The following is a 144,179-nucleotide window of genomic DNA, read 5'->3' as shown; positions in this document are numbered from 1 at the left end:
AATTTTAATTTCAAATCTTTTTCAATCAACTAACTAACTTTTTGTTTGTTTCTTATCTTTTTCAAAACCACCTAACTACTTTTCTCTTTCCTATTTTCGAAAATATCTCCCTCTTTTTCAAAAATTCTTTTTAATTAATTAATTGTTCCGTGTTTTAATTTTAATTACATTTTATCTCTAATTTTCGAAAATCACTAACTCCTTTTCAAAAATTAATTTCGAAATTCCTCTTCTCTTTTCTTATTCTATTTAATTATTTGATTACTAACACTTCTCTTCACCTCTTTTCATCCATAAAACCGAATCCATTCTTCATTCTTCTACCCCCCTTCTTTTTCTACTAACATAAAGGAATCTCTATACTGTGACATAGAGGATTCCTTTTTCTTTTCTTGTTTACTTCTCCTTCATATGAGCAGGAACAGGGATAAAGGCACTCTTATTGAAATTGATCCAGAACCTGAAAGGACTCTGAAGAGAAGATTAAGAGAAGCTAAATTACAACAATCCAAAAACATCTTTAAGAGAAACAACCTTTCAGAAATTTTCGAACAGGAGAAGGACATGGCAGCCGAAAATAATAATAATAATTCAAGGAGAATGCTTGGTGACTTCACTAAGCCAATGTCCAAGTTTGATGGAAGAAGCATCTCCATTCCTGCCATTGGAGCCAATAACTTTGAGCTTAAGCCTCAACTAGTTGCTTTAATGCAACAAAACTGCAAGTTTTATGGACTTCCATCTGAAGATCCTTACCAGTTTTTAACTGAGTTCTTGCAGATCTGTGAGACTGTAAAGACGAATGGAGTTGATCCTGAAGTCTACAGACTCATGCTTTTCCCTTTTGCTGTAAGAGACAGAGCTAGAATATGGTTGGATTCACAACCCAAGGATAGCCTGGACTCATGGGATAAGCTTGTCACTGCATTCTTAGATAAGTTCTTTCCTCCTCAAAAGCTGAGCAAGCTGAGAGTGGATGTTCAAACCTTCAAACAAAAAGATGGTGAATCCCTCTATGAAGCTTGGGAAAGATACAAGCAGCTGACTAAAAGATGTCCATCTGACATGTTTTCAGAATGAACCATATTAGATATATTCTATTATGGTCTCTCTGAATTTTCGAAAATGTCATTGGATCATTCTGCAGGTGGATCTATTCACCTGAAGAAAACGCCTGAAGAGGCTCAAGAACTCATTGACATGGTTGCAAACAACCAGTTTATGTACACCTCTGAGAGGAATTCCGTGAACAATGGGGTACCTCAGAAGAAAGGAGTTCTTGAAATTGATGCTCTGAATGCCATACTGGCTCAGAACAAAGTGTTGACTCAACAGGTCAACATGATCTCTCAAAATCTGAATGGATTGCAACATGCATCCAACAGTAATAGAGAGGCAGCTTCTGAAGAAGCTTATGATCCTGAAAACCCTGCCATGGCAGAGGTTAATTACTTAGGTGAACCTTATGGAAACACCTATAACTCATCATGGAGAAATCATCCAAATTTCTCCTGGAAGGATCAACAAAAACCTCAACAAGGTTTTAACAATGGTGGACGTGCAAGGCTGAATAATAGTAAGCCATATCCATCATCTTCTCAGCAACAGACAGAGAACTCTGAACAAAATAATTCTAATTTAGCAAATATAGTCTCTGATCTGTCAAAGGCCACTTTCAGTTTCATGAATGAAACCAGATCTTCCATTAGAAATCTGGAGGCACAAGTGGGCCAGCTGAGTAAGAAAGTAATTGAAACTCCTCCCAGTACTCTCCCAAGCAATACAGAAGAAAATCCAAAAGGAGAGTGCAAGGCCATTGATTTAATCAAAGTGGCCGAATGCATAAAGGAGGAGGAGAACGAAAATCCTAGTGAGGAAGACCTCCTGGGACGTTCCTCAAGCAAGAAGGAGTTTCCTACTAAGGATCCTGAGGAATCTGAGGCTCATCTAGAAACCATAGAGATTCCATTAAATCTCCTTCTGCCATTCATGAGCTCTGAAGAATATTCATCCTCTGAAGAGGATGAAGATGTGATTGGAGAGCAAGCTGCTCTATATTTAGGAGCTATCATGAAGCTGAATGCCAAACTGTTTGGTAATGAGACTTGGGAAAGTAAACCTCCCTCGCTCATTAGTGAACTAGATACCTGGATTCAGAAAACTCTACCTCAAAAGAAACAAGATCCTGGCAAGTTCTTAATACCCTGCACCATTGGCACCATGAGCTTTGAAAAAGCTCTATGTGACCTGGGGTCAGGGATAAATCTTATGCCACTATCTGTAATGGAGAAGATCGGGATCATTGAGGTACAACCTGCCTTGTTCTCATTACAATTGGCAGACAAGTCTATAAGACAAGCTTATGGATTAGTAGAGGACGTGCTAGTAAAGGTTGAAGGCCTTTACATCCCTACTGATTTCATAATCCTAGACACTAGGAAGGAAGATGATGAATGCATCATCCTAGGAAGACCTTTCCTAGCCACAGCAGGAGCTGTGATAGATGTCAACAGAGGGGAATTAGTCCTTCAATTGAATGGGGACTACCTTGTGTTTAAGGCACATGGCCATCCCTCTGTGGCAGAAGAGAGTAAGCATGAAGAGCTTCTCTCAGTTCAGAGTCAAGAAGAGCCTTCACAGTCAAACTCTAAGTTTGGTGTTGTGAGGCCACAACCAAACTCTAAGTTTGGTGTTCAAACCCCATATCCAAACTCTAAGTTTGGTGTTGGGAATACTACACACTAAATTGACCTGATCACCATGTGGCTCCATGAGAGTCACTGTCAAGCTATTGACATTAAAGAAGCGCTTGTTGGGAGGCAACCCAATTTTATTTATCTAATTTTCTTTTATTTTGTTTTGGTGTTATTTTTGTGTTGAATTAGGTACATGATCATGAGGAGTCACGAAAAAATCAAAAAAATTAAAAACAGAGTCAAAAAACAGAAGAAAAAATTTTTCACCCTGGAGGATGCACGGGCTGGCGTTCAACGCCCAGAAGGTGCATCTGGCTGGCGTTCAACGCCAGAACAGAGCATCCTTCTGGCGCTGAACGCCCAAAACAAGCTACATCCTGGCGTTTAACGCCAGGATGCGCACACAGAGGACAATCTGGCGCTGAACGCCAGAAACAAGCATGAAACTGGCGTTCAACGCCAGAAACATGCATAACATGGGCGTTTAACGCCCAGAACGTGCATCAATGGGCGTTTAAACGCCAGAATGATGCATGAAGGCATGTTACATGCCTATATGGTGAAGGAATGGTATTTGTTTTCACCTCAGGATCTGTGGACCCCACAGGATCCCCACTTCAGGATCTGTGGACCCCACAGGATCCCCACTACAGGATCTGTGGACCCCACAGGATCCCCACCTACCACATTTCTTTTAATCCTAATCACACTCTTCTAATCCAAATCTCATTCTCAATATCACACTTCCCAACACCCTTCATCAATCACCTCAATTCCTCTTCCCAATTACCCCATTCACCATTCACATCATCCCCTCTTCCCCATACACCCCACCTACCCCCACTACTTTCAAATTCAATTCCCCACCCATTCCCACCCAAATTGGCCGAACCTATACCCTCCCCCCTCCCTATAAATACCCTTCCATTCTTCATCATTTTCACACAACACAAACACCTTCTTCTCTCATATAGCCGAACCCTCTCTTCTCCCTCTCTTCCAATATTCTCTTCTTCTTCTACTCTTCTTTTCTTTTTTTGCTCGAGGGCGAGCAAACTTTAAGTTTGGTTTGGTAAAAAGCCTAAGCTTTTTATTTTTTCATTCACCATCAATGGCACCCAAGGCCGGAGTTTCCTCAAGAAAAGGAAAAGGGAAGACAAAAGCTTCCACTTCCGAGTCATGGGAGAAGGAGAGATTCATCTCCAAGAGCCACCAAGACCACTTCTATGATGTTGTGGCAAAGAAGAAAGTGATCCATGAGGTCCCTTTCAAACTCAAGAAGAATGAGTATCCGGAAATCCGACTTGAAATTCAAAGAAGAGGTTGGGAAGTCATAGCCAACCCCATACAACAAGTTGGAATTTTAATGGTTCAAGAGTTCTATGCTAATGCATGGATCACTAGAAACCATGATCAAAGTATGAACCCAAATCCAAAGAATTATCTCACAATGGTTAGGGGGAAATACTTGGATTTTAGTCCGGAAAATGTGAGGTTGGCGTTTCATTTGCCTATGATGCAAGGTGATGAACACCCCTACACTAGAAGGGTCAACTTTGATCAAAGGTTGGACCAAGTCCTAATGGACATTTGTGTGGAAGGCGCCCAATGGAGAGTAGACTCCAAAGGCAAACCGGTCCAACTAAGAAGACTGGACCTCAAGCCTGTAGCTAGAGGATGGTTGGAATTCATCCAAAGATCCATCATTCCTACAAGCAACTGATCTGAAGTTACTGTGGATCGGGCCATCATGATTCATAGCATCATGATTGGAGAAGAGGTAGAGGTTCATGAAGTCATATCCAATGAACTCTACAAAATAGCTGACAAGCCTTCATACATGGCACGGCTAGCCTTCCCTCACCTCATATGCCATCTATGTTATTCAGCCGGAGTTATCATAGATGGAGATGTCTCCATTGAAGAAGACAAGCCCATCACCAAGAAAAGGATGGAGCAAACAAGGGAAGTTCCTCACGGCCCTCAAGGAGAACAAGAGGAGGTTCACCATCAACAAATGCCTCAAATGCACTTTCCTCCCAACAACTATTGGGAGCAACTTAATACCTCCTTGGAAGATTTGAGCCATAATGTGGAACAACTAAGGGTGGAACACCATGAACACGCCCTCACTCTCCAAGAAATAAGAGAAGATCAAAGAGCAATGAGGGAGGAGCAACAAAGGCAAGGAAGGGACATAGAAGAGTTGAAGAACATCATTGGTCCTTCAAGAAGAAGACGCCACTAGAGGTGGATTCATTCCTTGTTCTTTATTTCTTTCTGTTTTCGGTTTTTAATTATGGTGTTTATCTATGTTTTGTGTCTTCATGATCATTAGTATGTAACCATGCCTTAAAGCTATGAATAAATTCCATTAATCCTTCACCTCTCTTAAAAGAAAAATGTTTTAATTCAAAAGAACAAGAAGTACATAATTTTCGAAATTATTATTGAATTTAGTTTAATTATATTGATGTGGTGACAATGCCTTTGTTTTCTGAATGAATGAATGAACAGTGCATATGTCTTTGGATCTTGTTGTTTATGAGTGTTAAAATTGTTGGCTCTTGAAAGAATGATGAACAAAGAGAAATGTTATTGATGATCTGAAAAACATCATGAAATTGATTCTTGAAGCAAGAAAAAGCAGTGAAAAAAAAAAGTTATCTAAAAAGAGTATATAGAAAAAGAAAAAGCAGTAGAAAAAGCCAATAGCCCTTAAAACCAAAAGGCAAGGGTAAAAAGGATCCAAGGCTTTGAGCATCAATGGATAGGAGGGCCCAAGGAAATAAAATCCAGGCCTAAGCGGCTAACCCAAGCTGTCCCTAACCATGTGCTTGTGTCATAAAGGTCCAAGTGAAAAGCTTGAGACTGAGTGGTTAAAGTCGTGATCCAAGGCAAAAGAGTGTGCTTAAGAGCTCTGGACACCACTAACTGGGGACTCTAGCAAAGCTGAGTCACAATCTGAAAAGGTTCACCCAGTTATGTGTCTGTGGCATTTGTGTATCCGGTGGTAATACTGGAAGACAAAGTGCTTAGGGCCACAGCCAAGACTCATAAGTAGCTGTGTTCAAGAATCAACATGCTTAACTAGGAAAGTCAATAACACTATCTGAAATTCTAAGTTCCTAAAGATGCCAATCACTCTGAACTTCAAAGGAAAAAGTGAGGTGCCAAAACTGTTCAGAAGCAAAAAGCTACAAGTCCCACTCATGTAATTAAATTAATATTCATTGATATTTTGGACCTTATAGTATATTCTCTTCTTTTTATCCTATTTGATTTTCAGTTGCTTGGGGACAAGCAACAATTTAAGTTTGGTGTTGTGATGAGCGGATAATTTATACGCTTTTTGGCATTGTTTTTATATAGTTTTTAGGATGATTAAGCTACTTTTGGGGATGTTTTCCTTAGTTTTTATGTTAAATTCATATTTCTGGACTTTACTATGAGTTTGTGTGTTTTTCTGTGATTTCAGGTAAATTCTGACTGAAATTGAGGCATTTGAGCAAAACTCTGAATAAAAGCTGACAAAAGGACTGCTGATGCTGTTGGATTCTGACCTCCCTTCACTCGAAATGGATTTTCTGGAGCTACAGAACTCTAAATGGCGCGCTCTCAACGGCGTTGGAAAGTAGACATCCAGGGCTTTCCAGCAATATATAATAGTCCATACTTTATTCGAAGAATGACGACGCAACTTGGCGTTGAACGCCAAGTACACGCTCCTTTCTGGAGTTAAACGCCAGAAAAACGTCATGATCTGGAGTTGAACGCCCAAAGCACATCATAACTCGAAATTCAACTCCAAGAGAAGCCTCAGCTCGTGGATAGATCAAGCTTAGCCCAAGCACACACCAAGTAATTGATGCATAAATCCACTTCTGGGGCCCACTTGGTGTGTGCTTGGGCTGAGCTTGATCTGTCCACGAGCTGAGGCTTCTCTTGGAGTTGAACGCCAAGTTGTAACGTGTTTTGGGCGTTTAACTCTGGTTCGTGACGTGTTTCTGGCGTTTGACTCCAGAATGCAGCATGGAACTGGCGTTGAGCGCCAGTTTACGTCATCTAATTACGAATAAAATATGAACTGTTATATATTGCTGGAAAGATCTGGATGTCCACTTTTCAACGCCATTGAGAGCGCGCCATTTGGAGTTCTGTAGCTCCAGAAAATCTATTTTGAGTGCAGGGAGGTCAGATTCCAACAGCATCAGCAGTCCTTTGTCAGCCTCCTATCAGAGTTTTGCTCAGGTCCCTCAATTTCAGCCAGAAAATACCTGAAATCACAGAAAAACACACAAACTCAGAGTAAATTCCAAAAATATGAATTTAGCATAAAAACTAATGAAAACATCCCTAAAAGTAGCTGGATCCTACTAAAAACTATCTAAAAACAATGCCAAAAAGCGTAGAAATTATCCGCTTATCACAACACCAAACTTAAATTGTTGCTTGTCCCCAAGCAACTAAAAATTAATTAGGATAAAAAGAAGAGAATATACTATAAATCCCAAAATATCCGCTTATCCTTTGAAGTTTAGAATGATTGGCATCTATAGGAACTCAAAGTTTAGATAGTGTTATTGATTCTCCTTGTTTAGTATGTTGATTCTTGAACACAACTACTTTTATGAGTCTTGGCCGTGGCCCTAAGCACTTTATTTTCCGGTATTACCACCGGATACATAAATGCCACAGACACATGACTGGGTGAACCTTTTCAGATTGTGACTTAGCTTTGCTAGAGTCCCAGTTAGAGGTGTCCAAAGCTCTTAAGCACACTCTTTTTGCTTTGGATCACGACTTTAACCACTCAGTCTCAAGCTTTTCACTTGGACCTGCATGCCACAAGCACATGGTTAGGGACAGCTTGATTTAGCCGCTTAGGCCTGGATTTTATTTCCGTGGGCCCTCCTATCCATTGATGCTCAAAGCCTTGAATCCTTTTTACCCTTGCCTTTCGGTTTTAAGGGCTATTGGCTTTTTCAACTTGCTTTTTCTTTTTCTTTCTATTTTTTTCGCCACTTTTTTTTTTCACAAGCTTTTGCTTTTTCACTGTTTTTTCTTGCTTCAAGAATCAATTTTCATGATTTTTCAGATTGTCAATAACATTCTCTTTGTTCATCATTCTTTCAAGAGCCAAGAATATAAACAACAAGATCAAAATTATGCACTGTTCAAGCATTCATTCAGAAAACAAAAAGTATTGTCACCATATCAATATAATTAAACTAAATTCAAGGATAAATTCGAAAATCATGTACTTCTTGATCTTTTGAATTAGAAACATTTTTCTTTTAAGAGAGGTGAAGGATTCTTGGTATTTATTTATAACTTTAAGACATAGTTACTAAACACTAATGATCATGAAGTAGAGACACAAATATAGATGACATAATAAGTATAAAAACCAAAAAACAGAAAAAATAAGAACAAGGAATGAATCCACCTTAGTGGCGTCTTCTTTTTGAAGGACCAATGATGTCCTTAAGCTCTTCTATGTCCCTTCCTTGCCTTTGTTGCTCCTCCCTCATTGCCCTTTGATCTTCTCTAATTTCATGAAGAATGATGGAGTGCTTTTGATGTTCCACCCTTAATTGATCCACATTGTAACTCAAATCTTCTAAGGAAGTGCTGAGTTGTTCCCAATAGTTGTTGGGAGGAAAGTGCATCCCTTGAGGCATCTCCGGGATTTCTTGGTGATGAGCTTCCTCATGCGTCTCTTGGGTTCCATGAGTGGGCTCTCTTGTTTGCTCCATCCTTTTCTTAGTGATGGGCTTGTCCTCCTCAATGAGGATGTCTCCTTCTATGATAACTCCAGCTGATTAATATAGATGGCAAATAAGATGAGGAAAAGCTAGCCTTGCCAAAGTAAAGGACTTATCGGCTATTTTGTAGAATTCATGGGAGATGACTTCATGAACTTCTACTTCCTCTCCAATCATGATGCTATGAATCATGATGGCCCGATCCACAGTAACTTCAGATCGGTTGCTAGTGGGGATGATAGAGCGTTGAATGAACTCTAACCATCCTCTAGCCACAGGCTTGAGGTCCAGTCTTCTTAGTTGGACCGGCTTGCCTTTGGAGTCTCTTTTCCATTGAGCTCCTTCCACACATATGTCCATAAGGACTTGGTCTAATCTTTGATTAAAGTTGACCCTTCTAGTGTAGGGGCGTGCATCTCCTTGCATCATGGGTAAGTTGAACGCCAACCTCACAATTTCTGGACTAAAATCTAAGTATTTCCCCCGAACCATTGTAAGATAATTCTTTTGATTTGGGTTCACACTTAGATCATGGTTCCTAGTGATCCATGCATTGGCATAGAACTCTTGGACCATTAAGATTCCGACTTGTTGCATGGGATTGGTTAGAACTTCCCAACCTCTTCTTTGGATTTCTTGTCGGATCTTCGGATACTCATTTTTCTTGAGCTTGAAAGGGACCTCGGGATCACCTTCTTCTTTGCCACAACATCATAGAACTGGTCTTGATGGGCTTTGGAGATGAATCTTTCCATCTCCCGTGACTCGGAGGTGGAAGCTTTTGTCTTCCCTTTCCCTTTTCTAGAGGATTCTCTGGCCTTAGGTGCCATTAGTGGTAATGGAAAAACAAAAAGCTTATGCTTTTACCACACCAAACGTAAAATATTGCTCGCCCTCGAGCAAGAGAAGAAAGAAGAGAAGAAGAAGAAGAAGAAAATATGGAGGACAAGGGGAGGTGTATTCGGCCAAGGTATAGAAGAAGGGGTTGTGTTGTGTGAAAAGGAAGTAGAACGGAGGGGTATATATAGGGAGGTGAGAGAGGGTAGGTTCGACCATTTAGGGTGGGTTTGGGTGGGAAAGATTTTTGAATTTTGAAGGTAGGTGGGGTTTATGGGAAAGAGTAGATGGATGTGAGTGGTGGAGGGGTAATTGGGAAGAGAGATTGAGGTGATTAGTGAAGGGTTTTTGGGAAAGTGTGTTATAGGATTAATTAGGAGGTAAGGTGGGAATATGTTAGGTGGGGATCCTGTGGGGTCCACAGATCCTGAGGTGTCAAGGATTTACATCCCTGCACCAATTAGGCATGTAAAATGCCTTAGCATACCATTCTGGCGTTTAAACGCCAAAGTGATGCACGTTCTGGGCCTTCAACGCCCATGTACAGCATGTTTCTGGCGTTGAATGCCAGTTCCATGCTTGTTACTGGCGTTCAACGGCAGCTTTTCTTAGGGCATATTCCTGGCGTCCAGACGCCAGGATGTTGCTTGTTTCTGGCGTTCAGCGCCAGATCCATGCTCTGTTCTGGCATTGAACGCCAGCCAGATGCACCTTACTGGCGTTTAAACGCCAGTAAGTCCTTCCTCCAGGGTGTGATTTATCTTTTGCTGTTTTTGATTCTGTTTTTAATTTTAATAATTTTTTCGTGACTCCACATGATCATGAACCTACTAAAACACAAAATAACAATTAAATAAAAATAAAATTAGATAAAAATTGGGTTGCCTCCCAACAAGCGCTTCTTTAATGTTAATAGCTTGACAGTGGGTTCTCTTTGAGCCACAAAGGTGATCAGGTCAATGTTGTGAACTCCCAACACCAAATTTAGAGTTTGGTTGTGGAGATTCAACACCATACTTAGAGTTTGGTTGTGGCCTCCCAATACCAAATTTAGAGTTTGATTGTGGGGGCTCTGTTTGACTCTGTATTGAGAGAAGCTCTGCATGCTTACTCTCCCTTGTTACAGAAGGATCGCCGTGTGCCTTAAACACAAGGTAGTCCCCATTCAATTGAAGGACTAATTCTCCTCTGTTAACATCTATCACAGCTTCTGCTGTGGCTAGGAAAGGTCTTCCAAGGATGATGCATTCATCCTCTTCCTTCCTAGTGTCTAAGATTATAAAATCAGCAGGAATGTAAAGGTCTTTAACCTTTACCAACACGTCCTCTACTGATCCATAAGCTTGTGTTACTGACTTGTCTGCCAATTTTAATGAGAATAAGGCAGGCTGTACCTCACTGATCCCCAGCTTCTCCATTACAGAGGGTGGCATAAGATTTATGCCTGACTCTAGGTCACACAGAGATTTTTCAAAGGTCATGGTGCCTATGGTACAGGGTATTAAGAATTTCCCGGGATCTTGTTTCTTTTGAGGTAGAGTTTGCTGAACCCATGTATCAAGTTCACTAATGAGCAAGGGAGGTTCACCTTCCCAAATTTCATTACCAAATAACTTGGCATTCAGTTTCATGATGGATCCTAGATTTTGAGCAACTTATTCTCCAGTTACATCTTCATCCTCTTCAGAGGAATAATAGTCTTCAGAGCTCATGAATGGCAGAAGGAGATTTAATGGAATCTCTATGGTCTCTATATGAGCCCCAGATTCCTTAGGTCCTTAATAGGGAACTTCTTCTTGCTTGAGAGACGTCCCAGGAGGTCTTCCTCACTATGATTTTTGTCCTTCTCCTCCCTTGTGCATTCGGCCATATTGATTACATCAATGGCCTTGCACTTTCCTTTTGGATTTTCTTCTGTATTGCTTGGGAGAATACTGGGAGGAGTTTCAATGACTTTTTTACTCAGCTGGCCCACTTGTGCCTCCAAATTTCTGATAGAGGACCTTGTTTCACTCATGAAACTTAAGGTGGCCTTTGACAGATCAGAGACTAAATTTGCTAAATTAGAGGGGCTCTGCTCAGAATTTTCTGTCTGTTGCTGAGAAGATGATGGAAAAGGCTTGTTATTGCTGAGCATGTTTCTTCCACCATTATTAAAGTCTTGTTGAGGCTTTTGTTGATCCTTCCATGAGAAAATTGGATGATTTCTCCATGATGAATTATAGGTGTTTCCATAAGGTTCACCCATGTAATTAACCTCTGCCATTGCAGGGTTTTCAGGATCATAAGCTTCTTCAGAAGCTGCCTCTTTAGTACTGTTGGATGCATTTTGCCATCCATTCAGACTTTGAGAGATCATGTTGACTTGCTGAGTTAACACTTTGTTCTGAGCCAATATAGCATTCAGAGCATCAATCTCAAGAACTCCCATCCTCTGAGGTGTCCCACTATTCACGGAATTCCTCTTAGAAGTGTAAATGAATTGGTTATTTGCAACCATGTCAATAAGTTCTTGAGCTTCTGTAGGCATTTTCTTTAGGTGAATGGATCCACCTACAGAATGGTCCAATAACATCTTGGAAAACTCAGATAGACCATAATAGAATATATCTAATATGGTCCATTCTGAAAACATGTCAGAAGGACACTTTTTGGTTATCTGCTTGTATCTTTCCCAAGCTTCATAGAGGGATTCACCATCTTTTTGCTTGAAGGTTTGAACATCCACTCTAAGCTTGCTCAGCTTTTGAGGAGGAAAGAATTTGTCCAAGAAGGTCGTGACCAGCTTATCCCAGGAGTCCAGGCTATCTTTTGGTTGTGAGTCGAACCATGTCCTAGCTCTGTCTCTTACAGCAAAAGGGAAAAGCATGAGCCTGTAGACTTCAGGATCTACTCCATTCGTCTTAACAGTCTCACAAATTTGCAAGAACTCAGTTAAAAACTGATAAAGATCCTCAGATGGAAGTCCATGAAACTTGCAGTTCTGTTGCATTAAAGCAACTAATTGAGGTTTCAGCTCAAAATTGTTTGCTCCAATGGCAGAAATGGAGATACTTCTTCCATCAAACTTGGACGTTGGTTTAGTAAAATCACCAAGCATTCTCCTTGCATTATTGTTGTTGGGTTCGGCTGCCATCTCCTTGTCTTGTTCGAAAATTTTAGAAAGGTTATCTCTGGATTGTTGTAATTTAGCTTTTCTTAGTTTTCTCTTCAGAGTCCTTTCATGTTCAGGATCAGCTTCAACAAGAGTGTCTTTTTCCTTGTTCCTGCTCATATGAAAGAGAAGAAAAAAAGAAAAGGAAGAAGAATCATCTATATCTGGACAAAGAGGATCCTTATTATTAGTAGAAGAAGAAAGGAATAAAAGTGGAGAATCCAATCACAAGGGTGAGGATAGAGACAGTGATTGGAGATGAAGAGAGGTGAAGAGAAGTGTTAGTAAACAAATAAATAAATAGAAGAAGAGAAGAGAGGGAGAATTTAAAAATAATTTTGAAAAAGTAGTTAATGATTTTCGAAAATTAAAGATAAGATATAATTAAAATTAAAATTTAAAATAATTAGTTAATTTAAAAAGAATTTTGAAAAAGGGATGAGATATTTTCAAAAATTAGAGAGGGAAAAGTAGTTAGGTGGTTTTGAAAAAGATGAGAAACAAACAAAAAGTCAAATTGTTAGTTGAAAAATATATTAAAGTCAAATTTGAAAGGATAAGAAGATAAGAAGTTAGATAAGATATTTTGAAATCAAATTTTTGAAAAAGATAAAATTTTGAAAAATATATGATAAAAAGATAAGATGAAAAGATTTAATTTAATTTTTTTTAAATTAAAATTAATTACTTAACTAACAAGAAACTAAAAGATAAGATTCTAGAATTTAAAGATTGAACCTTTCTTAACAAGAAAGTAACAAACTTCAAATTTTTGAATCAATCATATTAATTGTTAGCATAATTTTCGAAATTAAAGATAAAATTAAGAAAAAGATTTTTGAAAAATAATTTAAAGAATTTTCGAAAATTAATAAGAAGAATGAAAAAGTTTTAATTTTTGAACAAGTTTTAAAAAGATAAGATTTTGAAAATTGAAAATTTGGCTTGACTTGTAAGAAACAACTAATTTTAAAATTTTTGACGAAGTCAACTCAAATTTTCGAAAATTATGAGAAAATTAAGGAAAAGATATTTTTTTTATTTTTTGAATTTTTAATAATAAGAGAGAGAAAACATAAAAATGACCCAAAACATGAAAATTTTGGATCAAAACACATGATGCATGCAAGAACACTATGAATGTCAAGATGAACACCAAGAACACTTTGAAGATCATGATGAACATCAAGAACATAATTTTGAAAAATTTTTTATGTAAAGAGAACATGCAAGACACCAAACTTAGAAATCTTTAATGCATGGTCTCTAACAAACGAAAAATGCATATGAAAAACAACAAAAGATACAAAACTAGAAGACATCAAGATTAAACAAGAAGACTTACCAAGAACAACTTGAAGATCATGAAGAACACTATGAATGCATGAATTTTCGAAAAATGCATAATAATTTTTAAAACATGCAATTGACACCAAACTTAAAAGTTGACTCAAGACTCAAACAAGAAACACAAAATATTTTTTATTTTTATAATTTTCTAATTTTTTTGTATTTTTATTATTTTTTTTCAAAAAACATATGGAAAAAGAAAATAAGAAATTCAAAATCTTTAAGAAGAATTCCAGGAATCTTTCAATATTAGCCCAAAGCTCCAATCAAAAGGGTTTGACATGGCTTAATAGCCAGTCAGCTTTAGGATGGAATTACATGTATTGTGGTGATTAGTTGAAGACCAATTCCAAAGGAGTTTGAATATGGCTTTGCAGCCAGCCAGGATTCAACATGCTTCATGAAAGTCTGGAATCCATTCTTAAATGTTTTGAAGCCATAGAATGATTTATTTTAAAAAAAATTTCGAAAATAGGAATAAAATTTTTTTTGAAAGATTTTTGAAAAGTTTTTGAAAAGAAAATTACATAATCTGAGCAACAAGATGAACTGTCAGTTGTCCATACTCGAACAATCCCTGGCAACGGCGCCAAAAACTTGGTGCACGGATTTGTGATCATCAACAATGGCTCCAATAGTTTGGTAGCTCTCACACGTGAATTACACTTATTCACAACTCCGCACAACTAACCAGCAAGTGCATTGGGTCGTCCAAGTAATACTTTACGTGAGTAAGGGTCGATCCCACGGAGATTGTTGGTATGAAGCAATCTATGGTTATCTTGTAGATCTCAGTCAGGCTGATTCAAATGTGATTGGATTAGCTAATTAAAAGATAAATAAAATAGGATAGAAATACTTATGTAAATTAATGGTGGGAATTTCAGATAAGCGCATGGAGATGCTTGTCCCTGTTGAATCTCTGCTTTCCTACTGCTTTCATCCAATCCTTCTTACTCCTTTCCATGGCAAGCTGTATGTAGGGCATCACCGTTGTCAATGGCTACATCCCATCCTCTCAGTGAAAATGGTCCAAATGCTCTGTCATAGCACGGCTAATCATCTGTCGGTTCTCAATCAGGTTGGAATAGAATCCTGTGATTCTTTTGCATCTGTCACTAATGCCCAGCCTTCAGGAGTTTGAAGCTCGTCACAGTCATTCAATCCCGGAATCCTACTCGGAATACCACAGACAAGGTTAGACTTTTCAGATTCCCATGAATGCCGCCTTCAATTCTAGCTTATACCACGAAGATTCTGATTAAGGAATCCAAGAGATATGCGCCCGGTTTAAGGTAGAATGGAAGTGATTGTCAGTCATGCGTGTTCATAGGTGAGAATGATGATGAGTGTCACAGATCATCACATTCATCAAGTTGAAGTGCAACAAATATCTTAGAACAGGAATAAATCGAATTGAATAGAAAATAGTAGTAATTGCATTGAAACTTGAGGTACAGCAGAGCTCCACACCCTTAATCTCTGGTGTGTAGAAACTCCACCGTTGAAAATACATAAGTGAAAGGTTCAGGCATAGCCTAATGGCCAGCCCCCAAACATGGTCACAAGACCAAATGATCCAAAAGACTTCTAATGCACTAGTAAAAAGTTCTATTTATACTAAACTAGCTACTAGGGTTTACAGAAGTAAGTAATTGATGCATAAATTCACTTCCAGGGCCCACTTGGTGTGTGCTTGGGCTGAGCTTGACCTGTCCACGAGCTGAGGCTTCTCTTGGAGTTGAACGCCAAGTTGTAACGTGTTTTGGGCGTTCAACTCTGGTTCGTGACGTGTTTCTGGCGTTTGACTCCAGAATGCAGCATGGAACTGGCGTTGAGCGCCAGTTTACGTCGTTTAATCACGAACAAAGTATGGACTATTATATATTTCTGGAAAGCTCTGGATGTCTAATTTCCAACGCCATTGACAACGCGCCATTTGGAGTTCTATAGCTCTAGAAAATCCATTTTGAGTGTAGGGAGGTCAGATTCCAACAGCATCAGCAGTCCTTTGTCAGCCTCCTATTAGAGTTTTGCTCAGGTCCCTCAATTTTAGCCAGAAAATACCTAAAATCACAGAAAAATACACAAACTCATAGTAAAGTCCAGAAATGTGAATTTAGCATAAAAACTAATGAAAACATCCCTAAAAGTAGCTGGATCCTACTAAAAACTATCTAAAAACAATGCCAAAAAGTGTATAAATTATCCGCTTATCACTCATAAATGGTAAAAGGAAGTTCAATGGAATCTCTATGGTCTCTGTATGAGCCTCAGATCCTTTGGTTCCTCATTGGGGTACTCCTTAATGGCCAGTGGACGTTCCCTGAGGCCTTCCTCACCGGGAATCACTGCCTTTTCACTCTCTCCAGGTTCGGTCATGTTGGTCACGGTTATGGCCTTGCACTCTCTTTTGGGATTCTCTTCTGTATTGCTTGGGAGAGTGCTAGGAGGAGTTTTAGTAACCCTTTTACTCACCTGACTCACTTGTGCCTCCAAGTTTCTGATGGAGGACCTTGTTTCATTCATGAAACTGAGAGTGGCCTTAGATAGATCAAAGACTATATTTGCTAAGCTAGATGGGTTCTGCTCAGAATTCTCTGTTTGTTGCTGAAAGGATGATGGAAAAGGCTTGCCATTGCTAAACCTGTTTCTTCCACTATTACTATTGTTAAAGCCTTGTTGAGGCTTTTGTTGATCCTTCCATGAGAAATTTGGATGATTTCTCCATGAGGGATTATAGGTGTTTCCATAGGCTTCACCATGTAATTCACCTCTGCCATTGTAGGGTTCTCAGGATCATAAGCTTCTTCTTCAGAAGATGCTTCTTTAGTACTGTTGGATGCATCTTGTAATCCATTCAGACTCTGAGAAATCATGTTAACTTACTGAGTCAATATTTTGTTCTGAGCCAATATGGCATTCAGAGTATCAATTTCAAGAACTCCCTTCCTCTGAAGCGTCCCATTATTCACAGGATTCCTTTTAGAGGTGTACATGAACTGGTTATTTGCAACCATTTTAATGAATTCCTGAGCTTCTGCAGGCGTTTTCTTCAGGTGAATAGATCCATCTGTAAAATGGTCTAATGACATCTTAGACAATTCAGAAAGACCATCAAAGAATATATCCGGATGGTCCATTCTGAAAGCATGTCAGAAGGACACTTTTTGGTCAGTTGTTTGTATCTTTCCCAAGCTTCATAGAGGTATTCACCTTCTTTCTGCCTGAAGGTTTGAACATCCACTCTAAGCTTGCTCAGCTTTTGAAGAGGAAAGAATTTGGCTAAGAAAGTCGTGACCAGCTTATCCCAAGAGTTCAGGCTATCTCTTGGTTGAGAGTCTAACCATATTCCAGCTCTGTCTCTTACAACAAAATGGAAAAGCATAAGCTTGTAGACCTCAAATCAACTCTATTGGTCTTAACAGTATCACAGATCTGCAAGAATTCAGTTAAGAACTGAAAAGGATCTTCTGATGGAAGTCCATAAAACATGGAATTCCGTTGCATCAAAGAAACTAATTGAGGCTTAAGCTCAAAATTGTTTGTTCCAATGGCAGGGATTAAGATGCTTCTTCCATGGAAGTTGGAAGTTGGTGTAGTAAAATCACCAAGCACCTTCCTTGTATTGTTATTGTTGTTGGGTTCGGCTGCCATGTCTGTTTTGTCTGTTTCTTTTTCGAAAATTTCTGTCAGATCCTCTTCAGAGTTTTATGCTTTAGCTACTCTTAGCTTCCTCTTCAAAGTCCTTTCAGGTTTAGGATCAACTTAAACAAGAATGGCTTTTATCTTTATTCCTGCTCATATGAAAAAAGAAGAGAACAGAAAATAATAGGGATCCTTTTTGCCCAGATCTAGAGGTTCCTTTATGTGAGTAGAATAGAAGAAGAATAAGAATGAAGAAGGAAGAAGAAGAATTCAAACACATAGAGAGAAGAGAGGGTTTGAATTATGAGTAGAAGAGAAGTGTTAGTAGATAAATAAAATAAATAGAAAGAGATGAGAGAGAGAGGGAATTCGAATATTAACTTAAAGAGAAGAAAAATATTTTTGTTTTTGTTTTAAAAATTAGTTAGTATTCGAAAATTAAGAAAAGGAATAAAATTAGAAGTTAAAACAATTAGTTAAATAAAAAGATTTTTGAAAAAGAGGAAGGTGATTTTCGAAAATTAAAGAGAGAAAAGTAGTTAGGTGGTTTTGAAAAAGATAAGAAATAGTAAAACAAACAAAAAGTCAATTAGTGAATTGAAAAAGATTTGAAAATCAATTTTGAAAAGATAAGAAGTTAGAAAAAGATTTTGAAATTAAATTAAAAGAGATATGATTGAAAAAATTTGATTTTAAAAAAATATGATTGAAGAAAATTTGATTTTTTTTAAAAGATATGATTGAAAAGATATGGTTAAAAAAGATTTGATTTTTTTTTCGAAAATTATTTTGAAAAAGAAAATAAGAAACTCAAAATTTTTAATAAGAATTCCAGGAATCATGCAATGTTAGTCTAAAGCTTCAGTCTAAAAAGATTAGACATGGCTTGCCAAGCTGTAGCAGGACATTACGTACAGCAGCCAAATTGATGGGAATCAACTAGCTCCTGTGATGATAAAAGCATCATCTGAAACACTAGAATTCATTTTTAAAAATTCTGAAGGAACAAAATAAAAAGAAAAATACCTAATCTAAGCAACAAGATGAACCGTCAGTTGTCCAAACTCGAACAATCCCCGGCAACGGTGCCAAGAACTTGGTGTACGAAATTGTGATCTCTGACAACGGCACCAAAAGCTTGGTACACACGATCGTAATCTCAACACTTTCCTCACAATTCAGCACAACTAACCAGCAATTGCACTGGGTTGTCCAAGTAATACCTTACATGAGTAAGGGTCGATCCCACAAAGATTGGCGGCTTAAAGCAAGCTATGGTCATCTTGTAAATCTCAGTCAAGCGGATTCAAATGGTTATGTAGCTTTGATAATTAAAAGATAAATAAACATAAAATAAAGATAGAGATACTTATGTAATTCATTGGTGGGAATTTCAGATAAGCATATGGAGATGCGTTATTCCTTCTGAATCTCTGCTTTCCTACTGCCTTCATTCAATCATTCATACTCCTTTCCATGGCAAGCTGTATGTTGGGGGATCACCGTTGTCAATGGCTGCCGTCCATCCTCTCAGTAAAAATGGTCCAACTACGGGTTACGTAGGGCTAATCATCTGTCGGTTCTCACTTGTGTTAGAATAGGATCCTATGATCGTTTTGCGTTTGTCACTATGCCCATCAATCATGAGTTTGAAGCTCGTCACAGTCATCCCATCCCAGATCTTACTCGGAATACCACAAATAAGGTTTAGACTTTCCAGATCTCAAGAATGCTGCTAATTGATTCTAGCTTATTCCATGAAGATTCTGATCTCACGAAATAGAAGGCTCTGTTGTCAGGAGAGGCAACCATGTGTCGTGAACCATGAATCCAAGAGATATACATTCAAGCTTGTTTTCAAGTAGAACGGATGTGGTTGTCAGGCACGCATTCATAAATTGAGAACGGTGATGAGTATCACATAATCATCACATTCATCATGTTATTGTGTGCGAATGAATATCTTAGAACAAGAATAAGCTTGAATTGAATAGAGAACAATAGTACTTTGCTTTAATACTCGAGGAACAAAAGAGCTCCACACCATAATCTATGGTGTGTAGAAACTCCACCATTGAAAATACATAAGAACAAGGTCTAGGCATGGCCGAATGGCCAGCCCCCATAAAAGTCTAAGATAGCATAAAATTGATCAAAGATGATCTAAGGATAATCCAAAGATGAAAATACAATAGTAAAAGGTCCTATTTATACTAGACTAGTTACTAAGGTTTACAGAAATAAGTAAATGATGCAGAAATCCACTTCCGGGCCAACTTGGTGTGTGCTTGGGCTGAGTATTGAAGTTTTCACGTGTAGAGAATTTTCTTGGAGTTAAACACCAGCTTTTATGCCAGATTGAGCGTTTAACTCCAGCTTTTATCCTATTTCTGGCGTTTAACGCTAGAATAGGGCAGGAAGTAAGCATTTGAACGCCAGTTTGTGTCGTCAAAACTCAGACAAAGTATGGACTATTATATATTACTGGAAAGCTCAGGATGTCTACTTTCCAACGCAATTGAGATCGCACCGATTAGGCTACTAAAGCTCCAAACAATCCATTTCGAGTGCAGGAAGGTCAAAATCCAACAGCATCAGCATTCCTTTTTCAGCCTCTAAATCAGATTTTTGCTCAGGTCCCTCAATTTCAGCAAGAAAATACCTGAAATCACAGAAAAACACACAAACTCATAGTAAAGTCCAGAAATATGATTTTTGCATAAAAACTAATAATTATTTACTAAAAACTAGCTAAATCATACTAAAAACAACCGAAAAATAATGCCAAAAAGCGTATAAATTATCCACTCATCACTTACCAAAGAACTCCATGCTGTGGTTCAGCAAGAGTTACCTCAGAAGCTTCCCGATCCTGGACGCTTTCTGATCCCTTGCATTATAGGCACTATGACCTTTGAGAAGGCTATATGTTAGCTAAGGTCATGTATCAACCTCATGCCACTCTCTGTAATGGAGAAGCTGAGTATTCTTGAGGTATAAGCTGCACACATCTCATTAGAGATGGCAGACAAGACCATGAAGAAGTCATATGGCTTAGTGGAGGATGTCTTGGTTAAAGTTGAAAACCACTACATCCCTGCAAATTTCATTGTTTTGGACATAGCAGAGGATGAAGATGACTGTGTCATCCTTGGAAGACCTTTCCTAGCCACAGCCAATGCCATCATTGATGTGGCTAAGGGAGAACTAACCCTAAATTTAAGGGAGGATCACATCTTATTCAAGATTCCTCATCCAAACTATCCCTCTAAAAGAGAGATAACTGTGCAACACCTGGTGTGCCAACCCTCTCTTTTTGTGCAGAGCTTTACAAAGCCTCCAGACATCAATTCTACGTTTGCTGTTGGGTAGCCCTCAACAAGCTCTAAGCACAAAGGTACTAAAAAGAAAGTACCTAAAGGCTAGAGGGACATGAAAATCCCTACTGAAGGCCTCTCACCTGGCATAGGAGTTGTCTTCCCTAAGAAGCCAGCCTTACCACACATAGTGAGTCGTGTCCTATCTCTAGAGCATGTAGAGCTCATTCATGAGAGGACAGGAAGAAAATTCACTGTCAGGGGCAAAAATCTGAGCCCATACTCACCTTCGTAAGGAGCTAAATGTCAAGCTAGTGACATTAAATGAGCGGTTGTTGGGAGGCAACCCAACTTTACTCAACCATATTTATTTTCATTTTTGTTTTTCTTTTAGTTGTTAGAGTCATTATCATGTGCATTAGTCAAGAGAAAGAATTCACAACAGTGAAAATAGAACACTTTGGAAAGAGTGTAAAGTTGAACGCCAGTGCAGAGAAACAGAGAATTTGGAATTCCCTAGCCTCTCAAAAATTGTGGGTCCCACATAATTTTCACCTACCCTACCTATCCCACTTACTTTCCAACTTCTCCATACACACTTTCCTAAAAATCCTAGCCCAATTACATCCATCCCACTTCCCCAAACCATCATAACTCCCATCTACCCTCACCCACTTCAAAATTTAATTTCTAACCCAAAACCCACTCTATGGCCGAATCCTACCCATCCCCACTCCTATAATTACCCATCTCCGTAACCCTTCATACACACACCTCTCATACCCTAATACACCCACAAGGCCGAGCCCTCTCTCTCCCTCTCCCCCATTCTATTTTTTTCTTCTTCTACTCCATTCTTCTCTTCTCTTTATTTTGCTCGAGGACGAGCAAAGTTTTAAGTTTGGTATTGAAAAAGCATAGCTTTTTTTCTCTTTCCATTACCATTCATGCCAATCCCTTTGAATCTTGGAAGATGGAGAGATTCATCACCAAAGCCCACCAAGACCACTTCTATAAAACAGTGGCTGAGAAGAAAGTGATCCCTGAGGTCCCTTTCATGCTCAAGAAGAATGAGTATCCAAAAATCAGAAGAGAGATCCGGCGAAGAGGTATGGAAGTCCTAACGAATCCCATTCAAGATGTTGGGATTCTCATGGTGCAAGAGTTTTATGCTAATGCATAGATTACTAAAAACCATGACACTAGTGTGAACCCAAATCCAAGGAATTGGATCACCATGGTCCGAGGAAGAATCTTATATTTCAGCCCAGAAAGTGTAAGGTTGGCATTCAACTTGCCTCTATTGCAAGGAGATCCTTATCCTTACACTAGGAGAGTAAACCATGATTAGAGATTGGATAAAGTGCTCTCAGATATTTGTGTAGAAGGCGCATAGTGGAAAAGGGATTCCCAAGGCAAGCCCATTCAGTTAAGAAGGATTGACCTTAAGCCCAAAGCTAGAGGATGGTTGGAGTTCATTCAAAGATCCATCATCCCTACTAGCAACCGGTCAGAAGTGACTGTTGACTGAGCCATCAAGATTCATTGCATCATGATTGGAACTGAGGTGGAAGTACATGAGGTGATTCCTCAAGAATTGTGCAAGGTAGCTGAGAAGCCTCCTACCAATGCCAGATTGGCATTCCCACACCTCATCTGTCACCTATGCAATTCAGCTGGAATTGTCATAAATGGAGATATCTCTATTGGAAAGGATAAGCCCATCACTAAGAAGCAAATGGAACAAACTAGAGAACATACACAAGAGCCTGTGCAACTGCCTCAGTATGAAATAAGAGATGTATTTTCCTCTCAAAAGCTATTGGTATTAATGGCTGATGCCAGGGAATCTTGGCCAGTTTCACTGACTTTTTCTTTACAGTTTTAGGGTAGTTTCATGCATTTTCTTAGTAAATAAGCAAGTTTTAGATGAAAATACACTTACACCTTGATTCAAGCAATTATTGTGAACTTTACATGATTTCATGAGGATTAGGCAGGAATTGTACGATATAATTGATGATGCATAATCTCATGACTTGGAACAGAGCTTTGATGCACCTCAATTGCTTGATTTCAGGACAAAGGAAGCAAGAAGGAACCACATTAGCAGCTACGTTAATCTAATTAACGTGACCACTAACGTGGAATGGGGACAAGCTTGTAGCATTAATGGAAAAAGTGATCACCAATAACGCCTTCGAAGCCATCATAGCCCACGTTAGTTGCCATGTTAACTATATTAACGTGCTAGCTAATGTAGAGGAGGAAGAAGAGCTCCAACGTTAGTGGTAAAAGTGATTGCCACTAACGTTCCACAAAGGCACAATAAAGCCACGTTAAGAGTCACGTTAATCCAATTAACGTGAACTCTAACGTGGGATGAAGAACCAATCACCAACGTTAGTGACACTCACCTTTGTCACTAACGTTGGACCAACCCAAGAGTGCCCACATTAGTGGTCATGTTAAGACCACTAACGTGAGAGATAACATGGAGCTAAGCATGATAAGCCAACGTTAGTGACACTCACCTTTGTAACTAACGTTGGAGATGGCAATCACTACCACGTTAGTGGCCACGTTAATCTAATTAATGTGAACTCTAACGTGGGAAGGAAGGGCATTTGGAGCTTTAGTGACAAAGGTAAGTGTCACTAACACTCTCGAAGTTTAGGCATGCCCACGTTAGGAGTCACGTTAGTTATACTAACGTGAACTCTAACGTAGGGAAAGGGGGCAAAAGGCAACGTTATTGGAAAAGGTGAGTCCCAATAACGCTTGCAAAGGACCAAGAGGCAACGTTAGTGGTCACGTTAGTGCCACTAACGTTGAAGTTAACGTTGATCATTTAGGGTTGGAACGTTAGTAGAAAAGGTGATTGTTACTAACGTTCTCGAACCCACATCCTCACTTAACGTTAATGCCACTAACGTCCTAACTAACGCCCATGCCTAACTCACACTTTTCTGCAAACAAAGCTGAGCCCACTAAAGATTGTAACTACTTCAACTCAAAGATCAAAGGCCCATATCCAAGACTTGAAGAACTCACTAGAAGATCAAGAAGAGTAGTATATATAGGAGTAGTTTTGAACTATAGAGAAGCTTGGCACTTTTGGAGAACTACACTCTATATATTTACTTTCTGCATTTTCTAGTTTTGTTAAGCATGTACTCTTTTCTAACATTTTTCATTTCCATTTCCAGAGCTATTAACAACTAAATCCTTTTCATTGGGTTAGGGAACTCTGTTGTAATTTGATGGATCAATTATAGTTTTCATTCTTCTTCCTCTTTCTTTACTCTTGATTTACTAGAAAGCTTTCGATCTTAATCTAATTGGTTAGTTGTCTTGGAAAAGAAACTCTCCATAATTGGATCTCCTCTGAGCATTAGAAAAGGGATGAGGAGATCATGCTAGAAATGCTTTCTCATGTTGGAGCAAATTGGGGTTTGGGCGGATATAGTGACACGAAATCCTCCCAGCACTTTGATTTGGAAATACATGTGGTATAATCAGTGACCATACTTCATCTCTTCCCATGAGCAATTAAATCAAGGAATTGGGCAATTGTTCAAGTTTAGAGAGATTGGATTGCCAAGGAATTGGGATCCAATGACTTAAGATTGCCAAGGAGATCAATGAATGCATTGATTGAGGAAGAGATGAGAATGAACTTGATCCGAGAATGCAACATCTCCTAAGCCCAATGAATTCTCCATCTCTGATCCTACCCTTTCTCTTCACTTTATGCCATTTACTTCCATGTTCATTTCCCCATATCCCCATTTAAGATTCTGCACTTTATTTTCTGCAGTTTACTTTCCTGCCATTTAATTTCCTACAAATCTCAACTACATTTCTGTTTAGCTCAACTAGCACACTCTTCCAACTAAAGTTGCTTGACCAATCAATCCCTGTGGGATTCGACCTCACTCTATTGTGAGTTTTTACTTGACGACAATTTGGTATACTTGCCGAAAGGAAATTTATTGAGAGACAACTTTTCGTGCATCAAGTTTATGGCGCCGTTGCCGGGGATTGATTTTGTATCGACAATGATTAAGTTGGAAGTTCACTAGATTGAGCATTTTCTTTTCATTGTTTAATTTGCTAGTCAATTACTTTTAGTTTCAATTAATTCTCTTCCGCACCCCCTATCCCCTCGTTATTTTCTTTTTCTTTGAATTTACTTACAATTCCGCTCACTAACCCACTAACTGTTTGATAATTTGCACCACTCACACTAACAGTCACTCTAACAAGAATAATCACTTTATTTTATTTCTTGCTATGTGCTCTGTTAGTTGTATGACAGGGAGAAGAAGCGGAGCTTCAACTTCCTTTGATTCTGAACCTGAGAGGACCCTCCGTAGATTAAGGAGGGAAGCAAGAGGAAAAAGAGTTGTTGGTGCTGAGGAAGAAGAAGAGTACTTTGAAACAAACATGGAGGAGAACTTGGAAAACAACCATGAAGAAGAAGCTCATAACCATGCCAGAGAAGGCCCTGTGAATCATGCTGGGTAAGAGAGGAGAGTTCTAGGCTCTTACATCAATCCAAATCCAGGAAATTGTGGAAGTAGCATCCAAAAGCCCACCATACATGCCAACAACTTTGAATCAAAACCCCAACTCATCACCCTTGTTCAGAATAACTGCTCATTTGGAGGAAGTGCCCAAGAAGACCCCAATCAACATCTAACCACCTTTCTAAGAATATGTGACACTGTGAAGTCTAATGGTGTTCATCTGGATGTCTATAGACTGCTTTTGTTCTCTTTCTCACTCAGGGACAAAGCATCTAAATGGCTGGAATCCTTCCCGAAGGAGAGCTTAACAAATTGGGAAGATGTGGTGAACAAATTTTTGGCTAGATTCTATCCTCCACAAAGAATTAATAGGCTGAGAGCTGAGGTACAAACCTTCAGGCAACAAGATGGTGAAACTCTCTATGAGGTATGGGAGAGGTTTAAGGACTTAATAAGAAGATGCCCACCAGACATGTTTAATGAATGGGTTCAACTGCACATTTTCTATGAAGGTCTTTCTTATGAGTCAAAGAAGGCCGTAAACCATTCATCGGGGGCTCTCTAAACAAGAAGAAAATCATTGAAGAAGCCATAGATGTCATTGAGACTGTGATTGAGAATGACTACTTCTATGCTTCTGAAAGAAGCAACACTCGAGGAGTAATGGAGCTGAACCACATGGATGCATTGCTGGCTCAAAATAAGATGATCACCAAGTAGCTAGTAGATCTTACCAAGAAGGTGGAAGAAAACCAAGTTACAGTAGTCATCACCTCATCACCAGCTCAAGAAGGAGTAAATACAGGAGAAGAAGGTGATTGGGAACAAGCTAAATATGTTGGAAACTCACCCAGACAGACCCATGATCCATACTCCAAAACTTATAATTTTGGTTGGAGAAACCACCCTAACTTTGGGTGGGGAAATCAACAAGACCAAGGCCAAGACCAGAGACGCCACAACCACAATTTCAACAACAATGCAACTCACCAACATACTTCACAGAGATCCTATAAAAATTGATTCTTGAATCCAGAAAAAGCAGCAAAAGAAAAAGCTTGCATGCGAAAAAAAGTGGCAAAAAAAAAACAAAAAATAAGAAAGAAAAAACTAAAAAGCAAGCAGAAAAAGCCAAAAGCTCTTTAAACCAAAAGGCAATAGCAAAAAGCCAATAACCCTTTAAACCAAAAAGGGCCCAAGGCTTTGAGCATCAGTGGTTAGGAGGGCCCAAAGGAATAAAATCCTGGCCTAAGTGGCTCAAACCAAGCTATCCCTAACCATGTGGTTGTGGCATGAAGGTGTCAAGTGAAAAGCTTGAGTCTGAGCAGTTAAAGACGTGTTCCAAAGCAAAAAGAGTGTGCTTAAGAATTTTGGACACCTCTATCTGTAGACTCTTGATGCACCCCTATTTTGTGGTACATTTTATGCTTAATTTTAGGTGGATTTTATCCATTTTTTTCACATTTATTTAAGGAAATAGCATGGTTTCATAATTTTCTCCTAAATTGTGCTTAAGTGTAAAAAATGCTTTTTAGGCCCTTAAATTGTTAATTTTGATTCACATTTGATTCCACTAGATGCCTTGATGTGTTTGTTAATGATTTTAGGATGAAAAGGCTAGGAATAGATCAAAGGAGTGAAGAGAAGAGCATACAAAGTGGAGAAATCATGGAAAACTAAGGATTTGGAATGCACTCATCGACGCACACGCGCAACAGACGTGCACGCGTGAATCTGAAGTTCGAGGCAACACGTACGCGTACATGGCGCGTACGCGTAGATAGCAAAAATGCCAAGCGACAGTACGCATGACCCATGCATACGCGTCGGTTCTCGCATGTGACCCACTTAAAGTGAATCTACTAGGGGCAATTTCTGGGCTTCCCAGGTCCAAATCCTACTCACTTCTTATGCTATTAAACCCAAGGATTGAAGGAGGATTAAGGGAGTTAGTTACCAAGTAGTCATAGTTTAGTTTGGATCATGTTTTAGTTAGTTTCTAGAGAGAGAAGCTCTCCCTTCTCTCTAGAATGAGGATTAGGATTAGGTCTAATTCTTCTCTAGATCTAAGTTTAATTCATGTTTTCGTCTATTTTTCCCTCTCAATTTCTTGTTGCTACATCTTGTTCTTCTATTCTTTTGTTGTAATCTCCTTTATTTTGTATACCTTGTTGTGTATACACTCTTGTTCCTTTTATTTTCTTTTAATGCAATTTGAGATAATTCATGTTAATTGTGCCTTCTTTGATTGTTGTCGTGCATACTTTGCAATCAGTAGTTATTAGATTTCATTCTTGTTGTCATTTTACTATGCCTCTCTTTTATGCCTTCCAAGTGTTTGATAAAATGGTTAGAAGGAAGCTAGAGTAGAATTTTCTCCTCTTGGCGTAGATTGAATAATTAGTGACACTTGAGTTATCAACCTCCTTTGTTAATTGATAATTGAAAGTTGCTAGTTGATTTGAATTCCACTTAAGCTAGTCTTTCCTTAGGAGTTGACTAGGACTTGAGGAATCAAATTGATAAACTCCACTTGATTTTCCTTCATAGGTAGAGGTTGACTAAGTGGGAGCAATGGAAAATTCTTATCACAATTAAGGATGATAATGAGGATAGGACTTCTAGTTCTCATTCCTTGCCAAGAGCTCTCTTAGCTATTAGTTTTATTCTTGCAATTTACTTTTCTTGTCCTTTATCCAAAACCCCCAAAATATACATCTCATAACCAATAACAAGAACACTTCCTTGCAATTCCTTTGAGAGACGACCTGAGGTTTGAATACTTCGGTTATTTTTATTGGGGTTTGTACTTGTCATAAACAATTTTTTTGCATAAAAGGATTATTTGTTGGTTTAGAAACTATACTTGCAACGAGATTTTATTTGTGAAATTCTATACCATCAAAAATCTCTTCATCAAAATGGCGCCGTTGCCGGGGACTTGCAAATGTGCTCTTGTTATTGGTTATTGTATATATGTGAATATTGTGAATATGTTTGCCTTTTGTTTATTTGTGAGCTCTTGATAGTTTTAGGATTTGATTTTCTTGTTTCTTATTAGTTCTTGCTTTTATTTTCTATTTTCATTATGAGTTCTCACCCTTTTGGTTATGAGTTTGGTTACAATTATATTGTAGGAAATGTGAATATCAATGACGACATGCATCAAGGATGGAACAATCAAAGATGGGAGGAGCCTCAAGAACTTGATCACTCTTCGTGGTAACAACCTTCGGTTTCCTATATGTATAATTCCCATCTTAATGCATGTCAATTCAATGGCTTTGGTAAATTTCCTTGTGACTATCAACAAACACCATCATATGCCTATAGACCTCACCCTCAACATAGCCCCCAACCATACTCACAAGCCCCTTCTCACCAAATACCTTCCTATGATCCATATCCATCATATGACCAATCACCCCTACCTCATCCTTATGACCATTATGAGCGAAAACCTTTAGAACCACCAGAATACCATCATGATTACTACCAAGAACCACCTCAATACACACAATCTCCATACCATTACCAAGAAGAACCACCTTCCTGTTATGAACCCTTTCTCCAAAATAATGAACCTTCCTATTCACCCCAAACCCCAATGGATGACCCTCTCACCCTATTCCTTCAAAGGCAAAAAGATATCAAAAAGGAGGTACTAGAATTTGTGGCTACCTTGACCAAGGTAGTGGACGCTTCAATCTCCCGATACTCATGCACACAAGGCAACCCTGTTACCACATGTGAAGGATCAAAAGAAGAGCATAGCATGAAGGAGAGATTGGAAAATCTGGTGGAGAAGGAGGAGTTGGATTTTGTATTGGAGCAATTGGAGGAGCCTATGATTGTTAAAGAAAAGGAAGAAGTTGTCGAAGACTTAGAAGATGCGGAACCACCATGTGAGACTCAAGAACCTCTCTCCAAAAAGCTTGAATTTGATGTTGAGGAGGGTGTACGACCTCCAAGACATATTAGAGTTGAAGGACTGGTGGATGAAATTGTGATCACATTAATGTAGTATTCTTTGTTGTTGTATGGAATCATTATTATGGCACTTATGTGGGGACACAACTCCGTTCAACTAACCAGCAAGTGTACTGGGTCATCCAAGTAATACCTTACATGAGTAAGGGTCGATCCCACAGAGATTGTTGGTATGAAGCAAGCTATGGTCACCTTGTAAATCTCAGTTAGGCAGATTAAATGGTTATGGGTTTCGAAAATTAATAATAAATAGAAAATAAAAAGGGATAGAAATACTTATGTAAATCAATAGTGGGAATTTCAGATAGGCGTGTGGAGATGCTAGAATCCTTTCGAATCTCTACTTTTCTTATTGCTTTCATCCAATCCTTCTTACTCCTTTCCATGGCAAGCTGTATGTAGGGCATCACCGTTGTCAATGGCTACATCCCATCCTCTCAGTGAAAATGGTCCTATGCTCTATCACAGCACGGCTAATCATCTGTCGGTTCTCAATCAGGTTGGAATAGAATCCCTTGATTCTTTTGCGTCTGTCACTAACGCCCAGCCTTCAGGAGTTTGAAGCTCGGCACAGTCATTCAATCCCGGAATCCTACTCGGAATACCACAGACAAGGTTTAGACCTTCCGGATTCTCATGAATGCCGCCATCAATTCTAGCTTATACCACGAAGATTCTGTTGGAGAATCTAAGAGATATGCGCCCGGCCTAACATAGAACGGAAGTGGTTGTCAATCACGCGCGTTCATAGGTGAGAATGATGATGAGTGTCACGGATCATCACATTCATCAAAGTGTTGTGCAACGTATATCTTGGAATAAGAATAAAAGAGAATTGAATAGAAAGTAATAATAATTGTATTGAAACTTGAGGTACAGCAGAGCTCTACACCCTTAATCTATGGTGTGCAGAAACTCCACCGTTGAAAATACATAAGTGAATGGTTCAGGCATGGCCGAATGGCCAGCCCCCTAAAACGTGATCAATAGCCTCCTAAGATGAAGAATAAAACAAAACTGAGACCAAAGATGAAACGTGGTCAAAAGACGTGTAATACAATAGTTAAATGTCCTATATATACTAGACTAACTACTAGGGTTTACATGAGTAAGTAATTGATGCATAAATCCACTTCCGGGGCCCACTTGGTGTATGCTTAGGCTGAGCTTGATCTATCCAAGAGCTGAGGCTTTTCTTGGAGTTGAACGCCGAGTTATAACGTGTTTTGGGCGTTCAACTCCGGATCAAGACGTGTTTCTGGCGTTTAACTCCAGACAGCAGCATGTACTTGGCGTTCAACGCCAAGTTACGTCGTCAATTTCCGAATAAAGTATGGACTATTATATATTGCTGGAACGCTCTAGATGTCTAATTTCCAACGCCGTAGAGAGCGCGCCATTTGAAGTTTTGTAGCTCTATAAAATCCATTTTGAGTGCAGGGAGGTCAGATTCCAACAGCATCAGCAGTCCTTTTGTCAGCCTTTTTCAGAGTTTTGCTCAAGTCCCTCAATTTCAGCCAGAAATTACCTGAAATCATAGAAAAACACACAAACTCATAGTAAAGTCCATAAATGTGAATTTAACATAAAAACTAATGAAAACATCCCTAAAAGTAGCTTGAACTTACTAAAAACTACCTAAAAACAATGCCAAAAAGCGTATAAATTATCCGCTCATCAAGGACTTAAGGAGGTCGATCAAGAGGAACATTCCATCATTGATGAATTCTTGTCCAAAATGGATTCGTCCTCCATGGAATATAAAGTTAAAGTTATTGAAGATAACCCCCAATCAATTGATATTGGTGACCTTGTTGAAGACCCTTCCATTGGATGTGAAGTTGATATTGAAGTGGATTTCACACAACCTCCAAAGTTTTACTTGATTGATGATGAAGAGGAATTGGAAGAAGTTGGCAAGCAAGGAGAAGTGGAAGAAAGTTGTCAAGAGGTGAAAATAACTAAGGAATAGCATAAGGGAATAGTACTTAAAGAACCATTGAAGATGTCCCTTCCTAAGTCACCATCTAACACGACACTCAAGTGGATAAAATTCTTACCCTTAAACTTCACTTTCTCACTTGAATATGGTTTGATTGAAATGGACGGACGACTTAGAGCTCTTTGTGGAGTTAAGAGTAAGAGGGAATTGTGTAGTGGTTGGAAATTTGATATTGAGCTCATTAAGGTTGAACTTTCAAGGCATAGGCACCATGGTTGGATGAATGTAGGTTTGTGTGGGTCTAGAAGGAAAATTTGGTGTGCTAAGGAGAATTCTGTGTCAACCACTCGGATGGAAGAATCATGATGACCAACTAGAGGACGGGTGTGAAAACAAGATATGGGATCCCGGATCGCAATATGAAGACCAATTTTGGGAGCTCATATCTTGGGTAGAATTTCACCTAAGCTTGGTGAAGACGGTTGGAAATCCTGGCAACCATTTGAGGAGCAAGCATCCTTGGAGATTCAAAGATGAATACAAGCATAAGTCACCATGATGAAGAATCTCCTAAATGTCCAACTTAAGGACGTAAACTAAAAGTGCTAGGTGGGAGATACCCCACAACTAAGGAGTAGGAAATCCTTAAACACCCAACTTCAATGCAACAAGAGATCAAAGGAAGAAAAGCTAACAGAGGAATACCAGACTATTGTCCAAGACATCTCTAAGGGTGTTGAATGCTCAGAAAGGAACGTCATTGGCGTTCAATGGCAAGAATGGGTATTCATCCCTGGCGTTGAATGCCCAAATGGGGGCAGCAACCTTGGCGTTGAATGCCCAAGCAAGGGTGGTCAGTCACCTACTGATAACAACCCCCCTAAGTAAGCTAGTAACCCTCTTCCAATACACAAGGCACTCAGCCTTCATCAACGAAGATTGATGAGTATAAGGCTAAGATGTCATTTCCTCAGAAACTCTGTCAACAGAAAAAAGATAAATAGTTTGCCTGCTTTGCGGATTATCTCAGAACATTAGAGATCAATATCCCTTTTGCAAAGGCTCTTAAACAGATACCTTCTTATGCTAAGTTCATTAAGGACATCTTAAGTCATAAGAAGGATTGGAGAGAGACAGAAACAGTCCTCTTCACTGAAGAGTGTAGTGCAATAATTCAAAATAACTTACCAGAGAAACTTAAGGATCCTGGAAGTTTTATGATACCATGCACTCTAGGGAATGCTTGCACAAGGACAGCTCTATGTGACCTTGGAGCAAGCATCAACTTAATACCTACTTCATTAATAAAGAAGTTTTACTTGACTGAGGAAGTCAAACCAACCCGCATATGCCTTCAACTTGCTGATGGTTTTATTAAGATACCATCAGGCGTAGTTAAAGAAATGATTGTCAGGGTTGGACCCTTTGCTTTTTAAACTAACTTCGTGGTGTTGGATATGGAAGGGCACAAGAGTGTATCCCTTATCCTAGGGAAACCCTTCCTAGTTACAGGACGGACCCTTATTGATGTTAAAAAAGGAGAAGTAACCCTGAGAGTCAATGACGAAAAGTTTGTACTGAATGCTGTCAAGGCTATGCAACATCCAGACACCCCGGAGGAATGCATGAGCATTAACCTCATTGATTCCTTGGTGGAAGAAGTAAACATGGCTGTAGGACTCAAAGAAGGGCTGAATAACATCCTTATTGATGCCCAGCCTGATTTAAGGGAACCTTTGGAAACTCCTAATGAAAAGGAAAAACCTCCAAAGCTTGAGCTCATGCCAATGCCATCTTCCCTGAAATATGCATTTCTAGTATCCTGTAATCATAAGCTCTGCCTTAGAGCCACAAGAAGAAGACGCATTAATTAAAGTGCTCAAAACTCACAAGACCGCCCTTGGGTGGACTATAAGTAACCTTAAGGGAATCGGCCCAACACGATGCATGCACAAAATCCTATTGGAGGATGATGCCAAACCAGTGGTGCAACAACAAAGGCGACTGAATCCAGCTATGAAGAAAGTGGTGCAGAAGGAAGTCACTAAGCTCTAGGAGGCTAGGATTATTTATCCCATTTCTGATAGCCCGTGGGTGAGCCCTATACAAGTTGTTCCTAAGAAGGGATGAATGATAGTGGTTCATAATGAAAAGAATGAACTGATCCCTGCAAGGATAGTTACAGGGTGGCGTATGTGTATTGACTATAGAAGGCTCAATAACACCACCAAGAAGGATCATTTTCCTTTACCATTTATTGATCAAATTCTAGAGAGACTAGCAGGGCATGCTTTTTTATTGCTTCCTGGATGGATATTCCGGGTACAATCAAATAGCAGTGGATCCTTAGGATCAAGAGAAGACAGCATTCACATGCCCATATAGCGTATTTTCCTATAGGCGAATGCCATATGACCTGTGCAATACACTACCACCTTTTAGAGATGTATGCTATCCATCTTATCTGATATGGCAGAAAAGTTCGTTGAAGTGTTCATGGATGACTTCTCTATCTTTGGAGACTCATTTGACTCCTACCCTGATCATTTGGCCCTAGTTCTAAAAACATGCCAAGGGACAAACCTGGTTCAAAACTAAGAAAAATGCAACTTCATGGTGACTGGTGGACGAAATTGTGATCATCAACAATGGCTCCAAAGATTTGGTTCTCTCAAACGTGAATCTCACTTTGTCACAACTCCGCACAACTAACCAGCAAGTGTACTGGGTCGTCCAAGTAATACCTTACGTGAGTAAGGGTCAATCCCACAGAGATTGTTGGTATGAAGCAAGCTATGGTCATCTTGTAAATCCCAGTCAGGCGGATTTAACTGGATTAAGATATTATTGGTTTAAATAAAGATAATAAAATAAACAGAAAATAAAGATAAAGTTACTCATGTAATTTAATGGTGGGAATTTCAGATAGTTGTATGGAGGTGCTGTGTTCCTTCTGAATCTCTGCTTTCCTACTTCTCCCTTCTAGTTTTTCATCACTCCTTTCTATGGCAAGCTGTATGTAGGGCATCACCATTGTCAATGGCTACATCCCATCCTCTCAGTGAAAATGGTCCAAATGCTCTGTCACAGCACGGCTAATCATCTGTCGGTTCTCAATCAGGTCGGAATAGAATCCAGTGATTCTTTTGCGTCTGTCACTAACGCCCAGCCTTCAGGAGTTTGAAGCTCGTCACAGTCATTCAATCCCGGAATCCTACTTGGAATACCATAGACAAGGTTAGACTTTCCGGATTCCCATGAATGCCACCATCAATTCTAGCTAATAACACGAAGATTTTGATCAAGGAATCCAAGAGATATGCGCCCGGTCTAAGGTAGAACGGAAGTAGTTGTCAGTCACGCGCGTTCATAGGTGAGAATGATGATGAGTGTCACGGATCATCACATTCATCAAGTTGAAGTGCAACGAATATCTTAGAACAGGAATAAATCGAATTGGATAGAAAATAGTAGTAATTGCATTAAAACTTGAGGTACAGCAGAGCTCCACACACTTAATCTATGGTGTGTAGAAACTCCACCGTTGAAAATACATAAGTGAGAGGTCCAGGCATGGCCGAGTGGCCAGCCCCCAGATCTAAGAACTAAACATCCAAAGATTGAATACTACAATCAAAGATTGAATAATAAACTAGTAAAAAGTTCTATTTATACTAAACTAGCTACTAGGGTTTACAAAGGTAAGTAATTGATGTATAAATCCACTTCTGGAGACCTCTTGGTGTATGTTTGGGCTGAGCTTGATCTATTCACGAGCTGAGGCTTCTCTTGGGGTTGAACACCAAATTGTAACGTGTTTTGGGCGTTCAACTCTGGTTCGTGACGTGTTTCTGGCGTTTGACTCCAGAATGCAGCATGGAACTGGCGTTGAGCGCCAGTTTACGTCATCAAATCTCAAATAAAGTATGGACAATTATATATTTCTGGAAAGCTCTAGATGTCTACTTTTCAAAGCTGCTGAGAGGGCGCCATTTGGAGTTCTATAGCTCCAAAAAATCCATTTCAAGTGCAGGGAGGTCAGATTCCAACAGCATCAGCAGTCCTTTGTCAGCCTCTTATCAGAGTTTTGCTCAGGTTCCTCAATTTCAGCCAGAAAATACCTGAAATCATAGAAAAACACACAAACTCATAGTAAAGTCCAGAAATGTGAATTTAGCATAAAAACTAATGAAAACATCCCAAAAAGTAACTAGATCATACTAAAAACTACCTAAAAACAATGCCAAAAAGCGTATAAATTATCCGCTCATCACAACACCAAACTTAAATTGTTGCTTGTCCCCAAGCAACTGAAAATCAATTAGGATAAAAAGAAGAGAATATACTATAAATCCCATAATATCAATGAATATTAGTTCTAATTAGATGAGCGGGACTTGTAGCTTTTTACTTCTGAACAGTTTTGGCATCTCACTTCATCCTTTGAAGTTTAGAATGATTGGCATCTACGGGAACTTAGAATTTCGGATAGTGTTATTGATTCTCCTAGTTAAGTATGTTGATTCTTGAACATAGCTACTTTTATGAGTCTTGGCCGTGGCCCTAAGCAATTTGTTTTCCAGTATTACCACCGGATACATAAATGCCACAGACACATGACTGGGTGAACCTTTTCAGATTGTGACTCAGCTTTGCTAGAGTCCCCAGTTAGAGGTGTCCAGAGCTTTTAAGCACACTCATTTTGCTTTGGATCACGACTTTAACCACTCAGTCTCAAGCTTTTCACTTGGACCTGCATGCCACAAGCACATGGTCAGGGACAGCTTGATTTAGCCGCTTAGGCCTGGATTTTATTTCCTTGGGCCCTCCTATCCATTGATGCTCAAAGCCTTGGATCCTTTTTTCCCTTGCCTTTTGGTTTTAAGGGCTATTGGCTTTTTCTGCTTGCTTTTTCTTTTTTTTTTATTTTTTTTGCAAGCTTTTGCTTTTTCACTGCTTTTTCTTGCTTCAAGAATCAATTTCATGATTTTTCAGATTGTCAATAACATTTTTCTTTGTTCATCATTCTTTCAAGAGCCAACAATTTTAACATTCATAAACAACAAGATCAAAAATATGCACTGTTCAATCATTCATTCAAAAAACAAAAGGTATTGTCACCACATCAATATAATTAAACTAAATTCAAGGATAAATTCGAAAATCATGTACTTCTTGTTCTTTTAAATTAGAAATATTTTTCTTTTAAGAGAGGTGAAGGATTCATGGAATTTATTTATAACTTTAAGACATAGTTACTAAACACTAATGATCATGAAGTAGAGACCTAAATATAGATGACATAATAAGCATAAAAACCGAAAAACAGAAAAAAATAAGAACAAGGAATGAATCCACCTTAGTGATGGTGGCGCTTTCTTCTTGAAGAACCAATGATGTCTTTGAGTTCTTCTATGTCTCTTCCTTGCCCTTGTTGCTCCTCCCTCATTGCTCTTTGATCTTCTCTAATTTCATGGAGAATGATGGAGTGCTCTTAATGTTCCACCCTTAATTGATCCACATTGTAACTCAAATCTTCTAAGGAAGTGTTGAGTTGTTCCCAATAGTTGTTGGGAGGAAAGTGCATCCCTTGAGGCATCTCCGGGATTTCTTGGTTATGAGCTTCCTCATGCATCTCTTGGATTCCATGAGTGGGCTTTCTTGTTTGCTCCATCCTTTTCTTAGTGATGGGCTTGTCCTCCTCAATGAGGATGTCTCCTTCTAAGATAACTCCAGCTGAGTAATATAGATGGCAAATAAGATGAGGAAAAGCTAGCCTTGCCAAAGTAGAGGACTTATCAGCTATTTTGTAGAATTCATTGGAGATGACTTCATGAACTTCTACTTCCTCTCCAATCATGATGCTATGAATCATGATGGCCCGATCCACAGTAACTTCAGATCGGTTGCTAGTGGGGATGATGGAGCGTTGAATGAACTCCAACCATCCTCTAGCCACAAGCTTGAGGTCCAGTCTTCTTAGTTGAACCGGCTTGCCTTTGGAGTCTCTTTTCCATTGAGCTCCTTCCACACATATGTCCATAAGGACTTGGTCCAACCTTTGATTAAAGTTGACCCTTCTAGTGTAGGGGCGTGCATCTCCTTGCATCATGGGTAAGTTGAACGCCAACCTCACATTTTCCGGACTAAAATCTAAGTATTTCCCCCGAATCATTGTAAGATAATTCTTTGGGTTCGGGTTCTTACTTTGATCATGGTTCCTAGTGATCCATGCATTGGCATAGAACTCTTGAACCATTAAGATTCCGATTTGTTGGATGGGGTTGGTTAGAACTTTCCAACCTCTTCTTTGGATCTCATGTCGGATCTCCGAGTACTCTTTTATCTTGAGCTTGAAAGGGACCTCGGGGATCACCTTCTTCTTGGCCACAACATCATAGAAGTGGTTTTGATGGGCATTGGAGATGAATCTTTCCATCTCCTATGACTCGGAGGTGGAAGCTTTTGTCTTCCCTTTCCCTTTTCTAGAGGATTCTCCGGCCTTATGTGCCATCAATGGTAATGGAAAAACAAAAAGTTTATGCTTTTACCACACCAAACTTAAAATATTGCTCGCCCTCGAGCAAGAGAAGAAAGAAAAGAAGAAGAAGAAGAAAATATGGAGGAGAGGGGGTAGGTTCGGCCATTTAGGGTGGGTTTGGGTGGGAAAGAAATTTGATTTTGAAGGTAGGTGGGTTTATGGGAAAAAGTGGAAGGATGTGAGTGGTGAAGGGGGTAATTGAGAAGAGAGATTAAGGTGATTGATGAAGGGTTTTCGGAAAAGTGTGTTATAGGATTATTAGGAGGTAAGGTGAGAATATGGTAGGTGGAGATCCTGTGAGATCCACAAATCCTGAGATGATCCTGTGGGGTCCACAGATCCTGAGGTGTCAAGGATTTACATCCCTGCACCAATTAGGCATGTAAAACGCCTTTGCATGCAATTTTGGCATTTAGACGCCGAAGTGATGCTCATTCTGGGCGTTCAACACCCATGTGTAGCATGTTTCTGGCGTTGAACGCCAGTTCCATGCTTGTTACTGGCGTTTAGCGCCGGATCCATGCTCTGTTCTAGCGTTGTGACGCCAGCCAGATGCTCCTTACTGGCATTTAAATGCCAGTAAGTCCTTCCTCCAGGTTGTGGTTTTTCTTCTGTTGTTCTTTATTCTATTTTTAATTTTAATATTTTTTTCGTGACTCCACATGATCATGAACCTAATAAAACATAAAAGAACAATGAAAATAAAATAAAATTAGATAAATAAAAATTGGGTTGCCTCCCAACAAGCGCTCTTTTAGTGTCACTAGCTTGACAGTGGGCTCTCTTGGAGCCACAAAGGTGATCAGGTCAATGTTGTGGACTCCCAACACCAAACTTAGAGTTTGGATATGGGGGTTCAACACCAAACTTAGAGTTTGGTTGTGGCCTTCCAACACCAAACTTAGAGTTTGATTGTGGGGGCTCTGTTTGTCTCTGTACTAAGAGAAGCTCTGTATGCTTACTCTCCCTTGTTACAGAAGGATAGCCGTGTGCCTTAAACACAAGGTAGTCCCCATTCAATTGAAGGACTAATTCTCCTCTGTTAACATCTATCACAGCTTCTGCTGTGGCTAGGAAAGGTCTTCCAAGGATGATGCATTCATCCTCCTCCTTCCTAGTGTCTAAGATTATGAAATCAGCAGGAATGTAAAGGCCTTTAACCTTTACCAACACGTTCTCTACTAATTCATAAGCTTGTCTTACTGACTTGTCTGCCAATTGTAATGAGAATAAGGCAGGCTGTACCTTAATGATCCCCAGTTTCTCCATTACAGAGAGTGGCATAAGGTTTATGCCTGACCCTAGATCACACAGAGCCTTGTTAAAGGTCATGGTGCCTATGGTACAGGGTATTAAGAATTTACCAGGATCTTGTCTCTTTTGAGGTAAAGTTTTCTGAACCCATGTATCTAGTTCACTAATGAGCAAGGGAGGTTCGCCTTCCCAAGTCTCATTACCAAACAACTTGGCGTTCAGCTTCATGATGGCTCCTAGATATTGAGCAACTTGCTCTCCAGTCACATCTTCATCCTCTTCTGAGGAAGAATAGTCTTCAGAGCTCATGAATGGCAGAAGGAGATTTAGTGGAATCTCTATGGTCTCTATATGAGCCTCAGATTCCCTTAGGTCCTCAATAGGGAACTCCTTCTTGTTTGAGAGACGTCCCAGGAGGTCTTCCTCACTAGGATTTTCGTCCTTCTCCTCCCTTGTGCATTTGGCCATATTGATTACATCAATGGCCTTGCACTCTCCTTTTGGATTCTCTTCTATATTGCTTGGGAGAATACTGGGAGGAGTTTCAATGACTTTCTTACTCAGCTGGACCACTTGTGCCTCCAAATTTCTGATGGAGGACCTTGTTTCACTCATGAAACTTAAAGTGGCCTTAGACAGATCAGAGACTAAATTTGCTAAATTAGAGGGGCTCTGCTCAGAATTCTCTGTCTGTTACTGAGAAGATGATGGAAAAGGCTTGTTATTGCTTAGCCTATTTCTTCCACCATTATTAAAACCTTGTTGAGGCTTTTGTTGATCCTTCCATGAGAAATTTGGATGATTTCTCCATGATGAATTATAGGTGTTTCCATAAGGTTCACCCATGTAATTTACCTCTGCTATTGCAGGGTTCTCAGGATCATAAGCTTCTTCAGAAGTTGCCTCTTTAGTACAGTTGGATGCATTTTGCCATCCATTCAGACTTTGAGAAATCATGTTGACTTGCTGAGTCAACACTTTGTTCTGAGCCAATATGGCATTCAGAGCATCAATTTCAAGAACTCCCTTCCTCTGAGGCGTCCCATTATTCACGGAATTCCTCTCAGAAGTGTACATGAATTGGTTATTTGCAATCATGTCAATAAGGTTCTTGAGCTTCTGCAGGCGTTTTCTTTAAGTGAATGGATCCACCTGCAGAATGGTCCAATGACATTTTGGAAAACTCAGATAGACCATAATAGAATATATCTAATATGGTCTATTCTGAAAACATGTCAGAAGGACACTTTTTGGTCATCTGCTTGTATCTTTCCCAAGCTTCATAGAGGGATTCACCATCTTTTTGCTTGAAGGTCTGTACATCCACTCTAAGCTTGCTCAACTTTTGAGGAGGAAAGAATTTATCCAAGAAAGTCGTGACCAGCTTATCCCAGGAGTCTAGGCAATCTTTAGGTTGTGAGTCCAACCATGTTCTAGCTCTGTCTCTTACAGCAAAAGGGAAAAGCATGAGCCTGTAGAGTTCAGGATTTACTCCTTTTGTCTTAACAGTCTCACAAATCTGCAAGAACTCAGTTAAAAATTGATAAGGATCTTCAGATGGAAGTCCATAAAACTTGCAGTTCTGTTGCATCAAAGCAACTAATTGAGGTTTCAGCTCAAAATTGTTTGCTCCAATGGCAGGAATTGAGATGCTTCTTCCATCAAACTTGGATGTTGGTTTAGTGAAATCACCAAGCATCCTCCTTGCATTATTGTTGTTGGGTTCGGCTGCCATCTCCTTCTCTTGTTCGAAAATTTTAGAAAGGTTGCCTCTGGATTGTTGTAATTTAGCTTCTCTTAGTTTCCTTTTTAGAGTCCTTTCAAGTTCTGGATTAGCTTCAAAAAAGATTTCTTTTTCCTTATTCCTGCTCGTATGAAAGAGAAGAGAAAAAGAAAAAGGAAGAGGAATCCTCTATATCTGGACAAAGAGGATCCTTATTATTAGTAGAAGAAGAAAGGAATAAGAGTGGAGAATCCAATCACAAGGGTGAGGATAGAGGCAGTGATTAGAGATGAAGAGAGGTGAAGAGAAGTGTTAGTAAATAAATAAATAAATAGAAGAAGAGAAGAGAGGGAGAATTCGAAAATAATTTTGAAAAAGTAATTAATGATTTTCAAAAATTAAAGATAAGATATAATTAAAATTAAAATTAAAATTTAAAACAATTAAAATGAATTTTTGAAAAAGAGATGAGATATTTTCGAAAATTAAAGAGGGAAAAGTAGTTAGGTGGTTTCGAAAAAGATAAGAAACAAACAAAAAGTCAAATAGTTAGTTGAAAAAGATATTAAAATCAAATTTGAAAAGATAAGAAGATAAGAAGTTAGATAAGATATTTTGAAATCAAATTTTTGAAAAAGATAAAATTTTGAATAAGATATGATAAAAAGATAGGATTGAAAAAGATTTAATTTTTAAAATTAAAATTAATTACTTAACTAACAAGAAACTAAAAGATATGGTTCTAGAATTTAAAGATTGAACCTTTCTTAACAAGAAAGTAACAAACTTCAAATTTCTGAATCAATCATATTAATTGTTAGCATAATTTCGAAAATTAAGATAAAATTAAGAAAAAGATTTAATTTTTAAAAAAAGTTTTAAAAAGATAAGATTTTTTAAAATTGAAAATTTGACTTGACTTGTAAGAAACAACTAATTTTAAAAATTTTTGACCAAGTCAACTCAAATTTTCGAAAATTTGGAGAGAAATAAGGAAAATATATTTTTTTGATTTTTAAATTTTTAATGATGAGAGAGAAAAACACAATTATGACCCAAAACATGAAAATTTTGGATCAAAACCAATTATGCATCCAAGAACACTATGAATGTTAAGATGAATAGAAAGAACACTTTGAAGATCATGATGAACATCAAGAACATATTTTTGAAAAATTTTTGATGCAAAGAAAATATGCAAGACACCAAACTTAGAATTCTTTAATGCATAGACACTATGAATGCAAAAAATGCATATGAAAAACAACATACAACACAAAACAAGAAAACATCAAGATCAAACAAGAAGACTTGTCAAGAACAACTTGAAGATCATGAAGAACACCATGAATGCATGAATTTTCGAAAAATGCAAGAAAAAATTTTAAAGCATGCAATTGACACCAAATATTTTTGGTTTTTATGTTTTTATGATTTTTTTGTATTTTTATTATTTTTTTCGAAAATTATATTTTTGAAAAACGAAAATAAAGAAAAAATTTTTGAAAGATTTTTGAAAACTTTTTTGAAAGGAAAATAAAAAGAAAATAACCTAATCTGAGCAACAATATGAACCGTCAGTTGTCCATACTCGAACAATCCCCGGCAACGGCGCCAAAAACTTGGTGAAAGAAATTGTGATCATCAACAATGGCTCCAAAGATTTGGTGCTCTCAAACGTGAATCTCACTTTGTCACAACTCCGCACAACTAACCAGCAAGTGTACTGGGTCGTCCAAGTAATACCTTACGTGAGTAAGGGTCGATCCCATAGAGATTGTTGGTATGAAGCAAGCTATGGTCATCTTGTAAATCCCAGTCAGGCGGATTTAACTGGATTAAGAGATTATTGGTTTAAATAAAGATAATAAAATAAACAGAAAATAAAGATAAAGTTACTCATGTAATTCAATGGTGGGAATTTCAGATAGGTGTATGGAGGTGCTGTGTTCCTTCTGAATCTCTGCTTTCCTACTTCTTCCTTCTAGTTTTTCATCACTCCTTTCTATGGCAAGCTATATGTAGGGTACTGTTGTCAATGGATACATCCCATCCTCTCAGTGAAAATGGTCCAAATGCTCTGTTACAGCACGGCTAATCATCTGCTCAATCAGGTTGGAATAGAATCCAGTGATTCTTTTGCATCTGTCACTAACGCCCAGCGTTCAGGAGTTTGAAGCTTGTCACAGTCATTCAATCCCGGAATCCTACTCGGAATACCACAGACAAGGTTAGACTTTCTGGATTCCCATGAATGCCGCCATCAATTCTAGCTTATACCACGAAGATTCTGATCAAGGAATCCAAGAGATATGCGCCTGGTCTAAGGTAGAACGGAAGTGGTTGTCAGTCACGCGCGTTCATAGTTGAGAATGATGATGAGTGTCACGGATCATCACATTCATCAAGTTGAAGTGCAACGAATATCTTAGAACAGGAATAAATCGGATTGGATAGAAAATAGTAGTAATTGCATTAAAACTTGAGGTACAGCAGAGCTCCACACCCTTAATCTATGGTGTGTTGAAACTCCACCGTTGAAAATACATAAGTGAGAGGTCCAGGAATGGCCGAGTGGCTAGCGCCCAAATCTAAGAACTAAATGTCCAAAGATTGAATACTACAATCAAAGATTGAATAATAAACTAGTAAAAAGTTCTATTTATACTAAACTAGCTACTATGGTTTACAGAGGTAAGTAATTGATGTATAAATCCATTTCCGGGGCCCACTTGGTATATGTTTGGGCTGAACTTGATCTATTCACAAGCTGAGGCTTCTCTTGGGGTTGAACGCCAAGTTGTAACGTGTTTTGGGCGTTCAACTCTGGTTCGTGTCGTGTTTCTGGTGTTTGACTCTAGAATGCAGCATGGAACTGGCATTGAGCGCCAGTTTACGTCGTCAAATCTCAAATAAAGTACGGATTATTATATATTGCTGGAAAGCTCTGGATGTCTACTTTCTAACGCCATTAAAAGCGCGCCATTTGGAGTTCTGTAGGTTCAGAAAATCCATTTCGAGTGTAGGGAGGTCAGATTCCAACAGCATCAGCAGTCCTTTGTCAGCCTCTTATCAGAGTTTTGCTCAGGTCCCTCAATTTCAGCCAGAAAATACCTGAAATCACAGAAAAACACACAAACTCATAGTAAAGTCCAGAAATATGAATTTAGCATAAAAACTAATGAAAACATCCCTAAAAGTAACTAGATCATACTAAAAACTACCTAAAAATAATGCCAAAAAGCGTATAAATTATCCGCTCATCAGTGACTAAAGGCATTGTTCATGGGCACCGGATTTCAAACAAGGGGATAGAAGTGGATCAAGTTAAGGTGGAGGTGATTGAAAGATTTCCACCACCTACTAATACCAAGGCAATCAGAAGTTTCCTAGGACATGCAGGATTTTACAGGAGGTTGATGGGATGATTAGTGTCAGTCTAGAATTTTAATCAATAAGAAGATCAAGTCATTGTCATCGTATAGTCCTAGACCGACAAATAATCCTCTTGGTCAAATTTTGATTTTGTTGTCACAAAGTCAACCCTAATATAAAGTAACCAATAGTATTGGTCTCGGATCGTCTTCAAGAGAATGGACGAACATGTGCGTCAATATTGGTTAGAATTCCGAGATTGAGAGTCATAAACAAGAATTTAAACTACTAAACTTAACATGCAAGAAATCTTAAGGTGCAAGAAACTAAATCAAAGCAATCAAAGCAAGGTATAAGCAATTTCAATATAACAAGAGAACATATAAAGCTACTTCTTTTCTAAGACTAAGTAAACAACTAAACTAATTATAACAAGAATCAAGCAATTGGGATTTTTGGGTTTTAAATATGAATAATAAAAGCAATACTTGGCTAGGCATAGGAATTAGTAACCATATCTTGACAATTATGAGGAACCAAGCTCATTAAGTCTACCTCTATGCTTGAAGTACGTATAATGTCTACTTCAACACTTAAGGTACGTCAAATGGCTTGATCAATCTCAACTCATAAGTCCTAATCCAACTACTAATTTGCTTCGTAGTAGATTAGTGTCAATGGGTATCAACTTGACCACTAGGGTTCTCAAATCACCAAATCAATTAGACCTAATGACTCAAGATCACCCAATTCCCTTAGTCTAGGCCAAGAGTAAAGAAAACTACTCCATAATCAAAGGAAACATTTCATCAAACACATGGTATGCATTAACAAAAGACATATTCAAATTGAAAATTAATTAGAAATTACAAGTACCCACTAACAATTATCAATAGAAAACAACTCAATTAACACTATCGATCATAGAAAACATCAATGCACTAATAAAAATTTAAGATCCACAAAGTTGATAAAATGAGAAGAAAAGATGCAAATGACAAGAAAACATAAATTCAACACAAGATCTAAACAAAGTTATAACTAGAGAATTCAAATTAAGTAATTGAAGCTAAAATTAACATGACCCAATTCAGAAATTCAACAAAGGGAAATCAAAATAAACTAGATCTAGAGAGAAGTAAGAGTTTCTCTCTCTAGAAAACAAAAACCAAAACTAGCTAAAATTATGTGTGTTGTGCGTATGATTGCTCCCCCCTTCCTCCATTAGTTCTTGGTAGGGGTGTGCATGGTTTGGATTTTTAAAAATCCAAACTTGATCCACTTCAGAACCAGATTTATGGTTCAGAAAACCAAACCAGAACTGGATTAAAGAGCGAAACCGGTTTGGAAAAACAAAAACCGGTTCTAAACTGGTTTTAAATTTTAAAACCGGTTTTATTTACAAACCGGTTTTAAATTTGATTTTATTTGTAAGCCGGTTTTAAATCCGGTTTTTTTAAAATCCAAATCTAAAATCCGGTTTTTTTTTTATAAAATCCAGTTTTAAAACCAGATTTTTTAACCTAAAATCCAGTTTTAAAACCAGTTTTTGAAAATCCAGTTTTAAAACCAGTTTCTTCAACCAAAAATCCAATTTTAAAACTAGTTTTTAAAAATTCAATTTTTAAACCAGATATTTTAACAAAAAATTCACTTTTAAAATCAGTTTTTAGAAATTCAATTTTTAAACCATAATGTTTTTAAAAAGTAAAATTAATACTAAAGTCATTTTAAAGTGTATAGGTTCTTACAACTAGAATTTGGTTCTTTATAAATCTAATGACAATAGCTAATCTATATAACATTTAATCATTCTCAAGACATCAAAAGAATACCACCAAAATATCTCTCTAACAAAATATCAAAAGATGCCAAGTTGCCAACAAAATCATCAAACAACCACAACCTTTGAGAAAAATATATCTGCAAATAACAAAATATACCTTTGTCATTTTTTAAAATAAATCTTTGAATGAAATTATTAAACCAAATGAGAATATTAAGCATACCTAGTCATCATCAAGATTATCAATTGATGCCGCCATAGAACAAGCACCATCATTAGAGGAAAATATATCTGCAAAGGAAATCAAATTAATTATCAAGTCTATATTCAACAACTTTTAATTGGTAACTAATACCTAAATTCTAAAATAGAAAGATAACAAAAACAAAAATAAAATAAAATGAGAAAAAATAAGAAACAAATTTTATACCTTGATCAACTTGTTGAAGAACTTCACCATCATCATCTAAAGCAGAGAAAAGATCTTCCTTAAGCCAATCTCCTGTGCAGACTAAGGCTTCTACCATTCTAGGTGTTAAAGAACTGCGGTATGGATCAAGGACTCTTCCTCCAGTACTAAATGCTGACTCCGAAGCTACCGTAGAAACAGGTATAGCCAATACCTCACGAGCCATATTTCCAAGAATTGGAAATTGGGTTGAGTTGACCTTCCACCAGTTTAGTATATCGAACTTATGGGAGTATGGCTCACATTCTTCTTGTAAATATCTATCAAGTTTAGATCTTGTATTTGTTCTGCGACCGGTTGCTTGCAGAAAAAAGCCCATGCCATGAAGATCGGTATTAATGTTGTTGGCTTGAACATCTTGCGTATCAGCTTCACTTGCTTCCTCAGAACTTTGGTATTGCTGATAAATTAACTTTATGCACTTGGACAACTTTGACTTCAATTCGCCTCCTTTTTCTTCTCCAAAGAAGTAATCCAAGAAATAATTGACATACTCAATCTTTTGCATTGGATTAAGTACGATAGCAATCAATAACAACATATTCACTGAATCAGGATTGCCCCAATACTTCTCATACTTAACCCTCATCCTTTCTGCCATTGACATAGTACTAAAATCAACAGAATCACAAGAATGACGAATAAATCGTCCAATTGCAAATACTTCCTTCATATACATATGACTGGTATCATATAAGGTACCAGAAACACGTATAGTGGCATCACTGAACACTCGCAAAAATCGTACAATGGACTCAGCATACTCCCAGTCTAAATCAGAAGGAACACCTTTCCCTTTTCCTCCATTCATCTCTCCTATATAGGCATTATCTTTCAAAGCAAGCAACTCAAATGCTTTGCGATGCTTCAAAGCTACCTCTAACATTTGATAAGTAGAGTTCCACCTAGTCTCAACATCCATGCAAGGCAAGCCTTTATATTGGATTTTTTCTAGTTCAACACACTTTTGAAACCTACTAGCTCTAGATGGAGAAGATCTAACATACTTTACTGCACTACGAATCCTCAAGACTGATTCATCAATCTCTTTCAACCCCTCTTTTACAATTAAGTTTATAATATGTGCACAACACCTCATATGAATAAATTCACCATTCAAAATAATGCTATTCCAAGAATTCAATCGCTGCTTCAGATATTTAATTGCAACATCGTTAGACGAGGCATTATCAACTGTCACACTAAAGACCCGATTCAAATTCCAATTATTTAAACAAGATTCAATTGTTGCTCCTATAACCTCTCCTGAATGACTTGTCACTTGACAAAAATTAAGTATTTTTTTATGTAATTTCCAATCCAAATCAACAAAGTGTGCTGTCAAACTCATATAAGTAAAATTTTGAATTGAAGTCCAAGTGTCAGTGGTTAGACATACTCTACCACAATTTGTCGAAAGAAAATCTTGCAACTTCATCTTCTCTTCAGCATAAAGAGCTCCAATGTCACGTGCTAATGTAGTCCGTGAAGGAACTTTGAATCTTGCTTGTAGAGCATGCACAAATTTTCGGAATTTCGGGCTTTCAACGAAGTGAAATGGTAGCTCTTCCCCAATAAACATTTCCACAAGTGCCCTTTGAGCCTCCTCTTGGTCAAATTTGGAAGCACTGGGTGAATTTAAAACACCACGCTCATCTATAGTCGGTGTGGTCGTCGTTTTTCTTCTTTTGTTCGAATCATTATTAGGATTTTGCTTGCATCTTCTCAAATGACCACCCATTGAGCTAGTTACATTCTCATATTGTATTAAGCTACCACAATATTTGCATTTAGCCTTCTTCTCGATAGCATTCTCTACATCAAAATGATCCCAGACAGCTGACCGATTCTTACGAACACTTGACGGTGGAGAAGATGGTTGAGTGCTAGCGGACATCCCTGCTGCTTCAATATTACTGTTTTCAGTCATCTTGCTCTGCATATAAAGCAAGGTGTACATAACTCAAAATTTGATGCCAAACATGCTAAAATTAACACAAAATAATCCAAAGAAATAGCAGCCAATAAAACTTCAACATTAACTTTACCTTATCCCTATAAAAAGAAGTCACTCAAGCATCAGAATATGTTTAGTAAACTAAATTAGACAATTAGTCCCTGATTTCCTGCATTTTATTTTATATCTAGTTCTGCTCATGAATCTCAGCCATCCCCTTTTTTTAACCTATTAATTTTAGAGTGCAATAGCTTCCATCTTCTGTTACACATTCAGAAAGGGGTTTAAAGAAAATAGAAGCTAGCAAGTTAAGTCTTCATTTGCTATCCTATATTTAAGTCTTCATTTGCTATCATATTCCACACCTCAGCTTAAAAGTTCAGAATTGCATTTAATAAAAATATATCTAAAAGCTAATCCTAAAACTATAAAGTACCTAATAAAATAATGTTGAAAGTCATACATATACACCACTATAACAATTATATCAACATGCTACAAGGTTTCATTATTGATGAACAATGATTAATTCAAGTGGCAAAAACAAATATCTCAAATGTCAACAAGCAAAAATACATACTACTAAAGAGCAAACTGAATTGATAAGTTAACAATTTGTTTACATGTTAAATCTCATATTGATGTTTGATATTCTGTGTAGACATGATAATGCAACCAAGGAAATATTGAATAAAGATAAAGCATTTAATATAACAGATTGGATTCAACTAGAGGAAGCTATATTTGGACTTTCAAATGTTCCAGTTTTTCATAACTCTCCCCAATCCCCATCCCCAAATTAAAACAAATACTACTACTATGCATGCCACCTCCATCTATCTCTATAAAACACTTTAATTTGAGCCTTCTTAATACTTCTTAATACACATGCACCCACCCAGGCTCTAGCTAGGCTTATTATATATATCTGGGTTGTTGCTGTATCGTGTATATATAATCTGGGATGTTGTTGTATCGTGTATATATAATTTCACTCAAGTAGTGCTACTGCTACGCACTCTACTATTTTATATCTATGAATTACAATACTAGCTATTACTGCATGAACTAAATAATTTAGTTAAGTGTTGCGAGTAAAAATATTGGTCAAGCCCAATTGCAATTAGGATAGTTTCAATGACTATAAATATAAATAGTAAATTTTATCTTTGGCAAAATTTTATGAAAAACAATTTGCAAATCAAGGTTCAGGTTCATCAGGGACTTCAACAACAAACTGCTCAACAACAACCACTTTTGATTTTCATGTTCAGCCACAGCAACAACAAGAAAACTCAACAGAATCTACAGAGCAAACAGAATTTCAAATCTCAGATCTAGAAATCCAATCAAAAGAAAGAAAATTATAGAATAAAATGGAAAAAGAAACATTAGCATTTTGAGTTGTTTCATATCAACAAAATTCACTAAATCACTGTCCTGTACCTCAAAACAACAGAACAAGACAGCAGTAGTGTTTCATATCAACAAAATTAAGGTGGGGACTAGTGAAAGCAAGCACTCCTAAGTCTTAAGATCTTGAGTTGTTTTCATTGCCTATATTATAGTTGCTACTTGCTAGAGCGAGAGATTCAAGGCAGTAAATAATGATAAGAAAAAGAAGGCCAAGGTAGAACACAGTTAATGATTTTTCAGAACAAAATTCTATTTACAACAAAAATCAGAACAACAAAGCAGGAAACATGTATAAGATAAATTAGTTTTCTTCAACTAAATAATGATTTTTTATATGATTGCTAATTGAACCACAGTTAATACACTTCTTACTAAAGTTCTTGAATCAATGTCACCATTTCAAGTGTTCTTACTATCCCTCTTATGCAGCATTGTTCAAATTCATCATTCATCCCTGCAACTTCAACTACTAGTCTATTTCTTATGCAGCATTGTTCAAATTCATCATTCATCCCTGTAACTTCAACTACTAGTCTATCTAATTCTAATTCTTATAAGAGATTAGGAGATTGGTTGTTGGTTTGATATATATATGTGTATATATATATATATATATATATATATATATATATATATATATATATAACCAAGTAGCACAATACATATAGAACACTTACGTATTGGCTTAAATCAGCAAGTAGATTTTTTATGAAATCAAGTTTTAGGGGGGTTCAATTTGAAAATTCATACACCGTATATAAACAACTAGTGCTACATATATACTGTATATATTATGGTACATGCATGAACCAAAAAAATAATAAATGAGCATGGCAATCAGTTCATCAAGGATTCAACAAAACAGAACAAATCAGTATACTCATGAAGGAACAAAACAGAACAAATCAACAAAATAGAAAAAACCCAAATAAAACTCAGAACTCAGAACCAAGGGCAAGGAGGAAGCTTACCTCAATTGATGAGCATGAGCTCCGGCGAGCCACCAACAAAAGAAGATAACCGAAAAAGAGGGAAGACAGAGTCGCGAATGGAAGGTTGAGGCAGAGAGACAAAGTCTCGAATCAAAGTGAAGACTATAGACTCGAAGAGGTAGAGGCCGACGAACCACCAGCAAGCTCCGACGAGAGGCAGAGGGGAAGAAATATTGATGGTTGCGAAGAGTGGATTTGGTTTTGTTGAATGGATTTGTCGAAGAGGAGGACTCAATTAGGGTTATTTTAGATCCGGATCTTAATTTGGATTTGGATCTGGATCCAGATTTAAAACCATTTAAATGGATTGGATCAAAAACCAAATTATAAAATAAATGTAATTTGGTTTGGATTTTTTTTGGTTTAAAACTGGTTTTTTTTTTTAAATGGTTTGGTTTGGATTTGGTTTAAAATCCAAAATTTAGATTTTTTTGCCCACCCCTAGTTCTTGGGTCTTTTCCATGCAGAATCAAGTTGGATTTGGGCCTGGAGCCTCCCAGAAATCTTCAGCCACGATTTCATTAATGAGATCATGTGCTGGGCATCATGCGTGCATATCGGACACGCGTGCACCTCATCTGAGTTGCGCGATCCATGAGTACGCAAGTGCGCTACTTCTTGTGCGCCAGTGCCAGCTACAAGCAGCCACGTGTGCGTGTCGGCCACGCGTGCATGTCGCGGCCAATTCTCCATAGCTCCATTCTTCATGTTCCTTCTACTTGTGCATGCTTCCTTTCCATCTTCTAGGTCATCCTTGCTCTGTAGATCCTGAATTCACTTAACAAACACATGACGACATCGAATGGTAATGGAAGAGGATTAAAATATAGCATTTTTAAGGTCAAAGAAGCATGCTTTAAACCATGAAGAAATATTAGGAAACACAAAACCATGCAATTTATATGAATAAGTGCGAAAAATATTGATAACCCCCCAAATTCTGCATAAGATAAACCACAAAATTGGGGTTTATCAGAGGTTCAAAAGGATTTTTTGAAAATTGCAAATCCCCTGTGTAACCTCTTGGCCACTGACATTCCATTTGTCTTTGACCAAGAATGTCGGCATGCCTTTAAGACCCTGAAAGCCAAGCTTGTTACTGCACCTGTCATTTCTGCACCCAATTGGGACTTACCATTCGAATTGATGTGTGATGCTAGTGACCATGCTATTGGCGTAGTTCTGGGACAGTGACATGACAAGCTTTTACACGTCATTTACGCCAGTCGTGTTCTGAATGATGCACAAAAGAATTATACTACCATAGAAAAGGAATTACTTATAGTGGTTTATGCCATTGACAAGTTTAGATCCTATTTTGTAGGATCTAAGGTCATTATTGACACTGACCATGCTGCTCTGAGATATATACTCACTAAACAGGATTCTAAGCCCAGGCTCATAAGATGGGTATTACTCGTGTAAGAGTTTGATAGAGAAATCAGAGACAGAAAGGGTACAAAAAATCAAGTGGTTGACCACTTAGTCTATGGTATGTAGAAACTCCACCATTGAAAATACATAAGTGATGAAGGTCCAGGCATGGACGAATGGCCAGCCCCTATAAAAGTCTAAGATAGAATAAAACTGATCAAAGATGATCTAAGGATAATCCAAAGATGTGAGTACAATAGTAAAAAAGTTCTATTTATACTAAACTAGTTACTAGGGTTACAGAAATAAGTAAATGATGCAAAAATCCACTTCCAGGCCCACTTGGTGTGTGCTTGGGCTGAACATTAAAGCTTTCATATGTAGAGACTTTTCTTGGAGTTAAACGTCAGTTTTTATGCCAGTTTCGGTGTTTAACTCCAGCTTCTATCCTGTTTCTGACGTTTAACGCCAAAATAGGGCAGGAAGTTGGTGTTTGAATGTAAGTTTGCATCGTCAAAACTCGAGAAAAGTATGGACTATTATATATTGCTAGAAAGCCCAGGATGTCTACTTTCCAACGCAGTTGAGAGCGCGCCATTTGGGCTTCTGTAGCTCCAAGAAATCCATTACGAGTACAGGGAGGTCAGAATCCAACAGCATCAGCAGTCCTTTTTCAGCCTCTGAATCAGATTTTTTCTAAGGTCCCTCAATTTCAGTCAGAAAATACCCGAAATCACAGAAAAACACACAAACTCATAGTAAAGTCCAGAAATGTGAATTTTGCTTAAAAACTAATAAAAATATAATAAAAAGTAGCTAGATCCTACTAAAAATATCTAAAAACAATGCCAAAAAGCGTATAAATTATCCGCTCATCACAACACCAAACTTAAATTGTTGCTTGTTCCCAAGCAACTAAAAATAAATAGGATAAAAAGAAGAGAATATAAAATGAATCTCACAATATCAGTGAAACTTAGTCCCAATTAGATGAGCGGGGCTAGTAGCTTTTTGCTTCTGAATAGTTTTGGCATCTCACATTATCCTTTGAAATTCAGAATGATTGGCATCTATAGGAACTCAGAATTTTAGATAGTATTATTGATTCTCCTAGTTCAGTACGTTGATTCTTGAACACAACTACTTTATAAGTCTTGGCCGTGACCCTAAGCACTTTGTTTTCCAGTATTACCACCGGATACATAAATGCCACAGACACATAATTGGGTGAACCTTTTCAGATTATGACTCAGCTTTGCTAATGTCCCCAATTAGAGGTGTGCAGAGTTTTTAAGAACACTCTTTTTACTTTAGATCACGACTTTAACCACTCAGTCTCAAGCTTTTCACTTGGACCTTCATGCCACAAGCACATGGTTAGGGACAGCTTGATTTAGCCGCTTAGGCTAGGATTTTATTCCTTTGGGCCCTTCTATCCACTGATGCTCAAAGCCTTGGATCCTCTTTACCCTTGCCTTTTGGTTTAAAGGGCTATTGGCTTTTTCTGCTTGCTTTTTCTTTTTTTCTTTCTTTTTGCTCTTTTTTTCGCTATTTTCTCTTTTTCACTGCTTTTTCTTGATTCAAGAATCAATTTCATGATTTTTCAGATTACCAACAACATTTCTCTTTGTTCATCATTCTTTCAAGAGCCAACAATGTTAACATTCATAAACTTCACTATAAAAAATATGCACTGTTCAAGCATTAATTCAAAAAACAAAAAGTATTGCCACCACATCAAAATAATTAAACTAATTTCAAGATAAAATTTGAAATCCAAGTACTTCTTGTTCTTTTGTAATTAAGCACATTTTTCATTTAAGAGAGGTGAAGGATTCATGGAGTTATCCATAGCTTTAAAACATAGACACTAGACACTAATGATCATGTAGTGAAGACACAAACATAGATAGCACATAAAGTATCAAATTCGAAAAACAGAAAAATAAGAACAAAGAAATCAAAGAACGGGTCCACCTTAGTGATGGCAGCTAGTTCTTCTTCTTGAGGATCCAATGGAATGCCTGAGCTCCTCTATGTCTCTTCCTTGCCTTTGTTGCTCCTCCCTCATAGCTCTTTGATCTTCTCTAATCTCATGGAGAATGATGGAATGCTCTTGGTGCTCCACCCATAGTTGGTCCATGTTGTAACTCAAGCCTTCCAAAAAGGTGTTGAGTTACTCCCAATAGTTGTGTGGAGGAAAATGCATCCCTTGAGGCATCTCAGGGATTTCATGAGGAATTTCCTCATTTCCTCATGCTCTTGTTGAGGTCCATGAGTGGGCTCTCTTGTTTACTCCATCATTTTCTTAGTGATGGGTTTGTCCTCTTCAATGAAGATGACTTCCTCTATGACAATTACAGCTGAATTGCATAGGGATCACCTTTTTCTTGGCCACAACTTCATAGAAGTGGTCTTGATGGACCTTTGAGATGAATCTCCCCATCTCCCATGACTCAGAGGTGGAAGCTTTTGCCTTCCCTTTCCTCTTTCTAGAGGTTTCTCCAGTAATAGGTGCCATAAATGGTTATGGAAAAACAAAAAAGTAATGCTTTTACCACACCAAACTTAAAAGGTTTGCTCGTCCTCGAGCAAAAGAAGAAAGAAAGCAGGGGAAGAAGAAGAAAATAGAGGAGATGGAGGGAGAGATAGGTTCGACCAAGGGGTAGGAGAGTGGTTGTGAAGTGTGAAAATGAAGGAGTGAAGAGGTGTATTTATAGGGAAAGAGAGGGAAAGTGGCCGAATGGAATTGGGTGGGTTTGGGGGGAAAAAGTGTTTGAATTTGAAAGTGAGGTAGGTGGGTGATGACAAGTCATCATATACCCATTTTTCAAGCTAATTTCACTTGTTTTGTTAGTCTTTATGCACTTTCTTGTTTCTTAAGTAAGTGATTTGGAGTGAAAATGCACAACTTCTTTAAATCAAGCAACCACCATGAAATTAATGTTAATCCATGAGGTTTAAGCTAATTTTAATTGAATTTTAATTGATTTATAAGCCTCTTGAATTTAGTGATACTTTGAGTGGTTGTTTTGGTTTATTGTAGGTGAAGAAAAGAAAAGAAAAGGAAAAGCGTGGGCTAAGGAAGCGTGGCCCAAGGAAAAGAAAGTGTGGTCAAAGAGAGAAGAAGTGTGCCGCATGCAATGGGAGAGGCAAACATTGCCCTCCACAAGGGCACACTGCCCTCTAGGAGGGCAACATAAGGGAACCAAGAAGAGAAGGCAATTCTGCCCTGCCCACTCCAAGGGCAGAGCACAATTTTGTGCCTTGGAACCAAGAGGAATGAAATGTTGCCCTGCCCTCCACAAGGGCAGTATCGGGCTCTCCAAGGAAGAAAATCAAAGGAAAATTGCCTATGATGCATGCCACAAGAGTCGAACACGGAACAAGGAAGAAGCAATGAACTAAGCTTGATTATGGTGCCAAGAAAGCCAAAGAAAATGATGTAGCGTGTGCACCCGCCCAGGTTCGAACACGGGAATGCATTTCGGAGGGCAGGGCAGCATTTGGTTGGTGCACAAATCTGGTACACCAAAAAGTGAATCTGGCGCACCACACACAATCCTGGCAGCACCAGCGCGCACCAAACTCAATCCTGGCAGCACCAAATTTTTCTGCCCTGCCCTCCGCGAGGGCAGGGCAGCGTTCTGCGCACCAAGCCGCACCAATCTTCCGCGCCAAGCACGCACCAAGCACCAATTTTCTGCCCTGCCCTCCACAAGGGCAGGGCAGCCTCCTGGGAGCCACCATTTTGGGCCGAAAAATTCAATTAAAATTCCAATTGAATTCATTTCTTCACCAAATCAAAAGCCCATCCAAATCCCAATATCCAAGAATAGAAAGTGTATAAATAGGAGTTAGTTTGATGTAATTAGGACCTTTTTTTTTGGAACTTCTACTTTGAACTTTTCACTTTTACTTCCACTTTTACCTTGGTTTTCATTTTAGAACTTTTACCTTTTACTTGATTTTGAATTCTGCAACTTCTCTTGGTGACTTCACCGAGATTTCAGAGAATTGGGGAGGAGAATTGATCTCTCTTCTTCCTCGTTCTTGCTTGGGCATTTTTAATTTTCTTGTTTTGAGTTTTGGGTGTGAAGAGTTGAGGAAATTCTGTCTCAACCTCTATTCAAAATCTCTTTAATCATTTTCTGCATAATTATAATCAATTTCAATTTCCTTTACTGCTTCTTCTTCAATTTCTTGTCAATTGCTTTGTGAACTTGGATCTGGGAAGGTAATTGAGATCTAGGCTTTGCTACCTAGTCTCTGGAGACCTGAGATCCCAATTTACTTCTGGTTCTTCTGTGAACCTCTGCTGCATCTTAATTTCTATCTCTGTTTGAATTTTAGTTTATTCCAATTCATCTTCTACTTAATTAATTGTTGCAATTTACTTTCCCTGTGTTTAGATTCTGCAATCCCAGTCTTCAAACCCCTTTTACATACAAGCAATTTACATTTCTTGCCATTTAAGTTACTGCTATTTACATTTCTTGCACTTTAAGTTTCAGTCATTTACTTTCTTGTTCTTTAAGATTCTGCAAGTTTACTTTCCTGCTCTTTAATTTACTGCAATTTACCCTTCCCCCTTTACATTTACTGTCATTTACTTCCTGTTAAACACAAATCACTCTACCAATACTTGATCCGCTTGACTAAACCACCCACTAAACTAAAATTGCTCAATCCTTCAATCCCTGTGGGATCGACCTCACTCATGTGAGTTATTATTACTTGATGCGACCCGGTACACTTGCCGGTGAGTTTTGTGTTGGATCGTCTTCCACACATCAGTGGGTTTTTGGGAAAGAGGGATGAAGGTGATTGGTGGAGAGAATATAGGGAAGAGAATAGGATTTGATAGGTGAGTGGTGTTTTGGGTAGAGTGTTATAGAGATGTGTGAGGGGGAGAGAGAGATGTGGGGTAGGTGAGGATCCTGTGGGGTCAAGGACTTCTCATCCCTGCTCCAATTAGGCATGCAAAAATGCCCTTATAGTGCAATTCTGGCGTTTAACACCAGACTGCTGCCTGTTTCTGGTGTTAAATGCCAGTTTTTATACCTTTTCTGGCATTTAATGCCAAGCTGTTGCTTGTTTCTGGTGTTTAACGCCAACTTGGTGCTCTGTTCTGGCGTTAAACGCCAGCCTGATGCCCATTTCTGGCGTTAAACGCCTAGAATGGTGCCAGACTGGGTGTTTAACGCCCATTCTGCTACTCTTACTGGCGTTTAAACGCCAGTAAGCTTATTCTCCAGGGTGTGCTATTTTTAATGCTGATTATGAATTTGCTTTGTTTTTTGCAGTTGTTTTTGTGACTCCACATGATCATCAACCTAAGGAAAACATGAAATAACATAGATAAATAAAAATTGGGTTGCCTCCCAATAAGCGCTTCTTTAATGTCAATAGCTTGACAGTGGGTTCTCATAGAGCCTCACAGATAATTAGAGCATGGTTGTGGCCTCTCTACACCAAACTTAGAGTTTGGTTGTGGCCTCTCAACACCAAACTTAGAGTTTGGTTGTGGCCTCCCAACACCAAACATAGAGTTTGAATATGGGGGTTTTGTTTGACTCTGTATTGAGAGAAGCTTTTCATACTTCCTCTCCATGTGTACAGAAGGAGAACCTTGAGTCTTGAATACAAGGTAGTCCTCATTCAATTGAAGGACCAACTCTCCTCTGTCAATATCAATCACAGCTTTTGCTGTGGCTAGGAAATGTTTGCCAAGGATGATGGATTCATCCTCATCCTTCCCAGTGTCTAGGATTATAAAATCAACAGGGATGTAAAGGCCTTCAACCTTCACTATCACGTCCTCTACTAGTCCATAAGCATTTTTCATGGATTTGTCTGCCATCTCTAGTGAGATTCTTGCAGCTTGAACCTCAAAGATTCCCAGTTTCTCCATGACAAAAAGTGGCATGAGGTTTATGCCTGATCCCAGGTCACACAGATCCTTCTCAAAGGTCATGGTGTCTATGGTACAAGGTATTAAGAACCTTCCAGGATCCTCTTTCTTTTGAGGTAATGTCTGCCTAATCAAGTTATTCAGTTCATTGGTGAGCAAGGACATTCATCCTCCCAAGTCTCATTACCAAATAGCTTAGCATTCAGCTTCATGATTGCTCTAAGGTACTTAGCAACTTGCTCTTCAGTAATATCTTCATCCTCTTCAGAGGAGGAATAGTCATCAGAGCTCATGAATGGCAGAAGTAGGTTCAATGGAATTTCTATGGTCTCTAGATGAGCCTCAGATTCCTTAAGTTCCTCAAATGGGAACTCCTTTTTGTCCAGAGGACGTCCCATGAGGTTTTCCTCACTGGGATTCACGTCCTCCTCTTCCTCTCTTGGTTCAGCCACACCAAGTAAGGTTATGGCCTTGCACTCTCTTTTTGGATTCTCTTCTATATTGCTTGGGAGAGTACTAGGAGGAGTTTCAGTGACTCTTTTACTCAGCTGGCCCACTTGTGCCTCTAAATTTCTAATGGAGGACCTTGTTTCATTCATGAAACTTAGAGTGGCCTTAGATAGATCAGAGATTATGTTTACCTCCCTGATAAACCACTATTTTATGGTTTATCTTGTGCTCAATTGAGTGGTTTTTATCAACTCTTTACCCATTTATTCATACTATTTGCATGAGTTTATGTTTTCCTTCCTGATTTTTGTGCTATGATTGAAAACATACTTCTTTGGCTTTTATTTTCTTTTATTTAATCCTCTCTTATTACCATTAGATGCCGTGATATGTTTGTTAAGTGATTTCAGAGATTACAGGGTAGGAATGGCTTAGGGATGGAAAGGAAGCATGCAAAAGTGGAAGGAATACAAGAAGTTGAAGGAACTACAAAGCTGTCAGCCTGACCCTCTCGCACTAAAACGATCATAACTTGAGCTACAGAGGTACAAATGATGCGGTTCCACTTGCGTTGGAAAGATAACGTCCGGGGCTTAGATTTGATATATAATTTGCCATAGTTGCCGTACAGATAAGCGACGCGAATGCGTGCTCTACGCGGACGCATCTGCAAAAATCAACGTAGCAGATTTCATAACCAGCAAATTCTGGTCTATTTCCGGCCCAGTTTCAAGCCCAGAAAATACAGATTAAAGGCTGCAAAGTGGAGGAATGAAAGGAACACTTGAGGTCAGATCATAATTCACTTTTCATAATTTAGATGTAGATTTTACAGAGAGAGGCTTTCTCCTCTCTCTTAGGATTAAGATTTAGGATTTCTTTTAGTCATTAGGATTATTTCTTCATACCAGGTTCAATAATTTATGTTTCTCTTCTACTTTCATTTACTCTGATGTTTTCATTTGTATCTGATTTGTGTTGCCCAATTGGCTTATGAACTTTTCATGTTAGGATTGATTTTCTTATTTAATACACATTATTGAGATGTTTTCTGATATATGGTTTTAATTTAGCTTTCTACATTCTTGGCTTTGGTTGATTAATTGGTAACTCTTGAGTTATCAAACTCATCGTGATTGATAATTGCTATTTTTTACTAATTGAATTGAATTCCAATAACTCCAGTCCTTTCTTGGGAATTGACTAGGACCTGAGGATCAAACTAATTAGTCCACTTGACTTTTCTTTGCTTTAGTAAAGGTTAACTAAGTGGGATTAAAACTCAATTCTCATCACCATCGATAAGGATAACTAGGATAGGACTTCCAATTTCTCATATCTTGCCAAGAGTTTATTTTATAGTTATTTAGTTATTTTACTTATCGTTTAACATACGTCTTTCTTACTTTCAAAACCCCCAATTTACAAGACTCAAAACTAATAATAAGAACACCTCCCTGCAATTCCTTGAGAAGACGACTCGAGGTTTAAATACTTCGGTTATCAATTTATTTAGGGGTTTGTTACTTGTGACAACCAAGATGTTTGTAAGAAAGGACTTTTGTTGGTCTGGAAGCTATACTTACAACGGGAATTTATTCTGAAATCTAGACCACACAAAAATCCTCTCTTCAAAATGGCGCCGTTGCTGGGGAATTGCAAACGTGTGACTTATTATTGTTTATTGTAAATATTTTTTTCAAAAAAAAAATTTCTGATTTTTATTTTAAAATTTTTTTTATCTTATCTTATCTTATTTTTCAAATTTCAAATTTTTTTCAAAAATTATATCTTTTTCAAAATATTTTCTTTTTGTTAGTTTTTGTTTTTATTTTCTTCTACTACTATGAACTCTCACCCTTTTGGCTATGAGTCTGGTTACAACTATGTTGCAAGAAGAGGAAGCTATAACAGGAATATGCATCAAAGTCAAAGCATTCAAAGATGGATGGAGCCAAGAGGATCTGATCAACCCTTTAGGCAACAACACCTTCCAAGATATCATGGACAAAGACCATTCTACAATGCATACCAAGATGATAGGTATGGTGGACCTCCTTGTAGTTACCAACAAGCCCCATCATATGCCAATGAACCACCTCCTCAACATAGCTTTGAACCACCACACTCACAAGCCCCTTTCCACCATTCACATCCATATGACCCCAATCCTTATTCACCACACCAACCACCATATGAACCATACCCAGAACCACCACCTCAATATACACCATTTCCTTATCATTATCAAGATGAACCACCTTCCTACCATGAACCCTTTCTCCCAACAAATGAACCCTCCTATCCACCCCAAACCTCCATGGAGAAAGCATTTTCCGATCTAAACTCTACTATACAAGCTCTCGCCGCCCAAATCAGACTACCAAATACCTTCAACAATCAACCCTCAAGCTCCAATGCACTTTCATCTCAACCATATAATGATCCACCCATACCATCACCACCATCCATGGAAGAGTACCAACATCCATCAATCCAAGAGCAACATGATCCCACTGATACAATTGACATGGAACAAGAGAGAGAGGATCATCGCAAATCCATACTTCATAAGGAGCTAGAGGAGGCACTAAAGGTGAAGGTAGTAGAGACCCTTGAAGTTGACAGCACGGTCGAAGAACTAGTGAAGGACGACAACGAGGAGGATTTTGTACTTGAAGGTGAAGAAATAGTTAAACAGGAAATCATCAAGGATGAATACGATTTCATACTTAAACAGCTGGATCAAGCAATAAATCGATTACCTTTCCGATGTTCGGACATTCAAGGAACCCCCATGGCTTCATGTGGAGAATCCACTGAAGAACGTAGCAGGAAGGAGAAGTCAGGCACTCCGGTGGATAGTGAGCAGCACGATTTGGTATTGGAACAAGTGGAGGAAGCCGGAATTATTGAAGAAGAAGAGGAGGCAGTGGTTGAAGACTTAGGAGATGTTGAACCTTCATGGGAAAGTCAAGTTATAGAGCCTCCTTCAAAGACGTTTGAAACTGATGTTGAGGAGGGTGTACAACCTCCAAAGCATATCATGGTTGAAGATTTTGAAGGAGATGATCAAGAGATGGATTCAATCATTAATGAATTCTTATCTACATTTGAATCCTCCCCCATTGGACTTGATATGGAGACTAAGGAAGAAGAAGCACAACCTCCCATGCCCTTGGTGAGCAATGAAGAAGAGACTGAATTGGAAGAAAGCTACCAAGAGGAGGAGGTTGATATTGAAGAAATTTGCAAAGAGGTGGTAGTTGTCAATGAAGAACACAAAGGAGTGGAGCTTGCAAGTTCATTAGAAACCCCTCCCCCTAAGTTGCCATCATCCTTCACAACATTCAAGTGGGTAAAATTCATATCCCTTAGCTTTCTAATTCCACTTGAATATGGGCTACTGGAGACGGATGGTTGGTGGACGAAATTGTGATCCATATTCTTTAATTTGTACTCCTTGTACTTTTATGGAATTTGAAATTGGCACGAGTGGACACAACTCCGTTCAACTAACCAGCAAGTGTACTGGGTCGTCCAAGTAATAAACCTTACGTGAGTAAGGGTCGATCCCATAGAGATTGTTGGTATGAAGCAAGCTATGGTCACCTTATAAATCTCAGTTAGGCAGATTAAATCGGTTTATGGGTTCAAAAATTAATAATAAAAAGAAATAATAAAAGGGATACTTATGCAGATTCATTGGTATGAATTTCAGATAAGTGAACGGAGATATTGAATGGCTCAAGAACGCCTACTTTCCTACTGCTTCAACTCAATCCTTCTTACTCCTTTCCATGGCAAGCTGTGTATAGGGGTTCACCGTTCGACGATGGCTACTTTGTATCCTCTCTGGAAAATGGTCCTCTGCGCTGTCACTCGCATGGCTAATGGTCTGGAGGCATCACACTGGCCGAAGGCTACATCCCATCCTCGCAGTGAAAACTACGCTCACGCGCTCTGTCACAGCACGGCTAATCACTGGTTGGTTCCCGCTCCTACTAGAATAGAATCCCTTGATTCTTTTGCGTCTGTCACTAACGCCCAGCACTTGCGAGTCTGAAGCACGTCACAGTCATTCATTACTGGAATCCTACTCGAATACCACAGACAAGGTTAGACTTTCCGGATTCCCAGTATCCTACTCGGAATACCACAGACAAGGTTAGACTTTCCGAGTCCTCATGAATGCCGCCATCTGTCTAGTTTATACCACGAAGATTCTGTTGGGGAATCTAAGAGATACACATTCAAGCTCGGTTGCATGTAGAACGAAGGTGGTTGTCAATCACGCGCGTTCATAGGTGAGAATGATGATGAGCGTCACATAATCATCACATTCATCATGTTCTTGGGTACGAATGAATATCTTGGAATAAGAACAAGAGATAATTGAATAAAAGAAAATAGAAGTGCATTAATACTTGAGGTACAGTAGAGCTCCACACCCTTAATCTATGGTGTGCAGAAACTCCACCGTTGAAAATATATAAGTAAAAGGTTCAGGCATGGCCGAATGGCCAGCCCCCTGAATGATCAAGAGACCGAATAATCAAAGGCTAAACGGTCAAGAGATTAAACTGTCAAAAGATGTCTAATACAATAGTTAAATGTTCTATTTATAATAAACTAGCTCCTAGGGTTTACATGAGTAAGTAATTGATGCATAAATCCACTTCCGGGGCCCACTTGGTGTATGCGTGGGCTGAGCTTGATCAATCCACGAGCTGAGGCTCCTCTTGGAGTTGAACTCCGAGTTATGACGTGTTTTGGGCGTTCAACTCCGGATCATGACGTTTTTCTGGCGTTTAACTCCAGACAGCAGCATGTACTTGGCGTTCAACGCCAAGTTACGTCGTCAATTTCCGAATGAAGTATGGACTATTATATGTTGATGGAAAGCTCAGGATGTCTACTTTCCAACGCCGTTGAGAGCGCGCCATTTGGAGTTTTGTAGCTCCAGAAAATCCATTTTGAGTGCAGGGAGGTCAGATTCCAACAGCATCAGCAGTCCTTTTGTCAGCCTTTTTCTGAGTTTTGCTCAAGTCCCTCAATTTCAGCCAGAAGTTACCTGAAATCACAGAAAAACACAAAAACTCATAGTAAAGTCCAGAAATGTGAATTTAACATAAAAACTAATGAAAATATCCCTAAAAGTAGCTTGAACTTACTAAAAACTACCTAAAAACAATGCCAAAAAGCGTATAAATTATTCGCTCATCACAACACCAAACTTAAATTGTTGCTTGTCCCCAAGCAACTGAAAATCAAATAGGATAAAAAGAAGAAAATATACTATAAATTCCAGAATATCAATGAATATCAATTATAATTAGATGAGCGAGACTTGTAGCTTTTTGCTTCTGAACAGTTTTGGCATCTCACTTTTTCCTTTGAAGTTTAGAATGATTGGCTTCTCTAGGAACTTAGAATTTCGGATAGTGTTATTGACTTTCCTAGTTAAGCATGTTGATTCTTGAACACAGGTACTTATGAGTCTTGGCCGTGGCCCTAAGCATTCTGTTTTCCAGTATTACCACCGGATACATAAATGCCACAGACACATAACTGGGTGAACCTTTTCAGATTGTGACTCAGCTTTGCTAGAGTCCCCAGTTAGTGGTGTCCAGGACTCTTAAGCACACTCTTTTGCTTTGGATCACGACTTTAACCACTTAGTCTCAAGCTTTTCACTTGGACCTTCATGACACAAGCACATGGTTAGGGACAGCTTGATTTAGCCGCTTAGGCCTGGATTTAATTTCCTTGGGCCCTCCTATCCATTGATGCTCAAAGCCTTGGATCCTTTTTACCCTTGCCTTTTGGTTTTAAGGGCTATTGGCTTTTTTCTACTGCTCCTTCTTTTTTTTTTCGCAAGCTTTCTTTTTCACTACTTTTTCTTGCTTCAAGAATCAATTTCATGATTTTTCAGATCATCAATAACATTTCTCTTTGTTCATCATTCTTTCAAGAGTCAACAATTTTAACATTCATAAACAACAAGATCAAAAGACATATGCACTGTTCAATCATTCATTCAGAAAACAAAAGTATTGTCACCACATCAATATAATTAAATTGAATTCAAGGATAAATTCGAAATTCATGTACTTCTTGTTCTTTTGAATTAAAACATTTTTCATTTAAGAGAGGTGAAGGATTAATGGATTTTATTCATTGCTTTAAGGCATGGTTACATACTAATGATCATGAAGTAAAGACACAAAACATAGATAAACACAACATTAAAAACCGAAAAGCAGAAAGAAATAAGAACAAGGAATGAATCCACCTGAGTGAGGGTGGCGCCTTCTTGAAGGTCCAATGGTGCTTTTTGAGCTCCTCTATGTCTCTTCCTTGCTTCTGTTGAATGATTCCTAGTAAGTTTGGTGTTTCTACCCTTAGTTGCTTCCAATATTTGTGTGGAGGACAACTTATCCCCTGAGGTATCTCAGGGATCTCTTGATTTGTAGCCACATGTTCTACCACTGAGCTATGACGGTTTTATATGAGTCTTTCCATCTCCCAAGACTCAGAGGTGGAAGCTTTTGTCTTCCCTTTGAGGTTTCTCTGGCCTTAGGTGCCATTAATGGTAATGGAAAAGCAAAAAAGCTATGCTTTTACCATACCAAACTTAAAATATTGCTCGCCCTCGAGCAAGAGAAGAAAGAAGAGAGGAAGAAGAAGAAGAAGAAAATGGAGGTGAGTGAGGGGAGATGGATTCGGCTATATGGGTGGGGTTGGGTGGGAAAGAGAAGTTGAATTGTAAAGGTAGGTGGGGTGTGTGGGGAAGAGTGGATAAATGTGGGTGGTGAATGAAAAACAGAAGGGATGACCATGAATGGAGAGATAGAGGGCGAGGTAGGTGGGGATCCTGTGAGGTCCACAGATCCTGAGGTGTCAAGGAATTCCATCCCTGCATCAAATAGGCATGTAAAATGCCTTCGTGCACCATTCTAGCGTTCAAACGCCCATTGGTGCATGTTCTGGGCGTTCAACGCCCAAATGTAACATGTTTCTGGCGTTGAACGCCAGTTTCATGCTTGTTACTGGCGTTCAGCGCCAGTTTTTCCTCTCTGGGCACATTCCTGGAGTTCAGCGCCAGAATGTTGCTTGTTTCTGGCGTTCAGCGCCAGAATGATGCTCTGTTATGGCGTTGAACGCCGGCCAGATGCATCTTGCTGGTGTGTTGAACGCCAGCTTGTGCTTCCTTCAGGGTGCGATTTTTTTCTTTTGCTGTTTTTGACTCTGTTTTTAATTTTTATGATTTTTTCGTGACTCCTCATGATCATGTACCTAATAAAACACAAAATAACAATAAGATAGAATAAAATAAAATTAGATAAATAAAATTGGGTTGCCTCCCAACAAGCGCTTCTTTAATGTCAATAGCTTGACAGTGGCTCTCATGGAGCCACAAGGTGATCAGGTCAATGTTGTGTAGTTGCCAACACCAAACTTAGAGTTTGGATATGGGGTCTTAACACCAAACTTAGAGTTTGGTTGTGGCCTCACAACACCAAACTTAGAGTTTGACTGTGTGAGCTCTTCTTGACTCTGAACTGAGAGAAGCTCTTCACGCTTACTCTCTTTTGTCCCAGAGGGATAGCCATGTGCCTTAAACACAAGGTAGTCCCCATTCAATTGAAAGACTAATTCACCTCTGTTGACATCTATCACAGCTCCTGCTGTGGCTAGGAAAGGTCTTCCAAGGATGATGCAATCATCCTCTTCCTTCCTAGTGTCTAAGATTATGAAATCAGCAGGGATGTAAAGGCCTTCAACCTTTACTAACACGTCCTCTACTATTCCATAAGCTTGTCTCAATGACTTGTCTGCCAGTTGTAATGAGAACAAGGCAGGTTGTACCTCAATGATCCCCAGCTTCTCCATTACAGAGAGTGGCATAAGATTTATCCCTGACCCCAGATCACATAGAGCTTTTTCAAAGATCATGGTGCCTATGGTACAGGGTATTAAGAACTTGTCAGGATCTTGTTTCTTTTGAGGTAGAATTTTCTGAATCCAAGTATCCAGTTCATTAATGAGCAAGGGAGGTTCACTTTCCCAAGTCTCATTACCAAACAACTTAGCATTCAGCTTCATGATAGCTCCTAAATATTGAGCAACTTGCTCTCCAGTTACATCTTCATCCTCTTCAGAGGATGAATAGTCTTCAGAGCTCATGAATGGCAGAAGGAGATTCAATGGAATCTCTATGGTCTCTGTATGAGCCTCAGATTCCTTTGGATCCTTAATAGGAAACTCCTTCTTGCTTGAGGGACGTCCCAGGAGGTCTTTCTCACTAGGATTTTCGTCCTCCTCCTCCCTGGTGCATTCGGCCACTTTGACTATGTCAATGGCTTTGCACTCTCCTTTTGGATTCTCTTCTGTATTGCTTGGGAGAATACTGGGAGGAGTTTCAATGACTTTCTTACTCAGCTGGCCCACTTGTGCCTCTAGATTTCTGATGGAGGATCTTGTTTCACTCATGAAACTGAAAGTGGCTTTTGACAGATCAGAGACTACATTGGCTAAATTAGAAGTGTTTTGTTCAGAATTCTCTGTCTGTTGCTGAGAAGATGATGGATATGGCTTGCTATTGCCCAGCCTGTTGCGTCCACCATTGTTAAAGCCTTGTTGAGGCTTTTGTTGATCCTTCCATGAGAAATTTGGATGATTTCTCCATGATGGGTTATAAGTGTTTCCATAAGGTTCACCCATGTAATTAACCTCTGCCATGGCAGGGTTCTCAGGATCATAAGCTTCTTCAGAAGCTACCTCTCTAGTACTGTTGGATGCATGTTGCCATCCATTCAGATTTTGAGAGATCATGTTGACCTGTTGAGTCAACACTTTGTTCTGAGCCAATATGGCATTCAGAGTATCAATTTCAAGAACTCCTTTCTTCTGAGGTATCCCATTGTTCATAGAATTCCTCTCAGAAGTGTACATGAATTGGTTGTTTGCAACCATGTCAATGAGTTCTTGAGCCTCTTCAGGCGTTTTCTTCAGGTGAATAGATCCACCTGCAAAATGGTCCAATGACATTTTCGAAAATTCAGAGAGACCATAATAGAATATATCTAATATGGTCCATTCTGAAAACATGTCAGATGGACATCTTTTGGTCAGCTGCTTGTATCTTTCCCAAGCTTCATAGAGGGATTCACCATCTTTTTGTTTGAAGGTTTGAACATCCACTCTCAGCTTGCTCAGCTTTTGTGGAGGAAAGAATTTATCCAAGAAGGCAGTGACCAGCTTATCCCATGAGTCCAGGTTATCCTTGGGTTGTGAATCCAACCATATTCTAGCTCTGTCTCTTACAGCAAAAGGGAAAAGCATGAGTCTGTAGACTTCAGGGTCAACTCCATTCGTCTTTACACTCTCACAGATCTGCAAGAACTCAGTTAAAAACTGATAAGGATCTTCAGATGGAAGTCCATAAAACTTGTAGTTTTGTTGCATTAAGGCAACTAGCTGAGGTTTCAGCTCAAAGTTATTGGCTCCAATGGCAGGAATGGAGATGTTTCTTCCATCAAACTTGGACGTTGGCTTTGTAAAGTCACCAAGCATTCTCCTTGCATTATTATTATTTTCGGCTGCCATCTCCTTCTCTTGTTCGAAAATTTCTGAAAGGTTGTTTCTGGATTGTTGCAATTTAGCTTCTCTTAATTTTCTCTTCAAAGTCCTTTCAGGTTCTGGATCAATTTCAACAAGAGTGCCTTTATCCCTGTTCCTGCTCATATGAAAGAGAAGAAAACAAGAAAAGAAAGAGGAATCCTCTATGTCACAGTATATAGATTCCTTTATGTTAGTAGAAAAAGAAGGGAGTAGAAGAATGAAGAAGAATTCGGATTTTTAGATGAAGAGAGGTGAAGAGAAGTGTTAGTAAACAAATAATTAAATAGAAGAAGAAAAGAGAAAGAGAATTTCGAAAATAATTTTAAAAAGGGGTTAGTGATTTTCGAAAATTAGAGATAAATGTAATTGAAATTAAAATTTGAAACAATTAATTAATTAAAAAGAATTTTTGAAAAGAGAGAGATATTTTTCGAAAATAGAAGAGGGAGAAGTAGTTAGGTGGTTTTGAAAAAGATAAGAAACAAACAAAAAGTTAGTTAGTTGATTGAAAAAGATTTGAAATCAAAATTTTAAAAAGATAAGAAAATAAGAAGTTAGATGAGATATTTTGAAATCAAATTTTGAAAAAGATAAAATTTTGAGGAGGATAAGATAAAAAGTTAAGATAGAAATTTTAATAAAAAGATATTTTGAAAAAGATTTAGTTTTTAAAATGACTTAACTAACAAGAAACTACAAGATAAGATTCTAGAATTTAAAGATTGAACCTTTCTTAACAAGAAAGTAACAAACTTCAAATTTTTGAACCAATCACATTAATTGTTAGCTAATTTTCGAAAATTAGATATAAAAGCTAAGAAAAAAATTTTTGAAAAATAATTTTTAAAATTTTCGAAAATAATAAAAAAATGAAAAAGATATGATTTTTGAAAAAGATTTTGAAAAGATAAGATTTTTAAAATTGAAATTTTGACTTGACTTGTAAGAAACAACTAATTTTAAAAAATTTTTGACCAAGTCAACCCAAAATTTCGAAAATTTGGAGGGAAATAAGGAAAAGATATTTTTTTGATTTTTGAATTTTAATTATGAGAGAGAAAAACAACAAAAATACACAATGCATGAAATTTTTAGATCAAAACAATGAATGCATGCAAGAATGCTATGAACATCAAGAACATATTTTTGAAAAATTTTTGATGCAAAGAAAACATGCAAGACACCAAACTTAGAAATCTTTAATGCATGGACTCTAACAAACAAAAAATGCACATGAAAAACAATAAACAACACAAAATAAGAAAACATCAAGATCAAACAAGAGGACTTATCAAGAACAACTTGAAGATCATGAAGAACACTATGAATGCATGGGATTTTCGAAAAATGCTAGAAAAATTTTTAAAAGCATGCAATTGACACCAAACTTAAAAATTGACTGAAGACTCAAACAAGAAACACAAAATATTTTTAGTTTTTTATGATTTTCTAATTTTTTTGTATTTTTATTATTTTTTCTTCGAAAATAATGTTAGGAAAAACGAAAAATAAAAGAAAAATTTTGAAAAAGATTTTTGAAAAGAAAATTACCTAATCTGAGCAACAAGATGAACCGTCAGTTGTCCATACTCGAACAATCCCCGGCAACGGCGCCAAAAACTTGGTGGACGAAATTGTGATCCATATTCTTTAAGTTGTACTCCTTGTACTTTTATGGAATTTGAAATTGGCACGAGTGGACACAACTCCGTTCAACTAACCAGCAAGTGTACTGGGTCGTCCAAGTAATAAACCTTACGTGAGTAAGGGTCGATCCCACAAAGATTGTTGGTATGAAGCAAGCTATGGTCACCTTGTAAATCTCAGTTAGGCAGATTAAATCGGTTTATGGGTTCGAAAATTAATAATAAAAAGAAATAATAAAAGGGATACTTATGCAGATTCATTGGTAGGAATTTCAGATAAGTGAATGGAGATACTGAATGGCTCAAGAACGCCTACTTTCCTACTGCTTCAACTCAATCCTTCTTACTCCTTTCCAAGGCAAGCTGTGTATAGGGGTTCACCGTTCGACGATGGCTACTTTGTATCCTCTCTGGAAAATGGTCCTCTGCGCTGTCACTCGCATGGCTAATCGTCTGGAGGCATCACACTGGCCGAAGGCTACATCCCATCCTCGCAGTGAAAACTACGCTCACACGCTCTGTCACAGCACGGCTAATCACTGGTTGGTTCCCGCTCCTACTGGAATTGAATCCCTTGATTCTTTTGCGTCTGTCACTAACGCCCAGCACTTGCGAGTCTGAAGCACGTCACAGTCATTCATTACCGGAATCCTACTCGGAATACCACAGACAAGGTTAGACTTTCCGGATTCCCAGGATCCTACTCGGAATACCACATACAAGGTTAGACTTTCCGGATCCTCATGAATGCCGCCATCTATCTAGCTTATACCACGAAGATTCTGTTGGGGAATCTAAGAGATACACATTCAAGCTCGGTTGCATGTAGAACGAAGGTGGTTGTCAATCACGCGCATTCATAGGTGAGAATGATGATGAGCGTCACATAATCATCACATTCATCATGTTCTTGGGTACGAATGAATATCTTGGAATAAGAACAAGAGAGAATTGAATAAAAGAAAATAGAAGTGCATTAATACTTGAGGTACAGTAGAGCTCCACACCCTTAATCTATGGTCTGCAGAAACTCCACCGTTGAAAATACATAAGTAAAAGGTTCAGGCATGGCCGAATGGCCAGCCCCCTGAATGATCAAGAGACCAAATAATCAAAGGCTAAACAGTCAAGAGATTAAACTGTCAAAAGATGTCTAATACAATAGTTAAATGTTCTATTTATAATAAACTAGCTCCTAGGGTTTACATGAGTAAGTAATTGATGCATAAATCCACTTCCGGGGCCCACTTGGTGTATGCTTGGGCTGAGCTTGATCAATCCACGAGCTGAGGCTCCTCTTGGAGTTGAACTCCGAGTTATGACGTGTTTTGGGCGTTCAACTCCGGATCATGACGTTTTTCTGGCGTTTAACTCCAGACAGCAGCATGTACTTGGCGTTCAACGCCAAGTTACGTCGTCAATTTCCGAATGAAGTATGGACTATTATATATTGCTGGAAAGCTCAGGATGTCTACTTTCCAACGCCATTAAGAGCGCGCCATATGGAGTTCTGTAACTCCAGAAAATCCATTTTGAGTGCAGGGAGGTCAGATTCCAACAGCATCAGCAGTCCTTTTGTCAGCCTTTTTCAGAGTTTTGCTCAAGTCCCTCAATTTCAGCCAGAAATTACCTGAAATCACAGAAAAACACACAAACTCATAGTAAAGTCCAGAAATGTGAATTTAACATAAAAACTAATGAAAACATCCCTAAAAGTAGCTTGAACTTACTAAAAACTACCTAAAAACAATGCCAAAAAGCGTATAAATTATCCGCTCATCAATGGTCAACTTAGAGCTCTTTGTGGCATTAAGAGTGAGAGGAAGATGGTCAGTGGTAAGAGTTGTCCTGCAAGGTTCAACATGGTTGTGTGCTCAAAATTTAAATGCAAAGGTTGGTGTAAAGCTCAACTGAATGGGTCTAGGAAGTTGTTTGGCCGCTTTAGTGAGAATTCAGATTGCCTGCCACCCGGTTGGAACACTAATGATCAACAAGAAGACGGGTGCAAAAGCAAGGTTTGGGACCCCGGAATTCAATCTAGAAATCAATATTCTTGGGGCCTTGTCACTTGCTTTAGCTTGCTTGAAGGCTTTCTGTGCCTAGTTTGGGATCCCTGAGGCTGTGGGAATTCCAAACACTGGTGGAGATTCTTGGATGAATACAAGCACAAGCCGCCATAACAAGAAGCTCACCAGGATGTCCAACTTAAGATCTTTAACTAAAAGTGCTAGGTGGGAGACAACCCACCATGGTATGATCTTTCCCTTTTTAGTTTTAATTTTAGTCAGTTTTTGAATTTTTATTGAACCTGGAATCATGCATAGCATTCATATTAAGCATTGCATTCTGCATACTACATCAAAAAAAAAAAAATTTCGCACACGACACGACAGCGTCGCCGACGCGTCTGCGTCATAGGTGCGTAGGGAAGAACATAATAAGAACAGAGAGTCACGCGAACGCGTGGCTGGAGGCGTGCCTTTGGCACAAATTGGACCATGCGACCGCGTCGATGATGCGTCCGCGTCATGTGGGAAAAAACGCCTCCCACGCGTTTGCATCACCCACGCGACCGCGTGGCCTTATAAATCGACATAAAAAAGGGTGTATGGCTGAAAGTTGAGCTGGATCGTGGCTGGACTCGTGCTAGAAGCACAAGCCCTACCACGCGTACGCGTGCCCCACGCGTCCGCGCCGTTTTCAAATTTAGGCTATCCACGCGATCGTGTCAACCACGCCACCGCGTCACCCAAAGATTTGGCAATATGAGTTTCAAACAAAGAGTTGTGCGTGCTCGAGGCTGCCCTCGCGCTAATGGCACAAATTGATCCACGCGACCGTGTGGATGACGCGTCCGCGTCATTTCAAAGAAGCGCTATCCGCACGAACGCGTCACTGACGCGTCCGCGTCACAAGCGGTGCACAGCTTATCCTGATCTGCCAAACATCTTATCTTTTCTTCCACAAATCTAAATCTTTTCTTTTCCTTCTTATTTCTTTCTTCCTCTTTTCTTCTTTCTTCTTCCTTTTCTTACTTTCTTCTTCCTTTTCTTACTTTCATCTTCTCATCCCTCTTCACTTCCATTTAATTTATTTGCATAGTTTCATTCATTGCATTATTTTCATTGGTGTTAGAAATTTATTTGTTTTGCTTGTGGATTATTCAAAGAATTGTTTGACAATTATATAACTTTTTAAAAGGTTGCTTGCATGTTCAATTTAATACTTTCAATAACTTATTTACCATGCATGCTATGTGTTTGTGAAAAAGCCCGTATGGCATCATGCACTACTCTTATGTTATCCTACTACTTTACTGCCTGTTTTTCATAAAACCCTCTTTCTATTTTATTAATTTTTATATAATTGTTATTACAAGCTTGTTGTTAGTTTGGAAGACTTGGTATTCTAACTTGGACATTGAATGCTTGATCTATGCTACTCATGCCTTTGCCAGCATGCCAATAAACATCTTGCATTTAACTGTCATCACATGCACTTGCTATATTTCCATTGATGACTTTTCACATGTAGTCATGACCATGTGTTAACGTCATTCTTCTTTACTGTGCATTGATTACCACCTTTCCTGTCCTCTTCCTTGTTGGATCCCCTAGCTTTACTTGTTACTTTCTTTTTCCCTTTTCAGGATGGCCACCGAGAAAGGTAAAGAGAAAGCTACTCCCACACCACCGGCAAGGAAAGGAACAAAAAAAGCACTAGCTGCGGAGCCACCCATCCACCTGCACAGCTTAGCATGCACCAAGGACGGTGCAATCTTTAAGTGTGGGGAGGTCGATACCGATCTTCACGGGTTAGTTATTCTCTTCTCAACACCAATATTCTATTCTCTTTGTTTGTTCATTGTTGCATTGCATTTGCATATGTAGTTGATTGTTTGCATTTATGTACTACTTGGTTGAAAAATAATAAGTTTCTTTTTAAGACCCTATTTTTGAAAATTTTCACTAATTTAAATTGAAAAATTTTTGTTAAATTTGTTTGAAGTTGTATTTGGAACATAGTTAAAAGCTAGAACACACAACTCGTAAGATTTTGAGCCTAATCACATGGTTACATTATTTAACCATAATATTTTATTCTTGTGTGTTTTCTTCTCTATGATTGCAATCTTTACTTTGTTTCAGTCTATATGTCCATTATTTAGTATGTTTATATGCTTGCATATGATTGAGGCCATATTTGATTATTAACTCACTTATCCCAAATAAGCCTACCCTTTTATGTCACCCTTGTTAGCCCCCTTGAGCCTTTTAACCCCCTTCTGTTTATAACCACATTATTAGCCTTAAGCAGAAAAACAAAATAAAAAAATCCCAAGTTGAATCCTTGGTTAGCTTAAGATAGATATTGTGTATAATTTAAGTGTGGAAAATTTTATGGGAATATGGGATGATAGGAAAAAAGGGAATTAAATTGAATAAATTATTTGAAAATTTGGGAAGCATGCTCATGTGAAATCAAAATAATTAAATTACCATGTGCATTGATAAAAAAAAGAAGAAGAAGAAAAAAAATTATTGAGTAATTGAATAAGGGGATACAATATATATATACCCCAAATGCAAAATAAAAAAGAATCAATGCACATGGGACAAAAATTCAAAAATAAGTTTGATACATGAGCATGTAATACAAAAGTGGGAAAATTTTGGGTAGCTAGGTAAAGCATTTTAAATTGTATAAAGTATGTATATGTTAGGTGAGATCTTAGACCAATCAAGGATTCACTTTATTAGCTCACTTAGCCTTATATATACATCCTTACCTTTACCTCAGCCCCATTACAACCCTGAAAAGACATCATGATGTTTGCATTGGTATACTAAATATTTGTTGATTGCTTAGCTGAAGAACAAAGTTTAAAAAGCATGATTAGAGAAGATTAGAGTGAAGTACCCTATACACTTGAGAGACTAGAGTGATATACACTACCAGTGAGGGTTCAATGCTTGATTCTATGTTCCCGGCTTTCATGAGCTGTCTTCTTACAAGTTTACTTGTCTTTTATTGTGTAATTTGAATTAGTAGAATTTGATTCATATTTGTCTTGGAGAACTTATTTACTTTTAACCAAGTAGGTAGAAACATTTTGTATGTAGTTGCATTCACATAGATAGGTTGCACTGCATACTCTCTATCATTTTTCTTCACTTCTTTATAGCTTCTCTTGAGCTTAGCATGAGGACATGCTAATGTTTAAGTGTGGGGAAGTTGATAAACCACTATTTTCTGGTTTATCTTGTGCTCAATTGAGTGGTTTTTATCAACTCTTTACCCACTTATTCATACTATTTGCATGAGTTTACGTTTTCCTTCCTGATTTTTGTGCTATGATTGAAAACATGATTCTTTGGATTTTATTTTCTTTTATTTAATCCTCTCTTATTACCATTAGATGCCGTGATATGTGTGTTAAGTGATTTCAGAGATTACAGGGCAGGAATGGCTTAGAGGATGGAAAAGAAGCATGCAAAAGTGGAAGGAATACAAGAAGTTGAAGGAACTGCAAAGCTGTCAGCCTGGCCCTCTCGCACTAAAACGATCATAACTTGAGCTGCAGAGGTTCGAATGATGTGGTTCCGCTTGCGTTGGAAAGTTAACGTCTGGGGCTTCGATTTGATATATAATTTGCTATAGTGGCCATACAGATAAGCGACGCGAACGCGCGCTCCACGCGGACGTGTCGCATCTGCGAAAATCAGCGTGGCAGATTTCATAACCAGCGAATTCTAGGCTATTTCTGGCCCAGTTTCAAGCCCAGAAAATACAGATTAAAGGCTGCAAAGTGGAGGAATGAAGGGAACACTTGAGATCATAATATAATTCACTTTTCGTAATTTAGATGTAGTTTTTAGAGAGAGAGGCTCTCTCCTCTCTCTTAGGATTAGGATTTAGGATTTCTTTTAGTCATTAGGATTGTTTCTTCATACCAGGTTCAATAATTTATGTTTCTCTTCTACTTTCATTTACTCTGATGCTTTCATTTGTATCTGATTACTGTTGCCCAATTGACTTATGAACTTTTCATGTTAGGATTGATTTTCTTATTTAATACACATTATTGAGATGTTTTCATATATATGGTTTTAATTTAGCTTTCTACATTCTTGGCTTTGGTTGATTAATTGGTAACTCTTGAGTTATCAAACTCATCGTGATTGATAATTGCTATTTTTTACTAATTGAATTGAATTCCAATAACTCTAGTCCTTTCTTGGGAATTGACTAGGACTTGAGGATCAAACTAATTAGTCCACTTGACTTTCCTTTGCTTTAGTAAAGGTTAACTAAGTGGGATTAATACTCAATTCTCATCACCATCGATAAGAATAACTAGGATAGGACTTCCAATTTCTCATATCTTGCCAATAGTTTATTTTATAGTTCTTTATTTATTTTACTTATTATTTAACATACTTCTTTCTTACTTTCAAAACCCCCAATTTACAAGACTCAAAACTAATAATAAGAACACCTGCCTGCAATTCCTTGAGAATACGACCCGAGGTTTAAATACTTCGGTTATCAATTTATTTAGGGGTTTGTTACTTGTGACAACCAAAACGTTTGTAAGAAAGGACTTTTGTTGGTCTGGAAGCTATACTTGCAACGGGAATTTATTCTGAATTCTAGACCACGCAAAAATCCTCTCTTCACTCCCCGATGTTCAGATACTCAAGGAACCCCCATGGCTTCATGTGGGCAATCTCATGAAGAACATAGCATGAAGGAGATCCTAGAAACTCTGGTGGATAGTAAGGAGCATGAATTTGTACTGGAACAATTGGAGGAAGCCCGAATTATCCAAGAAGCAGAATTGGTTGAAGACTTAGGAGATGCTGAACCTCCATGGGAATCCAGAGTTGTGGAAAATTCCGTCAAGGAAATTATAGTTGATGCTAAGGAGGACAGTGCACAACCCCCAAAGCAGGTATCTTATGAAGAACTGGACGGAACAACCCAAGACGCGAGTTTCCTTGATAATGATAATCACAAGTCAAGTTCTCCTAGTAATGAACTTGCATCAGCAAGTGACTTTTTTGAGACAGAAGAACCTTCCCCAAGTGAATACGAAGACGATGCTGAGGTAGACTTTTCTCAACCTCCAACTTATGACTTTAGCGATGAGGAAGAAATCGAGGACTTTGATCAAGACATGGTTGAAATTGAAGAAGTTTGCAAAGAAGTGGAGTAATTCACAGAGGAATACAAGGGAGTAGAGCTTGCAAAACCACTGGAAACACCTATCCCAAGACCACTACCACCCAACTCCAACTTCAAGTGGGTAAAATCCGTGACTTTTATCTTTACTTTTTCACTTGAATATGGCTTGCTTGAAATAGATGGCCAGCTTAGAGCTCTCTGTGGCTTCAAGAGTAAGAGGAAAATGGATCGTACTCAGAGTTGGTATGAAAAATCCAACAAGGTTCCACGCTTCAATCTGAAGTGCAAGGATTGGTGTCAAGCTCAATTGAATGGGTCTCGGAAGCTGTTTGGTTGCTGCAGTGAGAATTCAGATTACTCACCACCCAGCTGGAAAAATGCAGATCAAGACAAAAACGGGTGTAAAAGTAAAGTTTGGGATCCTTGAATCTATTCTGACATTCAACATCTCGGGAGCCTTAAAGCCTGTTGAACTCACCTAAGGGGTTTACGTGCCTTGTCTGTTAGCATTCCAAACATTGGTGGAGATTTTTGAATGAATACAAGCACAAGCCACCATAACAGGAAGCTCATCAAATGTCCAACTTAAGGACTTTAACCAAAAGTGCTAGGTGGGAGACAACCCACCATGGTATGATCGTTCCTTTTTCAGTTTAGTCTGTCTTTGAATTTTGATTGAACTTAGAATTATGCATAACATTCATTGCATTCTGCATACTGCAAAAAAAAAAGAAAAAGAAAAGAAAGCACGCGACGCGACAGCGTCGCTGACGCGTCTGCGTTGCAGGTGCATTATGAGGAAAAGAAAAGTGAACAGAGAGTCACGCGAAAGCGTGGTTGGAGGTGTGCCTTAGGCATAAATATGTCCACATGAAGGCATGCACGATGCGTTCACGTCGTTTGCGAAATAGCCTCCCCACACGTCCGTGTCACCCACGCGAACGCGTGGCCCTGTAAAATTGATGTAAACGGGTGTATGGTAGAATGTTAGGCTGGAATGGGGCTGGAATTGTGCTAGAACTACAAGCTTTACCATGCGAACGCGTGCCCCACGCGTCCGCGTCATTTTCAAAATATGGCCATTCATGCGATCGCGTCAACTACGCGACCGTGTCACCCAGATTTTTGGCAAAATGCATTTAAAACAGAGAGTTGCGCGAATGTGAGGCTGCATTCGCGCCAATAGCACAAATCAGGTCATGCGATCGTGTGACCCACGCGTCTGCGTCACCTGATAATTATCACACACCACGCGATCGCGTGCACCACGCATCCGCGTCACATGCGATGCACAACTTATCCAAATCAGCGCCAATTATCTTATCTTTTCTTTTATAATCCTAATTTCTTCTATCTTTCCTTCTTTCTTCTTCCTTTTCTTACTTTTTTCTTCTTCATCTCTTTAACTTCTCATCCCTCTTCACTTCCATTCTATTTCATTTAATTTATTTGCATTACTTTCATTCATTGTATTATTTTCATTGGTGTTAGAAATTTATTTGGGTCATTATTTTCTATATTTTGCTTGTAGATTATTAAGGAATTGTTTGACAATTATATATTACTTTTTATAGGGTTGCTTGCATATTTAATTTAATACTTTCAATAACTTATTTTCCATGCATGCTATGTATTTGTGAAAAAGCCCGTATGGCATCATGCACTACTTTTATGTTATCCTACTACTTTAATGCCTGTTTTTCACAAAACACCTTTATATTTTATTAATTAACATATAATTGTCAATACAAACAGATTGTTAGTTTAAAAGACTCGATAATCAAATTGGGCATTTAATGCTTGATCTATGCTACTCATGCCTTTGCCAGCATGCCAATAAACATCTTGCATATACTTGCCATTACATGCACTTGATATATTTCCATTGATGAACTTTTCACATGAAGTCATGACCATGTGTTAACGACATCCCTCTTTACCGTGCATTGATTATCACCTATACTATCCTCTTCCTTGCTCTAACCCTTAGCTTTAAAAGTTACTTTCTTTTTCCCTTTTCAGGATGGCCACCAATAAGGGTAACAAGAAAGCTACTTCTAAACCACTAGCAAGGAAAGAAACAAAAAGAGCACTAGCTGCGGAGCCACCCATCCACTTGTACATCTTAGCATGCACCGAGGACGGTGTAATCTTTAAGTATGGGGAGGTCGATACCGACTTCCAGGGGTTAGTTACCTTCTTTTCAACACCAATATTTTATTTTCTTTGTTTGTTCATTGTTGCATTTGCATATTTGATTGCATGTTTATTTGATTTTATGCATTTAGCTACTTGGTTGAAGTAATATTTTATTTTTCAAGAAATTTTTATAGTATTTCACTAATTTAAATTGAAAAATTTTTGTTAAACTTGTTTGGAAGTTGTATCTCGAACATAGTTAAAACCTAGAACACACAACCTGTGAGATTTTGAGCCTATTTATATGGTTATATTATTTAACCATAAATATTTTATTCTTGTGTGTTTTCTTCTCTATGATTGTTATCTTTACTTTGTTTCAGTCTATATGTCCATTATTTTGTGTATTTACATGCTTGCATATGATTGAGGCATATTTGATTATTAACACACTTATCCCAAATAAGCTTACCCTTTTATGTCACCCTTGTTAGCCACCTTGTGCTTTTAATCCCTTTTTGTTCTATAACCACATCACTAGCCTTAAGCAGAAAAATAAATTAAATATCCCAATTGAATCTTTGGTTAGCTTAAGATAGAGGTCGTGTATCAACTAAGTGTGGGGAAACTTTGGGAACATGGGTTAATAAGGGAATGTATCATGTTTCTAATTTATTTTAATATTGGGAATTTGGGAACCTACTCATGTAAAACCAAAAAAAAAATTAAAAAACCAAGTGCATTGATAAGTTATGTTTAAAAAAAATTTTCAATAAATAAGTGAATACGGGGATAAAATTACCCCAATGTTAAGCTTTATTAAAGATCAATGCACATGTGATAAAAGTAAAGAAATATAAAAAATTTGGTACATGAGAATGGAAATTATACAAAAGTGGGAATTATGGGTAGCTGGGTGTGATTTTTAGAATTACATAGAGTGTATGTGTATGTTAGGTGAAAGCTTAGGTTAGTCAAAGATTCATATTATAGCTCACTTGGCCATACATATATCCTCACCCTTACCTTAGCCTCATTACAACCCTAAAAAGACCTCATGATGTTTGCATTGGTATGCAAAATATTTGTTGATTGGTTAGATGAAGAACAAGGTTGAGAAAGCATGGCTAGGAAAGAGTAGAGTGATTAACCCTAGACACTTGAGAGTTAGAGTGATATACACTACCAGTAAGGGTTCAGTGCTTGATTCTATGTTCTCCGCTTTCATGAGCTATCTTCTTACAAGTTTACTTGTTTTCACTGTATAATTTGAATTAGTGGAATTTGGTTTGTATTTGTCTTGGAGAACTTGTTTGTTTTTAACGAAGTAGATAGAGACATCTTAGCATTTAGTTGCATTCATATAGATAGGATTGCACTCATACATTTTACCATTCCCCTTCACTCTTTTTAGCTCTCTTAAGCTTAGCATGAAGACATGCCAATGTTAAAGTGTGGGGAGGTCGATAAACCACTATTTTATGGTTTATCTTGTGCTCAATTGAGTGGATTTTATCAATCTTTCATACACTTATTCATATGATTTGCATGAGTTTACGTTTTCCTTCCTGATTTTGTGCTATGATTGAAAACATGCTTCTTTGGTCTTAATTTTGATATGTTTAATCTTCTCTTATTACCATTCGATGCCTTGATATGTGTGTTAAGTGTTTTCAGAGATTACAGGGTAGGAATGGCTCAGAGGATGGAAAGGAAGCATGCAAAAGTGGAAGGAATACAAGAAGTTGAAGAAGTTGCTAAGCTGTCCAGCTTGATCTCTTCGCACTCAAACGGTCATAACTTGAGCTACATAGGTTCAAATGAGGCGGTTCTAGTTGCGTTGGAAAACTAACGTCTGGGGCTTTGATTTGATATATAATTTGCTATAGTGACCTTACATCTAGGCGACGCGAACGCGTGCTCCATGCGGACGCATCGCAATGACAAAAATCAGCGTGTTTGATTTCATAACCAGCGAATTCTGGGCTGTTTTTGACCCAGTTCTCGACCCAGAAAACACATATTAGAGGTTATAAAGTGGGGGAATGCGTCTATTCATTTTTGAACAATTGATACAACACTCATATTTCACTTTTCATAATTTAGATGTAGTTTTAGAGAGAGAGGCTATCTCCTCTCTCTTACGTTTTAGGATTAGGATTCCTCTTAAAGGATTTAGAATTTCTTCTTCTCAATTTTCAGGTTCAATGTTCCTTTTGTTTTCCCAATTTAATTTATGAATTTCCGTGTTATATTTGATATCTTTATTAATTCAATTTGAGGTATTTCAGACTTATTACTTCTTTTATTAATTATTCTCAATTGATGTTTTAAATTATATTTTCTCTTCTTGGCTTTGGTTGAGTAATTGGTAATGCTTGAGTTGTCAAAATAAAGTAGTGGTTAAAATTGGGAGTTGCTGATTAATTTGAATATCTCCAAAGCTAGTCTTTCCATAGGAATTGACTAGGACTTGAGGATCAAATTGATTTATCCACTTAACATGCCTTCATAGTTAGAGGTTGACTAAGTGGGAGCAACGAGCAATTCTCATCACAATTGATAAGGATAACTAGGATAGGACTTCTAATTTTCATACCTTACCAAGAGTTTTCTTAGCTATTGATTTATTAATTCCTGCAATTTATTTCTCTTGTCCAAACCTTTCAAAAAACCCAAAAATACAATTTTCTATAACCAATAATAAATCATACTTCCCTGTAATTCCTTGAGAAGACGACCCGAGGTTTAAATACTTCGGTTATAAATTTTATTGGGTTTGCTTAGGTGACAACCAAAATTTTTGCACGAAAGGATTCTCTGTTGGTTTAGAAACTATGCGTACAGCGTGGTTAAATTTGTGAATTCTTTACTGGCAGAAATCCGATCGTCAATGGTCCATTTTAAAAGCATGTCAGAAGGACACTTTTTGGTCAGTTGCTTATATCTTTCCCAAACTTCATAGAGGGATTCACCTTCTTTCTGCCTGAAGGTTTGAACATCCACTCTAAGCTTGCTAAGCTTTTGAGGAGGAAACAACTTGGCTAAGAAAGCTGTGACCAGCTTATCCCAAGAGTTCAGGCTATCTTTAGGTTGATAGTCTAACCATATTCTAGCTATGTCTCTTACAGCAAAAGGGAAAAGCATAAGCTTTTAGAACTCGGGATCAACTCCATTGGTCTTAACAGTATCACAGATATGCAATAATTCAGTTAAGAGCTAAAAAGGATCTTCTGATGGAAGTCCATGAAGCTTGCAATTCTGTTGCATCAGAAAAACTAATTGAGGCTTTAGCTCAAAATTGTTTACTCCAATGGCAGGGATTGAGATGCTTCTTCCATGGAAGTTGGAATTTGGTGCAGTGAAGTCACCAAGCATCTTTCTTGCATTGTTGTTGGGTTCGGCCATTACTTCTTTTTCGAGATTCTCTGTAAGGTTTTCTTTGGATTGTTGTGTTTTAGCTTCTCTTAGCTTCTTCTTCAGAGTCCTTTCAGGTTCAAGATCTGCTTCAACAAGAATGTCCTTGTCCTTGTTCCTGCTTATATGAAAAAGAAGAGGATAGAAAAGGAAGAGGAATCCTCTATGTCACAATATAGAGATTCCTTTATGTGAGTAGAAGAGAAGAAGAATAAGAATGAGGAAAGAAAGAGAAAAATTCAAACTCAACGAGAGGGAGAGGGTTCGAATTTTTGATGAGTGGAGGAGAAGTGTTAGTAAATAAATAAAATAAATAGAAGGAGAAAGGGGGGAGTTTTCGAAAATAATTAAAAGGAAAAGGAAAATATTTTTTTATTTTAAAATTTAGTTAGAATTCGAAAATTAAGAGAGGAAATAAAATTAAAATTAAAATTTGAAATAATTAGTTAATTAAAAGAATTTGAAAAAGAGGAAAGTGATTTTCGAAAATTAGAGAGAGAAAAGTAGTTAGGTGGTTTTGAAAAAGATAAGAATTTTAAAATCAAACAAAAAGTCAATTAGTTAATTGAAAAAAGATTTGAAAATCAATTTTGAAAAGATAAGAAGTTAGAAAAGATATTTTGAAATTAAAGTTTGAAAAAGATATGATTTGAAAAAGATATGATTGAAATTTATTTTGAAAAAGATTTGAAAGAGAAAATTTAAAAAAAAATATTTGATTTTGAAAATTGAAGTTGATGACTTGACTAACAAGAAACTAGAAGATATGATTCTAGAATTTAAAGATTGAAGCTTTCTTAACAAGAAAGTAACAAACTTGAAATTTTTGAATCAAAACATTAATTGTTAGTACTAATTTCAAAAATAAAAGAAAAAGTTACAAAAAAGATTTTTGAAAATTAATTTTAAAGAATTTTTGAAAATTATAAAAGGAAAAAAAGAAAAGAATTGATTTTGAAATTGAAATTTTAACTTGATTAACAAGAAACAACTAATTTTAAAAATTTTTTGATTAAGTCAACTCAAAGATTTCGAAATTTATGAGTAAAATAAAAAAGATATTTTTTATTTTTTGAATTTAATTAGGAAAGTGAAAAACACAAAAATGACTCAACACATAAAAATTTTGGATTAAAACAAATCATGCATGAAAGAACACTATGAATGTCAAGATGAACACCAAGAACACTATGAAGATCATGGTGAACATCAAGAACTTATTTTTGAAAAATTTTCAAGAAAAGAAAAACATGAAAGACACCAAACTTAGAGATTTTTCATGTTTAGACACTATGAATTCAAAAATGCACATGAAAAATAACAAAAGACACAAGACAAGAAAATATGAAGATCAAACAAGGAGACTCATTAAGAACAACTTGAACATCATGAAGAAAGCAATGCATGAATTTTTCGAAAAATTTTTTTTAGAAAAATTAAGACATGCAATTGACAGCAAACTTAAAACTTGACTCTAGACTCAAACAAAAAACACAAAATATTTTTTTTGGTTTTCATGATTTTATAAATTTTTTTGGATTTTTCGAAAATTATTTTTAGAAAAAAAAACGAAAAAGATGAAAAAATTTTGAAAGTTTTTTGAAAACTTTTTGAAAATAAAATAGGGGTTGAAACAAGAAGAAAATTACCTAATCTGAGCAACAAGATGAACCGTCAGTTGTCCAAACTCGAACAATCCCCGGCAACGGTGCCAAAAACTTGGTGCACGAAATTGTGATCTCAATGGCGCCAACAACTTGGTACGCACAATTGTAATCTCAACTCTTTTTTCACAACTTCGCACAACTAACCAGCAAGTGCACTGGGTCGTCCAAGTAATAAACCTTACATGAGTAAGGGTCGATCCCACGGAGATTGTCGGCTTGAAGCAAGCTATGGTCATCTTGTAAATCTCAGTCAAGCGGATTCAAATGGTTATAGAGTTTTGATAATTAAAATATAAATAGACATAAAATAAAGATAGAGATACTTATGTAATTCATTGGTGGGAATTTCAGATAAGCGTATGGAGATGCGTTACTCCTTTTGAATCTCTACTTTCCTACTGCCTTCATCCAATCTTTCATACTCCTTTCTATGGCAAGCTGTATGTTCGGGTATCACCGTTGTCAATGGCTACCTCCCGTCCTCTCAGTGAAAATGGTCCAGCTATGGGTTACGTAGAGCTAATTATCTGTCGGTTCTCACTTGTGTTGGAATAGGATCCAGTGATCCTTTTGCGTCTGTCATTACGCCCAACAGTCATGAGTTTGAAGCTCGTCACAGTCATCCCATCCCAGATCCTACTCGGAATACCACAGACAAGGTTTAGACTTTCTGGATCTCAAGAATGCTGCCAATTGGTTCTAACTTATACCACGAAGACTCTGATCTCAAGGAATTGAAGGCTCTGTTGTCAGGAGAGACAATCAAACGCATGGACCATGAATCCAAGAGATATGCATTCAAGCTTGTTTTCATGTAGAACGGAAATGTTTGTCAGGCACGCGTTCATAAGTTGAAAATGTTGATGAGTGTCACATAATCATCACAGTCATCATGTTCTTGTGTTGGAATAGATATCTTAGATCAAGAATAAGCATGAATTGAATAGACAATAGTAGTAATTACATTAATACTCGAGGAGCAGCAGAGCTCCACACCTTAGTCTATGGTGTGTAGAAACTCCACCATTGAAAATACATAAGTGATGAAGGTCCAGGCATGGCCGAATGGCCAGCCCCCATAAAAGTCTAAGATAGCATAAAACTGATCAAAGAGGATCTAAGGATAATCCAAAGATGTGAGTACAATAGTAAAAAGTTCTATTTATACTAAACTAGTTACTAGGGTTACAGAAATAAGTAAATGATGCAGAAATCTACTTCCGGGGCCACTTGGTATATGCTTGGACTGAGCATTGAAGCTTTCATGTGTAGAGACTTTTCTTGGCGTTAAACGCCAGTTTGGGCAATTAACTCCAGCTTCTATCCTGTTTCTGGCGTTTAACGACAGAATAGGGCAGGAAGTTGGCGTTTGAATGTCAGTTTGCATCATCAAAACTCGAGCAAAGTATAGACTATTATATATTGCTGGAAAGCCCAGGATGTCTACTTTCCAACGCAATTAAAAGCGCGCCATTTGGGCTTCTGTAGAGGCTGACCTAGGATCTAGTTCTGTGGATACTAGATGGGAGACTGAGCAGTCTGCCAGGGGATCGTCATGAGGTTGTTGCATGCAGGGACTACTTTTTGAATGCACTGTGTTTGAACATCATTAGTTACTTTTCCTTCACTTTAGATTAGCCTTCTTTTGAGGGATAGGATTTTGTTGTATATACGCTACCTTGGATTCCAGATTAGGAAGCTCCTCTAAGAGTTGGGACCGGGGTATCATAGATCTTGTGTGTGTATGTGTGTGTGTGTGTGTGTGTGTGTAGTTTTTTTATATTTTGCTAGCAGTAATTGTTTAGGGTTTTATGCCTGTATGTATTAACTACTGTGATGTCCTAACTGAGCCCTAGAGGCAATTTATGTATATCATTTACTTTCTATTTACATTCTATTTTATTAAACTTTATGTCTGCTTTACATTTCTATGCTTAATTATCACAATGACAAATGCGATTTACTACAAGCGATATGCGAATTTTATAAACTTATCTTGCACTAATTCACTGAAATAGCATGGTTTTGTGATTTCTTCCTAAATTGTGCTTAAGAGTAAAAACATGCTTTTTAGGTCCTTAATTTGCTAAATTTAATTAACTTTAATTCTATTCGATGCCTTGATATATTTGTTGAGTGATTTCAGGCTTACGGTGTCTAGAGTATTAGGGTTCAACTGAACAGTGACAGTCTTGATTTTAGCATTGATCATAATGTGACAAGAGTTAAGTCCTTACAGAAGAAGTAGAAGCAACAAAAGCAACAAAAAAACAAAGCAACAAAAAATGAAAAACCAAATACGCATGCTTAAAGAGAGTAACGAAACAAAAAAACAAACACAAAGGAAGCAAACGAGCAAGATTGAGAGAGAAAAGTATAAGGGAAAATGAAGCATCGAGAGAAAATAAAAAGGAAAGAAAGGAAGCAACTTTTCAAATGCAGTGCAAATATGAAAAGATTGAGGGCAAAGTTACAAATTCATCTACTAATAACATTAAATGTTCGACTCACATCAACAAACGTGATGCCTCAAAAAACACATGCATGACTGCAACAATGGAGCCGGAAGCTTATGAATGCCTGCATGAAAGTCACATCACTCGGCCTCGTTAATCCAATGACCATCCTGGTCCATGGAAATGTGGTGTCACCAACCAAAACATGCCACCTTTAGGGGAACTGTTACAGGCCTGACCTCGAGCCCTAGTGATCTAGGCGCGACCTGGTAAGGAGCTCTGATGACAAGTCATCATATACCTATTTTTCTATGCTTTTTCATACAAGAAATTGATGATTAGTGCTTAAATATTGCATTCTTTTGTGCTTAATTGGAAGATTTCCTTGATCTTTTAATTTTATAAATCTTGTAGGAAATAAGAAGAAAAAGAAGCAAAGAAGCACAAAAAAAGAGAAAAAAAGAGCTTTGGGACACACTTTGAAGTTGGAGCACACTTTGGGGCCTTAGGCCACGCTTTTAAAAGCGTGGCCCATGACCAAATTAATGGAGAATAAGCAATCAGCGCACACTGCCCTGCTCTTGCCAAGGGCAGGGCAGAATCGTGATGCAAAGTGAGGTTGGAAGCAAGAATTTTCGCTAAGGTAAAATCTGGGCGCTCACAGCATGACCATGCATACTTCAAAGGGCTATAACTTGAGCTACAGACGTCCAATTGATGTGCTTCCAGTTGCGTTGGAAAGCTGACATTCAGAGCTTTCCAACGATATATAGCAATACATATTTGGCGTACAATTGCGGCAGGAACGAAAGGCATCTTTAAGGGCCAAAAATAAGCGAAAATAAACCAAAGTGCTTCCACCAAGGCTCGAAGCTGGAACCTCACCCCAAAACAAAGTAGCGCTCAATTTTCTGCCCTGCCCTCTTGGAGAGCAGGGCAATGTCGTGCTCTTCATGGAAAATCAAAGAAAAAAATTGCTCCTCAAGTGCTTTCACCAAGGTTCGAACACAAGACCTTCAAGGAAGTAAAGGCTTAGGCTTGGCGCACACAACCGCATCATGGCACGGTCAAGGAACGTGGTGTGCACACAAGACACACCAAGGCAACATTGCCCTGCCCTCCACAAGGGCAGGGCAGCATCCTCACACACCAAGCTCGCACGCAATGAGCCGCACGCACAATTTCCCTGCTCTGCCCTCCACAAGGGCAGGGCAGCCTCCTGGGAGCAATATGGGCCAAAATCAACCAAAATTCAATTTAATTCGATTCCTCACCAAATTGAATCAAGGCCAACCAAACCCATTTCTCCTCAAATCCAAAGCAAGCAAAGCCCACTCAACATGACTCAAAGGCACACAGAGAAGCTAGAGTAGGAATTTCATTTTTGTGAATTTGTTTTTAATTTCAATTTCATTTTATTTTGTAAAGCCTATAGAAGGTATCATTTCCATCTTTGGAAGGGGAGCTGAATTAAAAGGAGGTTGGCTCCATTAAGGAGTAGTAGAGAGCTCTCTCTTTAGTCTTTCTCTTGTTTTGAAATTTTGGATTGAGGTTGGAGGAATTCTGTTCCAATCTTTGATCTGAAATTCATGCTTTGTTCTTCTGCATAATTAAAGGAATTGTGATTTGAATCAAGGCTCTCTTTGCTGCTTCTATTTTTCTTTCTTCTTCAATCTATTTGCTGTTGGATCAAGGAAGGGAGTGAGATCTAGATTTGTATTCTAGTCTCTTTGATTCCTTGAGATCTTCAATTTTATTTTGCAATTGATTTGAGTTCTTGGCTGCTCTTCTGTTTTTACTGTTCCATTGGCTTTCAATTTACTTTCAAGCAATTTAATTCTTCTGTAACTTGTTCTTTATTTTACATTTCTGTTCATGATCCCAAATTACTTTCCTGCAAGTTAATCTCCCTGCAATTGTTCTACGCTTTGCTTTACTGCTCCCTTTAAATTTCCTGCACCCAACCCCCCTTTACTTTTGATGCAATTTATAGTTCTTGCAATTTAAGTTTCAGCTATTTTACTTTCTTGTTCTTTAAGTTTCAGCAATTTAATTATTCTGCACTTTTAATTCCCTACCATTTACTTTCTGTTGGCTACACTTCATCCAAATTCACTTCAATGTTAGCTTGACTAAACTAATCACCCACTAAAGTTGCTTGATCCATCAATCCCTGTGGGATCGACCTCACTCTTGTGAGTTATTACTACTTGATGCGACCCGGTATACTTGCCGGTTGGATTTGTGTGTTGGAAAATTTGTTTTCTGCAAAAACAACATCAAGCTCCTAACCCCACACAGGCCCAAGGCCTAAGGCCTTCGCCTATCATCTAACTCAGCAAGGCTATAATAGATTTTTGAATTTAGAAATTCCCAATCTCCTAACAACCTTAAAATATATAATCAACCATTGACCTTATATAAAGAGGGGCTACCAGCTCCTCCAAACATGATCTATCTGAATCCTTACAAATCCTACCTTTTATATACCTACTAAATTGATTGTCAGAGTGTCTTTGCGGGTCACTCTCATTATTTACACATCAAAGTCCAAAAGCCAAAAGGAATCTTGCAATTGGAGAGGTGGTCCCAAATATTTTAGGTATGTCACACACAACAGATATCGGAGTTAATGGATATGTGAGAAGTACACAACAAAGCTTCAGAATTTCGAAACCGCAAGAGCAAAAACATAAAGAGGAACTCATCGAATATTATCTAACCATTGTTAAGAATTACTTGTTTTTAGCTCATGAGCCTAATTTGGTCCACAAGAAGGAACATGAGAAATGGGAAAGTGAATTAGAACTTTACAAGCAGTTCTATGTGCATTTTTGTATTGTATCAAATGTCAAATGATAATTGTATAAAGCGATAATAATGCATAGAAAAATGCTACTTGTCCTTTAAAATTTAGCCTATGGTCAGCTTTTTATATTATTTAATTATTTTTTAGTTAAAACATATTCCTATTTTTTAGATACACATTGGTAATTAAGATTAATTTAACTTTTAAAAAATAAAATTTCTCTAACTTCCTACCCACTTCATAGTTAGTTATTGTTTCCTTCTTTTACACTCATTCTCTCTCTGTAACATGGTTTTATTCTATCTCGTTCTCTCGTACAAGACCGCTCCTCGTTCATTTAAATTCAAGGTAGTTCATTTCAATTCAAAGGTGTTCCATTTTTCTCAATAAACTTGCTACTTTAAATTAAAATTTTTTCTATTATGAGTATTATTCTTTGTTTCTTCTATCACGTTTTGTGTCTCCTGTCTATCTAATAAGCAGATATTTTATATGCTTTTTGACATCATTTTCATATAGTTTTTTGTATGTTTTGTTTAGTTTTGATTAAGTTTTCATAGGTTTTAGTGTTAAATTCACATTTTGGATTCTACTTTGAGTTTATGTGTTTTTATGCAATTTTAGGTATTTTCTAGCTGAAATTGAGGAGCTGGAGCAAAAGTCTGATTCAGAGACAAAGAAAGCACTGTAGATACTGTCCGAAACTGACCTCCTTGCACTCAGAAGAGCTTTTCTAGAGCTACAGAAGTAAAAATGGAGTGTTCTGAACGACTATGGAAATTTGACTTCCAAAGATTTCCATCAATGTATAATAGTCCATACTTTGCTTAAGAATAGAAGGCCCAAAACTGGCGTCTAACGCCAGCCTCCTGCCTCATTCCAAGCGTCAAGCGCCCACAAGGATGAGACCAGTGTCCGAACGCCCAAAGAGGACCCCCTAGCCAGTGTTCAACCCCCTAGAAGCCTTCTAGCACGTGAATCTCATCAAAGTTCAGCCCCAACACTCACCAAGTGGGCCACAGAAATGGATTTCAACACTAAAAGACTGTTTTACCCTTTCTGATGTAATCCTTACTCATTAGTTTAGTATTTAAAAGATGTTTTACATAATCATATAGAACTCTATGCCATATTTTCGTTTATCATTGTGTTTTCTATTAGTATGCGTTTCTAAACCTTCTAGGTTGAGGGGAGGAGCCATGCTGAGTTTTATGGATTAATAAAAGTATTACTATTTCTCTTCAATACATGTTTGATTTAATTCTAAGATGTATTTTCGTTCTTCAACATGATGAACAGGATGACCCATGACAATCATCTTCATTCTTCATACTAAAATCGCGTGTCTGACAACCACACGTGTTCTTCTTGGGTTCATGTGAATATTTAAGTGGAAATCATTGAACCACCAGCTTGACTATAAATCCCTTAGACGGCTAATCTACAACTTCATTGGGGACTTCTCGAGACACCAATTCAACCGAGGTATGGGGAGATTAGGGTCTCTGTGGTAGAGGCTAGAACCAAGGTGCAACGTCCTCTGATCCGGAAGATTTGACCTTGTCTGTGGCGTTTTGAGTAGGATCACCAAAGAGAATGAACTGCAAGAACTTCATCCTCAATCAGAATGGATCCGCACTAACCCTGGGGTTTAGATCTGGAGGAGTATTGGCGGCTGCTTAAACCAGCGTCAATCACATACAGCCTGCCATAGAAGAAATCATTCACAATTGAAGAAGACAGTAATACCAGAGTTAATCTAGAAGGACAAAACATTTTCAAGCCTTAACTACCTTCTTATCATAGTTTACACGACTTATGAGTTTTGATTACCCTTTTTCATTCCTTTTATGTTTTTAACCAAATTCAAACCAATAACTCTTCTATCCGCCTAACTAAGATCTGCAAGATAACCATAGCTTGTTTCAAACTACAATCCTCGTGGGATCGACCCTGACTCGCTTATGTATTACTTGGACGACCAGTGCACTTGCTTGTTCAGCTGTACGAAGCGTGGTAATTCATGCACCATGTTTTTGGCGCCGTTGCTGGGGATTGTTCAAGTTTGGACAACTGACGGATTAGCTTGTTCCTTAGACTAGACATAGAAGCTTCCTTTCTTTCTTTCTTTTCTTCTTTTCTTGTTTATAACCAGAAACAGGGATAAAGAACCTCTCTTTAATCTTGATCTTGAACCTGAAAGGACTTTAAGGAGGAGCTTACAACAAATTAAAGCACAACACTCCAGAAGAAACCTTTCAAAAAATTTTGAACAAGAAGTTGAAGACATGGCTGAACCTGAAGGAGAGGCAAGAAAGGTTCTTGGTAACTTCATGGTGGACGAAATTGTGACCCTCTTTGTATTTGCATGAGATTTATTTAACTATGTGTGGACACAACTCCGTTCAACTTAACCAGCAAGTGTACTGGGTCATCCAAGTAATACCTTACGTGAGTAAGGGTCGATCCCACAGAGATTGTTGGTATGAAGCAAGCTATGGTCACCTTGTAAATCTCAGTTAGGCAGATTAAATTGGTTTATGATGAGTTCAAAAATTAATAATAAACAGAAAATAAAATAGGATAGAAATACTTATGTAAATTAATGGTGGGAATTTCAGATAGCCGTGTGGAGATGCTAGAATCCTCTCGAATCTCTACTTTCTTATTACATTCATCCAATCCTTCTTACTCCTTTCCATGGCAAGCTGTATGTAGGGCATCACCGTCTTCAATAGCTACTTTTCATCCTCTCGGGAAAATGGTCCTATGCGCTGTCACTGCATGGTTAATCGTCTGGAGGCATCACCCTTGTTGATGGCTACATCCCATCCTCTCAGTGAAAATGGTCCAAATGCTCTGTCACAGCACGGCTAATCATCTGTCGGTTCTCAATCAGGTTGGAATAGAATCCCTTGATTCTTTTGCGTTTGTCATAAACGCCCAGCCTTCAGGAGTTTGAAGCTCGTCACAGTCATTCAATACCGGGATCCTACTCGGAATAACACAGACAAGGTTAGACTTTCCGGATCCCCATGAATGCCACCATCTATCTAGCTTATACCACGAAGATTCTGTTGGGGAATCTAAGAGATATGCGCCCGGCCTAAAGTAGAACGGAAGTGGTTGTCAGTCACGCGCATTCATAGGTGAGAATGATGATGAGTGTCACGGATCATCACATTCATCAAGTTGAAGTGCAACGTATATCTTGGAATAAGAATAAAAGAGAATTGAATAAAAAGTAATGGTAATTGTATTGAAACTTGAGGTACAGCAGAGCTCCACACCCTTAATCTATGGTGTGCAGAAACTCCACCGTTGAAAATACATAAGTGAAAGGTTCAGGCATGGCCGAATGGCCAGCCCCCATGGTCTAAGGACTATGCACCCCCAGATGTTCCTTATATCTAAAGTGATCAAAAGATGTCTAATACAATAGTTAAAAGTCCTATATATACTAGACTAGCTACTAGGGTTTACATGAGTAAGTAATTGATGCATAAATCCACTTTCGGGGCCCACTTGGTGTATGCTTGGGCTGAGCTTGATCTATCCACGAGCTGAGGCTTTTCTTGGAGTTGAACGCCGAGTTATAGCGTGTTTCTGGCGTTCAACTCCGGGTTATGACGTGTTTCTGGCGTTTAACTCCAAACAGCAGCATGTACTGGGCGTTGAGCGCCACTTTACATCGTCAATTTTCGAATAAAGTATAGACTATTATATATTGCTGGAAAGCTCTGGATATCTACTTTCCAACACCGTTGAGAGCGCGCCATTTGGAATTATGTAGCTCCAGAAAATTCATTTTGAGTGCAGAGAGGTCAGATTCTAACAGCATCAGCAGTCCTTTTGTCAGCCTTTTTTCAGAGTTTTGCTCAAGTCCCTCAATTTCAGCCAGAAATTACCTGAAATCACAAAAAACACACAAACTCATATTAAAGTCCAGAAATGTGAATTTAACATAAAAACTAATGAAAACATCCCTAAAAGTAGCTTGAACTTACTAAAAACTACCTAAAAACAATGCCAAAAAGCGTATAAATTATCCGCTCATCACAACACCAAACTTAAATTGTTGCTTGTCCCCAAGCAACTGAAAATCAAATAGGATAAAAAGAAGAGAATATACTATAAATTCAGAATATCAATGAATATTAGTTCTAATTAGATGAGCGGGACTTGTAGCTTTTTGCTTCTGAACAGTTTTGGCATCTCACTTTTTCCCTTGAAGTTTAGAATGATTGGCTTCTCTAGGAACTTAGATTTTCGGATAGTGTTATTGACTTTCCTAGTTAAGCATGTTGATTCTTGAACACATCTACTTATGAGTCTTGGCCGTGGCCCTAAGAATTTTGTTTTCCAGTATTACCACCAGATACATAAATGCCACAGACACATGACTGGGTGAACCTTTTCAGATTGTGACTCAGCTTTGCTAGAGTCCCCAGTTAGTGGTGTCCAGAGCTCTTAAGCACACTCTTTTGCTTTGGATCCTTTTTACCCTTGCCTTTTGGTTTTAAGGGCTATTGGCTTTTTCTGCTTGCTTTTTTTCTTTTTCTTTCTATATTTTTTTTTGCCATTTTTTTTCGCAAGCTTTTGTTTTTCACTGCTTTTTCTTGCTTCAAGAATCAATTTCATGATTTTTCAGATCATCAATAACATTTCTCTTTGTTCATCATTCTTTCAAGAGCCAACAGTTTTAACATTCATAAACAACAAGATTAAAAATATGCACTGTTCAAGCATTCATTCAGAAAACAAAAAGTATTGTCACCACATCAAATATAATAAAACTAAATTCAAGGATAAATTCGAAATTCATATACTTCTTGTTCTTTTGAATTAAAGCATATTTCATTTAAGAGAGGTGAAGGATTAATGGATTTTATTCATAGCTTTAAGACATGGTTACTATATACTAATGATCATGAAGTAGAGACACAAAATATAGATAAACATAACATAGAAACCGAAAAACAGAAAGAAATAAGAACAAGGAATGAATCCACCTTAGTGGCGTCTTCTTCTTGAAGGACCAACAATGTCCTTAAGCTCTTCTATGTCCCTTCCTTGCCTTTGTTGCTCCTCCCTCATTGCTCTATGATCTTCTCTTATTTCATGGAGAATGATGGAGTGCTCATGATGTTCCACCCTTAATTGTTCCACATTGTGGCTCAAATCTTCGAAGGAAGTGTTGAGTTGTTCCCAATAGTTGTTGGGAGGAAAGTGCATCCCTTGAGGCATCTCAGGGATTTCTTGATGATGAGCTTCCTCATGCATCTCTTGAGAACCGTAGAGGGTCTCTCTTGCTTGCTCCATCCTCTTCAATGGAGATGTCTCCTTCTATGATAACTCCAGCTGAGTAACATAGATGGCAAATAAGGTGAGGAAAAGCTAGCCTTGCCATGGTGGAGGGCTTTTCGGCTATTTTGTAGAATTCATTGGAGATGACTTCATGAACTTCTACTTCCTCTCCAATCAGGATGCTATGAATTATGATGGCCCGATCCACAGTAACTTCAGATCGGTTGCTAGTGGGAATGATGGAGCGTTGAATGAACTCCATCCATCCTCTAGCTACAGGCTTGAGGTCCAGTCTTCTTAGTTGGACTGGCTTGCCTTTGGAGTCTCTCTTCCATTGAGCTCCTTCCACACATATGTCCATAAGGACTTGGTCCAACCTTTGATTAAATTTGACCCTTCTAGTGTAGTGGCATACATCTTCTTGCATCATGGGCAAGTGGAACGCCGATCTCACATTCTCCGGACTAAAATCTAAGTATTTCCCCCGAACCATTGTGAGATAATTCTTTGGACTCGGGTTCATACTTTGATCATGGTTCCTAGTGATCCATGCATTGGCATAGAACTCTTGAACCATTAAGATTCCGACTTGTTGCATGGGGTTGGTTAGGACTTCCCAACCTCTTCTTCGGATCTCATGTCGGATTTCTGGATACTCATTTTTCTTGAGCTTGAAAGGGACCTTAGGGATCACCTTCTTCTTTGCCACAACATCATAGAAGTGGTCTTGATGGCTTTTGGAGATGAATCTTTCCATCTCCCATGACTCGGAGGTGGAAGCTTTTGTCTTCCCTTTTCCTTTTCTAGAGGATTCTCCGGCCTTAGGTGCCATTGATGGTAATGGAAAAACAAAAAGCTTATGCTTTTACCACACCAAACTTAAAATATTGCTCGCCCTCGAGCAAGAGAAGAAAGAAGAGAAGAAGAAGAAAAAGAAAATATTGAGGAGAAGGGGGAGATGGTGTTTCGGCCAAGGTATAGAAGAGGGGGTTGTGTTGTGTGAAAATGAAGTGGAATGGAGGGGTTTATATAGGGAAAGGGGAGAGGGTAGGTTCGGCCATTTTAGGGTGGGTTTGGGTAGGAAAGATTTTTGAATTTTGGAGGTAGGTGGGGTTTATGGGGAAGAGTGGATGGATGTGATTGGTGAATAGGCGATGGGGAAGAGAGATTGAGGTGATTGGTGAAGGGTTTTGGGAAATGTGATATGGGGGAGAGTGTAAATAGGATTAGGAGGTAAGGTGGGAATATGTTAGGCGGGGATCCTGTGGGGTCCACAGGTCCTGAGGTGTCAAGGAATTCCATCTCTGCACCAAATAGGCATGTAAAATGCCTTTGCATACCATTCTGGCGTTTAAACTCCGAGGTGATGCACGTTCTGGGCATTCAACGCCCATGTAAAGCATGTTCTGGGCGTTCAACGCCCATGTAAAGCATGTTCTGGGCGTTCAACGCCCAGATGTAGCATGTTTCTGGCGTTGAACGCCAGTTCCATGCTTGTTACTGGCGTTCAGCGCCAGCTTTCCTTAAGGCACATTCCTGGCGTTCAAACGCCAGAATGTTGCTTGTTTTTGGTGTTCAACGCCAGATTCATGCTCTGTTCTGGCGTTGAACGCCAGCCAGATGCTCCTTACTGGCGTTGAACGCCAGTATGTCCTTCCTCCAGGGTGTGATTTTTCTTCTGCTGTTTTTGATTCCGTTTTTAATTTTTATATTTTTTTCGTGACTCCACATGATCATGTACCTAATAAAACACAAAATAACAATAAAATAAAATAAAATAAAAATTAGATAAATAAAATTGGGTTGCCTCCCAACAAGCGCTTCTTTAATGTCAATAGCTTGACAGTGGGCTCTCATGGAGCCACAAGGTGATCAGGTCAATGTTGTATAGTCCCAACACCAAACTTAGAGTTTGGATATGGGGTCTTAACACCAAACTTAGTGTTTGGTTGTGGCCTCCCAACACCAAACTTAGAGTTTGACTGTGGGGGCTCTTCTTGACTCTGAACTGAGAGAAGCTCTTTGTGCTTACTCTCTTTTGTCACAGAAGGTTGGCCATGTGCCTTAAACACAAGGTAGTCCCCATTCAATTGAAGGACTAATTCACCTCTGTTGACATCTATCACAGCTCCTGCTGTGGCTAGGAAAGGTCTTCCAAGGATGATGCATTCATCCTCTTCCTTCCTAGTGTCTAAGATTATGAAATCAGCAGGGATGTAAAGGCCTTCAACCTTTACTAACACGTCCTCTACTATTCCATAAGCTTATCTCAATGATTTGTCTGCCAGATGTAATGAGAACAAGGCAGGTTGTACCTCAATGATCCCCAGCTTTTCCATTACAGAGAGTGGCATAAATTTATCTCTGACCCTAGATCACATAGAGCTTTTTCAAAGGTCATGGTGCCTATGGTACAAGGTATTAAGAACTTGCCAGGATCTTGTCTCTTTTGAGGTAAAATTTGCTGAATCCAGGTATCCAGTTCACTAATGAGCAAAGGAGGTTCACTTTCCCAAGTCTCATTACCAAACAACTTGGCATTCAGCTTCTTGATAGCTCCTAAATATTGAGTAACTTGCTCTCCCGTCACATCTTCATCCTCTTCAGAGGAAGAATAGTCTTCAGAGCTCATGAATGGCAGAAGGAGATTTAATGGAATCTTTATGGTCTCTATATGAGCCTCAGATTCCTTTGGATCCTTAATAGGAAACTCCTTCTTGCTTGAGGGACGTCCCAGGAGGTCTTCCTCACTAGGATTTTTGTCCTCCTCCTCCCTTGTGCTTTCGGCCACATTGATTATATCAATGGCCTTGCAATCTCCTTTTGGATTCTCTTCTGTATTGCTTGGGAGAATACTGGGAGGAGTTTCAATGACTTTCTAACTCAGCTGGCCCACTTGTGCCTCCAGATTTCTGATGGAGGATCTTGTTTCACTCATGAAACTGAAAGTGCCCTTTGACAGATCAGAGACTAGATTGGCTAAATTAGAAGTGTTTTGTTCAGAATTCTCTGTCTGTTGCTGAGAAGATGATGGAAAAGGCTTGCTATTGCTCAGCCTATTGCGTCCACCATTGTTAAAGCCTTGTTGAGGCTTTTGTTGATCCTTCCATGAGAAATTTGGATGATTTCTCCATTATGAATTATAGGTGTTTCCATAAGGTTCACCCATGTAATTGACCTCTGCCATTGCAGGGTTCTCAGGATCATAAGCTTATTCAGAAGATGCCTCTTTAGTATTGTTGGATGCGTTTTGCCATCCATTCAGACTTTGAGAGATCATGTTGACTTGCTGAGTCAACACTTTGTTCTGAGCCAATATGGCATTCAGAGCATCAATCTCAAGAACTCCCTTCCTCTGAGGTGTCCTATTATTCACGGAATTCCTCTCAGAAGTGTACATAAATTGGTTATTTGCAACTATGTCAATGAGCTCTTGAGCTTCTGCAGGTGTTTTCTTTAGGTGAATTGATCCACCTGCAGAATGGTCCAGTGACATTTTCGAAAATTCAGATAGGCCATAATAGAATATATCTAATATGGTCCATTCTGAAAACATGTCAGATGGACACCTTTTGGTCGGCTGCTTTTATCTTTCCCAAGCTTCATAGAGGGATTCACCATCTTTTTGTTTGAAGGTCTGAACATCCACTCTAAGCTTGCTCAGCTTTTGAGGAGGAAAGAATTTATCCAAGAAGGCTGTGACCAGCTTATCCCAAGAGTCCAAGCTATCCTTAGGTTGTGAATCCAACCACATTCTAGCTCTGTCTTTTACAGCAAAAGGGAAAAGCATAAGTCTGTAGACTTCAGGATCAACTCCATTCGTCTTAACAGTCTCACAAACCTGCAAGAACTCAGTTAAAAATTGGTAAGGATCTTCAGATGGAAGTCCATAAAACTTGCAGTTCTGTTGCATTAAAGCAACTAGTTGAGGCTTAAGCTCAAAATTATTGGCTCCAATGGCAGGAATGGAGATGCTTTTTCCATCAAATTTGGACGTTGGCTTTGTGAAGTCACCAAGCATTCTTCTTGCATTATTAATATTTTCGGCTGCCATCTCCTTCTCTTGTTTTAATGTTTCTGAAAGGTTACCTTTAGATTGTTGTAACTTAGCTTCTCTTAATTTTCTCTTCAGAGTCCTTTCAGGTTCTGGATCAATTTCAACAAGAGTGCCTTTTTCCTTGTTCCTGCTCATATGAAAGAGAAGAAAACAAGAAAAGAAGAGGAATCCTCTATGTCACAGTATAGATATTCCTTTATGTTAGTAGAAGAAGAAAAGGGAGAATAATGTAGAAGAGGGGATTCGAATATTTAGATGGAGAGAGGTGAAGAGAAGTGTTAGTAATTAAATAATTAAATAGAATAAGAAAAGAGAGGGAGAATTTCGAAAATAATTTTAAAAATGGGTTAGTAATTTTCGAAAATTAAAGATAAAATATAATTAAAATTGAAATTTAGAACAAAAAGAGTTTTTGAAAAAGAGGTGAGATATTTTCGAAAATTAGAGAGGGAAAAGTAGTTAGGTGGTTTTGAAAAAGATAAGAAACAAACAAAAAGTCAAATAGTTAGTTGAAAAAGATATTAAAATCAAATTTTGAAAAAGATAAAATTTTGAAAAAGATAAGATATAAAAGATAAGATAAGATATGTTTAAAAAAGATTTAATTTTTAAATTAAAATTAATTACTAACAAGAAACTAAAAGATAAGATTCTAGAACTTAAAGATTGAACCTTTCTTAACAAGCAAGTAACAGACTTCAAATTTTTGAATCAATCACATTAATTGTTAGGTAATTTTCGAAAATTTGATATAAAGGTAAGAAAGAGATTTTGAAAATATTTTGAAAAAGATTTTTGAAATTTTCAAAAAATAGAAAAAAAAATGAAAAGGATATAATTTTTGAAAAAGATTTTGAAAAGATAAGATTTTTAAAATTGAAAATTTGACTTGACTTGTAAGAAACAACTAATTTTAAAAATTTTTGACCAAGTCAACCCAAAGTTTCGAAATTTTGGAGGGAAATAAGGAAAAGATATTTTTTTGATTTTTTAAAAATTTTTTTTAATGATGAGAGAGAAAAATTAAAAACATCATTTTTGTGTTTTTCTCTTTTCTTTATGGATCAAAACAAAGAATGCATGCAAGAACACTATGAATGTCAAGATGAACACCAAGAACACTTTGAAGATCATGATGAACATCAAGAACATATTTTTGAAAAAAATTTTGATGCAAAGAAAACATGCAAGACACCAAACTTAGAAATCTTTAATGCATGGACTCTAACAAACGAAAAATGCATATGAAAAACAACAAACAACACAAAACAAGAAATCATCAAGATCAAACAAGAGGATTTACCAAGAACATCTTGAAGATCATGAAGAACACTATGAATGCATGAATTTTCAAAAAATGTAAGAAAAAATTTTTTAAAGCATGTAATTGACACTAAACTTAAAAATTGACTCAAGACTCAAACAAGAAACACAAAATATTTTTGGTTTTTATGATTTTATTAATTTTTATTAATTTTTTCGAAAATAAAGTTTGGAAAAACGAAAAATAACAGAAAAATTTTGAAAAAGATTTTTGAAAAGAAAATTACCTAATCTGAGCAACAAGATGAACCGTCAGTTGTCCAAACACGAGCAATCGCCGGCAACGGCGCCAAAAACTTGGTGGACGAAATTGTGACCCTCTTTGTATTTGCATGAGATTTATTTGATGGCTATTGGCTATGTGTGGACACAACTCCGTTCAACTTAACCAGCAAGTGTACTGAGTCATCCAAGTAATACCTTACGTGAGTAAGGGTCGATCCCACAGAGATTGTTGGTATGAAGCAAGCTATGGTCACCTTGTAAATCTCAGTTAGGCAGATTAAATTGGTTTATGATGAGTTCAAAAATTAATAATAAACATAAAATAAAATAAGATAGAAATACTTATGTAAATTAATGGTGGGAATTTCAGATAGGCGTGTGGAGATGCTAGAATCCTCTCGAATCTCTACTTTCTTATTACATTTATCCAATCCTTCTTACTCCTTTCCATGGCAAGCTGTATGTAAGGCATCACCATCTTCAATGGCTACTTTTCATCCTCTCAGGAAAATGGTCCTATGCGATGTCACTACATGGCTAATCGTCTGGAGGCATCACCCTTGTTGATGGCTACATCCCATCCTCTCAGTGAAAATGGTCCAAATGCTCTGTCACAGCACGGCTAATCATCTGTCGGTTCTCAATTAGGTTGGAATAGAATCCCTTGATTCTTTTGCGTCTGTCACTAAAGCCCAGCCTTCAGGAGTTTGTAGCTCGTCACAGTCATTCAATACCGGGATCCTACTCGGAATACCACAGACAAGGTTAGACTTTCCGGATCCCCATGAATGCCGCCATCTATCTATCTTATACAACGAAGATTCTGTTGGGGAATCTAAGAGATATGCGCCCGGCCTAAAGTACAACGGAAGTGGTTGTCAGTCACGCGCGTTCATAGGTGAGAATGATGATGAGTGTCACGGATCATCACATTTATCAAGTTGAAGTGCAACGTATATCTTGGAATAAGAATAAAAGAGAATTGAATAGAAAGTAATGGTAATTGTATTGAAACTTGAGGTACAGTAGAGCTCCACACCCTTAATCTATGGTGTGCAGAAACTCCACCGTTGAAAATACATAAGTGAAAGGTTCAGGCATGGCCGAATGGCCAGCCCCCATGGTCTAAGGACTATGGCCCCCAGATGTTCCTTACATCTAAAGTGATCAAAAGATGTCTAATACAATAGTTAAAAGTCCTATATATACTAGACTAGCTACTAGGATTTACATGAGTAAATAATTGATGCATAAATCCACTTTTGGGGCCCACTTGGTGTATGCTTGGGCTGAGCTTGATCTATCCACGAGCTGAGGCTTTTCTTGGAGTTGAACGCCGAGTTATAGCGTGTTTCTGGCGTTCAACTCCGGGTTATGACGTGTTTCTGGCGTTTAACTCCAGACAGCAGCATGTACTTGGCGTTGAGCGCCACTTTACGTCGTCAATTTCCAAATAAAGTATGAACTATTACATATTGCTAGAAATCTCTGGATGTCTACTTTCCAACGCCGTTAAGAGCGCGCCATTTGGAGTTCTGTAGCTCCAGAAAATCCATTTGGAGTGCAGGGAGGTCAGATTCCAACAGCATCAGCAGTCCTTTTGTCAGCCTTTTTTCAAAGTTTTGCTCAAGTCCCTCAATTTCAGCCAGAAATTACCTGAAATCACAGAAAAACACACAAACTCATAGTAAAGTCCAGAAATGTGAATTTAACATAAAAACTAATGAAAACATCCCTAAAAGTAGCTTGAACTTACTAAAAACTACCTAAAAACAATGCCAAAAAGCGTATAAATTATCCGCTCATCACTTCACCATGCCTACCTCTTATTTTTATGGCAGAAGCATCTCTGTACCTACCATTGGAGCTAACAACTTTGAGCTTAAGCTTTAGTTAGTCTCTCTTCTGCAATAGAATTGTAAGTTCCATGGACTTCTAATGGAAGATCTACATCAGTTCTTAGCTGAATTCTTGCAAATTTGTGATATTGTTAAGACCCATGGAGTGAATCCTGAAGTCTACAAACTTATGCTATTTTCCTTTGCTGTAAGAGATAGAGCTAAGATATGGTTGGATTCTCAACCAAAAGAATCTAAACTCTTGGAAAAAGCTGGTTAATGCTTTCTTGGCAAAATTATTTCCCTCTTAAAAGATGAGAAAAATCATAGTGGAAGTTCAAACCTTTAAACAAAGAGAAGGTGAATCACTCTATGAAGCTTGGGAAAGATACAAGCAACTGATCAGGAGATGTCCTCCTGACATACTCTCAAAATGGTCTATCATAGGTGTGTTCTATGATGGTCTGTCTGAGATGTCTAAAATATCATTGGACACCTCTACAGGTGGATCACTCCACTTGAAGAAAACTCCTGCAGAAGCAAGAAAACTCATTGAGATGGTTGCAAACAACCAATTCATGTACACCTCTGAGAGAAATCCTGTAAACCATGGGATCCGTCAGAAGAAAGGAGTTTTGAATTCATACTCTGAATGCCATATTGGCGAAGAACAAAATCTTGACCCAACAGGTCAATATGATCTCTCAGCATTTGACTGGAATGCAAACTGCAGCTGAGAGTACTCAGGACGCTTCTTCTGAAATAGAAGCTTATGATCCTGATAAACCAACCATGAAGGAGGTGAATTACATGGAAGAACCCTATGGAAATACCTACAACCCTTCATGGAGGAATCATCCTAACCTTTCATGGAAGTATCAACAGAAACCTATGCAAGGTTTCAATAATAATCAAGGTGGAAGGAACCAGAATAGGTTCAATGATTACTTGCATCATCTACTCCTTTCTCTTATCTAAAAGGACCATAAAAAGAGTGTAATCTTATTCAATCAATGCAATTTCATGAATTAAATGGTGAATATTATGGTATATTGCTTTGAATTGAGTTTTGTTGAATTTCAGGTAAAAAGAGCAACAAAAGAAGAAGGAAGCAAGAAAGAGAAGCTGGGCGTGTGTGCTGGGCGTGCCACTTGGTGCAAATGCCAATGATTTGAATGGGCGTGGCACGCCAGCCAAAGGGTGTGGCACGCCAATTATCAAACCTAGAGAAGAAGTCCATGAAGTTTCAATGGGCGTGGCACACCAAGGGTAGATGTGGCACGCCAGGGAGATGGAGCACAATGGGCGTGGCACACCAAGGCCAGACGTGGCACGCCAACTATAAATTCCAGAGAGCACTTTTGAAGACCCACAAGGGGGCCTAGCACGCCAGGCTGGCCGTGGCACGCCAACCTCATTATGTATTATAGGCATGCCACTTGGGCTCAAAGGCGTGGCACGCCAGTTCACTGGTCCAGAAAGGGGAGTTGAATATTCAAAACACTGGGCGTGCCACTTGGGCTCGAAGGCGTGGCACGCCAATCTTGTTCGTGTCTTGGGCGTGCCACTTGAGTTCTAGGCGTGGCACACCAAGCTTGAGGAGTGATGAGCGGATAATTTGTATGCTTTTTGGCATTGTTTTTGGTATATTTTTAGTATCTTTTAGTTAGTTTTTAGTATATTTCTATTAGTTTTTAATTAAAATTCACTTTTCTGGACTTTACTATGGGTTTGTGTGTTTTTCTATGATTTCAGGTATTTTCTGACTGAAATTGAGGGTCCTGAGCAAAAATCTGATCCAGAGACTGAAAAGGACTACAGATGCTGTTGGATTCTGACCTCCCTGCACTCGAAGTGGATTTTCTGGAGCTACAGAAGCCCAATTGGCGCGCTCTCAACGGCATTGGAAAGTAGACATCCTGGGCTTTCCAGCAATATATAATAGTCCATACTTTGTCCAAGATTTGATGGCCCAAACCGGCGCTCAAAGTCACCTACAGAAATTCCAGCGTTAAACGCCGGAACTGGAATAAAAGTTGGAGTTAAACGCCCAAACTGGCATGAGAACTGGCGTTTAACTCCAGAAAAGGTCTCTACACGAAATTCCTTCATTGCTCAGCCCAAGCACACACCAAGTGGGCCCGGAAGTGGATTTTTCTGTCATTTACTCAATTCTGTAAACCTTAGGACACTAGTTTACTACTTATAGGACCTCATAACATTTTGTACACGTTCTTTCCACAGTATGAGACTCTAAAACCCATGGTTGGGGGTGAGGAGCTCTGCTGTGTCTTGATGGATTAATGCAATTACTACTGTTTCTTATTCAATCATGCTTGCTTCCATTCTAAGATAACACTTGTTCTTAATCCGGATGAATGTGATGATCCGTGACAATCATCATCATTCTCAACCATGAACACGTGCCTGACAACCACCTCTGTTCTATCTTAGATTGAGTAGTTATCTCTTGGGTTCTTTCATCGGAATCTTCGTGGTATAGGCAGGACCTGATGGCAGCATTCAAGAGAATCCGGAAGGTCTAAACCTTGTCTGTGGTATTCTGAGTAGGATTCAATGATTGAATGACTGTGACGTGCTTCAAACCTGTAACCTACTGGGCGTTAGTGACAGACGCAAAAGAGTGATTCTATTCCGGTAGGGGAGGGAACCAAACCGGTGATTGGCAGCACCGTGACAGAGTGTGTGCATTAGCTTTCACTGCGCGGATGGGAGGTAGCTGCTGACAACAGTGAGACCCTACACGAGCTTGCCATGGAAGGAGACATGCGTGTTTGATGAAGAAGACAGTAGGAAAGCAGAGATTCGGAAGATGGAGCATCTCCAAACCTCAACCCATTCTCCATTACTGCAGTACAAGTAACCATTACATGTTCTTTTGCTTCTTACAATCAATCCTGATAATTTCTGATATCCTGACTAAGATTTACAAGATAACCATAGCTTGCTTCAAGCCGACAATCTCCGTGGGATCGACCCTTGCTCACGCAAGGTATTACTTGGACGACCCAGTGCACTTGCTGGTTAGTTGTGCGGGATTGCAAAAGTGTTATTGCAATTTCGTGCACCAAGTTTTTGGCGCCGTTGCCGGGGATTGTTCGAGTTTGGACAACTGACGGTTTATTTTGTTGCTTAGATTAGGACTGTTTTATTTTTGTTGGTTTAGAGTCTTTTAGTTGAGTCTAGTTTCATATTCTAAGTTTGGTGTCAATTGCATGCTTTTATTTTTCTTTTGATTTACGAATTTTTCTTGTTCTTAGTCCCTTTTTGATTTATAAAAGTTCTAAGTTTGGTGTCCTCTTTGTGTTTTTCTCTTTAAAATTTTCGAAAAAAGTAGTGTTTGATTTCTAAAAATTCTAAGTTTGGTGTCTTTTTGCTGTTTTTCTCTTTCCTCTTTTTAAAAAAATCAAATCTTTTTCATAAAAATTTTTCAATCATATCTTCTTAATTGCTGTTTTCAAAATCTTTTTCTTCACTAATTGATTCAGTTCTCAATTTGCTTTGATCTTATTTTATTTTTAATTTTCGAATTTTGTTTTATTTTCCTTTTATTTTATTTTTTATTTTATTGAATTTTATTTTTTTTTCGGTTATTTCAAAAAAAAATAAAAATAAACAAAATTTATCTCTTTGCAATCATTCTCATTTCCCTTTTGTCCATTATGGACTTAAGTGGAATTAATCAGTCCAAGAGGACTCTGGGGTCTTATGCTAACCCCATTACAGCTGCATATGGGAGTAGCATCTGTATACCTCCCATCAAAGCAAGCAGCTTTGAGCTAAATCCTCAACTCATTATCATAGTGCAGCAAAATTGCCAGTATTCCGGTCTTCCACAGGAAGAACCTACTGAGTTTCTGGCACAGTTTTTACAAATTGCTGACACAGTACATGATAAAGAGGTAGATCAGGATGTCTATAGACTATTACTGTTTCCATTTGCTGTAAAAGATCAAGCTAAAAAGTGGTTAAATAACCAACCTACAGCAAGCATAAAGACATGGAAACAGTTATCAGACAAATTCCTGAATCATTTTTACCCTCCAAAAAGGATGACACAGCTAAGGCTGGACATCCAAGGCTTTAAACAAGAGGATAATGAATCCCTTTATAATGCCTGGGAGAGGTATAGAGGTATGCTAAGAAAATGTCCCTCTGAAATGTTTTCAGAGTGGGTACAGTTAGACATTTTCTACTATGGGCTTACAGAAAAAGCTCAGATGTCTTTAGACCACTCAGCTGGTGGATCTATACACATGAGAAAGACAATTGAAGAAGCTCAAGAGCTTATAGACACTGTTGCTAGAAACCAATATCTGTACTCTAGCAATGAGTTCTCTCCAGAAGAGGAAGTCATGACAGTAGTCACTGACTCTAATCCTCAAGAACAGGTAATGGAGCTTAATCAACAACTACTCCTGATGACAGAACAGTTAGCAGAATTTAAAGAGATGCTCAATGAAACTAAAGTTGCTAATAAAAGCATAGAGCTACAGTTGAATCAAGCAAAACAGCAAATATCTAAACAGATAACAGAAGAGTGTCAAGCAGTTCAATTGAGGAGTGGAAAGACCTTGAATAATACTGTTCAAAAGAGCAAAAAGCCAATTAAGGAACAAATGACAGAGGACAACCAAACCACTGTTCAAAATCCCTCTGAGGACAGTAAGAGCCCAGAGAGGAATATTGGCGTTCAAACGCCAGAAAGGGAAGGAAAGCTGGCGTTAAACGCCCATTCCTTGCCCAGTTCTGGCGTTCAAACGCCAGAAAAGGGGGAGAAGTTGGCGTTTAACGCCCAAACTTCATCCTCTCCTGGCGTTCGAACGCCCAAGGAGAATCAGACACCTGAGAGTGCTGACAGTGATCCCTCTAACAAGGCTTCTTCAACCACTTCTGTAAGGAATAAACCTGCAGCATCTAAGGTTGAAGAATATCAAGCCAAGATGCCTTATCCTCAGAAACTCCGCAAAGCGGAACAGGATAAACAATTTGCCCGCTTTGCAGACTATTTAAGGACTCTTGAAATAAAGATTCCTTTTGCAGAGGCACTTGAGCAAATACCTTCTTATGCTAAGTTCATGAAAGAGATCTTAAGTCATAAGAAGGATTGGAGAGAAACTGAAAAAGTGTTTCTCACTGAAGAATGCAGTGCAGTCATTCTAAAAAGCTTACCAGAAAAGCTTCAAGATCCTGGAAGCTTTCTGATACCATGCACATTGGAAGGCACTTACACCAAGGTAGCCTTATGTGATCTTGGAGCAAGTATTAATTTAATACCTGCATCCACTATCAGAAAGCTTGGGTTGATTGGAGAAGTCAAACCAACCAGGATATGCCTCCAACTTGCTGATGGCTCCATTAAACACCCATCAGGCATAATAGAGGACATGATTGTCAAGGTTGGGCCATTTGCCTTTCCAACTGACTTTGTGGTGCTGGAAATGGAGGAGCACAAGAGTGCAACTCTCATTCTAGGAAGACCTTTCCTAGCAACTGGACGAACTCTCATTGATGTACAAAAGGGGGAAGTAACCTTGAGAGTCAATGAGGATGAGTTCAAGTTGAATGCTGTAAAAGCTATGCAGCATCCAGACACACCAGAGGACTGCATGGACGCTGACATTATTGACTCTCTGGTAGAAGAGATCAATATGGCTGAAAGCCTAGAATCAGAGCTTGAGGACATCTTCAAGGATACTCAAACTGATCAGGAAGAGCCAGAGGAGGCAAAGGAATTTTCGAAAATTCCTCAGAAGGAGGATAAACCTCCTAAGCCTGAACTCAAACCACTACCATCATCCCTGAAATATGCATTTCTGGGAGAGGGTGACACTTTTCCAGTGATTATAAGCTCAGCTTTAAATCCACAGGAAGAGGAAGCACTGATTAAAGTGCTAAGGACACACAAGACAGCTCTTGGGTGGTCCATAAGTGATCTCAAGGGTATTAGCCCAGCTAGATGCATGCACAAGATCCTGTTGGAGGATAATGCCAAACCAGTGGTCCAACCACAGAGGAGGCTAAATCCTGCCATGAAGGAGGTGGTGCAGAAAGAGGTCACTAAATTACTGGAGGCTGGGATTATTTATCCTATTTCTGATAGCCCCTGGGTGAGCCCTGTCCAAGTTGTTCCCAAAAAGGGAGGCATGACAGTGGTTCATAATGAAAAAAATGAACTGGTTCCTACAAGAACAGTCACAGGGTGGCGCATGTGTATTGACTATAGAAGGCTCAATACAGCCACCAGAAAGGATCATTTTCCTTTACCATTCATAGACCAAATGCTAGAAAGACTAGCTGGCCATGACTATTACTGCTTTTTGGATGGCTACTCCGGCTACAACCAAATTGCAGTAGATCCTCAAGACCAAGCGAAAACAGCATTCACATGCCCTTCTGGCGTGTTTGCCTATAGGAGAATGCCTTTTGGTCTGTGCAATGCACCTGCAACCTTTCAGAGGTGCATGCTCTCTATCTTCTCAGATATGGTAGAGAAATTTCTGGAAGTCTTCATGGATGACTTCTCAGTATATGGAGACTCATTCAGCTCCTGTCTTAACCACCTATCACTTGTCCTGAAAAGATGCCAAGAGACTAACCTGGTTTTAAACTGGGAGAAATGTCACTTTATGGTGACTGAAGGAATTGTCCTTGGGCACAAAATTTCAAGCAGGGGAATAGAGGTGGATAAGGCAAAGGTAGAGGTAATTGAAAAATTACCACCACCTGCCAATGTTAAGGCAATCAGAAGCTTTCTGGGGCATGCAGGATTCTACAGAAGGTTTATCAAGGATTTTTCGAAAATTGCTAAACCTCTGAGTAACCTGTTAGCTGCTGACACACCATTTGTGTTTGACACACAGTGTTTGCAGGCATTTGAGACCCTGAAAGCTAAACTGGTCACAGCACCAGTCATCTCTGCACCAGATTGGGCATTACCATTTGAATTGATGTGTGATGCCAGTGATCATGCCATTGGTGCAGTGTTGGGACAGAGGCATAACAAACTTCTGCATGTCATTTATTATGCTAGCCGTGTTCTAAATGATGCACAGAAGAATTACACAACCACAGAAAAAGAGTTGCTTGCAGTGGTCTATGCCATTGACAAGTTTAGATCCTACTTAGTGGGATCAAAGGTGATTGTGTACACTGACCATGCTGCTCTTAAATACTTACTCACAAAGCGGGATTCAAAACCCAGGCTTATAAGATGGGTGTTGCTTCTGCAAGAGTTTGATATAGAAATAAGAGACAGAAAAGGGACAGAGAACCAAGTAGCTGATCATCTGTCCAGAATATAGCCAGTAGCTGGGGCGTCCCTCCCTTCTACTGAGATCTCTGAGACCTTCCCAGATGAGCAACTCTTTGCCATCCAGGAAGCTCCATGGTTTGCAGATATTGCAAACTATAAAGCTGTGAGGTTCATACCCAAAGAGTACAGTTATGTGCAGAGAAAGAAACTAATTTCAGATGCCAAGTACTACCTTTGGGATGAACCATATCTCTTTAAGAGATGTGCTGACGGAGTGATCCGCAGGTGTGTACCCAGAGAGGAAGCACGAAGAATCCTATGGCACTACCATGGATCACAGTGTGGAGGACATTTTGGAAGTGAGCGAACAGCCACTAAAGTTCTCCAGTGCGGCTTCTACTGGCCTACTCTCTATAAAGATTCCCGAGAGTTTGTGCGTAACTGTGACAGTTGCCAAAGAGCTGGTAACCTGCCTCACGGATATGCCATGCCTCAACAAGGAATATTAGAGATAGAATTGTTTGATGTATGGGGAATTGATTTCATGGGACCATTCCCACCATCATACTCAAACACTTACATTCTGGTAGCAGTGGACTATGTATCTAAATGGGTAGAAGCAATTGCTACACCCACTAATGATACCAAGACTGTGCTGAAATTCCTCCAGAAAAACATTTTCAGCAGGTTTGGCGTCCCCAGAGTGCTAATCAGTGATGGGGGCACTCATTTCTGCAACAAACAGCTATACTCTGCTATGGTTAGATATGGAATCAGCCATAAAGTGGCAACTCCGTATCATCCACAGACAAATGGGCAAGCTGAAGTCTCTAACAGAGAGCTAAAAAGAATCCTAGAACGGACTGTAATGTCCCGAAGAAAGGATTGGGCAAAGAGCTTGGATGATGCTCTGTGGGCATACAGAACAGCATTCAAGACTCCTATAGGGACCTCCCCATACCAACTGGTGTATGGGAAGGCCTGTCATTTGCCAGTGGAACTGGAACATAAAGCCTACTGGGCAACCAGATTCCTAAACATGGATGCACAGTTAGCTGGTGAAAAAAGACTGCTCCAGCTAAATGAGCTAGAGGAGTTCAGACTCAATGCCTTTGAAAATGCAAAAATTTATAAGGAAAAGGCAAAGAAGTGGCATGACAAGAGATTGTCAACCAGAGTCTTTGAGCCAGGACAGAAAGTTCTGCTCTTCAACTCCAGGCTCAAATTGTTTCCAGGAAAACTCAAATCCCGGTGGAGGGGTCCGTATGTGATTACAGGAGTATCACCATATGGATATGTTGAGCTTCAAGATATTGATTCTGACAAGAAGTTCATTGTTAATGGACAGAGAATCAAGCACTATCTTGAAGGAAATTTTGAGCAGGAATGCTCAAAACTGAGACTTGAGTGATTCTCAGTGAAAGTCCAGCTAAAGACAGTAAAGAAGCGCTTGCTGGGAGGCAACCCAGTCATTAGGAAGGTGTATGATTAGTTCTTACAGAGGCAAGTATCAAAAATGAAGGAATTCACAGAGTTACAGAAGGATTCAGCTCAAAAAGCAGAGAAAATGAGCTTACTGGCGAAAAAAAAACGCCAGTAAGGGGCATTTTGGGCGTTAAACGCCAGAATGGGCACCATTCTGGGCGTTTAACGCCAGTAATGGTACCATTCTGGGCGTTAAACGCCAGAATGGGCACCATTCTGGGCGTTTAACGCCAGGTGTGCAGCATCACTGGGCGTTCAGAAAAACGCCCAGTGAGGAAGGTTTTCTGGCGTTTAACGCCAGCCAGGGTACCTGGCTGGGCGTTAAACGCCCAACAGGGGTGCCAAGTGGGCGTTAAAGGCCAGAATGGGTACCATTCTGGGCGTTTAACGCCAGAAAGGTGGGGGGACCACAATTTTGTTTTCAAATCAGATTTTCTCAAACTTTCCTTTTCTCACCCATACTTTTCTACAAAATCACACTTCAATCACTCATCATTCACTTTCAAATCTTCAAAAATCAAAACCATTCTTCAATTCTATTTCAAAATAATCTCAAATCTTCTTCAAAAACTCACCCTTTTCTCAAATATTTTTCATATCTTTTCAAATTTCCTTTCAAATCTCTCTTTTGTTTTCGAAAACCTCCTCCCCCCACTCTATAAATGAATGTTCCTCACCCCTCCTTCCTCACACCATTCGAATTTCCTCTCTCTCTCTCCCTCTCTTCTCTTCTTTCTTTTCTTTTTGCTTGAGGACAAGCAAAACCTCTAAGTTTGGTGTGCTTTTCCGTGATCACTAAGCCAAGACTCATCAATATCATGGCTCCCAAGGGAAAACAAACCAACTCAAGAGGAAAGAAAGAGACTAATCCAAAGAATCTTTGGAATGAAGAGAAGTTCTTAACCAAAGAACATGAAGACCATTATCACAAAATAATGGGTCTGAGGCCAGTGATCCCGGAAGTTAAATTTGATCTGAAAAAAGATGAATATCCGGAGATCCAAGAGCAAATTCGAAACAGAGGTTGGGAAGTTCTGACCAATCCTGAGACAAAGGTTGGAAGGAACATGGTTCAGGAATTCTATTCAAATCTGTGGCTAACAGATAAGCAAAGAATGACTGGAACTGCCTACCATACCCATAGAACCATGGTCAGAGGGAAAGTTATATACTTCCATCTGGACAAAATAAGAGAAATCTTCAAGTTGCCTCAACTACAAGATGATCCTGATTCCTTTAATAGGAGGATGGTGAGAGTAGATAAGGGGTTGGATCAAGTTCTAGAGGACATATGCCTCCCTGGAACTAAGTGGATAACCAATTCTAAGGGTGTCCCAAACCAACTCAAAAGGGGAGACCTCAAACCAATTGCAAGGGGTTGGCTAGACTTTATTGGGCGTTCCATACTGCCCACTAGCAACCGTTCTGAGGTCACCATCAAGAGAGCAGTGATGATTCACTGCATTATGCTTGGAAAAGCAGTGGAGGTGCATCATGTGATTGCTTGTGAGATCTACACAATTGCAAATAAGAATTCCACTGAAGCCAAATTGGCCTACCCAAGCTTGATCTCCTTGCTCTGTAAAGAGGCTGGGGTAAAGATGGGAGTAGATGAGTTCATACCCATTGAACATCCAATCACCAAGAAGTCAATGGAAGGACAAGTGCAAGACAACTCTATCAAGAGGAGGGCGCGTGAGTTCCTCCCTGAATTCCCTGAAATTGGCTACTGGGCCAGCCTAGAAGCATCCATCAACAAGCTGCAAGAGACTATGGAGCAACTGAAGGAAGAACAGCAGAATCAGAACTGCATGATCTGCAAATTGCTGAAGGAACAAGAGAAGCAGGGGCGTGAAATCAAAGAACTGAAGCGCCAAAAGCTCTCCTCTCAAGCTGAGAGAGCATCCACTTCTCAAAATCAAGGTTGTTGAGTCCTAACTCTGTGAAACCTCTATCATTAGGAGCCTCTGTTTTTCGTTTTTTTTTATTATTATTATTATTTTTTTTCCTTTATTTTTAGTCTCATCTTATATCTATATTTGAGTCTTGTTCTTAATTAATAAAATTAATAAAGTTTATGCCTTAAAGCTATGAATGTCCTATGAATCCATCACCTCTCTTAAAAGAAAAATGCTTTAATCACAAAAGAACAAGAAGTACAGGGTTTCGAAATTTATCTCTGAAACTAGTTGAATTAGTTTGATGTGGTGACAATACTTTTTGTTTTCTGAATGAATGCTTGAACAGTGCATATGTCTTTTGAATTTGTTGTTTTAAGAATGTTAAAATTGTTGGCTCTTGAAAGAATGAGGAGAAAGAGAACTGTTATTGAGGATCTGAAAAATCATCAAATTGATTCTTGAAGCAAGAAAAGTAGTGAAAAAAAAAAAATTTTTTCGAAAAAAAAAAAGAGAGAAAAAGAAAAAGAGAAGGAAATAAAGTTGTGATCCAAGGCAACAAGAGTGTGCTTAAGAACCCTGGACACCTCTAATTGGGGACTTTAGCAAAGCTGAGTCACAATCTAAAAAGGTTCACCCAATTATGTGTCTGTGGCATGTATGTATCCGGTGGTAATACTGGAAGACAGAGTGCTTTGGGCCACAGCCAAGACTCATACACTGGCTATGTTCAAGAATCAATATACTCAACTAGGAGAATCAATAACACTATCTGAGTTCTGAGTTCTTATAGGTGCTAATCATTCTGAACTTCAAAGGATAGAGTGAGATGCCAAAACTGTTCGGAGGCAAAAGTAACTAGTCCCGCTCATCTAATTGGAGCTATGTTTCTTTGATATTTTGGAATCTATAGTATATTCTCTTCTTTTTATCCTATTTTGATTTTCAGTTGCTTGGGGACAAGCAACAATTTAAGTTTGGTGTTGTGATGAGCGGATAATTTGTATGCTTTTTGGCATTGTTTTTGGTATTTTTAGTATCTTTTAGTTAGTTTTTAGTATATTTCTATTAGTTTTTAATTAAAATTCACTTTTCTGGACTTTACTATGGGTTTGTGTGTTTTTCTGTGATTTCAGGTATTTTCTGACTGAAATTGAGGGTCCTGAGCAAAAATCTGATCCAGAGACTGAAAAGGACTACAGATGCTGTTGGATTCTGACCTCCCTGCACTCGAAGTGGATTTTCAGGAGCTACAGAAGCCCAATTGGCGCGCTCTCAACGGCATTGGAAAGTAGACATCCTGGGCTTTCCAGCAATATATAATAGTCCATACTTTGTCCAAGATTTGATGGCCCAAACCGGCGCTCAAGTCACCTACAGAAATTCCAGCGTTAAACGCCGGAACTGGAATAAAAGTTGGAGTTAAACGCCCAAACTGGCATGAGAACTGGCGTTTAACTCCAGAAAAGGTCTCTACACGAAATTCCTTCATTGCTCAGCCCAAGCACACACCAAGTGGGCCCGGAAGTGGATTTTTCTGTCATTTACTCAATTCTGTAAACCTTAGGACACTAGTTTACTACTTATAGGACCTCATAACATTTTGTACACGTTCTTTCCACAGTATGAGCCTCTAAACCCCATGGTTGGGGGTGAGGAGCTCTGCTGTGTCTTGATGGATTAATGCAATTACTACTGTTTCTTATTCAATCATGCTTGCTTCCATTCTAAGATAACACTTGTTCTTAATCTGGATGAATGTGATGATCCGTGACAATCATCATCATTCTCAACCATGAACACGTGCCTGACAACCACCTCTGTTCTATCTTAGATTGAGTAGTTATCTCTTGGGTTCTTTCATCGGAATCTTCGTGGTATAGGCAGGACCTGATGGCAGCATTCAAGAGAATCCGGAAGGTCTAAACCTTGTCTGTGGTATTCTGAGTAGGATTCAATGATTGAATGACTGTGACGTGCTTCAAACCTGTAACCTACTGGGCGTTAGTGACAGACGCAAAAGAGTGATTCTATTCCGGTAGGGGAGGGAACCAAACCGGTGATTGGCAGCACTGTGACAGAGTGTGTGCATTAGCTTTCACTGCGCGGATGGGAGGTAGCTGCTGACAACAGTGAGACCCTACACGAGCTTGCCATGGAAGGAGACATGCGTGTTTGATGAAGAAGACAGTAGGAAAGCAGAGATTCGGAAGATGGAGCATCTCCAAACCTCAACCCATTCTCCATTACTGCAGTACAAGTAACCATTACATGTTCTTTTGCTTCTTACAATCAATCCTGATAATTTCTGATATCCTGACTAAGATTTACAAGATAACCATAGCTTGCTTCAAGCCGACAATCTCCGTGGGATCGACCCTTGCTCACGCAAGGTATTACTTGGACGACCCAGTGCACTTGCTGGTTAGTTGTGCGGGATTGCAAAAGTGTTATTGCAATTTCGTGCACCAAGGAGCTCAATACCAAAAATGGGTGTGCCACCTGAACTCAAAGGCGTGGCACGCCAACCTTATTCTTACCCTAGGCGTGCCACTGTAGATCGAAGGCCTGAAATACCAGTTCATTGGTCTATAGAGGAAGAATGCACTTCTACAAGGGGCGTGCCACTTGAGTCGAAAGCGTGGCACGCCAACACAAGCCTCCAAAGAAGAAGATCAATGGGCATGCCACTTGGGGCTTTTAGCATGGCACGCCAAGGCAAAATGATAATGGGCGTGCCACTTGATGATCGAGGCATGGCGCATCAACCTTACTCGCACCAAGGGCATACCACCTGAGACCTAGGTGTGGCATGCTATTGTAGTTGACTAGAGAAGAGAATTAAGTCCTTATCAAGGGCGTGGCACACCAGCTACTGGGAATGGCACACCAGTTCAACATTCCAGAGAAGAAGGATGAAAAGTCACTAAGGGCATGGCACACTAAACCTGGGCGTGCCACGCTAGTTCAAGTCTCCATAGGAGGAGGATCATGCTTTATTGAGGGCGTCGCACGCCAGACCTGGGCGTGCAACGCCAGTTCAAATATCTAGAGAGGAAGAAGAAGGAAACCACACTGGGCGTGCCACTTGAGCTCGAAGGCATGGAACGCCAGGCTAGCTGTATGAGAAGGGCGTGCAACTTGAAAGCCAGGCATGGCACGCCAAGCCAAGTTGAGGAGCTAGGTGTGGCACGCCGCTCACACGCCAAGCACATGGTTCATTTTAATGAGTTTTTCCTTTTATTTTTAATTGTAATTTCCTTTGCCTTTTTGGTAATTCTTACTTTCTAGTGATATGAGTAGTATAAATAACCCCTGAGAGTATTGAAAAAGGGGTTAGAAAGCTGGATTGGTAGCTTAGCTTTAGTTTTACTTTTACACTTCACTTCATCTTCTTCCATCTCTTTTACTTTTCTCTAAGCTATGAGTAGCTAAACTCCCTCTCATTGGGAGAGGGAGCTCTATTGTACTTGATGGATTAATGATAGTAAATTTCTTCTTCACTTCATCTTCTCTTTAATTTGCTAGAAGGAATTTTGTTCTTCATGCTTAGTGTTCAATCATCTTGGGAAAGAGGTTGAATGCAAAATGGGTTTCATAGGAACCTTGGAAAAGGAAACATGAAACCATGCTTGAAATCCCTTCCCACACTTGAGTAGATTTAAGTTTTGGGATTGGATATGGTGACATGAAATCCACCCATTATTTGGATCTATGAAGATGTGTGGTATAATCAGGACCAAGGTTATCTCTCTTCATGAGAAATTAGACCAAGGAATTGGCAAATTATTAAGATTTAAGAGATTGAATCACCAAGGGATTGGGGTTCAATCAATCATGGTTGCCAAGAGGTCAATGAGTTGCATGATTGAAGAAGAGATGATCTAGATCTGATCCAAAGAGAACAACATCTCCTAATCCCAATGAATTCCCCCTATTCTTTATTGTTTTCCTTTAATTTCTACTATTACCCATTCCCCATTTACAATTCAGTCATTTATATTCCAGCACTTTACATTCTCGTCATTTATTTTTCTGCACTTTATTACTTTCCTTTACTTTCAAGTCATTTACATTTCTGCTATTTAAGATTCTGCACTCAACAATTTCTATTGATGAGTTTAACTAAATTCACCCATTAACTAAAGTTGCTCAATCAATCAATCTCTGTGGGATTCGACCTCAATCAAAGTGAGTTATTACTTGGCAATAATTTGGTGCACTTGCCAAAGAACAGATTCATTATATAGTGAGTAAAATCCAGTCATCATTCAACAATAGGCCACCATTCCCACCTTTTCAAGGGAACATTGAGACTCCTAAGCAGAGCCTTTCTAACTTAGTTACTATAGTCTCCAACCTCTCTAAGACCACTCATAGTTTAATAACTGAAACAAGATCCTCCATCAGAAATTTGGAGATACAAATTGGTCAGCTAAGCAAGAGCATCCTTGAGACTCCTCCTGACACTCTTCCTATTAACACTATAGTGAACCCAAGAGAATAGTGCAAAGCCATCACCATAGAGGTAGAGGCCAAATCTGGAGTGACAGGAAAGGCATTGAATGCTAGTGAGGAAAATCTCACTGGGCGTTCAACGCCCAACCAGGAAGCAAAGCTGGCGCTGAACGCCAGTGAGGAATCCCTCACTAGGCGTTCAATGCCCAAACAAGCAGGAAATTTGGTGCTGAACTCCAGTGAGGAACCCCTCATTGGGCGTTCAACGCCCCAACAGACAGGGAAGCTGGCGTTAAACGCCAGTCAGGACATCCCTACTGGGCGTTCAACGCCCAAAATGGTAAGGGAACCGGCGTTTAACGCCAGTACGGGTGCACAGCATGGGTGTTCAACGCCCTAAGAGCCATCAGGGCTGGCGTTGAACGCTAGTAAAGGCACACCCTCTGGGTGCTCAATACCAACTCAATAAATCTCTATCCAAGAACTAAAGGAAGGTAAGGCTCATATAGAGACCATAGAGGTTCCTTTGCACGCACTCCTGTGGTGCATGAGTTCTGATGACTACTCCTCCTCTGATGAGGATGAGGATACTAGGGAAGAGCAAGTTGCTCGGTACCTTGGAGCTCTCATGAAGCTAAATGCCAGGCTATTTGGTATAATGCCTTTGGAGGAAGAACCTCCAATGCTTACCAAAGAACTCAATGCTTTGGTTCAGCAGAAGCTACCTCAGAAGCTTCCAGATCCTTGACGCTTCCTGATTCCTTGCACCATAGACACCATGACCATTGAGAAGGCTCTGTGTGACCTAGGGTCAAGCATAAACCTCATGCCACTCTCTATAATAGAGAAGCTAGAAATATTTGAGATACAAATTGTAAACATCTTATTAGAGATGGCAGACAAGTCAATGATGAAGCCATATGGCTTAGTAGAGGATGCCTTGGTAAAGGTTGAAGACCGCTACACCCCTACAAACTTTATAGTCTTGGACCTAGGAGAGGATGAGGATGATTTTATCATCTTTGGAAGACCTTTCCTAGCCACTGCAAATGCCATTATTAATGTGGCAAAGGGTGAAATGGTTTTCTAACTAGGAGAGGACCACATCTTGTTCAAGATGTCTGGTGCGGTGATTTAACAACCACAAACTAACCGACAAGTGCACCGGGTCGTACCAAGTAATACCTCAGGTGAGTGAGGGTCGATCCCATGAGGATTGATGGATCTAACAACAATAATTGAGTGATAGACTTAGTCAGGCAAACAGAAAGTAATGTTTGGGCAATATAAAAGACATTAAACAATATAAAGAATATTGAAAGAAGACAAGTAAATAAATTGGGAAGAAAATATGGAGAAGACAGTTAAGGCTTCAGAGTTATCTATTTTCCTAATTGATTTTTCTTATTAACTATTTTAATCATGCAAGATTTAATTCATGGCAAACTATTTGTGACTAGACCCTAATTTCTTAGACCTTCATAGTCTCCTCTAAAATTCTTCAACTGCCAATTTCTTGGTCAATTAATTCCAATTAGAGGGTGATGATCAAATTCCAGTTTATATGCCACAAGAATCCTAATTATCCAAAAATAAGGGAATTATATATCACGTATCCCGTTAAATACAAACAATTAGAAATTCAGGATAATATGTTTTCAAGCTGTTGTTTAAGTAAAGAGCTTTTCCAAGTTATACAAGAACTCAATTAGAACATGCGTCATACTTCCGTTCCACCCAAATTCATAAAATAAAGAACGAAAACAATTATTGAAATATAAATCAAAACATGAATTAAAATAGAAAAATAATAGTATCAATCCATATAATAGAAAGAGCTCCTAACCTTAACAATGGAGGATTAGTTGCTCATGGTTCAGAGAAAAATAGGATTCTCCTAGAATGTACAGAGTTCAATTTGATGGCATGATAAGTTAACTAATGGAATCCCTTTTTATAACTAATCCTAATTAATTTAAAATCTAATTTATAAAATTAAGATCATATCTTTTCCTAAAGATAATATTTGAATTTAAATTAGAATAATCAGCAGGTCTTCAGTTGATGGGTGGGGACCACATGTTTTGTCCATTCTGCAGCTTCTAATATATGTTTTCTGGGCTGAAAACTGGGTCAAAACAGCCTAGAAATCACCCCAACGTTTTTCTGCATTTTCTACATGTAGCGTATGTCACGCGTACGCGTTAGTCACGCGTACGCGTCGCTGCTCTTCTTCGCAAGTCAAGCGGATGCGTCGGTCACGCGCATGCGTCGCTGAGCAAATCTTCAAATCACGCATACGCGTCACCATGGAAAGCTCCAAATCACACGCACGCGTCAGTCACGCGTACGCGTCGCTCCTCGCTGCCATCTCCTTTTGTTCTTGTGCTACATAAATTCCATCAAATCCAGCCGAATGCTACCTAAAATAAATAAAATTGCAAAAGACTCAAAGTAGCATCCGTATTATCTAAAAGATAATTAATTCTTTATTAAACTCAATAAATTAGATACAAATTCACTAGGAAAAGATAGGAAAGATGCTTACGCATCAATGTCCAATCCCAATTCTCCCTCTGAAAAAGAAAGAGATAATGGTGCAATACTTAGTGTTCCAACCATCTCTTTCAGTGCAAAGCTAAACTAAACCCCCAAACATCAATTCTAAGTTTAGTGTTGGGCAGCTATTAACAAACATTGAAAACAACGGTACCAGAAAGAAAGTACCTAAAGGCTGGAGGGACAAGAAAGTCCCAACTGAAGGCCTCTCACCTATCATGAGAGTTGTCTTCACCAAGAAACTAGTCATACCACATATAGTGAGTCGTGCCCTGTCTCTAGAGCATGTGTAGCTCATTCATGAAAAGACAGGAAGAAAGTTCACTGTAAGGGGCAAAATTCTGAGCCTATACTCACCTCCGTACGGAGGTAACCGTCAAGCTAATGACGTTAAAGAAGCGCTTCCTGGGAGGCAACCCAACCTTAATTAATTATTTTTATTTTCTTTAATTTTGTTTTTCTTTTAAGTTATTTTATTTTAGGTTCATGATCATGTGCAGTAGTCAGAGCAGGATAGAAACGTTCAGCAGTGAAAACAAAACACTCTGGATAGAGTGTTGCTAGCGTTGAACGCCATCTAGGGAGTAGACCTTGGGTGTTCAACGCCCCCAATGGGTAGCATAGTTGGCGTTGAACGCCAACTAGGGAGCAGACCCTGGGCATTAAAACGCCAGTGCTGAGAACAAAGAATCTGAATTCCCTAGCCTCTCAGGACCAGTGGGTTCCACAGCATCTTTACCTACCATACTTCTTCCTTCTTTCTTCCACAATTCTCCAAACACACTTCCCTATAAACCCTAGCCCAATCACATCCATATCACGTCCCCAAAACCATCATAACTCCCACCAACCCCCACCCACTTCAAAATTAAATTTCCCTCCTAATTACACACCCATGGCCGAACCCAACCCTACCACTCCTCCTATAAATACCCCCTTCTAACCCTTCATACACTCATAAGCCCCACATGGCCAAAAGCACTCTCTCCCTCTCTCTTCTTCTATTTTCTTCTTCTTCTACTCCATTTTTCTCTTTACTTCATTTTTGCTTGAGGAAAAGCGAAGTTTTATGTTTGGTGTTGGAAAAGCCTAGAATTTTTTCTTTCCATTCCCATTCATGGCATCCAAGGTTGGAGAACTCTCTAGAAAGAGGAAAGGAAAGGCAGTAGCCGCCCCCTCTTAATCTTGGAAGATGGAGAGATTCATCACCAAAGCCCACCAATACCACTTCTGTGAAGTAGTGACAGAGAAGAAGGTGATCCATGAGGTCCCTTTTAAGCTCAAGAAGAATGAGTATCTGAAAATCCGAAGAAAGATCCAGAGAAGAGGTCGAGAAGTCCTAACCAATCCTATTCAAGATGTTGGAATTTTAATGGTGCAAGAGTTCTATGCTAATGCATGTGTTACTAAAAACCATGACACTAGTGTGAACCCAAATCCAAAGAATTGGAGCATCATAGTTCGAGGGAGAATCTTAGATTTCAGCCTGGAAAGTGTGAGGTTGGCGTTCAACTTGCTTCTGATGTAAGGAGACCCACATCTTTACACTAGGAGAGTCAACTTTGATTAGAGACTGGATCAAGTGATCTCAGACATCTGTGTGGAAGAAGCACAGTGGAAGAGGGATTCCCAAGGCAAGCCCATTCAACTAAGAAGGATTGACCTAAAGCGTATAGCTAGGGGATGGTTGGAATTCATCCAACGCTCTATCATCCATACTAGCAATCGGTCAGAAGTGACCATTGAAAGGACTATCATCATCCATTGCATTATGATTGGAAGTAAGGTGGAAGTACATGAGGTGATTCCTCAAGAATTGTACAAGATAGCTGAGAAGTCATCCACCAACACAATGTTAGAATTCCCACACCTCATCTGTCATCTATGAAATTTAGCTAAAATTGTCATAGAGGGAGATATCTCTATTGAGGAAGACAAGCCCATCACTAAGAAGAGGATGGAGAAAACAAGAGAGCATGCACAAGAGCATGTGTAGCCGCCCCAGCATAAGATCCTTGAGATGCCTCAAGGGATGTATTTTCCTCTTCAAAGCTATTGGGATCAATGGCATGCTTCCATGGGAGAATTGAGCTCTAATATAAATTAGCTGAGGATGTAGCATCAAGAGCATTCAACCATCCTCAATGAAATTAGAGAAAACCAAAGGGCTGTGAGGGAAGAACAACAGAGACAAAGGAGTGACATTGAAGAGATCAAGCACTACATTGGATGCTCAAGGATGAATACTGGCCGCCACCATTAAAGGTGGATTCGTTCTCTTAATCTTCCTTCCTAATATCATTTTATCTATTTTCTATTATGTTGTATTGTCTGTTCTCTTGTTCTTATTGCATGATCATTTGCATTGATGTCTTAAAGTTGTAAAATGTTCCATATATCTCTCACCTTATTAAAAGAAAATTTTATTTGAAAAGAATTGAGAGATACATGAATTTCAGGTTTATAATAAGAATAGTTCAATTATCTTGATGTGGTGGCATTGCTTTTGTTTTCTGAATGTATGAATAAATAGTGCATATTTGAAGTTGGAATTTTAGAATGTTGGCTCCTAAAAAAATGATAAAAAAGGAAAAGTATTATTTTTAATTTGAAAAAATCTAAATAAATTGATTCTTAAATCAAGGAAAGCAGCAAAAAGAAAAAGAAAAAGAAAAAAAGCATGTTGCGAAAGAATATATATATATATATATATATATATATATATATATATATATATATATATGCATGCGAAAAAAAATATAGTGAAAATAAATAAAAAGTAGAAAAAGCTAATAGCTCTTTAAACCAAAAGGCAAGAGCAAAAAGCCAATAACCCTTTAAACCAGAAGGCAAGGGTATAAGGATCCAAGGCTTTGAGCATCAATGGTTAGGAGCGCCTACAAGGAATAAAATTCTGGCCTAAGAGGCTCAACCAAGCTGTCCCTAACCATATGCTTGTGGTGTGAAGGTGTCAAGTGAAAAGTTTGAGACTGAGCAGTTAAAGTTGTGGTCCAAAGCAAAAAGCGTATGCTTGAGAACTCTGGACACCTCTATCTGGGGATTCTAGCAAAGCTGAATCACAATCTAAAAGGGTTCACCCCATTAAAGTGTCTATGGCAGTTATGTATCCGGTGGTAATACTGGAAAATAAAGTGCTTAGGGTCACGGCCAAGACTCTAAAAGCTGTGTTCAAGAATAAAAAAGAACTAAACTAGGAGAGTCAATAATATCATCTGGATTCTAAGTTCCTAGAGAGACCAACATTTTTTAGTTTCAATGGGTAGTGAGATGTCAAAACTATTCAAAAACAAAAAGCTACTAAGTCCTGCTCATCTAATTGAAACTGAGCTTCATTGGAAACTTTGAGATTTATTGTATCTTAATATTCTTTTTTATCTTGCTGTGCTTTTAGTTGCTTGGGGACATGCAACAGTTAACTTTAGTGTTGTGATGAGCAGATATTTTATACGCTTTTTGGCATCATTTTTATGTAGTTTTTAGTTTGTTTTGTTTAGTTTTTATTAAGTTTTCATAGGTTTTAGTGTTAAATTCAGATTTTTGGATTCTACTTTGAGTTTGTGTGTTTTTATGCAATTTCAGATATTTTTTGGCTGAAATTGAGAAGCTGGAGTAAAAGTCTGATTCAGAGATAGAGAAAGCACTGTAGATGCTGTCCGGATCCGACCTCCTTGCACTCGTAAGAGCTTTTCTAGAGCTATAGAAGTACAAATGGAGCGTTCTTAACGGTTATGGAAAGCTAACATTCAGAGCTTTCCAGCAACGTATAATAGTTTATACGTTGCTTTAGAATAAGAGGCCCAAAACTGGCGTCCAACGCCAGCCTCCTGCTCCATTCCAAGCGTCCAGCGCCCACAAGGAGGAAACCAGCGTCCAAACACCCTGAGAGGACCCCCTAGCCAGCGTTCAATGCCCTAGAGGCCCCCTAGCACATGGATCTCATCAAAGCTCAGCCCAAACACTCACCAAGTGGGCCCCATAAGTGAATTTCAGCACTAAAAGACTATTTTTCCCTTTCTGATGTAATTCTTAGTCATTAGTTTAGTATTTAAGGGATGTTTTACATAATAATACACAAATCTATGCCATATTTTTGTTTATCATTGTGTTTTCTATTAGTATGAGTTTCTAAACCTCTTAGGTTGAGGGCAGGAGCCTTGTTGAGTTTTATGGATTAATAAAAGTTTTACTGTTTCTCTTCAATCCGTGTTTAGTTTAATTCTAAGATATATTTTTGTTCTTCAACATGATGAACGGGATAACCCGTGACAATCATCTTCATTCTTCATACTAAGACTGCGTGCCTGACAACCACCCGTGTTCATGTGAATGCTTAAGTGGAAAGCATTTGACCGCCAACTTGACTATACATCTCTTAGACGGCTAATCCACGACTTCATTGGGGACTTCTCGAAACACCAGTTTAGCCGAGGTATGGGGAGATTAGGGTCTCTGTGGTAGAGGCTAGAACCAAGGTGCAGCATCCTCTGATCTGGAAGATTTGACTTTGTCTGTGGTGTTTTGAGTAGGATCACCAAAGAGAATGAACTGCAGGAATTTCACCCTCAATCAGAATGGATCCGCACTAAGCCTGGGATTCAGATCTGGAGGAGTATTGGTGGCTGCTCAAACCAGCGTCAATCACATACAGCCTGTAAGATAACCATAGCTTGCTTCAAACCACAATCCTCGTGGGATCGACCCTGACTCGCTCATGTATTACTCGGACGACCTAGTGCACTTGCTGGTTCAACTGTATGAGGTGTGGGGATTCGTGCACCACTCTCTCTCATAAAAGACCTGTTTCAATTCAATTCAGAAGTTACCTTCAATTCAGTTCAAGTCAAAGGTGCTCCATTTCTCCCAGTAAATTTACTACATTAAATTAATATTTTTATTACTACTAGTCTTATTCTTTACCCTATTGTTTATGTGATTATCTATTTTGCATTTTTCTTTATTTTATCCTAGTATGTTAAGAAATATCATGATCAACATCTTTAATTATGTGTAAAAATAAACACATCCTGAATGAGAATAATCCACGCTAATTCTTTCATCAACGCATCCGAAATTCATATACCTATGATAAGATTACAAATCCAAATTCATAAGATTACACATCCAAAATTATATGTTTACACAATTTAAATCACATGCTTTGCACACCAAATAACTAATAATTAGCAAAAAATCTAAAAAAAGCCAACAAACTCTCAACACAAGTATGATAATAGAAAAGCCAGACAGCAGAAAAAGGCAATAAGATTCCCTTGAAAACAATAGTAAATTAATATAAATAGAGCAAGAATATCATTATGCAAAACAGAGTTATTCAACATTTCATTTAAACAAAAAAGAGCAAGAATATCATTATGCTGTTGCGGAAATCAATTCATTTAGTGGCATCACTTTTCCCTAGTATTTTACACTAGAGTAACTAAATAAAAGACCATCAAAACCACGAGAACATACAAAAACAAATTAGATATTTAATGTCAAGTTGTAAATGCGCTTAATACACATCAAAAATAACAAATAACAAGTATAATACCTTCAAATTTATACCAATACATAAACACATCAATTAATCAAGCCACGTCAGCGCGTCGTTAATTGAAAACGAGTCAAGGACTAATATGGTGCAATTTTTCCAATCTCAGAGACGTAATTGGTGCAATTAGAATCTCAAGGACAATTTTAGTGTACGACGTCAATCTCAAGGACCACTTTAGGGATTTAGTCCATATTGGATACGAGGAAAAAATTATACTGAACTACACATCCAAAATTATTAAGAATGATTCCTAGGTATTTCATTAACACATCCAAAAGTCATGTAAAAAGAACAAAATTCAGTGTTCACATCATAAGGTTAAACATAAAGTTTTAATCGGAAACACTTCCAGAATTGAGGGGACAATATAAACACATCTCGAATGACAATAATGCACGTTAATTATTTTATTAATACATCCAAAACTCATATACCATAGGAGACTATATACACGAAATATTTCACAAGTAATAATGTAGTAAAAGGACCGTACTTTCACTAAAAGCATGATAATTATAATACAATGATACAATCAGCAACTCTTTTCACAAAACATGGGTCATTAAAAACAAAGAGGATTTAACAATTTAATTAAAAAATCCAAACACAACCATTAGCTTCAGGAAAATATACCGAATTGAGGAAGGGAAAGCAAAATCCCAAACCTAGCTAAAATCCATGCATATAATGGTTGTGATGACAAGTCATCATATACCCTTTTTCTATGCTTTTTCATACAAGAAATTGATGATTTGTGCTTAAATATTGAATGCTTTTTGTACTTAAATGATATATTTTCTTGATATTTTAATTTTATAAATCTTGTAGGAAATAAGAAGAAAAAGAAGGAAAGAAGCACAAAAAAGGAGAAAAAAAGAGCTTTGGGGTACACTTTGAAGTTGGGGTACACTTTGGAGCCTTAGGCCACGCTTTTAAAAGCGTGGCCCATGACCAAATCAAGAGAGGAAGCAGCCAGCACGCACACGATCCTGCCCTTGCCAAGGGCAGGGCAGAATTGTGATGCAAAGTATGGTTGGAAGCAAGAATTTTCGCTAAGTTAAAATCTGGCCGCACACAGCATGACCATGCCTACTTCAAAGGGCTATAACTTGAGCTACAGACGTCCAATTGATGTGCTTCCAGTTGCGTTGGAAAGCTGACATTCAGAGCTTTCCAACGATATATAGCAATCCATATTTGGCGCACAATTGAGGCAGGAACGAGAGGCATCTTTAAGGGCCAAAACAAGCGAAAATAAACAAAAATGCTTCCATCAAGGTTCGAAGAGGGAGACGCACGGTCAAGGAAGTGGTGCGCGCACAAGACACACCAAGGCAACATTGCCCTGCCCTCCACAAGGGCAGGGCAGCATCCCATGCACCAAGGAAAATTTCTGGCGCACCAATTTCTAAATCTGGCGCACCAATTCTGGATTCTGGCAGCACCATGGCACGTTCTGGCAGCACCAACTTTTCCTGCCCTGCCCTTGGCGCGGGCAGGGCAGCATTTCATGCACCATGGCCGCACTAGGCTCGAACAAGGCTGCACCAACATGCACCAATTGCTAGCACCAAGCATCAATTTTCTGCCCTGCCCTCCACAAGGGCAGGGCAGCCTCCTGGAAGCAATTTTCCTTCATGGGCCAAAATCAACTAAAATTCCATTTTAATTCAATTCCTCTCCAAATTGAATCAAGGCCAACCAAACCCATTTCTCCTCAAATCCAAAGCAAGAAAAAGCCCACATCATCACTCAAAGGCACATGGATCAATTAGATTAGGATTTTCATTTTAATTGTAATTTGTTTTAATTTTCACTTTGTAAAGCCTATATAAAGGCATCAATTCCATCTCACTAGGGGAGCTCGACTGAAAAAAAAAAGGCTTGCCCCATTAGAGAGCTCTCTCTTTAGTCTTTCTCTTGTTTTGAAATTTTGGATTGAGGTTGGAGGAATTCTGTTCCAATCTTTGATCTGAAATCCATGCTTTGTTCTTCTGCATAATTGAATTCTACTTTCTGTTCATTTCTTCTTCTTCTACAATTTCTGCAACTTGCTCTCCTTTATTTCTTTTGAAATTGTTGCTGTTGGATCAAGGAAGGGAGTGAGATCTAGACTTGTTTTCTAGTCTCTTTGATTCCTTGAAATCCTCAATTTTATTTTGAAATTGAGTTGAATTCTTGGCTGCTCTTCTATTTTCACTGTTCTATTGGCTTTCAAGTAACTTTCAAGCAATTTAACTCTTCTGCACTTATTCTTCATTTTACATTTCTGTTCATGATCCCAAATTACTTTCCTGCAAGTTAATCTCTAGGCAATTGTTCTACGCTTTGCTTTACTGCTCTCTTTAAATTTCCTGCACATTTACATTTTCTGCAATTTAAATTTCCAATTGCTTAATCTATTGCTTTCATTTAATTTCCAGCACCCAACCCCCCTTTACTTTTCATGCAATTTATAATTCTTGTCATTTAAGATTCTTGCAATTTTACTTTCTTGTTCTTTAAGTTACTTGCAATTTTACTTTCTGCACTTTAATTTTCCTTGCTATTTACTTTCTGTTGGTTACACTTCATCCAAATTCACTTCAATGTTAGCTTGACTAAACTAATCACCCACTAAAATTGCTTGATCCATCAATCCCTGTGGGATCGACCTCACTCTAAGTGAGTTATTATTACTTGATGCGACCCGGTACACTTGCCGGTTGGATTTGTGTGTTGGAAATTCATTTTTCCACAAAAACACCATCAAGTTTTTGGCGCCGTTGCCGGGGATTGATTAGATCAACAATGATTAAGTGGGTGAGAAGTCTAGATCAAGCATTTTTTTTGTTTTTGTTCTCTGTTTTAAAGTGAAACCAAGGTGTTTGAGTTTTTGCCTCACTAAGAAATTCTCATCTCTGATATGAGTAATTTCAATTTTTCTTGGTGTTGTGTTTTCCAAAATTTAAATGGAGTTCAACTCATCTTATGATCAAACAAATTTTATGGGATATTACCCACCATCACCAATCTCTAATGGTGGCTGGGAATATCACCAAGAAAATACAAATTATAAGTACTCCAATCCATGGAGATTTACTTCAGAGACACAAGATGAGCAGGAGAATCATATGGGATACCAACCACCACCACAAAATGATTCATATCATTATCCTAATGGTAGATGGGGGTGTCGCCACAGAATGAAAGAGCATACACCCTCACATCCCAGTTTCTCATTTGAAAGTTCTTCATCACTTGATTATTATTACTCTCAACCTTCATCTCTTGAACCACCTGATGAGGATTACCTTCAAGCCATTGAAATACATAAAAAACTTGTGGAAAGATACACACAACCCCAATCCTGGAAAGAAATCATCTTCAAGAAGATGAATGGCCCCTTAGAGCAAACAAGGAGGAGCGTAGAACCACTGAGCAAGGAAAATGAAGGCCAATTGATGGATGTGAAGGAGAAAGTGGAAGAGCAAGATAAGGAGGCCACTGCATCAAGTGAACTTTCAATGAAGAATGAGGTGGTTGAAAATGAAACTGCACTTGAGGTGACAAGGGAAGAAGTGGAGGATCAAAAAAGTGAGGAAGACACTCAAGAGAAGTCACCCTCAATTGAAGCAGAGAGTTGCATAGAAGAAGGATTCATGGAACCACCAATTGAAGAGGCTCTTAATGAAGAAATCACTCCAATAATCACACAGCAACCATGTCTTGACATCCAAGAAGTGAAGGCAATTAACAAAAGCACCAAGAAGAGGATTGTGACCAAGATACCAAGGACAACATTCAAGAGAAGGTCAACTGCAAACAATTCTCCCCCTGATCCAGCAAGCAAGATTAATCAAGCCAATTTCACAAGGAAGCTTGCTGAAAGGAGACCAAGACAGGGGATAATAGCTGAAACTTCTCCTTCCTTGAAGTCATTCCTCTTAACAAACTGGAAGAAGAGGAAGAAAGTGAAGAGCAACATGTCAAGCTAATGACACTAAAAGAGCACTTGTTGGGAGGTAACCCAACCGTAGGTACATTTCTTTTCTATGCTTTGTTTAAATTCAATAAATTGGCATATGGTTACATTCTAAGTTTGGTGTTGCCTTGCAACAAATTGTTTTCAATCTTTTTGGATGATTGCATCAAATCAAAAATGAAAGTGACACACTAAGATTCTAAGTTTGGTGTGCCACTTAATTCTCTATGCAATTCATTCAAGCAACACTACTTGTTTGCATAATCATAATGCTTCTGCAATTTTATTTTTCTCTTTCGGTTTAACATTTCAGTTTCCTTTTGTTTTATTCATTTACTTGTTTTTAATGCTTTCTTTTGTTAACTGTGTTTGTTAATACATCACCAAAAGACCTTTATTCATGACAAGATTCTTGGCTTGGTGATTATATTTAACATACAACGGTTTCATTTAGTCTTATTTCAAATAAAATGGACAGAGGATTGCATTCTAAGTTTGGTGTTGCTATGCAACAAAATTTGGTTCCAATCCTTACAAGATACTTGCATCAATTCCAAGTGAAAGTGTCACACTAAGTTTGGTGTGCCACTTATTTTTTTTGCAATGTATCATGCACACCCTCTTATGTTTGCAATCAAAATGTCTTTGTCTCTTGTGCCTTGATTGTTATCTTTAACTTTGCTTGCTTAAAACACATATGCTACTAACATATCATTGTGTAAGACATTCATGATCCATCTTAGACCCCACCACCATTGTTCTAATTGTTGCTTGAGGAAGAGCAAGCATTCTAATTTGGTATGGGAAGGAGAAGAATGGGAGGAAGATGACAACAATAGAGAAGATGGATTACAAGGTTGTAAAGTTCCTTTTCCTCTCATTTGTTTCTAGCACTTTATTTTGCATGATTGTCTTTATATTCTCTGTAAGCATGTGTGGTATGAATAAGCATAGCTTGAATGTTGATTTGTAACATGTTGCCATGCCATTATGACTACCAACTTGAGTTTTGTAAGTTCAAAAGCAATAAAGTATCATGATCATAAACAAACAAGGCATTAAAGAAGATTTTAGCATGTGCATACAAGTATTGGAAAGCTAGTATGATTAATTGTTGCTCAATTGCATTGGATTTTATTTAATTGAAGTTTTTCATCTAGAACATTTTGTGAAATCTTTTGAAATCATGAAAACCTTGAAGGAAGCAAATACAATTAAAGCAAAAAAAGAAAAAGGGAAAGAATGAGAAAGCTGAAGGCTCTGAGTACCAATGGCAATTTATTTGCTAAGTGCTTGTGGTGTTTATGTATCAAGCCAAATGCTTGAAAACAAAACACTTAGAAGTTAAGGCTAGGCTCAAGTGCAAAAGCACTCCCTCAAAGCTCAAGGCTCTGAGCATCAATGATTAGAGAGTCAAGAAAAGAAAAGAAAAATGAGCTTAATGAAGTCCTCTAATTAAATGCTTGTGGTGCTTATGTATCAAGTGGTAATACTTGAAAACAAAGCATTTAGATGTCGTAGCTTTGTTATTAACTCATGGGGCAAAGCACCCAAAAGGAGAAGCTAAAAAAAAAAAAAAAAATCAAAAGCTTGTTTCAAGGAAGAATTATAAGAAAATGATTTCATAAAATAAGCTAGATAGAAGCATCAATCATTTACATCTCTTTTGTAATTGTAGCATGCATAGAAAACTAGCTTACCATGAACATTGAGTTGCTATTCTTCTTACCTTGGATTGTCAATCTTTATTGCATGATTCTTTTCTTGCTTGGGGACAAGCAAGGTTTAAGTTTGGTGTTGTGATGACAAGTCATCATATACCCTTTTTCTATGCTTTTTCATACAAGAAATTGATGATTTGTGCTTAAATATTGAATGCTTTTTGTACTTAAATGATATATTTTCTTGATATTTTAATTTTATAAATCTTGTAGGAAATAAGAAGAAAAGAAGCAAAGAAGCACAAAAAAGGAGAAAAAAAGAGCTTTGGGGTACACTTTGAAGTTGGGGTACACTTTGGAGCCTTAGGCCACGCTTTTAAAAGCGTGGCCCATGACCAAATCAAGAGAGGAAGCAGCCAGCACGCACACGATCCTGCCCTTGCCAAGGGCAGGGCAGAATTGTGATGCAAAGTATGGTTGGAAGCAAGAATTTTCGCTAAGTTAAAATCTGGCCGCACACAGCATGACCATGCCTACTTCAAAGGGCTATAACTTGAGCTACAGACGTCCAATTGATGTGCTTCCAGTTGCGTTGGAAAGCTGACATTCAGAGCTTTCCAACGATATATAGCAATCCATATTTGGCGCACAATTGAGGCAGGAACGAGAGGCATCTTTAAGGGCCAAAAACAAGCGAAAATAAACAAAAATGCTTCCATCAAGGTTCGAAGAGGGAGACGCACGGTCAAGGAAGTGGTGCGCGCACAAGACACACCAAGGCAACATTGCCCTGCCCTCCACAAGGGCAGGGCAGCATCCCATGCACCAAGGAAAATTTCTGGCGCACCAATTTCTAAATCTGGCGCACCAATTCTGGATTCTGGCAGCACCATGGCACGTTCTGGCAGCACCAACTTTTCCTGCCCTGCCCTTGGCGCGGGCAGGGCAGCATTTCATGCACCATGGCCGCACTAGGCTCGAACAAGGCTGCACCAACATGCACCAATTGCTAGCACTAAGCATCAATTTTCTGCCCTGCCCTCCACAAGGGCAGGGCAGCCTCCTGGAAGCAATTTTCCTTCATGGGCCAAAATCAACTAAAATTCCATTTTAATTCAATTCCTCTCCAAATTGAATCAAGGCCAACCAAACCCATTTCTCCTCAAATCCAAAGCAAGAAAAAGCCCACATCATCACTCAAAGGCACATGGATCAATTAGATTAGGATTTTCATTTTAATTGTAATTTGTTTTAATTTTCACTTTGTAAAGCCTATATAAAGGCATCAATTCCATCTCACTAGGGGAGCTCGACTGAAAAAAAAAAGGCTTGCCCCATTAGAGAGCTCTCTCTTTAGTCTTTCTCTTGTTTTGAAATTTTGGATTGAGGTTGGAGGAATTCTGTTCCAATCTTTGATCTGAAATCCATGCTTTGTTCTTCTGCATAATTGAATTCTACTTTCTGTTCATTTCTTCTTCTTCTACAATTTCTGCAACTTGCTCTCCTTTATTTCTTTTGCAATTGTTGCTGTTGGATCAAGGAAGGGAGTGAGATCTAGACTTGTTTTCTAGTCTCTTTGATTCCTTGATATCCTCAATTTTATTTTGAAATTGAGTTGAATTCTTGGCTGCTCTTCTATTTTCACTGTTCCATTGGCTTTCAAGTAACTTTCAAGCAATTTAACTCTTCTGCACTTATTCTTCATTTTACATTTCTGTTCATGATCCCAAATTACTTTCGTGCAAGTTAATCTCTAGGCAATTGTTCTACGCTTTGCTTTACTGCTCTCTTTAAATTTCCTGCACATTTACATTTTCTGCAATTTAAATTTCCAATTGCTTAATCTATTGCTTTCATTTAATTTCCAGCACCCAACCCCCCTTTACTTTTCATGCAATTTATAATTCTTGTCATTTAAGATTCTTGCAATTTTACTTTCTTGTTCTTTAAGTTACTTGCAATTTTACTTTCTGCACTTTAATTTTCCTTGCTATTTACTTTCTGTTGGTTACACTTCATCCAAATTCACTTCAATGTTAGCTTGACTAAACTAATCACCCACTAAAATTGCTTGATCCATCAATCCCTGTGGGATCGACCTCACTCTAAGTGAGTTATTATTACTTGATGCGACCCGGTACACTTGCCGGTTGGATTTGTGTGTTGGAAATTCATTTTTCCATAAAAACACCATCAGGTAGCAGTCTATTATAACTCACTAAGCTACTTCTAAATTCAATAAACATCATTCAAACTATGTTGGACACATTTTACAAACAAGAAAAAATATTGTATACAGAATAACCAATTTCATTGTATAAATTACCTCTCTAAGTAGTAGTCGTAGTAATAACTCCACCTTAACAACTTAAAGACGATGCTTCAAATTTATACCTATTACACGTCAAAAATTTATAATATTACACATCCAAAATTATACGTTTACGCAATCCAAATCACAAGCTTGCACACCAAATTATTGATAGTCAACAAAAATCACCAATAAAAACAAATAAATCTTCAACACAAGTATGAGAATAGAACAAATAGGAAGTAGTGAAATTCACATAATATTCCCCTACAGACAACTAAAACTCAGGTAAACACATCCAAAACTCAGTGAAGAGCGTAAACACTTCCAAAATATAGAAATTTCACATGAAAAGATAATTGAACATTGCAATATATATGAGAATCTCTTCAGGCAATTTTATTCGATTTTTAATTAAAAAAAGAATATTATACAGAATAATAAGAAAAACAACGTTGTCAGAGAATGCGCAAAGAAAAACTCTATGAGCAGAGACACATCCAAACCTTAGGTATGTTTTCAATGCGGACGAACAGTGACACTAATACAGATGAATGACGACGAGGAGGAGTGAAGAACGAAACTCTCGCGCGATCTAGAATTTTCACAAATAAAATCGCGTTGTAAGTATAGCTTCTAGACCGACAAGAATTCCTTTCTTACAACCGTTTTGGTGTTCGCAAGTAACAAACCCAATAAAATTTATAAACCGAAGTATTCAAACCTCGGGTCGTCTTCTCAAGGAATTGCAGGGAAGTATGATTTATTATTGGTTATGGAAAATAGTATTTTTGGGTTTTGAAAAGGTTTGAACAAGAGAAATAGATTGCAGGAATTAATAAATCAATAACTAATAAAATTGTTGGCAAGGTATGAAAACTGGAAGTCCTATCCTAGTTATCCTTATCAATGGTGATGAGAATTATATTTTGCTCCCACTCAGTCAGCCTCTAACTATGAAGGTAAGTCAAGTGGACAAATTAATTTAACACCTAAAGTCCTAGTCAACTCCTAAGGAAAGACTAGAGTTATAGAAATCTAAATCAATCAGCAAAGATAACAATTATCAATCACGATGAGTTTGACAACTCAAGAGTCACCAATCAATCAATCAAAGCTAAGAATGTAGAAAGCTAAATAAAAATCATAAGTCTGAAATACCTCAAATTTATATTAAATAAGAAAATCAAATCCAACATCGAAAAGTTTATAAGTCAAATTGGGAAAATAAAAGGAACATCGAACCTGTGATGAAGAAAAGTACTCTAAACATAATAAATATCCTAAATCCTAATCCTAATTCCTAAGATAAATCCTAATCTTAAGAGAGAGGAGAGAACCTCTCTCTCTAAAAACTACATCTAAATCCTAAAACTATGTATGAATGCATGTTGTCTGGTCTGATATCCTGAGTCTCTGCATGTTCCCTGACTTTAATCTGTGTTTCTGGGCCGAGATCTCGGTCAAAATGCAGCCCAAAATTGTCTTTAGCGTATTCTGTAATTTCTACAGATCACACATGTCACGCATACGCGTCGGTCACGCGTACGCGTCATTCAGTGATTTTCCTCTCCATGCGTGCGCGTCAGCCACGCGCTCGCGTCGTTTGCGCGAACTCCAATCCACGCATACGCGTCCAGCACGCGTACACGTCGCTGTGACTTTGTCCAAATCACGCGCACGCGTCAGCCATGCGTGCGCGTCGCTGTTCGCTGGTTGTCTCCTTTATTTCTTGTGCTCCTTCCCTTTTTGCAAGCTTCCTCTCCATTCTCTAAGCCATTCCTGCCCTATGAAGGCTGAAACACTTAACACACAGATCATGGCATCGAATGGTATAAAGGAGAATAAAAATATACAATTAAAATATCTTTAGGAAGCAATTTTTCAATCATAGAATAATATGGGAAGGAATTGTAAATACATGCTAATCATATGAATAAGTGGGTAAAGACTTGATAAAAACCACTCAATTAAACACAATATGAATCATAAAATAATGGTTTATCAACCTCCCCACACTTAAACATTATCATGTCCTCATGCTTAGCTTAAGGAGATAAAATAAATGAGTAGGGAAAAGCAAAACTCATGCAATGCAACCTATGAATGTGAATGCAACTACATGCTAAAATGATTCTACCTACTTGGTGAAAAAGTAAATAAATCTTTCAAGAACAAATATGAACTGGATTTCACTAATTCAAATCACAAAATAAAGTACAAATAACTTGCAAGAAGAAAATAGCTCATGAAGGCAGGGAACAAGGAATCGAGCATCGAACCCTCACTAGAAGTCTATGTACTCTAATCGCTCAGGTGTTTAAGGTTCGATCTCTCAATTCTCTACTAACCTTGCTTTCTAAGGCTTGCTTTTCTGCTACCAATCAACAAAGAAGTAATGCACATATACACATATCAAGAGGTCTTTTAAGGGTTGTAATGGGGTTAGGGTCAAGGTAGGATTGTATTTGGCCAAGTGGACTAAAATCTGAATCCTTAATTAACATAAACTTTCCACCTAACTTTCGACAATCCATATGATCACAATATAAGATCTAACTGCCCATTAACTATGTTTACCACATATTCATGCATCCCAAATTTAAGTACAACTCATATGCATTGCTTTCACCATTTGCTTTGGGACATTTTGTCCCCTTTTATTATTTGCTCTTTTTTTCTTTTCTTTTTCTCTCCCTTTTTTTATTTTTATTTTTCTTTTTCTTTTTCTTTTCTTTTGTTTTTCTCAATGCATACGATTAAGGTATTGAATGCATAAACATGTTCTCGACATTTTTCACTTTTTTACAAAAAGTCTAACATACTTAATTCTCAAACCAAACGTTTCCAAACCCACTTTCCCCACACTTAAATCGTAAGCACTCTCACTTAGTCTAAGCTAACCAAGGATTCAGATTAAGGATATTATTTTTTCCCGCTTAAAATTAATAATGTGCTAAAATAAAGAATAAAAGGGGTAAAATAGGCTCAAATTGGTTTGCAAGGGGTAATGAAGGGTTAAGGCCATATGGGTATGTAAGTTCAATGAAACAATGCCTCAATCATATAAGTGTATGCCTACATTAAACAATGGAAATATAGAATCAAGCAAGACAAAGATCACAATTTTAGAGAGAAAAACACACACCAAAAATAAAATATTGGTTGATAAAATGCAATCAATTCAAATAGGCTCAAAATCTCACTGGTTTTGTGTATTCGAGCTCTAAACCATGTTCCAAAATAAAATTTCTTCAAACAAGTTTTTCAAAAAGTTTAATTCAAATTAGTGAAATACTATAGAAAGTTTTCTTGAAAAAGAAAATATTACTTCAACCAAGTGGTAAGATATGCACAAAATCAAACAAACATGCAAATTCAACAACTAATTTAAACATTGGTGTTGAGACAGGAAGGTACTAACCCACGGAGATCGGTATCGACCTCCCCACACTTAGAGATTACACCATCCTCGGTGCATGCAAAGATGTGCAGGTGGGCAGGGGTTGTGGTTCCTCATCCGGTGCTCCCTTCATTCCATTCTTCGCCAGTGGCTTGTTAGAGGCTTTCTCTTTATCCTGTTTGGTGGGCATCCTAAAAGGGAAAAGAGTAGTAGCATGTAAGTTCAAGGAAGAGGACAGTGTAAGTAATAATCGATGCCCATGTGATCAGTTCATCAATGGAAATATAGCAAAGCATGGTAAGTATTGAATGCAAGATGTTTATTAGCATACAGGCAAAGGCATGAGTAGCTGATGAGCGGATAATTTATACGCTTTTTGGCATTGTTTTTAGTATGTTTTTAGTATGTTTTAGTTAGTTTTTATTATATTTTTATTAGTTTTTAGTTAAAATTCACTTTTCTGGACTTTACTATGAGTTTGTGTGTTTTTCTGTGATTTCAGGTATTTTCTGGCTGAAATTGAGGGACTTGAGCAAAAATCTGATTCAGAGACTGAAAAGGACTGCAGATGCTGTTGGATTCTGACCTCCCTGCACTCGAAGTGGATTTTCTGGAGCTACAGAAGCCCAATTGGCGCGCTCTCAACGGTGTTGGAAAGTAGACATCCTGGGCTTTCCAGCAATGTATAATAGTACATACTTTGCCCGAGATTTGATAGCCCAAATCGGGTTCCAAAGCAGCTCAAAACTGCCCGGCATTAAACGCCGGAACTGGCACAAGAATGGGAGTTAAACGCCCAAACTGGCACAAAAGCTGGCGTTTAACTCCAAGAGAAGTCTCTACACGAAAATGCTTCAATGCTCAGCCCAAGCACACACCAAGTGGGCCCGGAAGTGGATTTTTATGTCATTTACTCATTTCTGTAAACCCTAGGCTACTAGTTCTCTACATATAGGACCTTTTGCTTTTGTATTTTCATCTTTGGATCTTAGATCATCTTTAGATCTTTGAATCTTTTGATCACATATTGGGAGGCTGGCCATTCGGCCATGCCTAGACCTTATTCTTATGTATTTTCAACGGTGGAGTTTCTACACACCATAGATTAAGGTGTGGAGCTCTGTTGTACCTCGAGTATTAATGCAATTACTATTGTTCTTCTATTCAATTCAGCTTGTTCTTATTCCAAGATATTCATTCGCACTCAAGAACTTGATGAATGTGATGATTATGTGACGCTCATCATCATTCTCACTTATGAACGCGTGCCTGACAACCACTCCCGTTCTACAAGCAAACAAGGCTTGAATGTTTATCTCTTGGATTCCTTAATCGGAATCTTCGTGGTATAAGCTAGAATTGATGGCGGCATTCAAGAGAATCCGGAAGGTCTAAACCTTGTCTGTGGTATTCTGAGTAGGATTCGATGATTGAATGACTGTGACGAGCTTCAAACTCCTGAAGGCTGGGCGTTAGTGACAGACGCAAAAGAATCAATGGATTCTACTCCAACCTGATTGAGAACCGACAGATGATTAGCCATGCCGTGACAGGGTGCGTTGAACATTTTTACTGAGAGGACGGGATTGTAGCCACTGACAACAGTGATGCCCAACATACAGCTTGTCATGGAAAGGAGTAAGAAGGATTGGATGAAGACAGTAGGAAAGCAAAGAGACGGAAGGGACAAAGCATCTCCATACGCTTATCTGAAATTCTCACCAATGAAATACATAAGTATCTCTATCTTTATTCTATGCATTATTCATATATCATCCATAACCATTTGAATCTGCCTGACTGAGATTTACAAGGTGACCATAGCTTGCTTCATACCAACAATCTCCGTGGGATCGACCCTTACTCGCGTAAGGTTTATTACTTGGACGACCTAGTGCACTTGCTGGTTAGTTGTGCGAAGTTGTGATAAAGAGTTGAGATTGCAATGAGCGTACCATGTTGATGGCGCCATTGATGATCACAATTTTGTGCACCAATAGCATAGATCAAGCATCAAAAATTAAAAATGTATTATTACTTGTAGCAAACTGACAATCACGTTTGTATTGACAATTATAATTAATGAATAAAATGTGGAAAGGATTTTGTGAAAAAACAGGCATTAGAGCAAAAGGATAGAATAATGAAGAATGCACAATGCCATACGAGCTTTTTCACAAACACTTAGTATGAATGTTTAATATGATAGGGGGAGAATGAAAGTGGAACATGCAAGCATTCTGAAAACAATTAATATGAATTGTCAAACAACTCCATAATAATCTACAAGAAATAGTGGAAGACCTAAATAAAGTTCCAACACTAACATAAAAATACATGAAGAGAAAAGAAGAAGAAACCCTAAATAATTATACTTAAAAGAAAATTTAAGAAAAAATAATGAAATGCAGTAATTAAAAGATGAATGAAAGTATGCAAATAAATTAAGTAGAGGAGAGTGAAAGAGAATAGGGATGAGAAGGGAGGGGAGAAAAGTGCAAAATGTAGAAGAAGAATGAAGAAGAGAAGATGGAGGAATAGAAGAAAGAAACAGGATTTGAAAAGGGAAGAAAAGAAAACTGATTAGGCGGCGCGCTGCGTGCAAGGCGCAGGGCGCTAACGGCGCGAACGGCGCGAACGCGTCACACACGCGGATGCGTGGGTGAGCATATAGGGGAGGGACGCGAGAGCATCCATCACGCGCACGCGTGATTAGGGATCGTGCAAAACGCATGAGGCCATCCGCACTCCCGCACAACTTTCTGTGCGAAATCCCAATAACGCCGATTTACACACCCACGCGGACGCGTCGGTAACGCTTACGCGTGGGTTGAACTTTTTGCAGGGGGCGCGTGCGCATGTGGCACGCGTACGCGTGGTGTGGCTTGTGCGCCACACACCACTCCCGCGCGTCTCTCGTGCAACTATCTGTTCAGTTTTGCTACACAAACGGCGCATGCGCATCGTAGACGTTGGCGTGTCGTTCACCCCCTTTTTTATTTTATTTTATTTTATTTTATTTTATTTTATTTATTTTTTATTTTTTATTATACAAAATGCAAAATGCAGTATGCAGATGCCGATGTAGATGTTATGAATAATTCCAGGTTCAATGAAATAAAATAAAACTCAAAGACAAACAAAACTAAATAAAATTGTAAATGGAATGATCATACCATGGTGGGTTGTCTCCCACCTAGCACATTTAATTAGAGTCCTTAAGTTGGACATTTGGTGAGTTCCCTGTTATGGTGGTTTGTGCTTGTATTCATCCAGGAATCTCCACCAATGCTTGGAACTCTAGTAGCCTCCGGGATCCCAAACTAGGCGCAGAAAGCCTTCAAGCAAGTTAAAGCAAGTGACAAGGCCCCACCAGTGTTGATTGTTGGAATGAACTCTGGGGTCCCAAACCTTACTTTTGCAGCCGTCTTCTTGTTGATCATTATGATTCTATCCGGGCAGCAAGCAATCTGAATTCTCACTAAAGAGGCCAAACAACTTCCTGGACCCATTCAGTTGAGCTTTACACCAACCCTTGCATTTAAACTTTGAGCACACAACCATGTTGAACCTTGCTTGACAACTTCTACCACTGACCATCTCCCTCTTACGCTTAATGCCACAAAGGGCTCTAAGTTGACCATCTGTCTCCAGTAGCCCATATTAAAGTGGAATTAGAAAGCTAAGGGATATGAATTTTACCCACTTGAATATTGTGAAGGATGATGGCAACTTAGGGGGAGGGGTCTCCAACAACGTTGGCAAGGTAATTGCAGGCTTTACTCCCATGAGTGCTTTCTTGACACTTTCCATCTTTATGCAAGCTTCTTCACTATCAACCTCTTCTTGGTAGCTTTCTTCTAATTTAATCTCTTCTTCATTGATTACCAAGGGCATGGGAGGTTCTGCTTCTTCTTCTTTAAACTCCATATCAAGTCCACTGGAAGAGGATTCAAATGTAGATAAGAATTTATCAATGATTGAATCCATCGCTTGATCATCCCCTTTAAAGTCTTCAACCATGATATGCCTTGGAGGTTGTACACCCTCCTTAACATCAATTGCAAACGTCTTAGAAGGAGGTTCTATGACTTGAGTTTCCCATGGAGGTTCTGCATCTCCTAAGTCTTCAATCACTTCGTTCTCTTCAATGGCAGGCGTAGCTTCTTCCAATTGTTCCAATACAAAATCGTGCTGCCCACTGTCCACCAGAGTTTCTAACTTCTCCTTCATGCCACGTTCTTCAGTAGATTCTCCACATGAAGCCATGGGGGTTCCTTGAATGTCCGAACATCGGGAAGGTAATTGATTTATCGCTTGATCCAGTTGGTGAAGGGTTGCATGAAATTTTTCCACTGTTTCCTTGAGAAGGTCCCTTGATTCTTATTGCACTTGGCTATCATAAGTAGGATCATAGTGCTCTTGGATTGATGGATATAGAGATGGTGTATATTGAGGTGGTGGTTTTTGGGAGTAATTGGGGTGGAATTTGGGTGGTTCTATATATGGTTCATACGGTTCATAGGATGGTTGGTATGGTGGATATGGGTTAAGGTCATATGGAGGTTAATGGCAGAAAGGGGCTTGTGAGTATGGTGGTCTAAAGTCATGTTAAGGAGGGGGTTCATAAGCAACGGCGCCATTTTGAAGAACGAAACTCTCGCGTGATCTAGAATTTTCACAAATATAATTGCATTCTAAGTATAGCTTCTAGACCGACAAGAATTCCTTTCTTATAAACGTTTTGGTTGTCGCAAGTAACAAACCCAATAAAATTTATAAACCGAAGTATTCAAACCTCGGGTCGTCTTCTCAAGAAATTGCAGGGAAGTATGATTTATTATTGGTTATGGAAAACAGTATTTTTGGGTTTTGAAAAGGTTTGAACAAGAGAAATAGATTGCAGGAATTAATAAATCAATAACTAATAAAACTCTTGGCAAGGCATGAAAACTGGAAGTCCTATCCTAGTTATCCTTATCAATGGTGATGAGAATTATATTTTGCTCCCACTCAGTCAGCCTCTAATTATGAAGGTAAGTCAAGTGGACAAATCAATTTAACACCTAAAGTCCTAGTCAACTCCTAAAGAAAGACTAGAGTTATAGGAATCTAAATCAATCAGCAAAGATAACAATTACCAATCATGATGAGTTTGACAACTCAAGAGTCACCATTCAATCAATCAAAGCCAAGAATGTAGAAAGCTAAATAAAAATCATAAGTCTGAAATACCTCAAATTTATATTAAATAAGAAAATCAATTCCAACATGGAAAAGTTTATAAGTCAAATTGGGAAAATAAAAGGAACGTCGAACTTGTGATGAAGAGAAGTTGTTTGAACATAATAGAAATCATAAATCTTAATCCTAATTCCTAAGATAAATTCTAATCCTAAGAGAGAGGAGAGAATATCTCTCTCTAAAAACTACATCTAAATCTTAAAACTATGTATGAATGTATGTTGTATGGTCTGATATCCTGAGTCTCTGCATGTTCCCTGACTTTAATCTGTGTTTATGGGCCGAGATCTGGGTCAAAACACGGCCCAAAATCGTCTTCAGCGTATTTTGTAATTTCTGCAGATCGCATATGTCACGCATACGCGTCGGTCACACGTACGCGTCATTCAGCGATTTTTCTCTCCACGCGTGCACGTCAGGCACGCGCTCGCATTATTTGCGCGAACTCCAATCCACGCGTATGCGTCCAGCATGCGTACGCGTCGTTGTGATTTTGTCCAAATCGTAGCACGCGTCAGCCATGCGTGCGCGTCGCTGTTCGCTGGTTGTCTCCTTTATTTCTTGTGCTCCTTCCCTTTTTGCAAGCTTTCTCTCCATTCTCTAAGCCATTCCTGCCCTATGAAGCATGAAACACTTAACACATACATCACGGCATCGAATGTATAAAGGAGAATAAAAATATACAATTAAAAGATCTTTAGGAAGCAAGTTTTCAATCATAGAACAATATGGGAAGGAATTGTAAATACATGCTAATCATATAAATAAGTGGGTAAAAACTTGATAAAAACCACTCAATTAAACACAATATGAATCATAAAATAATGGTTTATCAAGGAGGAAGGCGACAATGAAGATGAGCACCGAGGAAGAAGAAGGCGGCGTCGAGGATGAGCACCGAGGAGGAGGAAGGCAGCGTCGAGGATGAGTGCTGAGGACGGATGAATGATGGTGGAGAATGATGAACCTGCGAACGGCGTGCGCCTCTGGGATTTTGATGTGCGGTGAATGTGACTGCTCTGCTTCCTTCAGGGTTTTGTATGGTATTAGTTAATAATTAGATGGTTTAAGATTTATTTTAGAATTTTAAATTTGTAATTTTGAATTTTAATTAATTTAATTTTTGGATGTTTATTTAAAATGTAATATATGAATAATTAAAAATATTAAATTTAAAACAGAAATTTTAATATTTAAATTTTAAATTTCAGTTTTATTTAGTTTGTATTTGGATTTGTATTTAATTTTAAAAAAATACTAAATCTATTCATAATTTTTATATCCGTTTGTTTAACTTTTTTCTTTTAAATTATTGTAATAAAAGGCTGAATAATGAAAAATTTTTAAAGGATGCCTAGTTGCACTTTCAGCCTTTGGTCAGCTTTAATATTATTTAATTATTTTTTAATTAAAACATATTCCTATTTTTTAGATACACATTGGTAATTAAGATTAATTTAAATTTTTAAAACTAAAATTTCTCTAACTTCTTACCCACTTCATAGTTAATTATTGTTTCCTTCTTTTACGTTCCTTCTCTCTCTGTAACACAGTTTTCTTCTATCTCATTCTCTCATACAAGACCGCTCCTCCTTCATTTCAATTTAAGGTAGTTCATTTCAATTCAAAGGTGTTCCATTTTCTTCAATAAACTTGCTACTTTAAATTAATATTTTTTCTATTATGAGTATTATTCTTTGTTTATGCTATCACGTTTTGTGTCTCCTGTCTCTCCCTCGTACAGGACCTGCTTTAATTTAATTGAAGAGTGACCTTCAATTCAGTTTAAGTCAAAGGTGTTCGATTTCTCACAATAAATTCACAACTTTAAATTAATAATTTATTATTATTAGTATTATTCTTTGGCCCATTGTTTATGTGATTATCTATTTTGTATTTTTTCTTATTTTATTCTAGTATGTTAAGAAATATCATGATCAACATCTTTAATTATGTTTGAAAATAAACACATCCCGAATGATAATAATCGATGCTAATTATTTCATCAACACATCCAAAATTCATATACCTATGATAATATTACAAATCCAAATTCATAAGATTACACATCCAAAATTATCTGTTTACACAATCTAAATCACATGTTTTGCACACCAAATAACTAATAATCAGCAAAAATTCTGAAAAGAAATCCAACAAA

General features: G+C 38.3%; 1 protein-coding gene and 2 non-coding genes across 3 annotated transcripts; 1 reads left to right on the top strand and 2 right to left on the bottom strand.

The window, feature by feature from the left end:
* The first annotated feature begins 11,934 nt into the window (after positions 1-11,934).
* On the top strand, positions 11,935-12,038 carry LOC130938127 (small nucleolar RNA R71). Its single transcript, XR_009069305.1, has one exon. It is a non-coding gene; the product is annotated as a small nucleolar RNA R71 (small nucleolar RNA).
* A 13,634-nt stretch (positions 12,039-25,672) lies between these two features.
* On the bottom strand, positions 25,673-25,780 carry LOC130938618 (small nucleolar RNA R71). Its single transcript, XR_009069777.1, has one exon. It is a non-coding gene; the product is annotated as a small nucleolar RNA R71 (small nucleolar RNA).
* A 20,356-nt stretch (positions 25,781-46,136) lies between these two features.
* Positions 46,137-141,007, bottom strand: LOC130933962 (zinc finger BED domain-containing protein RICESLEEPER 2-like). Its single transcript, XM_057863553.1, has 4 exons — positions 140,805-141,007; positions 48,431-48,437; positions 46,344-48,318; positions 46,137-46,204 (listed from the first exon to the last, which is right to left on the bottom strand). The coding sequence occupies exons 1-4, from the start codon at positions 141,005-141,007 to the stop codon at positions 46,137-46,139; spliced, it is 2,253 nt and encodes a 750-aa protein (XP_057719536.1).
* Between the last annotated feature and the right edge of the window lie 3,172 nt (positions 141,008-144,179).

Source organism: Arachis stenosperma, chromosome 6 (genome assembly GCF_014773155.1).
Source record: "Arachis stenosperma cultivar V10309 chromosome 6, arast.V10309.gnm1.PFL2, whole genome shotgun sequence".
Lineage (NCBI taxonomy): Eukaryota > Viridiplantae > Streptophyta > Magnoliopsida > Fabales > Fabaceae > Arachis > Arachis stenosperma.
Note: the sequence above shows the minus strand (reverse complement) of the source record. Positions and strands in the feature narration are given on the sequence as shown.

Bases quoted from the DNA above. Each gene is read 5' to 3' on its own strand.
- LOC130933962 (XM_057863553.1), bottom strand. From the start codon at position 141,007: ATGAAGGAGAAGTTAGAAACTCTGGTGGACAGTGGGCAGCACGATTTT. The intron at 46,205-46,343 runs GTATAAAATTTG...TTTCCTTTGCAG, and splicing joins TCTTCAACAAGTTGATCAAG to ATATATTTTCCTCTAATGAT.